This window comes from Antechinus flavipes, chromosome 4, assembly GCF_016432865.1.
Source record: "Antechinus flavipes isolate AdamAnt ecotype Samford, QLD, Australia chromosome 4, AdamAnt_v2, whole genome shotgun sequence".
In the NCBI taxonomy this organism is placed as follows: Eukaryota; Metazoa; Chordata; class Mammalia; order Dasyuromorphia; family Dasyuridae; genus Antechinus; species Antechinus flavipes.
The window spans coordinates 113,862,847-114,007,025 of record NC_067401.1 but is presented as its reverse complement, the minus strand read 5'-3'; the positions used below and the strand labels follow the sequence as shown (position 1 = coordinate 114,007,025).

Genomic DNA, 144,179 nt, shown 5'->3' with positions numbered 1-144,179 from the left:
GGGCAAGCTTGTCCCTGGCTGCGTAGAGACCTACACTCGTGGACTGAGGACAAAAGGGACGCCCTGAACCCCAGGTGTAGGCCATCTGGGGGGGTGGCGGGGAGGGGGGGCAGCTAGATATTTTAAGGTTCAGTTTGCCCGGTGCTTTACATTCCTGTCCCAGATTCCCTGACACCCTCTCGGGCACGTACCTATCCGAACTAGTAATATCCCCATTTCACAGATGGAACAACTGAGGCTGAAAATTGATGAAGAGATTTCCCATGGTCACTAGGCTACTGATAAATCACGTCGTTGCCAGCGGATCCGAGTCTTGGTGATTCAGTGGACCTCGGCGTGACAGTACTGTTGAAGGGGGTTTTTTGTAACAAAGATACCGAAGTGGTTTGCCATTCTTTTAGTAATAAATCACATTAGAAAAAGAAACTGAAGCTCAGAGAAGTTAAGACTTTTTTTTTTTTAATAGTCTCAGAATCAGACTTCTATCCAGGAGAGAAATGTCCTGACTTCAGTGCATCCTTCTTTACCATGTCACAGAGCAGCCTCTCCTGTCCAGTGAAAGCCAAAGGCCCCTTCCTCATTGTAATTAAAATGCAGTTGGAAGGTTGCCCCCAAAAGAGATGGAGGAGACAGTGCTGGACTTGGCGTAGGGAGACTACGGGATCAGATGTGCTTTTGGTGCTGACTGGAAATGAACTAGGAGCAAGTTCTCTCAAAGCTTTGGCTTCTTCCTTTTTTTTTTCCCCCCCTGAGGCAATTGGGGTTCAGTGACTTGCCCAGGGTCACACAGCTAGGAAGTATTAAGTGTCTCAGGTCCTCCTGAGTTTAGGGCTGATGCTCTGTCCACTGTGCCACCTAGCTGCCCAGGCTTCTAACTCTTTGAATGGGAAATTATAGTATTTGAGAAGCCTATTTTTATCAGGATGATCAAGCACACGTATGGAAACTGCTGTTTAATTAAATTCAAGAAGCATTAAGCAGCTGTTATGTGCAAGGCTCTGAGGACCCCCAAATAAAAAAGAAGCCTGCTTTCCTGGAGCTTACATTCTACTGATTTATGATAATTTTTAAATGCAATGTTAAAAATGTTAAAAGGAAGGGAGTGAGTAGGGAAAAAAGTTTGAGTGCCCAGAGGTTCCTATGATGAAGCCAAGAATCCTGATAATGCTCTTCCAAGGAATATATTGGGTTTTGCATATTGAGAGCAAGAAATGAAGGCTTGCAGGATACTCCCGAGTCACAGTAAGCTTGGCCAAAGCATACAAATAGGAGGTTGCAGTTTATCCTTCCTTCTTAAAGGGAATCATGACATTAGGAAGAGGCTGCCATAACATGCAAGTGAACTGGATTTAAACAAGAGAGGGCTGTGCAAGGTCACCAGCCTCACTTTCAGCTGGCCCACAAATTGGAACTAGTCAGTTAGAAAACATTCCTTCACTTCTTCCTTTCTTTTCTCCTTTCCTTCCCTTCCCTCTGTCCACAAAGGGTATCACAGACACTCTTACCTAAAGATGCTCTTAAAAACTTTTTTTTCCCTTTTTTCTTTCTTTTTTCTTTCTTTTTTTTTTTTTTTTTGCTGAGGCAATTGGGGTTAAGTGACTTGCCCAGGATCACACAGTTAGGAAGGGGGTTTTTTGTTGTTTTTTTTTTTTTTTTCCTTGATCTCTGAACCCTCCCAAGATATCTTGGGGGTTACTGGCTACATTTTTTTCTTATAGACCAGGCCTTAAATCAAAACCAATCAAAATTCAATACCTATTCCTATTAAAAACACTAGAGAGTATAGGAAAAAATGGACTTTTCCTTAAAATAGTCAGTAGCATCTATTTAAAATTATCAGTAAGCATCATATGTAACAGGGATAAACTAGAACCATTCCCAATAAGATCAGGAGTGAAAAAATGTTGCCCACTATCATTATTACTATTCAATATTGTATTAGAAATGGTAGCTTTGGCAATAAGAGATGAAAAAGAGATTAAAGGAATTAGAGTAGGTAATGAGGAAACCAAATTATCACTCTTTGCAGATGATATGATAGTATACTTAGAGAACTCTGGAGAATCAACTAAAAAACTATTAGAAATAATCCACAACTTTAGCAAAGTTGCAGGATACAAAATAAATCCACATAAATCATCAGCATTTTTATACATCACTAACAAAATCCAACAAGAGATACAAAGAGAAATTCCATTTAAAATAACTGTTGATAGTATAAAATATCTGGGAATCTATCCACCAAGGGAAAGTCAGGAACTATATGAGCAAAACTACAAAACACTTTCCACACAAATAAAGTCAGATCTAAACAACTGGAAAAATATCAAATGTGCTTGGATAGGTTGAGCTAATATAATAAAGACTACTACCTAAACTAATCTATTTATTTATTTAGTATTATACCAATCAAACTCCCAAGAAACTATTTTACTGACCTAGAAAGAATAATAAAATTCACCTGGAAGAACAAAAGGTCAAGAATTTCAAGGGAACTAATGAAAAAAAAATCAAATCTAGATGGCCTAGCTGTACCAGATCTAAAATTATATTATAAAGCGCCAATCATCAAAACCATTTGGTACTGGCTAAAAAATAAGCGTAGTTGATTAGTGGAATAGCTTAGGTTTATAGGACAAAATAGTCAATGACTATAGTAATCTAACCCAAAGACCCTATATTTGGGGATCAGAATCCACTATTTGACAAAAGCTGCTGAGAAAATTGGAAACTAGTTTGACAGAAACTAGGCATTGACCCACCCTTAACACCGGATGCCAAGATAAGATCAAAATGGGTTCATGATCTAGGCATAAAGAATGAGATTATAAATAAATTAGGGGAAAAAAATCAAAACCAATCTGATTCTGATCTTTTTTGTTCTTGGTTTGGGTCCTGATTGACTCAGATTGAATGTAAATAGCAATCATATCCTCTTTGGCCAGAAACCCAGAATCTTCCCTTCCCAGACTTATTTATTTAGACTTGTTTGTCAACTAGGTAAAAGAGGAAATTTTTTGCCTCAGTAGCTACTTAGCCTTAATCATTAAATATCTGTGGCCTCAGTCACTGAGACTTGTTGAAGACCCTAGCTTAAAAAGGCCAAGATCATTCCAGCCATCCTGATCTGCATCTGGCCACTGAACCCAGATGGCTCTAGAGGGGAAAAGTGAAGCAGGTGACCTTGCCCAGTCCTCCCTCCCTCATTCATATCCAATTTACTTGCAAGTCATAATTTCACCTCCCTGATGTCATGATTCTCTTTGAAGGACAAACAACAGCAATAACAACAAATCAGGAAAGGAAGTTACATTAAAGCAAGGCTTGTTGCACAGAATAAAACTCGGACAAGTGTCATTTGCTGTTTGGGTGGTATTGAGCAATTGAGCAGTTTCAAAGCCTCAGTTTCCTTATCTACAAAGTGAAGTGGGGGAAGGGGATGACCTCTGAGGTCACTCCTTGGCTCTAAATTTATGATCCTATTTATTATCTTTTAATCATTATAAAGACCTCAACATTACTCTTTTGATACTTACTAGAATATGAGAGGAAAAGGAGACTTGAAGGAATAATTTATAGAGAACATCAAAGCAGATAGACACACAGGGAGCATAGGAAATTTCTAGCATTGACTGTAAGAAAACCCTTATCCTTTGCAGTTTTAGGCTGGGATAGAGTGTATTGGGGCTAGATTTAGCAGAATAGTAATATCGCAATAGTAATCTTTTCGATGCTGAAGAGCAATACTTCTAGGTAAGTACCTGATCCAATAGCTTCACTACTAAAATTTAAAGGATAAGTTGGAGAGGTTGAGAATGGACAATGATACAGACCACATGACACAGACTCCCCTACTTTTCTTCCCCACAGATATCATCTTTGATTCTCTGACTAGAGGTGATAAGCAATCTCATTTTTAAAATGAGAACTTATCAAAGATACTTCAGTTCAAGATTTGCCTGCTATATGCTCATGGACATGCCCAATGAGAAGCATTTTCTTCCCTCTAAAATACAATTCAGGATGGATAGATGAAATGATTTTGATAAGGAATAGAAGTATGTGGAAGTCATTAAAGCACTTACTTCTGTAAATTATTTAGTGTGAACCCTTTCCCCCATGCTCCACTTTCCATTTCCTAACACCTCCAAAAGGTATACCTTTTAAAAATTTGTTTTTGATTCTGAATTTAACAAACACCAAGATTATGTTGAAATTGTGATTCTGTTATATAGTTTACTTTTTTGTTTACATATATAATAAATTCAGTGTTGCCTTCAAAGCTGTCCTTATCTGTTTCCTTTCAAATTCCCTTCTATTTATTTCTGTACCTCTTTTTCTTTTTCTTTTCTTTCTTTCTTTCTTTTTTTTTTTTTTTTTTTGCTGAGAAAATTGAAGTTAAGTGACTTGTCTAGGAGCACACAGCTAGGAAGTGTTAATCTTTAAGTGTCTGAGGTCAGATTTGAACTCAGGTCCTCTTGATTTCAGGGCTGATACTCTATTGCACCAAGCTTATTTCTATACTTTTAAAAAATGCTTTAGTGACCCCCTTTTCTTTTTTTTCTGACAATACTATTATTGTGTATTGCTGACATACACAACCACATACACATACACACACACACAGAGGAAAAATAAAATCTTTATAACAAATACAGTTAAGTCAAACAAAACTTTAGCTTGGCTATATCTGAAATACATCTCATTCTGAACTTTGAAATACTCACATGTCAAAAGATAGATCCCACATTTTATTATAGGTCGTATGGAGCTATGGTTGATCATTTTATTGATCAAATTTTCTTGTGTGGAGGAAGAATTCTGAGATGGCACAGTAGGTTAGTAAATTTCAAGCTCTACAGATTTCCCCAACAAATAAAACAAATTTACGTTCCAGGATGAACACAGACTGATGAAAAATCAAGACTTGGGGCAGAACTGGGGTCCTGTCGATACAACTCAGGAAGATCCATAAACAAAAAAACTAGAGAAGATCCAAAGAAAGACTTGGGGGCTTGAGATTAATCTCTGTGAAGTGCAAGCATCTCTGGGCTATCTCCACAGAAATACCAAGTGGGAAGCCTGGGGCTAGCTGGGTGTCTGGAGCTTCTGCTGGAACCACAGAAACTTTCACCTTCCCCAGACTGTTTGTGGAATTCGGGTCTGGGTCCAGGAGGACTGAGGGAATCTTTGCTGATTAGGAAAGATAGGCCCAGCTGTGCTTCAGGACTGGGTCCTGGACGAGAAAGAACCAGCACTCTGGGAGTGCAGAGGCAGTGGGGCAGGAACACTGCTGTCAGTGGGCACTTGCTTAAGGAGAGGAATTAGAGGATTAGAGGTGCTTAATAATACATCTTGAGGAAAAAAATGAACCAGCAAAGAAAAAAGAACCCCACCAGAGAAATTTACAAGGAATTTGAGGTTCATCTTCAGGACATTGACATAAAAAAAAGCTTCTACCCCAAAGAGTAATGTGAAATTACTTCCAGCCCAAAGAGAATTTATAGAACTCAAAAAAAATTTTTTTTAAATCAAATGAGACTGTAAGGTAAAAATTAAAAGAAAAATATAAACCATCCAAGAAAAACAAGAAGATTATAAAAAAAAAAGTTAACCAATTAGAAAAGGAGATACAGTTTCAAAAATGAAAATAACTCTTTGAAAATTAGAATTGGGCAATGGAAATCCAGTGAAGCTGTGAGAGACCAAGAAACAACGAAATATTACAAAGAATGAAAAAAATAGAGCAGAATGTGAAACATAAGAAAAATGACAGACCTTGAGAGCAGATCAAAATGCCTGAAAGTTGTGACCAAAAAAAAAAAAAAAAAAAAGAACTTTGACACAATTATGCAAAAAATAATTCAAGAAAGTTGTCCTGGAGTGATAGAACATGAGGGGAAAGTAGAAATAGAAAAAATAGGGAAAAAAATAGAAATATTATTGCCGAATTTTGAAACCCCCCAGATCAAGGAGAACATTTTGCAAGAAACAAAGAAAAAAACAATTCAAATATACTGGAGCTACAATTAGAATTGTACAGGATTTACCAGCAGCTACAATAAAAGATTGCAGGTCCTGCAATCATTATCTACCAACAATCAAAAGAATTAGATCTGTGGCCAAAAATATCATATCCAAATATCATATTATAATTTTGAATGAGAAAAAATGGACATTCGGTGAACTTACCAATTTTCAGGACTTTCTATCAACCAAACTGAATATAATAGAAAATTTAACAACATCAAAGAACAAGTTGTTAATGGTTTGTGGTTTGGTTTTTTTTGGTTTTTTAACAAGGGAAATGTATACCATATGCTTAATATTGACATCAACAATAGCATAGCTCAAAAGAAAGATTGGCGCAGAGTTAAGGTAAAAATAGCAATCATGTTATACAAATGAGGTATTGAGAAAGAATAAACAGGCTTTAGAGGGAGGAGGAAGGTTGTGAAAACCTACTTAGATCGGAATGGGTTAAATAGACAACACTATCATGAAGTACCTGTAGAGCCCCTTCCAAAATGTAAAAAGAAATAAGGGATGGGGGGAGGGATGGGTAAACAGGGAAGTAAAAGATGAGGGAAGAAGTCAAAGGAGGGGTCCATGGGGTAGGGTAAGGTTACCTAATAGGAAGGCAAATTAGAAACAGGAACAGAATTAAAGCAGGGATAGAAAAGGGGTGTGTGTGTGTGTGTGTGTGTGTGTGTGTGTGTGTGTGTGTGTTGTTGGGGGACGGGAGTATGTGTGTGTGTGTGTGTGTGTGTGTGTGTGTGTGTGTGTGTATACATATATATTTATAAAAATATCTTTTCTTGGTGCAGCTAGATGGCACAGCGGATAGAGCACCAGTCCTGAAGTCAGGAAGACCTGAGTTTAAATGTGACCTCAGACACTTAAGGCTTCCTAGCTGTGTGACCCTGGGCAAGTCACTTAATCCCAATTGTCTCCCCAATTTAAAAAAAAATCTTTTCTTAACTATAGTCTGCTTGGGGATGGTGGAGGAATGAAACAGGGAAAGAGAATAAAGTAAAAAAGTTGTGCAGCAGATAACTAAAGAACAATTTTCAAGGAAGTAAAGATGAATACTCATGAATATAACTTCTACTTATATATATATTACTCTTTAATTAAAGTTTTTTTTTATTTTCAGAACATAGGCATAGTTTTCAACATTCATCCTTTCAAAACCTCCCTCTTTTCCCCCTCCCACCCTCTTCTCTAGACAGCAAGTAATCCAATAATATACATACTTTCATGAACTGGTTTTTGTTGTTATATATTTTGATTCCTCCCTTATGTTCTGCTAGGCACATGACAAAGTTCTTTTTTGTTTTGTATTCCTTTTCTGTTTTTCATTTTTCTTAATCTGTTTCTTTAAATAAATTTGAAAAAATTTTTCTTATTTTTCAAAGTTTTTGTCTTCCTAGTGTCATTGTATAACTGCTTTCCCATTTCTATTCATTTCTCTCTGCATGAGTTTATACAGATTTTTCCAGGTTCTCTTAAATCATCCTTTTTGTTACTTCATAAACAAGGTGTTTTACTAAGTTTGGTATTTTTACCCTACTGGTCTTGGAAGCAAAAGAGGCCCATTAGCCTGTTTGTCCTCAAAGTTAACATCTTCAACTAGAATTTCAGTGCAGCTTTGTGTATAGAAAGATCACCCAAAATTTAAGTTCTGACCATAATAATATTGCCTTCATTATCATAAGAAACAAAACTACCTATAAGGCTCCCAAGGATTTGAATACTTAAGCTGCAGTTTTTTAATCTGTTCTTCCCTTTATCTGTGTAATGTTGTTTGGGGCCTGCCCTAGCCTGCCATCCCCCTCAGGCTGCCCGGCCCTCTACTCTAGGAGTTATTGCCACAGAAGCCATTATTAGCCCTATAAGAACTAGGGGAGGAGAAGGGTGGAGAGAACCTACTATTCAAGATAAACAAGTGAAAGGGAAAAGCTAGTCAAAGTCTCGGAGCTAGAAGAGCCCTCAAAGGCCATCCCACCTTAAGCATTATCAACAAGTGGTCACACTGCCAATATTTGAACACCTCTAAGTAGGAAGAAGCAAGGCCTCCCTCAGGCAGCCAGTTCCAGCTTGAGAAAAGCTTGCATTATTAGGAAGTTTTTCCTGACATCAAATCTATTGATCTCGGTCTGCAGTTTCCATACATTGCTCCTAGTTTTATCCCTGGGGCCAAGAACAATTCCTTTATTTCATATAAGAGCTTTTCACTCACCCCAAGACATATTGTGTGTCCTGTTCCTCTTCCCTTACCCACATTTTTCTCCAAGTTTTATCAGTACATGCCTAGATGGAATGGTCTCCAGCTCGCCCTCTTCTGGACATGCTTCAGCTTGCCGATGTTTTTCAGATGGGCTCCCAGAACTGGATATAGACCTGCAAGTGTGGCCTAACCAGGACAGAACATAGTGGGACGACCATCTCTTCACATAGACTAGTGTTTCTGGCTGACATGTCACGCTTTTGAGTCAGGTTAAACTTGCAAGATATTCAGATCCCTTTCACATGTAGTCATCTCTCCCCCTTTACCCAAACATGAAGATCTTTTTACATTCTGACCTTATTATGCTACCAGGACCAAAGAGCAGACAGGTTGCTCAGAGCACGAGATTTAGAATCAGGAGGACTCCTTTTCCTGGGTTTAAATCTGGCCTCAGACACTGACCATCAGTGTGACCCTGGGCAAGTCACTTAACCCTGTTGCCTCATTCCTCATCTGTAAATGACCTGGAGAAGGAAATGACAAACCACCCTAATATTTTTACCAAGAAAATCCCAGATGGGGTCACAAAGAGTCAGATCCAACTGAAAATGTCTGAGCGACCACAAAATATAGCCCATACCAAAAAAAAAAAATAAATATTAAAATAAAATAAAAATATATATCCCATTCATCTTTGGGGTCATATTTATGCTCAGTCTGTATTCTTGGAGGCAGCTCTGGGATAACAGGAAGATGCAAGGATTTACTAGGTGAGACCTAGCTGCCATACTTTTTAATCTCCTGACCAAGAGCAATTTCTTTATTTTCTCTGAAATCAAATATCCTCAACTATAAAATGGGAGCAATGATACTTACACTGCCTCATCCGGTGGTCAAAAAAAGGCTATATAAATTTTAGTTATGATTATATTGGAACCACCACGACCACAACCATGCCAGCAGAAAAGCTTTCCCTTATCCCCATCTGCTTATTTAAATTCTACTACTCAGTTGGGAAATATTTAACAACAACAAAAAAAAACATCTTAAGGAAAACAAAATAAAATTCTATTACTCATCTAACCAAAGTTATTTATTTATTCAACAAACTTACATAGTACCTTCTAGGTATGACAAAACTCTTTACCTTCAAGGAGCTTATATTCTACCGGAAAATGAAAGTTCTGCTTCCCCCTTGCAGTCTTTGAAGACCCACAAGTTTTTGTCTCCTTTGAATTCAATATTGCACAATTTCCACACCTACTTTTTCTTTCATTATTTCTTGTGTTAGTTCTATTTCTTAAATTAAGTTGTACTTTACTGGACGATAGACAAATATTTTGTACTTCTGTCTTCCCCTAAAAAGCTTAGGATAGCCCTAGAGAACTTTTGGTTAATTCTTAAGGATGAATTAAAACAGAGACGGTATACCTGATCTGTTGCGCCACTTGGAATATCTGCCTCTAGGAGGCAGAAACGCTTAGATGTTTCCCAGGTGGACAAGGACCAGAAAGGTCTGTGCGCTGCCCAGAGCTGTGCCTCGAGTTCTCAGCTGAAAGGAAGAGAAGATCCACAGGTTTTTGTCTACTCTTTGTCAGCAGCTTATGGTTATTGCAGACTATGAGCGGTAAGGACCTCACGCCATAAGGTCAGAAAGTATACTCAATGAGGTCACCCAAATGCCAGCCAAAAAAGACCAAAGGTAGAGTTTCACAATGCGGAGGGTCCTCCAGGAATAAAACCACAAGTCTTTCACGTGGGCTTCTCCCCGCCTCCTCCTCCTCCTCCTTCTCTTCCTTTTCTTCCTCCTCCTCCTCCTCCTCCTTCTCCTCCTCCTTCTCCTCCTTCCTTAATTTCCAATCCCTAAATACTGCCCTTTCTCCTTTGCATTTCGAGTTAATAGCATAGTATAATAGAGTGCTGGCTCCAGCTTCAGCAGATGTGGATTCACATCTTATCTCTGCTTGCTATCTGTGTGGCCTTAAGCAAGGGATCTAAAGCTCTTTTGGTGGGTTTTGGTTTACCTAGAGGTAAAATCAAGGTATCAGACTAGATAAGTACCAGAAGGTCCCTTCCAGCTTTAGATCTATAATACTGATAAATCCTAATTTCCCTCCATCACCCCTTTAAAACATCTTCAAAATTGATTTTTTCCCCCATCCTCTTCAATCTATTTCTATCATTCCTTGTTCCTGCCTCTTTGCTTCCTTCATATCTCAGGTAAAATCTTGCTTTCCACAAGAAGCCTTTCTCCATTTCCCTTAATGTTAATTCCTTCTTTCTGAAATTACTTTTTATCAACTTATGTACATTTAAATATATATATAATGATAAAACTTATCAACTTATATATATATATAGTTGTTTACATGTAGCCTCCCTCACTAAAGTGTGAGTTCCTTAAAGTTAGGGGCTGCTTTTGTCTTTCTTTGTATTTTCTAGAATTTAGCACTATACCTGGCACATATGAGGCACTTGTTTTCTTACCAACTTGATTTGTTGTCACTATCCTCTTGGCAAAATAAATTCCTTACAATATTAAGTGATCCATAACTGATCTACAAAAACAATTTGGTGCACCTACAAAGTAGTTTGCTGATTCATAACTAACCCAGAATCCAAAAGAGTTACAATGAAGAAAACTCCATATTTCCTGACAGAGAAGTGACAGACATATAGGTTGAGACACACATTTTTGGATATGGCCACCGAGGAGATTTGTTTTGCTTTATTATGCAATTTGTTATAAGAGTTTTCCTTCTCTTTTCTTGGGTAAAAAGGGGAAAGGGAAGAAAAACATTCTTGATAATTGAAAAAAAAATTTTTAAGCACAGAACCAAGTTTTTGAATTCTTATTCACCATTGTCCAATAAGTAAAAAGGCAGAGGGATACCTAACTGGTTTCTCCAAAGCCTTTTTGGTCCCTGATATTGTCTGACTACTAATCCACCAACCTACTCATGCCATACTGTCCAATACCTGCTCAAATGATTTTCTTCTCTTATTTTCACACCTCCTTATACTTCTCTAATGCTTCCCTATAACTTTGTATTTTATGTACTTCTTTCCTCTTAACAATCATTTCAGGTAAGTAGTATATAATTCCCCATTTTATATGGGGAAATTAGGGCTCAGAGAGATGGAAATTACTTACACTTGGTTATATGACTAGTAAATGGCCGAGACAGGTCTTGTTCTTCTTAACTCAGGCACAATATATCTCCACTACTCCATAAAAGTTCCTCTCACATCTGATAAAAGAGAGAAAACAGTCATTTGTCAAGCAACAGACATTTTCTAAGCACTTTACAAAGATTATTGCTTATGATTTCCATTAAGAGCCCTGTGCTGCTGAAACTGCCTCAGAACAGCTTTGTGGATAGAAGGCAGGAATTAGAGTTGAGTAGATCTAGATTCAAATTCCAACTCCTACCGACTAACAATGTGACTTCTTGAGACTATCGACTCATTTGTCAAATGAGGGTAATGTCTACAGATAGTTCCTACCTATGAGACAGGAGGCAGTTAGGTGATATAGTCAATAAAGCACTAGGCCTGAAATAGGAAAGACCTTAATTCAAATACTTCCTCACTCTGTGATCCTTAAACTCCCTCAGTCTCAGTTTCCTTAACTATAAAATGGGATAATAAAAATAACTACCTCACAAAGTAAATTTGAGAATCAAATGAGATAATATTTATAAAATGCTTAGCATAATACCTGGAGTGTAATAGGAGCTTTATAAATGTTTGTTTTCTTTTTTCCCTTCCCTTAAAGGTTATGTGGAAGTGCAAATAAGATCTCATTTGTACACACACTTTGAAAATCTTAAAGTGCTATATATGTATTAGTTCCTACATTGCCTGTATTTTAATGCTTTACTCTGCATTCTGTGATCCCACTAGGATTGTACTAGCAAAATGTTTAACAAACTGGCTTTATGAAAACACACTTTTAGATATGCATTATTAATATTTTCTCCACCACTTTTTTATGTCTAAATGATCAACAAAACAATAAATCAAGCCCTGAATTGCAGTTTGTAGATTTCAAAGATGTAAATTCTTACATTTAACATTTAACAATCCTCTCTCCCCAGCTGTCTCCATCACATCCCTGGGTTGGTCACACTGCTCTATTTTTTCCTCACCCAGGATGTTTCATCTCCTAATCAGTCAGTACCTTTGCACTAGTTGTCCCTCATGCCTTGTATGTTCTCCCTCCTCATTTGAAATCTTAGAGTCCCTGGCATCCTTTAAAACTCAGCTCAGGTCATCTCTTGCAGAAAATTTTTTCCAATCCCCTCCCCCAACTGCTAATACTATTCCTTCTAAGGTTATCTTCTTCTCTACTCAGTACTTATCTTTTATGTGTCAAGTTAACCATATATTATCTTCCCCCTGGAAGATTCTAACTGGAGAAATTAGTTAGAATGTAAGCTCCTCAAGGGCAGGAACTGTTCTTACTGCTTCTCCATAATATCCCTCCGGCATGAAACAATTTCATAAATGCCCTATATTTTAGCTTTATATTTCTTCTCTTATACATCTACTTGGAAAAGTAGGTGGAAATCTATATCCCTAATAAAGCTCTTATCAATTAACAATAGATCTTGTAAAGGAAAAAAAAAGCATGCTGAAAGGACAAAGTATAAAGGAAGACAAGTAAAAATTGAAATAAGACCAGGACTAAGGTCAATGTGAAAAGGGAATACATAGAACACTCAGCCAGATCATGCTCTCTTGAGTAATACCCCGGAACAGTTGTTTGTTCTGTAAATTGTCTGGTTTGGCACAGAGAAAAATTTGCTGGACTGGAAATCAGGAATGATATGGATTCAAACCTGGCTGACCTCTGATAACTGACTAGTCATGAGATCACAGGCAAATCTCAATTCTCTCGTTAGCAAAATGAGGCTAACGTTAACAGGTTGTCGTGAGGATCAAATGAGATAATGTGTAATGAATGGCAAGGCTAGCCAATGAAGGCCCAGGCCTCTTGAGCATGATTTGATTTATCCTTCTTTTGGGAGTGAGCCAAACCACCCAGTGTTCTCTGCCTGCTTCTAATTCAACATGAGGAAATTCAGAAACCTGTTTCTTCCACACTGACTTTTGAGCCTATTTATTATGTGATGATGAAAATTCTTTTGGTTTCTTGAGGAAGGAGAAGTCCTAACAATTTTGTAGAGCTAAGCCTGCATATGAATAAGTTCAGGGGACAAATTCTTACTTTCCTTCTAGGTAGGTTTCAGATGAGGAAGGTTATTTTGAGCTTCTGGCTAGGATGAGGGTATTGCTGGCTGGCTATTCCTAGCCACAGAGCAATGGTGCTTCTGTTTCTTTATGTGTATTTTTTTCCTGATCTTATGTCCATAAGTATTCTAAGATCAAAGCACTCAGGTAAGTGGCAAGACTGGAAATTGCATCAAAGCTATTCTAGGAACGTCCTGCCAGAAACCAAAACCCATAGCAGAGTCTCTGGTGGAAGAAGCTGACCTGCTTGATCCACCCACCTTGGACTGGTCCATTAGCTAAAACAAGGACTCAGGACCCTTTGGCTAAAGAGAAGTTGGTGAAGGATCTGTGAAAGAAAAAAAGACTTCCCAGGGCTGGGAGTTTAGGTATACTCCATTCCCACACATCCCCTGCATATGCGTCTGACTACTCTTTGTACCCCAAGTCTGAGCCAAGTCCTCCCAGGAACCTCTTCTACGTGCTTGTTGTGGTTGTGTATATAATCGTTCTTATTGTTGTTGAGTCACATCTGACTCTCTGTGACCCCATTTGAGGTCTTCTTGGTAAAGATATGGGAGTGGTTTGCCATTTCCTCCTCCTGGTCATTTTATAGATAAGGAAATGGAAGCAAAGATGGCTAAGCGACCTTAGTATCTGTGGTCAAATTTGAATTCAGGTCTTGGGACTCCAGCCTCAGCTAGAGAGTACATCTCCTGGGTTTGTTTTGTTTTTTGTTGTTTTGTTTGGTTGTTTTTTGAAGTAGGGAAGGAATTTTTTTTTTTTTTTTTTGCAAACACTGTTTTTGCTAGACCTCAATAAATAGTTTTGTTTTGTTTTGTTTTTGTAAATGCTAATTCATGGCCCCGAAGTCAGGAAGACTTGAGTTCAAATCTGATCTCAGACATTTAACATTTCCTAGCTATGTGACCCTGGGCAAATCACTGAACCCCAATTGCCTCAGAAAAAAAAAAAAAAAAAAAAAACTAAGTCATGTCCACTAGTAGAATGATAGGAGCATACCAGATAGAACAAGAGTATTAGAAACCTCAAACCTTCAATCTGAGGACATTGGCCTTATTGATCACTGAGAAATTTAATCTCAGTCCAGTGAAAGTTGAGAAAGTGAACTTAGAATTTGCTATGCATATAATATGCCTTGCAGACTTAAAGTACTATATAAAAGTTAGTTGTTTTTATTATTAATCTTCTCTGACACTGTCTCAAAAGCAGGGATCCTCCTTTAGCCTAATATCCATACTCTCAGAATAATCCAATAAAACCAATAAATATTTGTACATCACATTCATGATAGCTTACAAAAGGAGAGAAATAAGAAATGTATCCAAAGGCCCAATAATAACTTATACTTTTAATCCCTTAGTTTCTTCATCTGGAAAATGGGAATAACATTGCCATTACCTGCCTCACAGGCTTATTGTGTGAGGCTCAAATGATTTAATAGATATAAAATGTTTTATAAGCCTTAAAATGCCACATAAATGACAATTATGTGTATACATTTTTGGTGGAGATGAAGAATGAGGAGAAACAATAGTGGTCTGAGCCTCTGGGAACTGTCCAGTGTCTCTATTGCTATATAGATTTACCTGATTCGTTTTGATTAATAGAATCATAGATGTAGGGCTGAAAGGATAGCTAGCATTCATGAAGTCTAGTCCCCTCCTTAAAATAATATTTTTGCACACTTTATTTATATCACCTTCATTTCTGAATATATCACTCCCCCATTCCCATAAGTTATTTCTCAGAACTAAAAAAAAAAAAAAAAAATTTAAGAAAGTAGTTCACCAAATCAACCAGCATATAGAAAAAAAAATCTGACATTATTTGCAGTGTGCATACCACCTCCTCAAGGAAATGAGGGAGGTACCTTCTCATATCTCTTCTTTGGGGTCACTTGGTCATTACAATTTCATGGCCTTCAATTTCAGTGACTATTGTACTTTCCACTTAGATTGTTGTAGTCATTGAGTATATAATTCTCCTGGTTCTGTTTACTTTATGTTTCATCAGTTCATATAAGTCTTCCCATGCCTCTCTGAATTCATTATATTCTATTTTAACATATTTAACATGTATTGGTCTACCTTCCACCTGGGGGAGCGGGTGAGGTGAAGGAGGGGAAAAATTAGAACAAAAGGTTTGGCAATTGTCAATGTTGAAAAAATTACTCATGCATATATCTTATAAATAAAAAAGCTATATTAAAAAGAAAAAATAAAATAAAAAAATAAAAAAAGGAATTCATTATATTCATGGTCTCTTACAACATAAGTCATATTCTATTGCATTCATGTACCACATTTCATTTAGTCATTCCCATTTCAAGAGATATTTTTCCATTCTTTGCTCTTGGTGTATTTGGGGCCTTTTTTCCCTCACAGGCTTTCTTAAAATACATATCCTTTTCACCAGGATTGCTGAGTCAAAAGATAATATTTTAATGACTTTCTTTGAATAACTGATTGGAGCCAATTCATAGTTCTACTAATAATGAATTAAATGTACTCTCTAACATTAACTGTTGTTCACTTTACCACTTCATGTGTATGAGGTGAAATTTCAAGGTTATTTTGATTTACATTTCTCTTATCAGTGATTTGGAACAATGTTTCATATACTTGTTAGTAGTTTGCAATTTTTCTTTGGGAAATTGCTTATTTATATCCTTTGACTACTTATCTATTATGAAAGAGGAATGGATCATAGATTTAGAGGTGAGCAAGACCTTAGAAGCCACCTGGACTAATTATTTCATTTGCCCTCCTTTCCCCCTCTATCCCACTGAGAAAACTAAGCTCCACAGTGAAGTAAGTGGCCCAAGGTCACTGGTAGAGTTAAGTTTCATGTCTTAGTATCAACTCCCTCATTTTACAAGTGATGAAAGGTCATATTAATCTAAAGGGTCCCTTTGACCTCTCTTCCATTGAAATTCTACATCCAAAGAAAAACAGAATTAAATTAAACAATATAAAGAGAACAGGACATATGCATGCATTAATGAACAAATGAAAAAGCATTTTTTTAAGCATTTAGGATATACCAAACACTAGATTAAATGTGAAAGATATAAATAGAAAAAGGGAGATATGCAAGAAAAAGTTTAGCAACAGGGAAAGAAGAAGGGAAGAGAGAGGGAAGGAAGGAGGAGGGAGGAATCTCATTTCTCCAGACTCTGGATTCAATCTAGAAACTGGTCACTGCTAGGATAATGAACCATTCTCAAGCTTCTATATAGAACTGAAATTCGTGGTTTTTATTCCTCTATCATCCTCTTTTTTTCTGATCTTCTTTGTATACAGACATGTTTGTTTGTTCATGATTTTAAGAAAAGGTGAAGAAAATGAGTTGTTGTTGTTTTTTTTTTTTTTTTTTTTGCCATTTTGTGTCATGGATGAGGAACAGCAAGAGCTCAAACACCTCTTTCCCTTTCTCCCAGCCTAGCAGGATGCAAATGGTTATACCAGAATGTCAGGATACCCAAGAACTAGAATCATTCCAGAGCCTGATAGCAGGAAAAGGAGCTAGGATCAAAAGAGCAGTGACAAGAAAGTACGTCAGTAATGGGCTCTCTCTACCAGTGGCGTGGGAGGAAACTCTTGGCCAGCCCCCACGCTCATTGGGTGGAACCCCTCATACCAAACTCCTCCCAAGAGTCTTTCTCTCTAGTCCTCCCCCTCAGTTCCCTGCTTGGGGAAGGGGTTTCGATAAGATTTCCTGGGTAAAACAAAAGAATAAAAGGTATCTGAAGCAACTGACCTCAAGTGAAAGAGCCTGCTGCTCTTGCTCCCTTTTCCCATTTGGGTTCCTGTCTGCCAGAGCCATGCAGCCAATTTCACTCGGTCTTCTCTGCCCTCTTTCAATCTTGCTCAGTTGTTTTTCAGTCTCGTCTGATTCTTCATGACCCCATTTGGGTTTTTTTTTTTTTTTTTTTTGACAAAGATGCTGGCACTCAGTGTTTTGCCATTTTTATAGATGAGGAAACTGAGGCAAATGGGGGTTAAGGGACTTGGCCAAAGTCAGGCTGGATTTGAGCTCAGGGAGTTAAGCCTTCCTCACTCCAGACTCACTAAACCACCTAGCTGCCTTTCAGTTTAGCTAAGAACCTCTGTATTTTTGCTTGAGGATACTTTGCTAGAGAAACACTTTCAGCTTTAATCACATATAATCTCTTCTGGATATCTCCACACAATCACTTCACTCTCTATTATATTTAACCTCATAAGACATATACACACAGAGCCTTTAATACACTAATGTATATATTAATTTGAAGAAACTAATTTCCTTAAACATTAATAGGAAATAACAACAACGACAAAGCCTTTTAAAAAAACTCTTAAAGAACAAAGATTAGGAATACTACTTATCTGTCTCCCAGGATGGCATAATAGTGAAAACAAGGGTATTTGCCACCAAGTTTCTTCCTGACAACTGAAATGCTGTAACCAGCTGCAGTTTTTCTTTTGATCTCTCTATTCTCCTTTCTGCCAGTTTATTAGCGGTGATATCCCTGGCTGCTTCCTCTCCCCACAGGTAGTCTTTCTGAAGTCACCATCTTTCCTAAGACTTTTCTTCCATCTCATCTCTTGGAAATAAAGAACTAAATCATCCCAGGTCAGTCAAGCACTGGACACTGGTCTCCAGTATTCATGAAGTACCTGGACGGGATAGAGAAAAGATGTTAGAAATTTCTCAATCCTTTGCAAAATCAAAAGTGATATATTTGATGTCTGGAATTATACATTATAGCATTAAAATAATCACTTAATACAACAAGAATTATCAACCCAACATCATGAATAATTATCTCAGGATTACTTACAGCAAAATATATTGTATCGCAACACTAAATGCTATGGACATAGAAGTATAAAAGCATCATTTTAAATAATGCTTTAAGAACTACAAATCACATAAGCAAATATTTGTAATATTTGCTTATATACATAAAATATAAAAATATATAAATCAATAATAATAACAATAGGAGCAAAGAACAACAAAATATACTATGTATAGTTAGCAGGTAACATATCTAAGGTATGGTCATCATATTCGTGATACTTGTGCAAGCAAATAAAATATGTAAAACAAAATAGCGAAACAAAAACATATTCAAAGTGTAGTGACTAATTAACACATACACCCATGACTATGCAACTGCATGTAAGACATATTACATAGGTAAATATTAGCATTATTATATGGATACACATGTAATCATTTCTCCACTTTTCCTTGTTGAAGAAAAAATGCTAATAGTAATAGTGGGTTCAATTCTATTAGAAATAATTTTATTAAATTTAACATTAATCTTTATCCAAAAGTAAGATCTGTTTCTATAATGGTTAACCTGTAAGAAAAAACAGGCAGTTGTAGAACCAAGCCATCACTGAAAGATTCCACCATATCAACGACCATGAAAATGTCATTTCATCAGTTCAAGCTGACTTGGGGGCACTACCAATAAAGCAAATTACTTCAGGCTAGCACATAGACAGTTCGAAAAAATCCTCGGCCCAATATTCCTTACAGACACCAGCCCCAGTAGCCAAAACAATATTCTTGGACTCCTGCCTGCTTCCTTCTAGCCCTCAGACTGGTCTCTCCCTTAAAACAAGCCACCTCAAAGGCAACCAACTATGAAGGTGGAAAAAAGAGGTAGCCTTCCTTCCCCTTTTCCTCCTCAAGCCCAAGAGCACCCAGAATCAGGGGCAGGGGAAAGAGTATCTCCCATGGGTTCTCCTCCTCCTCCTCTGCACCCTGTGCTTATTTCTTTCACTCCTCCATCCTCTCTCCAAACCCGAAGGGACAGAGGCAGGACAAAGTACCAGTCAGGACTATCCCCATATTCACACAAACATACCTGCAGTCTTGCACATGTACATATTACATACACAAACACATGCATGTATGAGCATACACATACTATCCTTCAAACAAATTTGGTTCAAAACTATTTGGACTCTCGTTAAAGAGAAAGGGACCATCTCAAAGACTAAAGAGCCTCACTGGGGGACCTGTCTGTTCTCTCCTCCCATCTCCAGAGAGACACCCTGAAAAATCACTACAAAGTTAACTCCTGATTTTCATTGTTTCAGGAAATATGTGCACATATATAAGCATGTATACACAGACAGTCAGAGGACTCTATCTTTCTTATGTGTGTATAAATATGAATTTCCTTACTCAAAAACTGGGCAGCTGAATTTTGCTTAAGAATAACTGGTTCCATAGGGGGCAATGGATAGAGCACCAGCCCTGAAGTCAGGAGGGCCTGAGTTCAACTCTGACCTCAGACACTTAAAACTTCCTGGCTGTGTTACCTTGAGCAAATCACTTAACTCCAATTGCCTCAGGGGGGGAAAAAAAAAGAATAACTGATTCCTAAAGGCTTCTCTACCTTTGCAATTTACCCTGCTTCCCTGCCCCCATCCTATCCAGTTCTGTGGGAAACTTCAGGATTCTCATCTTCCTATACTGGTTCCCTGTCTATCCCTTCTCCCCATCTGAGGATCCTCACATGACTTCCCTAGAGCCAAGGATGATGAAGTAACTATTGTTTTTACCCATTTTACCCAGAAGAAAAAATTCAAACCCCCGTGTCTTAAATTTATACTGAAGCCATTTCTTCCTTAGAGAGAGAGATTCCAAACTGGCCCAATCTTCCATGCCCACCAATGTGATTCTTTGGCTAAAGAAGATTTATGAGAACAAAGAAAATAGATCTTAAAATAGTCTGTGCTAACATTCCAGAACTGAGCAGCCAAATTATTATCCCATTCTTCCTGAATCCTCACTTTTGGAGTTAAACAAAAGGACTTTGTCCTTTGCACTAATATCTTAATCCTTTTTCAATGAAGAAGGGTGGATCTTAGTGCCAAGCATGATGTGAACAAGAAAAGGTTATTATCCACTTACCTACTTCAGGATTTTTTTCCCCTTTTGTCCTGACATAAGAATAACTCACCTTTCCAAGGAATCTTTCCCAGGAGACTGGAAAGAACTTTAAAGAAAGATATTACTTCTTTATATTTTTAGTTTTAATATAAATATGTTTTAAATATGCTTTTATATCCTTTAATATTTTAAACAAATATGTTCACCATCTCTCTCCTATAATCTCCTAATCTATCTACCACTGTACTTGAACTAGTTAGTTTTCTAGGCTCTTCATGATCCTCATCAGAATAATAGTTTTGCTTCCCTGAATTGGAATTTGGGAAGATTCCAGTTGGCTAACTCTATGGGATGTGCCTTTAGAGCTGAAATTCAAAGTAGGAAAAGTGTTGTCCTTGTATTCCATTTTCTCCCATTATTTAAATTGAGTCATAGTAGACTTTTCACCACTTTAAACATCTAGTTCAGGAAGTCTTTGTTCGACTAAAAACTTTTGCTTTGAGTTTATTGAGGTAGAAGTCCTTATGATCCCATCAGCTTGTCAGGGAACCCAATCAACTCACTTATACACAATAATTGGTTGTGATGAATTGTCTTTACCGAGTCTCCTCTAAGTGGCTATTTTGTAAAGAGACAAGTTTCTTGTTTTCTCTACAACTGTATATAGAATGTTGATGGTCCTTCACTTTCTTTTTTTCTTGTTTTTTTTTTTCATTTTTTAATATATTATTTATTTTAATAGCTTTTTACTTACAAGTTATATGCATGGGTAATTTTACAGCATTGACAATTGCCAAACCTTTTGTTTCAATTTTTCCCTCCTTCCCCTCATCTCCTCCCCTAGATGGCAAGATGACCAATACATGTTAAATATATTAGAGTATAAATTAAATACAAAATAGGTATACATGTCCAAACCATTAGATCCTTCACTTTCTAGGAGGATCAGTGACAAGATAAGGTAATATCTTGACTCCTGTGTGAATTGTATTTAAGTGAGACAGAGTTGCACAAATTCATCAGTTTTTCTCTCTCTTCCAGAGTCATCAAAATCTAGTGGCAAGACTAAAGTCAAGATGCTTGGCAATGACCGAAGATGAACTTGGTGTCTTCCATGCTTGACCAAGCTCTAAGAACTCCACATTGCCTGCTTCATTGTCTTCATGGCCATTGGAACAAATTATTCTCCTTTGCCCATTCTGCCAGAGGAAGTCTTCACATGCTTGAAATAAACATCTCCCTAACTCACCAACAGGTTTGAGGCTTATTGGTTACCCTCAACCTGGTTACCTGTCTAAACCTGAGATGGTTTTACAAAAGTGTGGCTGTGGTACATGCTATGGTTCCTTGGAGCCATAGGTGAGAGTTGAATGCCAGGAAAACAGCCAAGATGAACCAGCTGCTCTGAAAAAGATTCAGCAAGCCCTCACACCAGAGGTGCTAGTTTTCACTTAACACCTACTTACACCCCAAGTATGGAACAGCTTTCTATTGATTACTTGTGTGTTCTGTGAAAACCAAGATTTCTCAGCAAAATCCTTTATCTCCCTGTTAAAGAACTTGAAAGCAAATTTGAATAAGATTATCATTATTTGTTTTTTTCAAATCAGTCAGCATTTATTACATGTCTACTTTGTGGCCAGCATTGTACAAGCGTGGGAATACAAATACAAGTAGAATGGAAGACAGTCTCTACCCTCTAAGAGCTTACATTCTGCTAGGAAAATATGACACAAAAAAGGAAGCTGAAAAGCTAAAGGGAGGGAAAGGACGTAAAGGTATCAGGTGAGGGGACATGATGATAAAGTCCTGAGAGTCAGGAGAGTAGTCTGGAGTGAAATGAAAACAACATTCTCTTTAAAACAGAGTCTCTGGTAGGAACTAACCAATCAGAGAGTGAAGTTATACAGAAGCAGTGAAGATTCCCAATAGGAGAAGTCTTGGGGTAAAATGAGTTTCCAGGGTGAAGGCATATTATTGAGTCCAGAGAATTAAGAGAAGAATGAAAGTAGTCTTCTAAGCTGATGTTGGCTATTTAACATGTAAGGGACTGCTTGCCATCTGGGGGAAGGTGTGGAGGGAAGGAGGGGAAAAATCGGAACAGAAGTGAGTGCAAGGGATAATGCTGTAAAAAATTACCCTGGCATGGGTTCTGTCAATAAAAAGTTATTAAAAAAAAAAAGCTGATGTGATGGAGCTGGGTGATGGAGCTTCAAGTAACTTCTCTCTCAACTGATAAATATACTCATCAGAAGTGTCTATAGTTTTTATCTTCAAAACTTCCACAGCACAAGTCAACAGGTAGACATGGCTCTCATTTTAATGTCAGCAACAATTATGGTAAGTTGATTGCATCTTTCCTGATGGAGGAATGCCCAATGGGATTTTTGTTCTAGTCGCGATATCCCTAACATTCAGTAGTAGGTGGATGAAGTACTTAGATTGAGGATCCTCTTGAGGTTGGGAAGATAGAGTTCTAGACTTCTTAATGCCAGACAAATTTAACATTTTTTATGTAATGGGATTTCAAAGTCTTTGACTTGATCTGAAAGGATCCTGGCAGAATGTCTAAGAAATTTTAATCCCACAATACTTTAGCAACCATGGAAGCTTTCAGATCGGATATATTTTTGTATATTTTGTGAAATAATCCAGGGATAAAAAATCAACTTAAACAAATTCCAGAAATTCGCCAGTCCTTAAAAGTATGTGGCCTTATTAATAGTACTTTTCTTTACATAAAATGAGCATGTCTCAATGACAACTGTAGCCATCTTCAATCAGAAAAATGTATTTCTGGCTATTTCCAGGGTCTTCTTTTGACTGACATGCCCAAAATCATCATGCAAAGCTTTCATGGCCATAATTATATCCTGAAGAACACCAACTGTTTCCTGGTATATGGGATTGGTGACAGTGGAGTGTAGTATTATATGCCATTATCTCAGTAAGGTACTTTCAAAAGACTAGAAAATGAGTCCTTTAGCATCTTTGCTGGAGTCTGACCTATAGAACTTCTCACCATTCCTTATCAGTTGGCTATTTTTGCTGCAATCATCCACAGACAACCAAGGAAGAGAAGATGGTTCACATAGGATATACTACCAAGCTGTCTGATGGGAATATCCAAATTTCAGTAGCTTGCTCCTTAGCTTTTGCTCTTTTAAATATTACCTTAGCTTCAGTTTCTCATGACCTTCAGGACAGGGCAGGAGCACCCACATTAGTCTTACCCTGATGATATAAAATTCAATTGCCTATCCATATTTAGCAAGCAGTATCTAACTTGGCACTAGTCAGCATATATATCAATGGGTTTTTATCTGGATACTCTTGCAACTTCACTCCATATTTATAGTATTGAACACCTCAGTGACAGATCATTTCAAAGTCAAGAACTCCAGTTTGGGTTAAGGAGTAATAAATGAATTTTTTTTTGCATGCAATCAAACTTTATTGATGATTCAATGATATAAACATCAAAATTCTCCAGGAACAAACCACCAATTTCATTCCTAAAAGTCCTGGTAAATGTTTCTTATAAATGTATGATCATGACAAAGTACCTTCTCTACCCAGCCAGACAAAGTATGCTCTCTACCCAGTCACCTCTTTGTGCAATTGAACTCTGATGAAGAGCCCTTTATACAAAACTACTCTCAAGTCCTCCAGGCTAATGTCTATATTCAGGATAAAAGTTCTTATTGGTGCTGGTGTTGACCCAGGTGACCAAGTCTTTGAATGTTTATTTCCTGTTGTCCATTCATTTCAGGAGAAGGGAAAAGAAGGAATTAAGCATTTATATAGCACCTACTGTGTGCCAGGAGCTGTGCTAAGAGCTATTACATATATCTCATTTGAGGACTTTGTGGATTTTAATACAACTTTGCATTTCTTGCCCTCTCATCATATATACATGAAAGTGGTCATTCAATGGTGTAGTCATGGAAACTTAGTTCTAAACAAATATGAGATAATAATCACCAAATCCTAGAAAAGTCTTTAGACCTTGAAAGTTCTATAGACTCCCCATTCAGGAATATTTCTATATTCTCTGGGTCAGTGCTCACACCTTGTTGAGATACTATATAAACAGAGGTTCTTCACTGGCACTTGCCTAATGAAAGCTTCAGACCATTATCTGCTAGCCAAGCCTATACTTTTCCTGTTTTTCCTAATGTTCTTCCAGAGTCTTCCCCAAAGATAATAATTTCATTAAAGTTATACCAACACTTGTGGATAATTCATATCTTTAACTACTTTCTCCATCATTCTTAGGAAAGTAGCAGGAACCTACAAGATGTCTTGGGAGTAGAGTTGTGCTAGAGTATTATGGCTCTCTCTAGTAGAGTGTCTCATGGATCTGTGCTTGGGCCTGGGCTGCTTAACATTTTTTTTTATCAGTAACTTGGATAAAGGTATAGGCTGTAGATCAGACAGTCTAGGAGGGATGCAGGAATTTGCCAAGACTAGTTCAAAATGACTCACAAGAACTAATTGTGAAATTTTCATGTTATAGCATTTACAACTCAGAAATGAACTAATACTACAAATCAGGGCTTGACTTGTTTTTCTGTTTAGATATAAGAAAGTGGTAGAAAAATGTTAATATTTCAAATTAAACTTAAAAGTGTGCCACGCATATTTCTTCTTTTTTTTATAACCAGTTGTTAAACATTTTCTTTCACATTCTTACTTTGGATATTATCTCAAACTGTTAAAATCCAGCAAGAAATATGAAAGCAGTCTTCTCCCTATTTTATTCTGCCATAGGAATATGGTATTAGCCATTGCTTAAGACTAATACTGAGAGACTGGTTAAGTTGATAGGGAAAGATATTGATGAATGTTGGAGGGGATATGAGAAAAATGGGACACTAATACATTGTTGGTGGACTTATGAACTGATCCAATCATTCTGGAAAGCAATTTGGAATTATGCCCAAAGGGCTATCAAACTCTATATAACTTTTTTCCCCTGAGGCAATTGGGGTTAAGTGACTTGCCCAGGTTCACAAAGCTAGGCAGTGTGTATAATCTTTTGATCCCAGCAGTGTCTCTCCTGGGTCTACATCCTAAAGAGATCATTTAAAAAAGGGAAAGGGACCCACATGTGCAAAAATGTTTGTGGCAGCCCTTTTTGTAGAGGCAAGAAACTGGAAACTGAGCGGATGCCCATCAGTTGGAGAATGGCTGAATAAGTTATGGTATATGAATGTTATGGAATATTATTGTTCTATAAGAAACAATCAGCAGGATGATTTCAGAGAGGCCAGGAGAGACTTACATGAACTGTGATGTTAAGTGAAGTGAGCAGAACCAGGAGATCACTGTACATGGTAACAACAAGATTATGTGATGATCAATTCTGATGGACATGACTCTTTGCAACAATGAAATGATTGAGGCCAGTTCCAATGATCTAGTGAGGAAGAGAGCCATCTATACCCAGAGAGAGGACTGTGGTGTGTCATCCAAACTAGGTCTCTAGAAGATCTTTACCAGCCTTGAGTCCTTTATCTTGGGAGAGGAGTGAAGAAGCAGGAACCTACATGGTTGGTCAAACATAGAGTCCATTTATTTCAAATTCTCTCAGCTTTAAATACCTTAGTACAATTACATCACCCCAGCACACTGTGCATCTGCTAAGTCTAAACCTTGCTATTATTATGTAGATGCTTCTTTGGTACAAGTATCTCTGCTTCAAATAGAACACAGATTTTCATGCCCCCTTGTGGTGATTTTCTTCTTTTAAAATAATATAGTTCTCTCTAGGAGAAAGAGCAGGTTTTTGGGGGGAGGTTTTTCTGGAGACAGCCTTAGTATCAGTTCAGATCAATAATTACCCAAAACGCAGCCAGGTGATAAAAGTTCAGATCTTTTATTGTCTCCAATATAGCCCAGTTAGCTTTTCTTAGAAGCCTCTCTCTCTCCTTGGTTCTAAGAGCTCTTGCAGCTTTGTCCTTTGCTTCTGCCTCTGCCTCCAGCCAGCACCAAGGTAAAAGTTGTAATGAATCTTTCTTGCCTCTGAGAGAGGGCTTCTGGCTCTCCCAGAGTGCTATGTGTTTGGCCCAGAGTGCTCCTCTCCAATGTAATTCAGCTGAACTCTCTTCTGCCACCAGCCAGCCAAGTGGAAAATGGAATGAATCTCTCTTGCAGCTCTTGCAGCTTTCTCCTTTGCTTCTGCCTCTGCTTTCTTCAGCCTCCAGAGCCAGCACCAAGTTGAATCTGTCTTGCCTCTGAGAGAGGGCTTCTGGATCTCAATCTCCCAAAGTGCTCCTCTCCAACCCCAGTCAATGTTCCGAAGTAAAACTCCTCACTCAGAGAGGGCTTCTGGCTTAACTCACTTGACACTCCCCTCTCAATCTAAATTCAGCTGAACTCTCCATGTAATTCAGCTGAATTCTGCCCGAGAGCCTCTATCTGTTTCTTATATATGAGAGATAGGAATTGTAGGATACGAGAGAGGGATTATAGGTTTTTTTCCAAAGTGCTTTCTGGCCCTAAGAGCTTCAAGGGTGGTGTGAATTCACAGTTACACAGTTAACTTTGTGAATCTCCCATACTTGTGAATTCCAATGAGTAAAAGTGTGAACACAAGCATTGTATCAATTACATTGAATTAACACTAGGATTCTAATATCTCCCTTGAGTTATCACCTTGTTTCAAGTTGAGTTAACACTAGGATTCCAACACCCCCTGACTTCTCAGGAAGGCTGAGACACCCCCAAGGGGAGATGAGAGCCAAACCAGACATTGTCAGCAGGTTTTCTCTGGGTGAAGGGTCTTATATCTCACCCAGAGTTCCCCCACTGTCTGTGGCCCTCTAGACTGTGGGAACTGAGTGTGGATCACAACACAACATTTTCACTTTTTGTTGTTTGCATGTGTTTTGTTTTCTTTTGCATTTTTCCCCTTTTTGATCGAATTTTTCTTATGCAGCAAGACTATTGTATAAATATGTAAACATATATTTGATTTAACATATATTTTAACAAGTTTAACATATTTTGGATTACTTGCCATCTAGGGAAAGTTTGGGGGGAAGGAGAGAAAAATTTGGAACACAAAGTTTTCTAAGGGTCAATTTAGAAAAATTATCCACGCATATGTTTTGAAATTAAAAAGCTTTAATTAAAAAAGAAAGAAAGAAAGAAATAATCAGCAGGATGATTTCATAAAGACCTGGAGAGACTAATATGAACTGATGCTGAGTGAAATGAGTAGCACCAACAGAACATTGTACACAGCAATAAGATTATGTGATAATCAACTGTGATGGACAGTTCTTTTCAACAATGAGGTGGATCAGGCCAATTCCAATAGACTTGTGATGGAGAGAGGCATCTGCATCTAGAGAGAGGATTATGCAGATTAAATGTGGATCACAATATAATATTTTCACCTTTTTTGTTATTTGCTTGCTTTTCTTTTCTCATTTTTTTCTTTTTGATCTGATTTTTCTTGTGCAGCATAATAAATGTGGAAATATGTTTGTTTTGTTTTGTTTTTGGAACTGATATTAATCATCTTATTGTTGGAAAGAGTCATGTTCATCAGAATTGCTCATCCTATAATATAGATGTTACTATGTACAACGATCTGGTTCTTCTTAGAATCACTTAGCATCAGTTCATATAAGTCTCTTTAGGCCTCTCTAAAAATCATCCTCCTGATCTTTTCTTATAGAACAATAATATGGAAATATGTTTAGAAGGGTTGCATGTATTTAAACTATATTGGATTATTTGCTGTCTAAATGAGGGGGAAGTAGGAGAGAAGGAGAAAATTTTGAAACACAAGGTTTTGCAAAGGTAACTGTTGAAAACTATCTTTGTATGTATTTTGAAATAAAAAGCTGGTATTAAAATTTTTTTTAAGACTAACACTGAAAACTATTGGCTCCCTGTGGTGTTCTCTTCTTTTGTATAATATGATGGTTCTCTGGGAGCAGGTTTCTTGGGGAGGTTTTTTGGAGGCAGCCTTAGTTTTGGTTCCGAGTTATAATCACCCCAAATGCAGCCAGCTGTTAAAATCCAAACGTTTATTTTCTCCTTCCAAGTCTTGTCTCTTTCCTTGGGCCCAGTTAGCTTTCTTAGTGGCCTATCTTCCTCCTTGGTTCCAAGAGCTCTTGCAGCTTGTCTTTTAGCTCTTCCAGCTTCTGCCTCTAGCTCAACTCTGACTCGTGGCTTCTCAATCTCCAACTGATGCTCCCCTCTCAATCTTTTCAAATGACCTCTCCTGACTGAGCTCAGCTGTTTTTATGTTCTTTTAGAGGTGTAAACTCAAAGGTTGACTCCTCCTCTGAGAGTGGGATTATGGGAAGTGTGAATTTGGATATCTCATACTGAACCCTGAAATCTCCAAAACGTGTGAACTAATGTGTGAGCTAATGTGTGAACTCTCAAAGGTGTTAACTTAAGTATTGTTTCTATCAATTCCATTGAGTTATCATCTTGTTTCAAGTTCTAGCTCATAACAGCTCCCTAACATACAATTCAGGATATCTTGAACTCTTGACATGATGTATTAGTTCCCTTTCATTCTTTTTTCAAGTCTAGTAGTCTACAGACATTCATAGCCTTCCATTTTTCTTTGGTACCAGCACTATAAATGATACATTGGACACTGAGAATGCTATTAATCAGCAGATCTTTGAGATGATTTTTTTCTTTAGACCATTCCTAGATCATTTTCTAGACCATTTCTAGATCAAAGAATTGATGAACTGTTATCTTGCACATTGCACCTTAGATACCTTCTACATTCTATATTCGTGTAGTGAGAACATATCTGTCCTTATGCTGTGTCTCTGCCTTAAATGAGCTTTCCATTCTATGGGTTCTACGTGCTGCTCTCTCTCCTTCCATTCCACATTTGGTTTTGAATGACATCAGCAAGTTTCCCTGACTTCATTTTTAGGAGACCTCTCCTTCCTTAAGAATGGAGAAGAACTAAGTATATTATACCACCCCAATTAGAATGTAAGCTCACTGAGGGCAGGGACTTATTCACTGTTATCTTTTTATCCCTAGGACCTGTTACTTAGCACAGTGCTTTATGAGTGCTTAATAAATATGGCGCCAAATAAATGCTTACTAAATTGAATTAAATCAAACTAAATCTACTAAATATGTATTCTCATTGCCTCCTTCCAAATAAATACAGGACAAAAGATCTGATTTGATCCTGACTAGGAAGGCTATGGAGATCTTGGACTTGGACAAAGGAACTGAGTGTGACATTTTGTCATTTTCCCCATCCGTGTCTAAATGTCGTTCACATTAAGTCTGTTGGAGCATGTATAGTCTATTCTTTATTCTTTAACTAAGGAAGATAAAACTATTGGCATAATCAAGAAACAAGAGAGTTGCATTAATAAAGATAGTTTCTAGTCAGAGAGACAGCTAGGTGGTACCATGCACAGAATATAAGGCCTGGAGTCAGGAAGATCTGAATTCAAATTTGCTAGGTGATCCTGGTTAAATCATTAATTAGTTTCCTCATCTGTAAAATGGGGTTAATAATAGCATCTATCTCCAGAGATTGTTGTAAGGCTCAAAGAAGATAATATTTATGAAGCATTTAGCACAGTGCTTATTTCCTTCCCTCATCCAAGATTACCTGTTAACATCTTCTACATTCTAGAAAGCATAACTTCCATTTTGTAGGGTGGCCCCACTGGCCAACATCCAGTTAGGGGAAGACCTCTTGAGTCAATCATTAATAGATGATTCAATCTGTCTTCATATCAGCTCATTTCAGCTAGCATCTATTTTGATGCTCTGTGGAAATATCTATCCTATGAAAGATAATTTAATCAATCAATAAACCAACAAACATATATTCTGTGTTCTACAAATTGTACTGGGAATACAAAACCAAAAATGAAACAATTTTTACCCTCAAAGAGCTTACATTCTAAAAGGAGAGACAAAATGTGGATGTGTGAATATATTTGTGTGGGGTGTACACATATATACACACGCAAAATTAATGCAAGATAACTAAGGGAGAAGATAGCAGCCATTGTACGTATCAGGCAGGAATTTAGGAATTCTTAGAAAAGGAGGTAAAAGCTGTGTACATTCTAAGCCTGGGAAGTGAGGAGCATAATTGGTGTAAAAAGTCAGTCAATAAACCAGCTTTTATCAAACAATTACAAAGTCCTAGGCCTTGCCCTAGTGTCTGAGGATGAAAAGACAAAAATGAGAAATCTTTGCCTTCAAGAAATTTGTGTTCTATAGGGCAGGATTCCTTAAACTTTCTCCTCTCAAGTCCCCTTTTTGCCTGAGAAATTCTTACATGATGATGAGTATATAAGTATATAAAATAGGTATACAAATCCAATATTTATTGATATAAATCATAATTTCACAATTCCCACATTCAGTTACACAGGACCATTTAGGGTCACAGTTTAAGAAGCTTTGCTATAGGAGGGACACAACATGTTCACAGTTAACTGCATCCAGGTTCTCCACAAAATTTATGCAAAGTTATTTCAGGGGAAAAGAGGGAATCAGGAAAGGCCTCTAGAAGAAGGTGGCCCTTGAGCTGAGCCTTGAAGAGAGCCCGAGATTGCAAGAAGAGCCTTCCAGGTATAGCGTTCAGTCAGTGCAGAGGCAGGGAGAGGAGAGCGTATCAGGAAGAATATTTAAAAGGCCAGTTGGATTTAATTGTAGCATTCATAAGAAGTAAGGTCTAAATGGATGTATAAGGTGAATACGCACCTAGGTCTACATGTATGCGTAAAAATAGTTTGACAGGTACTTGGCTAAGCTAAACATGTGTATGTATAAGGTCTAAAAAAAAAAAAAGAAGAAGAAGAAAGAAAAAATAAAAAAAGAAAGGACTTTAAAGGTAAAATAGGATTTTGTATTTTCTGCTAAAGATAATAAGGAACCACGAGAGTATGGAGCAGAGGGTAAAATGGTTAGAATAGGAAAATCACTTTTGTGGATGTATGGAGAATTTTTAAAAGGAAGAAACATGAGGCAAGGAGATAAGTTAGTAAGGTATTGCAATTGTCCAGGAGAGAGATGAAAAGGGACAACAGGGAAACAGCCTGTTGTCTTGGTAACTATGCTAGTAGAGAGAAAAGGAGGGAAGTGAGGTATGTGGATATGAGTATTCCAGTGAATGAGGGTGTGGTACATGACTATGTCTCCACAGTCTTTCTATATAATCTTGTGGTTACCTAGTTTAACAAAGATTCATTGATTATATCTAATACATCTCTCAGATGTATGCTTGTCTTTCTGTAAATTTCTGTCAGCCAGCCAGTCAATAAGCATTTATTAAGTGCCTATTGTATGCTGGGCACTGTGTGAAGCACTGGGTCTTAGTGAGAGACAGCACAGCTTAATGAATACAAGGCTAGTCCTGGAATCTGGAAGATCTGGGTGCAAGTCTTATGTCTGACTCATACTAACTGTGTGATCATGGGAAAGTAGCAACCTCTTAGTGCCCCAGGAACTATAAGACTGGAAATCAAAATGACTTGCTGATCTCTATTCGTAAGAGGAATTTTCATAGCAGAAGTTACCTGTGTAACCTTGTTAGTCTTAGGATCACAGATTTAGAGTTGGAAAGGACTTTAGAAGTTAGTCCAATCTCCTCGTTTTACAGATGAGAAACTGAGGCTCAACTAATCAACCGACTCCTAATTCACGTTTTTTCCCTTTGTAGCCAAGGTAAAATTCTCCATCTGTATACTACCTCCTTGTTAAATATAAATATGTGTGTGTGTATATTTTTTCATATATAGTTAAATTATTCAAATTCATATTTCTTCCATACTCAACACACCTAGAAAGTACTTAATAAATCACTGTTGATTTGACTACATTTAGTCCTTCAAGTGCTTTTGCATAAAAGCTTCTGTGTGGTATTTCCTTCCATCCATTTTCTTTTTTCTTTTTTCTTTTTTTAATAACTTTTTATTGACAGAACCCATGCCAGGGTAATTTTTTACAGCATTATCCCTTGCATTCACTTCTGTTCTGATTTTTCCCCTCCCTTCTTCCACCCCCTCCCCCAGGTGGCAGGCAGTCCTATACATATTAAATAAGTTACAGTATATCCTAGATACAATATATGTGTGCAGAACCGAACAGTTGTCTTGTTGCACAGGGAGAATTGGATTCAGAAGGTATAAATGACCTGGGAAGAAAAGCAAAAATGCAAGCAGTTTATATTCATTTCCCAGTGTTCTTTCTTTGGCTGTAGCTGCTTCTGTCCATCATTTATCAATTGAAACAGAGTTAGATCTCTTTGTCGAAGAAATCCACTTCCATCAGAATACATCCTCATACAGTATCGTTGTTCCTTCCATTCATTTTCATCCGGTGTGTCCCTTGACCAGTTCCTCTGTTGGTCTGTATGCATGTGTCTACGTGTGTCTGTACACAGGGCTCTGGTACTTAATAACTGTATGAACACTTAACCTTTCCACCAGTGCCTTTCTTCCTCCATAAAATGAGGAGGTTGGACTGCATGATCACTAAGCTCCCTTCCAATTGCAAACCTTATAGTTTAGATCTTCCAGATCTGAACTGATATATGTCTCTGTATAAATGGGTGTATGTGTCTATGTGCCCTCTGGGCTTGGGGAAACCTCCCCAAGGTACAATTTCCTTTGTCAGCAATCTTGAGGAAGTTAGGGGAAGACCTCTTGAGTCAATCATTAATAAATTATTCAATCTGTCTTCATATCAGCTCAAAGTCTTGATCATTGAGAAATGAAGCCAATTTCTCTGGGCAGAACAAAACTCTCTTGGGATCAGACCTGCTTTGACAGCAGTGAGTGCAACACAGTGGGCCAGCTGGACTCCCACAACAGCCCTGGCTGATCAACTGCCCAAAGAGGAACATGTGCTGTTGTGAATATGGATACAATTCTGTTCTTTAGTCTGATTTTTGTAGGCCATGATGCCAGTCAGAAAGGTAAGGACCTTTCTTATCTTGTTTTCAACCTTAGAAAGTCAGTCTATAAAATTTCATTTCTTGCTGTTGTGGAAACAGAGAATGCTGAAGACAAAATAATCATCCATCCTCCTGGATTTGGATAGGACTGTGCTAACCTGACCCATACAGATGAGTTTCTTCTGAGGTAAAAGCTCACGGGCAAATACAATACCATCATCTTCTTTGGTCTTATTGTTAAGAATATGAGGGTCATGTTAGCCATTATTCATCATGCACTTGCTCTGTAATCTATACATTAGTCTTCCCCAAACTCCCTTAATTCTAGTTCCTTCCTTCTGTTGATTATCTCTAATTTATCCTTTCTATAGCTTGGTTGTTTGCAACATTGAGCAAAGATGCATTGCTACATCCATACTCTTGTGAGTTGTATGCACACGAGAGTATGAGCTCCTTGGGAATAGGATTCTCTTTTTACCTTTCAATGTACCCACCAAACTTCAAACACTGCCTAGCAAAGAGAAGGTGCTTAATATGTGTTTACTAACTGACTGACTGGCTGAATGACAGCATCACTGCCAGTTTTGGGGAACTGTTTGTCTTCACGATTTTGTAAAGAATCCTCTCCAAAGAACATTGGTCCAACCTGAGGCAGAGTGAGGGCATTTATGGCCATTATAAATATAATAGATGAAGAAAACCCACAACTTCTCTATGAATCATATTTGTTATGATCTGTGGGTAAGAGGAGTTGCATAGAGGTATCCTGTCCACAGCCATACCCAAGCAGTTATCCAAAGTTCTCTTTGTTAAAACAAAAGGGAAAGCAGACAAGGCTAGAAAAAGTAGGACTAGAAGTGTGGAAGACAGGCTTCCTTTGCCTCCTAATGCACGGAATTACAGAACTTCAGAATGGAAGAGGATCTCGGAATCAATCCCTACAGGAAAAATAATTCCTACTTTAACAACCCCAGTAAGGGGCCATGTAACTTTCTCTTGATGAACTTCATTGAGGATGACAGCCAATCCCATCTTTAATTGCTTTATTTCTTAGAAAATTCTCCTGGCACCAAGCCTAAAGCTGTCTCTTTGCCACTCCCCATGCTTCTGTCTTCTGGCTACAAACAGAACAATTCTAATCCCTATTCTAGGGAAAGGTTATCATGTTCCCCCTGAGTTTTCTCTTCTTGAATTGAAATATTTCTATTTCTTTAAGCAATTCTCATACAGTCCAACTGCTCTCTCACTTTCTTTCCTCCTTCTCCTCTCCGCTTCCCTAACACTTGTATTTTACTGGTTTAATTCATATTTGTTGCAATATTTTTTATATCTTTTTTCTCATGTCTGTACTGGTCTCTCCAACTATAAAACAAGGACCATACCTGGCCTATCTACCTGTATAGTAAATACTCTTCCTCTCTCTCTCCCTCTAACCACATGAAAATAGGATCTAATAGTTTATGACTCAATCTGGATCCCATCTTGGATGGATTACTTAGTGGAGTCAAGTCAGAAGGCCTACGTTAGAATCTGGCCTCCATCCCTTAGGATAGAGTAGCTTTGGACAATTCATTCATCCTCTCAGTGCCCGAGGCTCCTCCTCTATAAAATGAGGGATTTGGATAAGATGACCTGTAAGATCCCTTTAGACTTCTAAATCGATGATCTCAAGTTTATTTTATTCAGAGAAATGCAATTTGACATTTATTAAATGGCTGTGTTAAACAGAGCACCACACTAGACAAAGAAGAGGTGCAAATTGGGTGCCTTCATGGGCATCGTATTCAGCAGAGTATTAGGACAGGCTCATACAAGTGTGATCCAAAGTAATATAACCTCAGGATGAAAAGATCTCCAATCTAGAGCAGGAAGGGATGTCAGAGGTCATTGACTCTAATCCACTCGCTTTACAGATAAGGAAACTGAGGTACAAAGAAATTAGGTGACTTGTTAAAAGAGACAAATGGGATAATTTATAATAGTGCCATGCATATAGACAAAAAGATGCTCTAAATAGATAATAATACATTAAGCACATACTATATGCCATGCACTGTGCTAAGTTTTAGAGATATAAATTTAAGCAAGCAAGATAGCTCTGACCTCCAAAAGCTTATGCTCTAATAGGGAAAGACAACATATAAAGGAATCTTTATGTAACTACAATTGAAAATTGGTGTGGAGAAGGTAAAGGGAGGGAAGATAAGGTGATCATATAAAGGGATATGGTGAAAAAAAAGCCAAGGAATATGCTTGAGTCTGGGCCCTAACAAAATATGGCAAAAGCTCACCTATCAAACTCAGGGATCCAAGTTTCCAGTGGGATGGAGATGGTCAGATAGGATAACCCACTCTGAGAACCCTCAGAGTATCTAAGCATCTACTGACTGGACTTTCAGTAAACAGTGTTTTTTTTTTTTTCCTATTCATATTCCTCAGAACTCAAAGGCAGTAGCTGTCAAATAGAGCAGTTTCCTGAACTATTCCCAAGGGACATGAGAAACATCAAAGTGCTGTTGTTACAAGGTAGGAGGACTTACCTTGTAAATTCACTTCCCTATTCTGAATAATTTTTCTTTTAGAAGAAGAGGAGTTTCTCCTTACCCAAATCCTAACTATGTGGATGGTCTGCTCCTCTAAGGAGGACTTCTGAAGGCTTTAAAGATACTTACATATTGCATTTTGTTTTCTTCCTCATTTTTTTCCTTTTTGATCTGATTTTTCTTGTGCAGCAAGATAACTGTGGAAATATGCATAGAAGAATTGCACATATTTAACATATATAAGATTACTTGTGGTCTAATTATTTATGCATATATTTTGAAAACTAAAAGGCTTAATAGTTAAAAAGAAAAAGAAAAAAGAAGATAATACATAGCTAGTATAATCTTGGGCAGGGCCGAAGCTTCATACTTAGCCTATGGGTCTCACTGCCAGTCAGACAGAGGGAGGGCAGAACATAAATACCAGCAGACATCAGACACATCTGGGGAGGGAGGTGGCTAATGTCAGAGAAGAGATGAGCTTCTTCCAATGGACAGTCTAGCCTCAAGATTCATGACAGTAAGAAGTGAGAGATAAGCGAGTGTTGGGAAGCATGAAAAAACCTGATTTCACAATTTAAAAAACAATTTAAGTTAAAAAAAATTAGCAGCATCCTGAAACTTTCCTTGGTCTTCTGCTCCAGAATCAAATATGAATCAAGGAGGAAGAAGGCTACAATGGAAAGAATGCTGGGTGAGGCAAGATCTTGGTATAACCTTCCCTTTTGCTACTTATTACCTGTGCAACCCTGGCCAAGTCTCTGGGTCTCAGTTTCTTCATTTGCTGATTGATGAGACTAGATGACCTCTGAGATCCTTGGCACTCTAATCTATGGCCCTGAGATCAAGCTCAGGAGTACAGAAGGGTAATAGTTAACCCTTATCATGCAAACCATTACTTATTGGGTCTCTCAGCTTCATCTCTATGAGGCCCTAGGTTGCCCACACCTCCTTACCCACTTGCTTTCTGCCCCCTGCTCTAAGGATGTACAAGCTTGACAACTCACATGGCCTTCCTAGGCCCTAATATCCCCTCACTAATCAGGGAAGAAAGCTTTTACTGATAGGATAATAAAGAAATCAGAGATCATTTCAAGACAGAGCAAAAAGAGAAGGAAACCAGCGGCAAAACCACATCACACAAAGTCACCACATGGAAGTATCCACCTCTTTTATTAGGCAGAGGGCTAGCCCCAGCTGTCAGCCTCTTCCTTCAGGGAACTGCCAAGATGGTTGTCTATTAAAACCTAAAGGAGAGAAAATTAGGTTAAAAAACTCTTGTTGTTCTGAGTTTGGTGAAAAGGGCATGCTGAGGAGGAAAGGGAGAAAGGAAGCAAACTAGAAGGTGGAGAAGATGGGGAAGGGCAAAGGTAGAGAAAGGAGAGAGAAAAGAGAAAAGGAGGAAAGGAAAGAGGAAGCAAGGAAGAGAAAGGAGGAGAGGGGAGAAGATGTGAAAAGAAGAAGAAGGATAGAAGAAAAAGGTAGAGAAGGAAAGGAAGAGAGCAGACAGGAGAAAGGAGAGAAAAGAAAGGGAAGAGGAAAAAGGAGAAGAAAGGAGAGGGAGAAGGAAGATTAGAGAGGAAAGGGTAAAAGTAGAATAAAGGAGAAAAGGAGGAAAAAGAGAGGGAGGAAAAGGAAGGAAAAAAGAGAGGAGAGGAAAGGAGAGAAGGAGAGAAGTATAAGAAAAGGGAGAGGAAAAGAGGGAAGGAAAAATGAAGAAAAAAGAGAATAGCACTGAGAAAAAAGAAGAGGGGAGGAAAGGAGAGAAGAAGGGAGGAGAGGAGGAAAGGAGAAGCAGGAAGAAAGGAGGAGAGGGGAGGAAGGATGGGAAGGTGAACAGAAAAAGGAAACAGAGTTTATAGTTGATTTACAAGTTGCGGGTGAGGCTAGTGGTCCTCCTTTGAAAAGGCTTTGCTCCTGCCTTTCACAGGGCCTCCCACTACTAGGACCAAGAACTGGCTGCCTTCTCTTACCTTTCTCTTTCCAGAAGCCCAGAGGGAAGCACTGGGCCAAAACCAGACGGTGGCCACCCTGCAGTGCTGTGGCTCAGGCAGCCAAGTGACAGTAAACCTCCAGGATTTGGAGAAAAGGCCAAAGGCCGGGTACATGCTGCAGAGCCTGAGTGTCATGACGGCTCCTCTCCAAGACAGCCTCCCTGGGCCACGCTGCTGCTTAAGTACGGTCCCTGAACTGCGGTCCCCAGCCGGGCTCCATGTCACAGTCCAAGGTGAGACACGGGGCCACAGTCTGGGAAGGGCTCAGGGTCTTTTCTCCAGGGATACTGAGAACTGGCTGCGGCAGTCCCTGCCCTCAAAACCCTTCCATTCTAGTCAGGAATTAGGCCCTGAAAGGGGGCTTGTGAAGGGAAGGTACCTGAGGTCTGAAGAGGGAGGGAAGGCTGGCCCGGATGGATTCCCAAAGGGCAGCCCCAAAAGGAGATCTCCAATGGCTGGCGTGGCAGAAAAGTAAGCCCTAGGTCCATGGCAGAAGGTAACCCGCCGCAAAATCTGGGAGAGCCAGAAGCATATTGAGAGTCCTGTCAGAAGCAGGGGATAGAGAGCCTAGCTTAGAGTTAGAAAGACCAAAGTTTTTAGCTGTGTGAGCCTGGGCAAGTCATTTAATCATTCTTTGCCTCAGTTTTCTTATCTGTAAAAATGGGAATAAAAATAATACTTAACCCCCAGGGTTGTTGTATGGATCAAATGAGTTAATAATTATAAAGTATCTTGCACATAAATTTAGCCATTATTATTATGTCCAAAAAAATACTTCTTATTCTGGATTAACTTGCACTTCTTATATAAAACATTGTTGGGGCAACTACATGTCTCAGTGGATAGAATGCTGGCCCTGAATTCAGGAGGACCTGAGTTTAAATCTGACTTCAGATTTAACACTTAACCCCGATTGCCAAAACAAACAAACAAACAACCCCCCCCCAAAAAAAAAATAAATAAACCCACCAAAATATTGTTGCTTCATGTTATTTATAAGCCTTGGGTGCTTCATTAAGTCCCTGTGTAAGTGTGTGTAATGTGCTGTTTCCCCAACTAGGCTGCAAATTCTTAGAAATTTTTAGACTCAGCACTGACTGTGGGTCCAGTGTCAAGCATTAACCACTGGGGTACTCTTCTGGCAAGTGCCATAGGGAAGTTGTAAGGAAATATTAAGTGTATTGTGATTAGAAAAAAGGAGATGGACCCCAAGAAGATGAACATTGGGTGGGCATTATACACTAAGGAAAAGTAAACCAGACAGACAAGGCTAAGGAAACATCTGGTGTGAAGGGACAAGAACCTGTAGATGAGGGACAAATGTAGCTGCCTGTACTAACAGAGTACATGAAAATGCTGGCAAAGGAAAGCAAAATGCTTCCCTTCTTTTTTTAGCCACACCACTGGCTGACTGAACTGTCAGTCAGCATTTGGCTGGCCAGTAATGGCTTAACAAACCAATTAAAATGTCATTGCCCTACTTAAGAAGCTTCCCTGACCCCTTATGGCCTCCAGGATCAAACACAGACTCCTCTGTTTGACATAAAGCACCACCTGATTCCAGACTTTGTTTTTTGCTTGCTTTTTCTGCCAATGACCCATTAGTCCCTCCTCAGCTCATTCTCCTCTCCAGGTTTTGCACACCAGTTGCTCAGGGGAAGCCAGAGGTATCATACTCAGCTGAAACCAGCCAGTGGTTCCCTGCCAGGGCTTTGGCTTATTTGCTGTTCTCTGTACATGTCATTCTATCATCTGTCTCAGTTCCTTCCTTTTTATTATTTTTAAAACATGTGGATAATTTTTCAACATAGACCTCTGCATAGTTTTGTGCTCCAAATTTTCCCCTTCTTCCCCCTACTCCCTCTTCTACATGGCAAGTAATCCAAAATATATTAAACATGTTTAACTATATGTTAAATCCAATATATGTAAACATATTTATGCAATTCTCTTGCTGCATAAGAAATCAGATCAAAAAGGAAAGAAAATGAGTAAGAAAACAATGCAAGCAAACAACAAAAAGAGTGAGAATGCCATGTTGTGGTCCACACTCAGTTCCCACAGTCCTCTCTCTGGGTGTAGATGGTCTCTTCATCACAAGACCGCTGGAACTCTCAATCCTTTTCTATAGACTCTCTGAATGCTCTCTCTCCTTACCTCTCACCTCAAGAATTACTTTCTCCAAGAGACCTTTCTTGGTTCCCCCCCTCCCTCCCCAAGTGCTAGTGCCATAATCACTTTCCTCTCCCTAGTTAATTATTTTGTCTTCATTTAAATATACTTTGTCCTTATTCTTTTGAAGACAGAGACTGGTTTCATTTTTGTTCATATCCCCCTACCCAGGAGCACCATTGGCACACAATAAGTGCTAAATAAATCTGTTGTTGCATTGAATCCAATGGAATAGCTAGTTGGGATGATGCTGACTGGGGGCTTGGCCCACCTGATAGGGAAGGATGCATTCAACAAAAGGATGTAGCTGGTCCTAAGCAGCAGCCTGAGTTTCGAGCCCCCTCCTCATAATTAGCTGGGGAGGGAGGGAGGAGGCAACTAGGGTGGCGCAGCCTTGGATGTGGACTCAAAAAGATCTGCATTCAGATCTGGTCTCAGATACATCCTCGCTGTGTGACATCACGCAAGACACTGAGCCTCCCTCTCTCAGAATTATTGTGAAGATCACATGAAATATTTGTAAAGTTTTTGGAAATCTTACAGCACTATGGAAACGCAACTGTTATTTTTTGCATTATAAATAAGATTGGATATAATATTCTCCTATATTTAGACATGATGTAATGGAAGGAACTGAGTCTGCAGTGAGATGATCTAATTTCAAAGGATCATAGAATTAGAACTGAAAACTTAATTCCTTCATTTTACAGATAGGGAGACTGAGGCATAGATTGCTCAGGGTTACACAGTTTATAAGTGTCCGAGGGAGGATTCAAATTCAACTCTTCCAACACTTGTCATCAAATTGTCTCTGTTTCTACCTTTTTATTGCCAGTGTGACCTTGCGCAAAAGCTTTCATCTCTCGGGGGTCCAGTTTCCAAAACTTAGAAAGAATTAAATTAAGCTTCTGAGATCCCCTTCAAGCTCTAAAGCTACAACTCCTTGATCTATAGGATATAGACCTTGTAGTGGATCACTGACTGGGTCAAAGGGTAAGAACTGTTTTATGACTCATTATATATTGCTAGATTACGAAAAAGCCAAACCTCAATGAAGGGTGATAAATTTACAACTAGTAAATATGCTATTGCTAAATTAAACAGGGTAGGCAGGGTTGTGGATAGAAACAAAAGTGGGGACTTGTATGCTTGTATGAGAAAGAGCATACCCATCGAGCTGTGTGCCAGATTAAGCCAGTTAGTGGCTAAACATTAATTAAAGAATCTAGATTTGGCAAGTATAGTTTTAGGTTCTAGGGGATTGGCTTTTCCCTTAACTTATTGGTAAAAGCTCTTTGACAAATTCAAATCCTAAGGTGGCTGAAGTAAAGAGAAAAGAGATTTTCCACATTTAAGCCAAGAGAATTTGGTGGCTCAATGTACTCCAAGAGATCAGATGTTGGAACAGGGGCTGCTCCAGCTTGGAATTCTAGGAAAAGCCAACAGAACTAGGCTGAACACAAGAGTTATTGGAGGAAAGAGAGTCTGTTGGGGATCTTGTTTGTACTAACAGAGTACAACCTTTTAATCCACTCAATACATGTCATCTCCATTGAAATTAATAAATTGGCACTTATTAATCAGGCTTCAGTGAGTTTGGTTATCTTGAATCAATTTCTTAGGGCCTGATTATTGCCAGGATCAACCCACAGCCTGAACTGGGAGTGAGGAGATGTGACCTGTTTTCCTGTTTCTCAGGGTACATAGGACAAATCATTATGCTGCCTCCTCTTTAGTTGCCTCTTCTTAACGACTTAGATTAAACCAGTGGTTCTGAAAGTGAAGTCCAAAAATTCCTGAGAGTCCCCACAAAGTCAAAACTATCTGTTTAATAACAAAAAGAAATTTTCATTTCTAATGAAGCAAATATTGACAGATCTAACTCATGTAAACAAAAGCTCTTCTTCCCCCCTCCCCAAGATAATTTGGATCCCAAGACCCAAAAAATTTGAGACAGAGATTATGGATGGAATCAAAGGATTTAGAGCTGGAAGGGACTTTGGAGTTCATCTAGTGCAAAGCCCAGTTCTTGATCCTTGGAAGCCTTTTCAACCTTAATACTCCATTAATGAAATGGAGATTTTGAACTCATAAGGCTGAGAATTCAAACCCTCAGCGACAGAGGTAACCCTGACCCAGTTAAGTACCCTTGTCAACCTTGGGTTTAGGCAGGCTCATCATTCAAAGAAAACTACAATTCAGTAAACTGAATAACTGCCTCCTAACAGCTCTTTTGTCCGTGAGATTTTGGTGGAACTGAGGTTCTGAAAGGGAGGCTCCTTTTCTGGTTTGGGATGATAAAATGCATTCTACATAATACTATGAAATTAGATAGTATAAATTAATTATAATAGCATTTATGTGGTGCTTTAAGGTTTGCAAAATGCTATACAAACATTTTCTCATTTGATCCCCAGGTAAAGTTTATCCACTCTTAGAGATTGGTGGTTTAATGGAATCAAGTGATTTACCCACTGTTGTCACATGTTTGAGGCTTTCACTTTTTAAATTTTAATTTTATTGATATCTATGTATTGATACATAATAATAATAGCTAGAATTTGCATAGTGCTTTAACTTGATTCTTATTTGTTATTATTTAGTCATTTTCAGTTCCCAAGATACTGGAATCATTTCCCTTTTTCTTCTCCAGCTCATTTTCCTTAAGTGAGGAAACAGAGGCAAACAGGGTGATATGACTAGCCCAGGGTCACACAGCTAAGGAAATATCTGAGTCTAGAATCAAACCCAGGTATTCCAGACTCCAGACCTGGCACTCTACCACTCCCATTTCATACACAAAGAAACTGAAGCTATTTAACTGAGGTTAAATAAATTGCCCAGTATCACACAGCCAGTAAGCTTGTGAGACAGAATTTGAATTCAGGTCTTCCTGATACCATAGAGCCAACACTCCCACTCATTATACTAATTAGCTGTGTTACATTATCTTCATTTCCCAACATATCCTAGCTCTCTGTTCCTTCCAGAGAGTTGTCCCTTAACAAAGATTTCAAAAGAAAGAGGGGAAAAAGCAATTTAGCAAAACCAACCAATACCAACACCCCACACAAAAAATATGGTGACACATATGCAATATTGCACACCCATAGCAGCCTACCTCTGAAAAAGAGGAACGAAAAATGTATTTTTCTCAACTCTTATTCCAGGCTTTACATCCAATTCAGGGTTTTTTCTCATAATTTGTCTATCTGGGTAGTGTGTGTATTTTTTTAATTAACAGAAATAAGACCACTGAGGCTTAGAGAGATCATTGTATTTTGTTTATTGAACTGAACTAAATGGTTAAGCAGTTAGTGAGTAGTATATCCAGAACCTGACTGCAGGATTTCTGAATCCAAGTATAGTACATATCTTAACTGCAAGTGGGTTTTTTTTTTAAGTCTTTTTTTCTATACTAGTCTGACTTTTGAGTTTTAGGTAAGGAAAAACTAGCATATTTCCATTCATCCTGCCCAAGAACTAAAAAATCTCTAAGTCAGGGGTTTCTCATCAGTCACCTCCCACAGTAGATGACACTGACAAATCCAAATTGCAAAATGTTGACATGTGGATAAGGAGGCCTAAAAATACATTGACTGTTTGTCCCTACAAGCTGGATTTTGCAATAGTAACAGATTGGAGAAGAAGGTGTATTCTACTACTTAATACCAGGTGACCCCTGGGGGCAAGACACATAATATAGGTCTTCATCTGTAAAATGAGGACAACAGATTAGTGGCCTCTGAAATTCCAGCCAATTCTAAAACTATGATCCTATGAAATATTTAGCAACTTCCAGGGGAACCAGAGCTCTTAGAAGGGGCTAGAAAAAAGTAAACAAAAATTTTTTTCTTCTCAATACCAGTGAGGAATGAATGAAAAGATATTTCTGAAGTTTATTATGCCTAAGCACTGTGCCAAGTTACAAACAGAAAAAGGGAAACATTCCTTGATCTTATTAAGGAGCTCACATCCTAAGTGGGAGGAGACAAAGCCTACAGACAAAGTCCCAAAAGTCTAAGGACAGTTTTAAGCTTAAAACTGAGTATTCACATCATACTGAAACTGCCCAATTTCTCCGTTTTTTCTTTGTAATTTGGCTTCTCATGCCTATTTCTGTCCGTATGATCTCTTCTCATGACAAATCAGTGTTCCAGAATAAACAGAAAACTCTTAAGGGCAATATCTCTTCTTTTCTTCTGGAACTGTACATATAGTACCTAGAGGGCACATCAAAGGAATCTTATTGTTCTTCAGGTCTTCTGACCCTGCACCTCCCATGTTATTTTTATGATTCAGGTCTCAAAGGATGAATTAAGTTAGAAAAGAAAAGGCAGCACTTAGGAACTTTTGCCAAAATGCTTTGCACTGGGGTGCATTCACAAAGGGGCTGAATTTGGAATTAAAGCTGCTGGATTTAAGTCTTACTTCTGCTCCTGCCCTGTGTGATCCTGGCAAGTTACTTCTGACTATGAAGAACCTTATACTATGTTTTAGAACTAGAGGGACCTACGTCCAAGCTCCTTATTAAAAAATATGAGTGAACTGAGGACATTTGGTGCAACTGATCTTGAATGTAAATCTTGGCTTCAAATCCAGTGCTCTTTGTCAGTCCTGGGCCCCATGTAAAATGGAATTGGATGATGCAATATTCCATGTAAAATGGAATAAGAGATGATTTCTAATGTCTCTCTCAGTTCTAGATACCAGGACCAAAGTGTGCTATAGCTCCAAAACAATGGGCTTTTCTGTTCCAACTAGGTTGGTCCTAGCCATGTTGGAAAGCAAAGGTCTTAGAGCGAGCTGGACTCTAGAGATTCCCTCAGACTTAAGAAGCTGAATCATTGCTTCTCTCTCCCCTTACTAATGTCTCATGCTCTTCCATGTCCTTTCCAGAGCACTCAGTTGACTTTGGTCCAGCTCAGTGGGTGGCAGGTTGACCATCTCCTGGAGCCTTGAACTTAAGAGTCTTTAATTTAAATATATATATATATATATATATATATATATATTTCCAAGGGTAACTCCCAACAATAACATTATTATTATGATACTGAGAGTGATAATAGGAGCCAGATATCATTATTCCCACTGTCTAATCTTCCTGCAATCATTGGTCTATTTACTCAATATTTCTGTCCTCATTCACCTCAGCACTGCCTTCTGCCCATACCCTGTACCTATGGGCTGGGTCAATGAGTTCATGGTGTAGGTGACTACATGTATACCTGAGATTTTACTGGCTGATGAGAGAAACAGAGCAGAACAATCTCAAATATCTTATCCACTTTAATTGTTTCTCCCTCTTTAGTATTCTTACCCAATATCTCCAACTGTAAGTTCGACCCAGTGGTTGAAGCCCCATTGGAGAGACTGTCTACAACCACCATCATCACTCCCATCACAGAGGACAGAGAAGAGGAGAAACCATCTATTATTGGTAATGGTTGTTGTCCCTCTTTGGGACTGAAGGTAGATCATGAAACTAGGCCAAGGAAAGAGAAATAAGGGGGATCCAGGAGCAACCTGGAACTCTTTGGGAAGACTCTTTGAAAGTCTTCTGGAAACTTGTTCCATATCTGCAAGTTCATGACTACAGGGGCATATTTCACCAATGTAAATCAGGAACCCATGGAAAATTTTATAGTTTTAGAAAGATGCCTACTGCACAGTGAAGTGTAGCCAATATATGTCAGAGACAGACTCCTGACTCTAAGGCAGACCTGCTATATAAGAACCCTTTCAACTTTAAAAATTCCCTTCCATGTATTATTTGAATCTACCAACTCATTAAAGTGAGTACTGGAATCACCATTTTATGGTTGATAAAGCTGAGACTTGGAGAGAGGATTTGCCCTGTAAAATAGTTTTTTTCAGAAATAAGTTCAAATCTAGGTCTCTTTTAACTTTTTTTTTTTTTTTAACTTTTGCATTTGAATCCCTAGGGCCTACTATGTAGTAGACAGCTAATGTATTTTTTATTTGTTGATTGATTGACTCCATGACCAACCTCTTATCTACTATGCCATCTGGGAAAATTAGCTTGTATAAAAAATATACAAAAGAACTGGCAACTTTGTACTCTGGCATCACTGACAGCCAAAGACACTATCCTCAATTCAGGTGAAGTTGAACTAGAAGATGCAGCTTAGCATGGGGGATAAGATGAAATATGCATTAATTAAGCATTTACCACTTTTATCCTACCTTTTTTTTTATTTTTATGGGAAGTAGGTACTATTTTTATTCCCATTTTACAAGTTGAGAAAACCGAGGTAGACAGAAATCAAATGACTTCTCCAGGACCATATAGCTAAGAAGTGTTTGTAGTTGGATTTGAACTCAGGTCTTATTGAATCCAGATCCAAGCTCTATACACTCTGCTCTCTAGCCAAATCTGAAATACTGTATTTACACTTAGAAAGAGCTGGTTTCCAATCATGTCTCTGACACTCCCTAGTTGTATATCCCATTGGTGAGGTATCTTATCACTTTGAGCTTCAGTTTTTTTTTTTTAATTTCTTTATTTTTTATTTATTTATTTTTTTAAATAACTTTTTATTGATAGAACACATGCCAGGGTAATTTTTTACAGCATTATCCCTTGCATTCACTTCTGTTCCGATTTTTCCCCTCCCTCCCTCCACCCCCTCCCCCAGATGGCAAGCAGTCCTTTACATGTTGAATGGGTTACAGTATATCCTAGATACAATATATGTGTGCAGAACCGAACGGTTTTCTTGTTGCACAGGGAGAATTGGATTCAGAAGGTATAAATAACCCGGGAAGAAAAACAAAAATGCAAGCAGTTTATATTCATTTCCCAGTGTTCTTTCTCTGGGTGTAGCTGCTTCTGTCCATCTTTGATCAATTAAGAGCTTCAGTTTTACCATCTATTAAAAAAAGGGGTTGAATTAGGTCCTCCTGTCTCCTACTCAGGTAAGTAACCTATCCTATAGGCAATAGAGTATCACTGAGGTTTATTGTGTGCATGTAGGAGGTTGAGCTTGGTCAGACCCATGCCTCAGGAAGATAAAGCCCAGGGTAGGAGAGTTTGCAGTGGCCATAGCTGAGGCAAAGAGACCAAACAGCAGATTATTGTTGTAGTCCAAGGAAGTGATGAGGGCCTGATCTAGGTGCTAGCAGTCAGAGAGAAGGGGACAACTGACAGTGCTCAGCAACCGACTGGATATGGGGCAGTGAAAGCAATGAATGAAGGACTGGAGACTGAACGAGACAACTAATCTCTAAGGAAGTTCAAGGAATCTTCTCTCACCCCAAGTCCAAGCCAGGCAACCACTTGAGTTTACAGAAAAGCTGCTGGGAACTAAAGGAAAGTATGTAGGATCTGGAGCCAGCGAGATATGGATTAGGATATGGTCTCTGAGATAAAGCTCTATATAGAAAGATAAAAGGACATAGAGATAGAAAGATAGAGATGGATGGATAGATATAGAGGGATAAATGTATGTTTACACACACATATACACAAATATATAGGTGTGTCTGCATATATGTATGTATGTATTTATGTGTGTATGTGTGTGTGAAGTCCTGGGTTACTAGGTGGTGTTGGTAGAGACAGCCTGAAGTACTGATAAGATTACTCCCTGAGACAAGCAGGGAAGGGCATCAGCTCTACCCTACAGTCCCACTCCCTGGGGATGTCTTAGGTAACCCCACCTTACTGTATTCAATCAGAAAGCCAAGTTATATCAAACCCCTGAGGTTAAATTTCCCCTATAAATCTGTCCCCGGTCTATGCCATCTTTGGATCCCTTTTGGATTAGCTCGCCAAGGTATCCTGCCTGGAGATGTCTTTCTCTTCATCTCTTCCCTATGCCTTATGGTGCCTTTCTCCTTAGAGAGAATTAACTCTTTTAGGCTAAATTCTGTGGATTTAGCCCACCAGTCAAAGGCATGCCCCCATCTCATTAAGTATTTTCTTTCTTCTGGTTAATTATGAGTTACACTAGGGAACTTGCCTTTTCCATTGTTAACTGGTAAAATTCCTTTCCTTGCTAACTATATGTTCTCTCAAATTTATTTTATATTTACCTCTCCTGTGCCTATTTTACCTCTTCATTTCATCTGTAACCTCTTCTCCTAAATAAATCTACCTTTTGCCAAAGAGAAAGGTCATTCTGAATTCATCACATTGCTGAACCCTAACATTTGATACCAAACCCCAACATTCAGTGCCAATTGCTTTCCTCGGTCTTTTTTTTTTTTTGGTGTCTATGTCAATCTCATCATTTGGTGCTGAATATCAAACATATATCACACACATTATATAAACATACACACAGATACACATCTACTAGCCATGTAGCCACGTGTATGTGTGTATGTATGTGTGTGTGTGTGTGTATATATATATATGCGTACAGAGACATAAATATGGGCCTTGGTTTCCTCATGTTTTCTAAGGTCTCATGCAATTCTAAATAGGAGTCTACGATTCTCTGATCTGACTTCGACACCCTCTGGTCCCAATTTCTTCCCTTGTAAAATGATTGAGTGAGAAGGGTGCAACCCTTACATACACTGGTTGTAGGACCCTGGCAAGGTTATGTTGAAACCAGCTTAACCTTAGAGAATCTATTGTTAAACTTCCAGTGTGAATATTTATTTACATATCAGAAATCAGCAGTGATATAGATCAGGGCTTGATTTCTTGTTTTGTCAATTGCCTAGATCAAACAAAGTGATAGAAAAAATGCTAACAATTCAGATTAAGCATGGCCTTTGTAGTTCCCATTTCCCAGCATACTCCTGGAGCCTGGACACGTGATATCCCCCAACCACTCCCATTTCCAAGACCCTCAGCTGCAAAACAAGTGCTGACCTTGCCTGGGAGAGGGAATTTGCTTATGTGGCATTCCCTTCAGCAATAAAATCACAGGTCCAGATCAAAAAGAAAGAGAAATGATTTGACCCAGTGGCCTTTAGGGTCCTTCCTATCTCTAAAGTAAATTATCTTATCATTATCTTTTCTAGGTGACCTCAGAGAAGTCCCTCCCTTTTCTGGGTTCCAATGTCCTTTTTTATAAAAGGAGATTAGATGGATTTTTTTTAGCTTATTTTTAATACACATCATTTTATGAATTGTATCAGAGAGAAAAATCAGAGCAAAAGGGAAAAATCATGGGAGAGATAAAAAAAGCAGAAAAAAGAAGTGAATATAGCTTGTATTGATTTACATTCAGCCTCCTTAACTCTTTTTCTGGATGCAGATGGCATTTTCTGTCTAAAGTCTATTGGGATCACTGAGAAGAACCAAGCCTTTCATAGTTGATCACACATTCTTGCTATTATTGTGTACCATATATTCCTGGTTCTGCTCATTTTGCCCAGCATCAGTACATGTAAATCTTTCCTTTCTAAAATCAGCTTGTTCATCATTGTTTACAGAACGATAATATTCTATTACCTCCATGTACCCCAACTTGTTCAGCCATTGCTCAATTGATAGGCAGACAGATTCTTTTTTTTTTTTTTAATGTTTTTACAAGTATTTATTATTTCTTTTTCCTACTGTTCCCCTCTCAAAAAATAGAAATTAAAACTCTCAAAAACAAATATGGATACTCCAGCTAAACAAATTCCCATATGAGCTATGCACATAATGCAGACTCCATCATCTCTGTGGCGAGATGGGTGTTTTTCACCTTACAGGCTGAAGGCAGAGAAATGGGGCAGGAGTCAGAAATTGGGAGACTGGAGCCTGAGTTCCAGTCTCTTCTCGGACACATTCCTGGCTCTTTGACTAGGCAATTCATTTAAATTCCCCGGCTTTAGTTTCCCCTTCTGTAAGATGTGGATAGTCCAAGAGCCTTCCTTGCAGGGCCCTTGAAGACCCAGTGGTCACTCTGTTACCATCAGTGAATAAACAACAGAGTCCTGTCCAGTCCTGATCAGCCTTTGTCTGTCTTCTTCCCTTCTCTTGCCTACTCAGACACAGAGGTGGACCTGCTTCTGAGGAAGAGGTGGAGCATCGTGGTCAAGGCCCTCATTGCTGTCACCCTGCTGATTAGTGGAGTGGCCATAATCATCTTTGTCATTTTTGAAGTGCCCTGTTCAGTAAGTTTGCACCTGATGGCCCAAGGGGTCTAGGGAGACTTCTGTCTGTCATCCTCACACAGTCTCTCAAACTTGGATCTCAAGGCATCCTTTTGGCTCATTTTGGGGGATGGGGATAATATCATTAACTGAGTATTAACTGAGTCTGTTCTCTGCTCTCAGCGAGTTTGTCCTGGAGCGGGGGACTTGTGCCATTGTCAACAGTGGGGAAGACTGAAGGAAGATAGTGTCCAGGAAGGGCCCCTGACTGAGGCACCTGGAGGCCCAATATCGGTAAAGCTTGAGAAGGAAAGTTGCATGTTTTTCATAATGTACCCAGTTTACAGAGAAAGGATTCCCCACAGGCTAATGGTGTCTATTATCCAGAAGGAAATTGGGCAGGAATCAGACTTCTTATCCTTGATCCTAGAGGGCAGAACTCGCCTCAGTGGTGGAGTGGGCAGGGATAGCAAGTAAAGACAATTTCCCAACAATGAGAGCAATGCAGATAGGGATTAATTGTCTTAGGGAGGTCATGTGAGGTCCCCACCATCACAACTCAAGTCTTTAAGCAAAGGCCAGTTAATTCTTTGTTGGAGATATTGGAGGGGAGATTCTCAGCCAAATTCTCCGTGGGTTTTGAGGTCCCTTCTAAGTCTGAGATTCTGTGTGTGATTCTGCCATTGTGGATGGCATACAGCTTTGAGAATAGAAGACCCACGACCAAAGTTCAAATCACACCCCCTACCATTCACTTAATTGTGGGGCAACCAGGGGGTGTAGTGCATGGTGTGGGGGACATGGAATCTTCAAACGCCTGAGTTCAAACTCTGCAGTTCCAATGTGAACATTTATTTACACATCAGAAATCAGCAATGCTACAAAGTCACTTAACCTCTCTGCCTCAAATTCTCCATCTGTAAAGGAGATAACACATTTAAGTAACCCTTAGAAAATAGCATTTGTCCTTGAAATCTTGAGCATAGGGAACCTCTTAGACCTCCATTTCCTCCTAGAAGATCTCTATGTCACTTAGAACTAGCTACTTTGAGTTCCGGGTTAATGACCCCGGGATCCTCAGCAGGCGTGTGGGAGACAGTACTGGCCTAAGGCACTTCAAGCCCTGAAGAACGTTAGGGAGCCAGCTGCCTTACTCTTGCTCTTGCCCAACCTTGCATCAAGGCTGTGTGTGCTACTGGCTCCCTCTGCTGCCTGATACAAATAGTACACCTACCACAATCACTTTTTTACATCACAGATTAATTTCTTTCCCAGAGTAAATTCCACTTTGATTACAAGGAAGATTTGGGGGAAAGATCAGACTTCTTCTTTCCCTTCCAAGAATACTATTGTCAATATCACTCAGGAATGAAAATATTGGGGTCTTTAATTCTTCTAAAGCTTAAACAAATTGTGGATTCATTCATTCCTTTATTAATTGATTTAACAAGCAGTTACTATGTTTCAACTATGTGCAACTAGATATACAAAGACAAAAAAAGAAATAGTCCTTTTTTTAAAGAGCTAACCTGGGGAGGGGGTGCTGCGTATACAAATAATTAATTACATACACACAATAAAGACAATAATTTCTTATTGGGCTCGGAAGCCCCCAAACTGGAGCAAATTAAGAGTCTTCAAGGATTTCCAAGAAAAAGAGTTAAGATGAAAAAGAGTTCTATTGAACTTGGTCAAAGAAAGGAGTGAAAGCTGGAAATGGAATATCATATGCTGGAGACAAGTGAGTCTGTCAGGAATGTAGAAATGTATTAAAAAGAATCATTCTACATTTTGATTCCCTGGAGTTTTCTCAGATGACCTATTGGTGGCCAGGTAGTAATGGTGAATCCTGCTATCGGCCTCCCAAAGTTGCTCTAAGCTTTGCCTTGTGTTGGACACACAACATAGAACTTACCATAAAGAAAAACTGGGTTTGAATCCTGCCTTGGACCTTTATGAGTTGTGTGATCAAAGACAAGTCATCTCACTTCTCATATTCCTCATCTTTGAAATGAGTATATGAACACCTGTAGTCTCTTACTTCACAGGATTACTGAATGACTCAGTGAAATCATTTATATAAAGCCTTTTGCAAACCTAAATGTTCTATCTCCGTCAACAGCAAATCAACAAGTATTTATTAAGTACTCACTGTGTGCCAGACATTGGGCTAAACCCTTGGGATTCAAAGAAAGGCAAAACTGATCCCCACTCTAATGGGAAAGACAACATGAAAGCAACTAATAATGAAATTCCTGGGAGCATGATGGAAAAATCCAAAGGATTGGTTTAGGAATCAGAATGGCTGATCCACTAGGCTTAAAATCTATATCCCTTTTGATAATATAGTTGATTTGACCTAGGCCTTGATGCAGAAAATAAAATAAGGTGCTCATGGTTTAGCATTTGGTTCTTAGTGTGGTTGCAGGTATAGGAATCCTTTCTCCTCACTACAGAGAGGATCAGTCAAAGATGGACACATTGGGCTGTAGTTTCTATCCTGTCTACAACTAAGTATTTCTACACTTTTTTCTCCCAGATCTATGATTTCATTGGTGTAAGGAGTCCCTTCGACTAATGCAAATCAGCATCTGCTCTGTAACTTTTAGTCTTAGAGAGTTAAGTAGAGCATTGAGAAGATCCATGATTTCCTCAGGGTCACACAGTCAGTGTATATCAGAAGTGGAATTTAAACTTAGGTCTTTGTGGCTCTAAGATCAGTGCTTTGTGCAATAAGCTACTCTGCTCTTCTTCCCAGGAGCAAATGGCACAAAAGGCTGGAATGAAATGACCCCAGTACTATAGGAGAGATGATGCTTCCTTTTAATAACCCTATTACACATAGCCCACAGGGTCCCATGGAATAGCCTGTTTGCATCCATTATTTTGTGTATTTCTTCTTCTTCTCTAGGTTGGACTCAGCAGGACTGAAGATCCCAACTCTTCTTCTCCAAAAAAACTATCTGAGATCATTATTCACCAGACATATTTCTGAAAAACTCTCTTTTTAGGCACGGACAGATGACTACTTTACTCAGCCTTGTACACTGTAGCCAGCAATCAATATTCCTGTTCTGTCTTCTCCCCATCTTTTGCAAGAGATGGAAGTTTCTCCTACAGTTCATGCACTGCCAGTTAATATTAAAATCAGATTTTAAACACCAATGAAGAGTTTGAGTTCAGGACTAAGAGTGACCTTTGTGTAACCAGTTTGTATATCTATTACATAGGTAGTCATCAACACTCCTTTAAATGGAAAACATGGATAAATGTACAAAATCCTTTGATTGTGGCTCATGAGAGCCAAGATCAGTGATTACAATTTATTTCTATAAAAAAGTTTTATTGATACTCTGCAGCTTCATTTTATTTTATTTACTACTATTATTTTTTATTTAATTTAATTTTTTTATTATAGCTTTTTATTTACAAGTTATATGCATGGATAATTTTTCAGCATTGACAAATGCAAAACTTTTTGTTCCAATTTTTCCCCTCCTTTCCCCCATCCCCAAGATGGCAGGTTGACTAATACATGTTAAATATGTTAAAGTATAAGTTAAATACAATATATGTATACATGTCCATACAGTTATTTTGCTGTACAAAAAGAATCGGACTTTGAAATAGTGTACAATTAACCTGTGAAGGAAATCAAAAATGCAGACAGATAAAAATAGAGGGATTGGGAATTCTATGTAGTGGTTCATACTCATTTCCCAGAGTTCTTTTACTGGGTGTAGCTGGTTCAGTTCATTATGCAGCTTCATTTTAGCATTTACTTTGTCACTGTCATTTTATCTATTGTTACTCTGGTTCTGCTTGTTTTATCCTGAATTAGTTCATACAAATCTTCCCATCCTATGTTTCTCAGAATTCCATAATTATGGCCATCAATTTTTACATCAAGATAAAATTCAATTAGACTTATATACTATAATTTGTTCAATCATTCCCAAACAATCAACAAGCATTTCTTATATACCACTATGTGCCAGATATTATACTAGACATTGGATCTACAGAGATTAAAAAAAAATTCATAATAAAAAAATTCTTGCCCTAAAGGGGCTTATAGACTATTCAGGGATGTAGGAATATAAAATCAGTTGGGAGGAGATGGTCCTCACAGCTGGTGGGGGCATGGTGGTTAGGAAAGGCAAATACTCTTTTTTTCTGGTTCTTTGCTACTTCCAAAAAAAAGTAAGACTGCTATAAATATTTTAGTATCTTTGGGCCTTTCTATCTTTATTTAACCTCCTTGGGAGCTCATACCCAGAAGTGATCTTTCTGTCAAAATTTATCCATTGAAACTTAGTTAGGTCTCTTTGTCAAAGAAATCCACTTCCATCAGAATACATCCTCATACAGTATTGTTGTCAAAGTGTATAATGATCTCCTGGTTCTGCTCATTTCACTTAGCATCAGTTCATGTAAGTCTCTCCAAACCTCTCTGTATTCATCCTGCTGGTCATTCCTTACAGAACAATAATATTCCATAACATTCATATACCACAATTTACCCAGCCATTCTCCAATTGATGGGCATCCATTCAATTTCCAGTTTCTTGCCACTACAAACAGGGCTGCCACAAACATTTTGGCACATACAGGTCCCTTTCCCTTCTTTAGTATTTCTTTGGGTTATAAGCCGAATAGAAACACTGCTGGATCAAAGGGTATGCACAATTTGATAACTTTTTGGGCATAATTCCAGATTGCTCTCCAGAATGGTTGGATTCGTTCACAACTCCACCAACAATGCATCAGTGTCCCAGTTTTCCTGCATCCCCTCCAACATTCATCATTATTTTTTCCTGTCATCTTAGCCAATCTGACAGGTGTGTAGTGGTATCTCAGAGTTGTCTTAATTTGCATTTCTCTGATCAATAATGATTTGGAACACTCTTTCATATGAAAGTGGTATGGTACCACTCATATGAGTGGTAATATTTTCAATTTCATCATCTGAAAATTGTCTGTTCATATCCTTTGACCATTTATCAATTGGAGAATGGCTTGATTTCTTATAAATTTGAGTCACTTCTCTATATATTTTGGAAATGAGGCCTTTATCAGAACCTTTAACTGTGAAGATGTTTTCCCAGTTTGTTGCTTCCCTTCTAATCTTGTTTGCATTAGTTTTGTTTGTACAAAGACTTTTTAATTTGATGTAATCAAATTTTTCTATTTTGTGATCAGTTCATCTTTGGTCACAAATTTCTTTCTCCTCCACAAGTCTGAGAGATAAACTATCCTATGTTCCTCTAATTTATTTATAATCTTGTTCTTTATGCCTAGGACATAGAGCCATTTTGATCTTATCTTGGTATATGGTGTTAAGTGTGGATCCATGCCTAGTTTCCAGCATATCATTTCTGAATGACTATCAGCTGCACAATCATAATCAATGAAAGTGATAAAACAAATATTTCTACTAGTCAATTCAGTAATCTTGTGTAATCTCAAGTCACACAAGTCTGTCAACATTGTTTGAAATAGTCTTTTCAGGGTTCCTCAGTTTTCCTTAATGCCAACCACAAAGTTTTTTTGTGGTTAAATGTGTAGCTGATCTTTGAGATTTCTTTCTGAAGACAGTCATCTTTGGCCCCACAGCTCTGTCATCAACCTTTTGAGGTTTTGCAATCATGACCTATCTTCTCTCCACTGGGAAAGAGATGACAAAACCAAAGCTCCCCACATTTTTGGTATTGGATGCCACTCTCATTCTTTCAAATTGATCCTTAGATTCTTGTATGTCTAATTTCTTCTTTTTAATTAATAATTCTATTCCCCATTCCTTGTAGAGATCCATAGTCTCATGTTGTACAATTTGTTGGCAAGATTCTCTAAAGTATATGTGGGAAAAAAAAAACTAAAAACTATATGAGAAGACGAGATGAAGGCAAGAGATGAAGCACAAGAAAAGACTGATATGATGGGAGTACATGGACAAACCTTGGGGAACTATGCTCTGGGGAATGATGAAAGAAAAAGGAAACCCATACATGAGTAAGGTTATGATTCTATACAAGCAGGGTCATAAATCCAGAGTAAGAAAGAACCTCAGACATTATCTAGTTCAATTTTTTATTTTATAGATGAAGAAACTGAGGCAGAAATAAATTAAGTAATTTGTCCAATGTCATAGAAATACTAAGCATCACAGGCAGGATTTGAATTTACATTCTCTGAATGTTCAGTTCACATTCAGTACTCTTGCTGTTTGTAATATTTTTCTTTAACTTGAGAGACCCGGATTTTGGCTACAGTATACTAGAAGGTTTTATTTGGGGGTTCCTTTCAGAAAGCAAATGGTAGATTCTTTTGAATTCTTTGTCCTCTGGTTCTAAGATATCTGGGCAGTTTTTTAAAAAATTATTATTTCTTGAAACATGATGAATAGACTTTTTTGTTGTTGTTGTTGATGCTTTCAAATAGTTCACTATTCTTATGTTATCTTTTTTTGATCTACTCTCCAGGTCAGTTTTTCCTATGATAAGTTTCACATTTTCTTCTATTTTTCAGGTATTTTTACTTTGTTTTAAACATCCAAATGGCCCTAAGAAAAAAATGGTTCCTCATCTCTGTTCTAGTATATCAAGGCAATTTTCCTCGATAATTTCTTGAAAGATGATGTCTAGATTTGGTTTTTTTGCTTATGGCTTTCAGTTAATCTAATAATTCTTAAATTATTTCTCCTTGGTCTATTTTCCAGATCAATTGTTTTTCCAATAAAATATTTCACATTTCTTTTTTTTCTCTTTTGATTTTGTTTTATTGTTTCTTGCTATCTCAAAGAATCACTAGCTTCCCCTTGCTGAATTCTAATTTATAAGGAATTATTTTCTTCAGTGAGCTTTAAAACCTTTTTCCATTTGGTCAATTTTTCTTTTTAAGGGGTTCTTCTTAGAATTTTAATGCCTCTTTTACCATTTGACCTATTTTTTTTAAGATGTTATTTCTTCAGTATTTTTTTGTGCATTTACCAACTCTTGATACTTTTTTCATGATTTCCTTGCATCACTCTCATTTCTTTTCCCAATTTTTCCTCTCCTTCTCTAATTTGATTTTCTAAATCCCTTTTTAGTTCTTCCAGAATTTTTTTTTTTTGCCTAAGACCAATTTATGTCTTTCTTTGAGGCTTTGGATACAGTTGGTTTGACTTTGTTGTATTTTTTTGAGTTTGTGTTTTGCTCTTTCCTGCCACTATTGTAATTTTTTTGTTATTTGTTCATTTTTCTAGCTTATTTCTTTATTTTATATTAAAGTTTGGCTTTGCTCCTTAGGTAGAAGGCTAATTCTGAGAGTCTTTTCAGTTCTTCCAAGATTGGTATGCTTTAAGAAAAGATATGGTCATTACTCTCTTGGCCTATGACTTGTAAGTGATCACAAACACTCTTTTCCACTTTGGAACAGTGAGAAAAGTTCCCATTCCATTATAGCCACAGGCTTTAGGGTAGTAGTACTCCTCCTTGCCTTAGGCCTGCAACTGGAGATCCTATATGGTCAATATAATAAAATCCTTCACCCAGTTCCAGCAAAAGGATCCATATAATATCTTCTGACTAATTATCCAACCCCCTTACTATCTGTTGGATAGGAGGTCCAGAAGCTACTACAGTATTTAAATCTCACCTCAATGAACCAGATCTTTCCTGACAATCTTCTAAGTTGTCTTGGGCTAGAACTTTGTTTCATTCTATCCCTTTGATGCATTGTTTTAACATTGGGGACATTCCTCTGTTTTCTTTTCTGGATTAAAGAGGCTTCAATGACTAAAATTTCTGTCTTTCTTTTTTCCTCTCCTTTCTCCTTTCTCTTCCCTTCCCTTCCCTTCTCTTTTTTCCTTTTCTTTCCTTTCTCTTCCTCCTTCCCTCCCTTCTTCCCTTCTTTCCTGTCTTCTCTCCTTCCTCTTTCTCTTTTTCTCCCTTTCTTTCTCTGTCCTGGACCAGTTCATCCCTCCTGAGGGAACCTAGTCTATTCCCATCTCACCTTCCAGCCAGCTCACCAAATCAATGCCAACTTTGTATAAATATCCGATTGATTTAGCCCAATATAGATCAAAACTCTCTAACTAAAAGTATCTGCTATCTTTAGCCTCTCCAGTACCAGGAAGTATAGGCATGTAGTATCACATATAATGCCTCATTATTTCAAAAATTAAAACAACCAACAAAAGTTTATTAAATGCCAACCATGTGTCAAGCACTATGCTAAGCTCTGGGAATAAAATGAGTAAAAATTGAAGGTCTCTGGTCCACAATTTCAGAGTTAGCTCCTAAACTAGGACCTATTTCTCTAATTTCTACGCCAAATAGGTGCTAGACAATCAGAATTTTCTTATGTTAGTGTGGCAGAAAAAAAATACTAGATTGGAAATCAGAAGACCTAGTTTCCAGTTCCAAGTGACTTTTAACTAACGTGTCAATTAAATCATGAGATATCTGTTGACATCTCAAACTTGACATGATCAATTTATTTTCATTTTTCTCACAACCTGTTCTTCCTCCAAAGTACTCAATTTTTTCTGTTTTTTGTTTTGTTTTTTAACTAATTATGTGACTTTCGACAAGTTTACTATTTTATGCCTTAATTGCATTTTCTGTAAAAATGAAAAGGATGGACTAACTCGTCAAAATTTTCTTCACATTCTTCTAATCTAAGAAGCAACATATTTTAACAGAGCAAATTTTGCTGCAGATAATTGCACCAGAGTCACTTCAAATTTCAAAGCTATCTATGGTAATTGTGGAAATTAATAGTGCATTAGAGCCAAAAATTCCAGTTAAGATCTAAAAATGCAACAAAAGCAATAATAATAAAAAAAAATTAAGAGAAATTGTTTTAAGCTCCTCCATACACAAGACAGGACCAGACTAGTATCAATGGGGCCAGTGCCTGAGACACCACAGGAAATGGTCAGACCATAATCTGGGGGGGTCATGTCTAACCTCAAAGAACAGGAAATCCAACATGAACCACAGCAAGAAACAAAGTCGGAACAACATCTGTGCAACCCACTGTCTTGGCAGATTGACCACAGAAGAGATATAACAAGAGAAGCGGCCAGGGCAGTAATTGGCAAGTAAAGCACCAGCTTTGGAATCTTAGAGGAGGCCTGCTGCCAGTACAATTAACATTTGCTTGGAGTCTAGAAGGATCACAGCCAGAGAGAGAGAGCCAACTTTTTTAATCAAAACTATTTAAGGAGCCAGAGAAAGAGGAACCAAGGTCAAAATCTAAACCCAGCCTCCAGGAGAGTGAACTGAAAGCTAGGAATTCCTGAAGGAGAAGAGGCTTAATCTTAACCACTGTACCCCGTATTAAACAGGATCTGTTCACACTGTGCATGAGTCTGATGCACTCACAAAGCCCCAATCTAGAAACTGAGGAAATATGAATAAGCAGAAGAGAATGTAGAACATAATGTGGAACAGAAGAGAGTGAAGAAATAACTCCTAATGAGAAAAGGCCAAGTGGAAAACCCAAAGAAAAGAATAACTACATTAAGACCAAATAGAGTAGAAAAGAAAAGAATCGTCTGGCTACAAGAACAAGAGTACCTGGAAAAAATAAAACTAGATATATAAAATGTATCATTGAAGGAAATGACAACAAGGGAGGCAAAAATAAGGAGGAAAAAGATAGCTTGGAACATTTGGGGATAAAACCTCACCAAGAAATGAAATCCCTGAAAATTAGAATAGGCCAGAAAATTAGAAAAAAATTATGATTCAATGAGGCAACAAGGAATATTAAGACAAAATCAAAGATTGAAAAATTTGAAGAAATTGTATGATATGTATCATCAAATGTGCCTAATTTCTTCTAGTTAAGCAGGTATGTGGTACCAGATATTGTCCTTGGTTTGAAGTTGGAAAGGCCAGAATTCAAATCAAGCCTCAGGTACTACCTGGGTGGCACTGGGCTAGTCATTCCATTTAACCTGATATTCTGGATTCCTCAAAACTCTAGCAGCCCAAATAATTCTTTCTGGCAACAAGTTTCTATGCCTGATACAAAAGAATTTCAAGTATCATATAATTAATTAGAAATAAAGTTAACATTTCTTGGTGATTTTTAACTAAAGTGTCAGTTAAATCATGAGATATCTGTTGGCATCTCAAACTCAATATGGTCAAAGTAGATCTTATTTTCATTTTTCCCACAACCTGCTCTTCCTCCAAAGTACTCAATTTTTTCTGTTTTTTGTTTTGTTTTTAACTAATTATGTGACTTTCGACAAGTTTACTATTTTATGCCTTAATTGCATTTTCTGTAAAAATGAAAAGGGTGGACTAACTCGTCAAAATTTTCTTCACATTCTTCTAATCTAAGAAGCAACATATTTTAACAGAGCAAATTTTGCTGCAGATAATTGCACCAGAGTCACTTCAAATTTCAAAGCTATCTATGGTAATTGTGGAAATTAATAGTGCATTAGAGCCAAAAATTCCAGTTAAGATCTAAAAATGCAACAAAAGCAATAATAATAAAAAAAAATTAAGAGAAATTGTTTTAAGCTCCTCCATACACAAGACAGGACCAGACTAGTATCAATGGGGCCAGTGCCTGAGACACCACAGGAAATGGTCAGACCATAATCTGGGGGGGTCATGTCTAACCTCAAAGAATAGGAAATCCAACATGAACCACAGCAAGAAACAAAGTCGGAACAACATCTGTGCAACCCACTGTCTTGGCAGATTGACCACAGAAGAGATATAACAAGAGAAGCGGCCAGGGCAGTAATTGGCAAGTAAAGCACCAGCTTTGGAATCTTAGAGGAGGCCTGCTGCCAGTACAATTAACATTTGCTTGGAGTCTAGAAGGATCACAGCCAGAGAGAGAGAGCCAACTTTTTTAATCAAAACTATTTAAGGAGCCAGAGAAAGAGGAACCAAGGTCAAAATCTAAACCCAGCCTCCAGGAGAGTGAACTGAAAGCTAGGAATTCCTGAAGGAGAAGAGGCTTAATCTTAACCACTGTACCCTGTATTAAACAGGATCTGTTCACACTGTGCATGAGTCTGATGCACTCACAAAGCCCCAATCTAGAAACTGAGGAAATATGAATAAGCAGAAGAGAATGTAGAACATAATGTGGAACAGAAGAGAGTGAAGAAATAACTCCTAATGAGAAAAGGCCAAGTGGAAAACCCAAAGAAAAGAATAACTACATTAAGACCAAATAGAGTAGAAAAGAAAAGAATCGTCTGGCTACAAGAACAAGAGTACCTGGAAAAAATAAAACTAGATATATAAAATGTATCATTGAAGGAAATGACAACAAGGGAGGCAAAAATAAGGAGGAAAAAGATAGCTTGGAACATTTGGGGATAAAACCTCACCAAGAAATGAAATCCCTGAAAATTAGAATAGGCCAGAAAATTAGAAAAAAATTATGATTCAATGAGGCAACAAGGAATATTAAGACAAAATCAAAGATTGAAAAATTTGAAGAAATTGTATGATATGTATCATCAAATCTGCCTAATTTCTTCTAGTTAAGCAGGTATGTGGTACCAGATATTGTCCTTGGTTTGAAGTTGGAAAGGCCAGAATTCAAATCAAGCCTCAGGTACTACCTGGGTGGCACTGGGCTAGTCATTCCATTTAACCTGATATTCTGGATTCCTCAAAACTCTAGCAGCCCAAATAATTCTTTCTGGCAACAAGTTTCTATGCCTGATACAAAAGAATTTCAAGTATCATATAATTAATTAGAAATAAAGTTAACATTTCTTGGTGATTTTTAACTAAAGTGTCAGTTAAATCATGAGATATCTGTTGGCATCTCAAACTCAATATGGTCAAAGTAGATCTTATTTTCATTTTTCCCACAACCTGCTCTTCCTCCAAAGTACTCTATTTTTTCCATTTTTTTGTTTTGTTTTGTTTTGTTTTTAACTAAAAATTTTAAAAATAGTAGACATCTACTTTAACTGCCTCCTACTCTACTTCCAACTAAGAAATAAATCAATAAATAGAAATCCCTATTGCAAACCCATATAGTCAAACAAAACAAATTTTTGCATCAGCTATATGAATAAAAGCAAAAATTTTTGCACTCAGTCTTTTTACTCCTCTCTCAGGAGGTGGGGTGGCATTTTCACTGGAATCATAGTTGGTTATTACATTGATAAGAGCTCCTAATTCTTTCAAAAGTTGTTTATCTTTACCATGTTATTGTCACTGGATAAAATTTGTTCTCGCTATGCCCACTTTATTTTGCACCTTCCTTTCTTCAGCTGACACCTTCTGTGATCCACCCACCACCTCACCATCAATGTGAGTGCTCTTTCCAGCCTCATAACTTGATTTATGGTACCCTAAGTGGTCCTTTAATCATTACTCCAGCCCCATGAGGGAGAGAAAGTGGAAGTAAGGGAGGGCTGCAAAAACAATGTTTATATATAAAGTAGATGGTTGGAAGTGTGTGTGTGTGTGTGTGTGTGTGTGTGTGTGTGTGCCTGTGGTACTCATGCATCCATGTGTTCCCAGTGTCTTGCATATGTTAGGTATTTAATAATGTTTGTCCAATTGAATTGAATACGAGACCAGAGGAATGTGGCAGAATGTGAAGGCAGCCAAGAGATGATGTGTATTGATGTAATAAATATTCCTGGCAAAAGGCAAACTCCAGAGCTGCTTGTTTTTCCTGCTGCAGTAGTTTGGAAGTTATGGAGCTTGAGCTAGTAATGGCTAATTTTGCCCTCTGCTTCTGCCTGCTGATCCTACAGAGTGAGATATAGCCATTCTCTTTGGTAGGTCCTGAGTATCCACAAGTCTCCATCCTCAACTAGAGCTGAGGATATTAAGTCTGGGCTGGTGGCCAGCCTTTAGCAGAGCTAGTCCAAGCACTCACTGTGAACATCAATAACATAAACTTCTTGGTTTACTGAGGTTTGTGGGGCAAGGGAAATATGAAATCTTTTTAAACAACTGATTCATGCCAGCTGAGGGTCTTTTCCCATCTGATTAGTGCAGTAAAATTACTAAATTTCCCCTGACAAAAGTAAATATTTCAGAATTTAAGGGCTATGAAATATATGAAATACTTTTTTTAGTATCCGTTATAGAAGTCAAGTTATTTTGTTAAAGAATGTAAAAATGTATTATGTATAACTAGAATGGCTTCTAAGATGATGTTTTGTACACTATATTGGAAAGTATTGTTTATTCAAGCAACACATTACAAACTTTCCAAGTGATTTTGATTTTAGAGGATTAAAATGATTAAATTCCAGTTCTGCCACTTGTTAGCAGACAACTTGGCAGAGCGTATTGAACACAGGGCTTTAAGCCAGAAAAACCTGGGTTTGAATCCTACCTCTTACACTGAGCCCTCTGTCAATCCCTGAATCTTTCTGGGCATCCTTTCAATGAAGGGATTGGACTAAATGGTATCTAAAGTTCTTCTAGGTCTAGTATCCTGTGATACATATGGAATGTCACAGAGTCAAGGGGAGCCTGCTTCCAAATTCCTGGGAAAGTTGACCAGGGATCGAAATTCCATAGGAGTGCTATTATGTCAACACTCCAACTGGAATCTTTGAGTTAATTCATTCTTACAAGTTTTTTCTTGAAATTACTCTGCCAACACTCTTTTAACTGTGTTTTGCTTCACCAATATTATACTTTGTACAAATTGAAGGTCTGTGTCAACACTGCATCCAGAAAGTCTCTTGGTGCCATCTGTGTTCACAGCATGTGTTCACATCATGTCTCCATCACATTTTGGTAATTCTCACAATATTTCAAATTTTTAATTATTATGATATATGTTATGATGAGCTGTGATCAGTGATCTTGAATGTTACTATTGTAATTGTTTTAGGCTCTAAAAACAGTGCCTATATAAAACAGAGAACAACAACAAATGCTGTGTGTGTTCTGAGCTCCACTAACAGCCATTCCTATCTCTCTCCCTCTTCTTGAGCCTTGCTGTTCCCTGAGACACAACAATATGGAAATTAAGCCAATCGGGGCAGCTAGTTGGTGCAGTGCTATCCAGCCCTGAAGTCAGGAAGACCTGAGTTCAAATCTGATCTCGGTTTTGTGTTAATACTTCTTAGCTGGGTTGACCATGGGCAAGTCGCTTAATCCCAATTGCTTCAGCAAGAAAGAAAGAAAAAAGAAAAGTAAGAAAAAGAAATTAATCCAATCAGCAAACCTACAATGGTCTCTAAGTGTTCAAGTAAAAGCAAGAGTGGAGTGGCAAAAGGAATATAACAAACTTCATTGTCTTATTTTAAGAAATTCTCACAACCTGACCTTCAGCAGCCACCACCATGGAGGCAAGACCCTCCAGCAGCAAAGAGATTAGAACTCACTGATGGTTCCAGATGGTGATTAGCATTTTTTAGCAATAAAGTATCTTTAAATTAAGGTAATGTACACTGTGTTTTTAGACATAGTACTACTGCATACTCAATAAACGACTGTATACTATAAATATAAATATATAAATATAAGTTTTATATAAGCATTTGTGTGACTCATTTTATTGCAGTGGTCTGGAACCAAACTTGCAATATCTATGAGGTATGCCACTTGTCCCTCTGAATGATTTACAACAGAGAGATCTATGATTTAGAGCTGGAAGAGAATTAAAAAGTCATCTGATCTACCTTCATTATTTTAGAAAAAACTGAAGCACACAGAAGAACCAACAGCTTACCCAGGTTACAGAGATAGGATTTAAATCCAACACCTTTGACTCCAAATGGAATTCATTTTACAATACCTCCTCCTCTTCAAGTTCCTAACATTTATATCAGGTTATAGTTGTACAACTGGAAAGTGTCCCCTCATCTTGTAGATGAGGAAATGGAGGCACAGGGAGGTTAATCAATTTATCCAAGGTCCCCTAGAAGTCAGCATCAGAGATAAAATTAGAATCTAGGTCCTCAGCCTAGGACCAGTATTCATTCTCCTGAATCCAGCTTCTTCCTTTCATGACAAATTATCAGAAATTCCTTTCCGCTGCTCCTCTCTCACATATCATCATTCTTATCCAGTTCAAGCTTCAAAAGTCTCTTTGATTCTCCCTTTCTACTGTAAACAAACTTTCTTCATCCTCAGGCTCTTAATATAGGCCTTCATCCTTCTATATTAACCAGTATACGCTTTCCACTGATAAGACTTCGTTCCCCTCTAATGCATTAAAGCCACAGGCGCTTAAGATCACAGATTTAGAACACAATGGAGTAGAGGTAGTCACCCTACTGAACTCCATCAGCATTCCCCTCTAAATAACTTTAAAACTACACTTCAAATCAAATTTTGGAGTGTCAGAGGCAACAAAAGTCAGAGGGAGATAGTTTTCCAGCCTAAGAAAACTTAAGAGGAAGTCAGAAGAATTCTGTAACACTGTGGTGATGATTTGTCAGGAGCCCACATATGCCTCAGTGGCAACAGTAGCACAGCAGTCACTTTAGGAACTCTCGTGCAACTGATCAGAAAGGATCCCAGCAGACCTTATTGGCACTGGGTAGAGCTGGTGCTAATTCACCACTCTGTTGCCCATACCCAGTTCTAAGCTGGAATTCCAGGACAGAGAGGAGCACTGTTGTCAGTCACAAAGGAGCAGGAACCCTGGTTGCAGTATCAAAACAGTGAGTAGCACCAGGACATGTAGCTGCAGGGGAGAGTTCAGACCAGGAGAACAATGACCTTATCTCTTCCAGTATCAATGAAAACTTGCAGATCTCAAGAACCAGCTCTGAAAACAGCAGCATTTAAAAAACAAAACAAAACACTGAAGCTCGGGACAATGCCTCTTTATCGGAGGTGAGTAGAGTTCAACTTTAACATAAAATTCAAAATCAAGAAATAGACTGCAAAAATGAACAAACAATAACAACAAAATTGACCATAGAAAACAACTACAGTGGCAGGGAAGACTAACAAGATATGTCAGAAGAAACAACAAAGTAAAAAGCACATCCTCCACCCCACCTCCCTGAAAAGGGCCAAAAAAATGCTTATTGGATCCAAGCACAACAAGAATTCCTGGAAGAATAAAAGAAAGAGATAAGAATGGTAGAAGAAAAATTGGGGAAAGAGTTATGCAAGAAAGGTATAAAAAGAGAGTTAACAGCTGAAGAAATATATCTTAAAAAAGCAAGATTGGTCAAATGGAAAAAGTACAAATCTCACTGAAGAAAATAATTCCTTAAAAGTTGGGCAAGCAGAAGTTGACTCCATTAAACATTAAAAATCAATAAAACAAATTCAAAAGAATAAAAAAATAGGAGAAATATGAAATATCTCATCAGAAAAACAATTGACCTGGAGAATTTATCGAGCAGGGACTATTTAAGAATTATTGAACTACTTGAAACCTATGATCAAAAAGAGCCTAGAGTCTTTTCTTTGAAGCTTTTTATTTCCAAAACATATACAAGGATAATTTTTCACCATTGACCATTGCAAAACCTTGTGTTACAATTTCCCCCACTTCTTCCCACTCCCTCTCCTAGATGGCAAGTAATCCAATAATGGTAAAAATATATGTAAATTTATTTAACATGTATTGGTCTACCTGACATCTCCGGGAGGGGGTGGGGGGAATGAGGGGAAAAGTTGGAACAGAAGGTTTGCAAGGGTCAATGCTGAAAAATTACTCATGTATATATGTCTTGTCAATAAAAAGCTATAATAAAAAATATGTAAATCCAATATAGGCATACATATTTATACAATATCTTGTTGCATAAGAAGAATCAGATCAAAAATAAAAAAAAAAAAAAGAAAGAAAATAAAATTCAAGCAAAAATTTTTAAAAAATGAAAATGCTATGTTGTGATCCACATTCATTTCCCACAGTACTCTCTCTGAGTGTAGATGGCTCACATCATGACAAGATCACTGGAACTGACCTGAATAGCAAGATATCATATTTCAAGAAATGATCAAATAAAACTACTCTGATATTTTAGATGCAGAGGGCACAATAGAAATAGAAAGAATTTAATGATCATCTCTGAAAAATATCCCAAAATGAAAAATTCCAGGAATATTATAACCAAATTCCACAGCTTCTAAATCAAAGAAAAAATAAGCAACCAGAAAGAAATAATTCAAATATCACAGAGTAGCTACCATGATCTCAGACAAAGCAAAAGCAAAAATAGACCCAATTAAAAGAGATAATCAGTAAAACTACATTTTACTAAAAGACAATGAAATAATATTGAAACATTTTACAGCAAGTTTCTCTGTCATTTCTCAAATTTATATTGAGCATAGAATTGAGTCAAATTTATAAAATTTAAGAGCCAGTTCCTAATTGATAAGTGGCCAAAGGACATGAACAACCAGTTTATAGAAGAAATCAAAGCTATAGTATATTTTTAAATGTTCTAAATAACTATTGATTAGACAAGTATAAATTAAAACAGTTCTGAGATACTACTTCATACTTACCTGCAATGACAAATGCTGGATAGAACGAGGGAAAGAGATACAATAATGAATTGTTAGTGGAATAGTGAACTGGTCCAACCATTATGAAAACAATTTGGAGCTATGTCCAAAGGGCTATAAAACTGTACATCCCTTTTGACCCAGCAATATCACTACTAGGTCTATATCCAAAGAGATCAAAGAAAAAGGCAAAGGACCTATATGTACAAAAATATTTATAGTCAGCTCTTTTGCTAGTGCCAAAGAATAAGAAATCAAGGGAATGCTCATTAATTGGAGAAGGGCTGAACAAGTTGTGGCATATGATTGTGATGGAATACTGTTCTGCTTTAAGAAATGAGGAGGGAAGAATTTCAGGAAAAAAAAAAAAAAACATGGCAAGACCATACAAATTGATGCAAAATGAAGTGAGAAGAACTGGAAGATCATTCTGCCCAGTAATGGCAACACTGCAATGATAATCAGTTGTGAAAGCTTGGCTAATTAATGATCAATATAACGATCCAAGACAATTTCAAAGACTCATAATGAAAAAATGCTACCTATTTTTAGCCAGAAAACTCATGAATTCAGGGTGCAAAGTGAAGTATTATATTCTTACTTTAAAAAATATGACTAATACAGAAATATGGTTTGCATGATTTCACATGTATAATCGATATTTTATTGCTTGCTTTCTCAGTGGGTATTGGAGGAAATGAGAGGGAGAATTTGGAACTCAAAATTTAAAAATATTGTTAAAAATAAATAATAAAAATTTTAAGTGCAAAAAAAAGCTCATAGATTTAAATATGGAGGGCACTTTAAAGGTAATCTAGTCTAATCCTAATCAGTAGAGGGGAATGCAAAGTGTATCGTTAACATGCTCATTTCATCTCTTGATAATTTTGAATATAATAGTGTGGGAGTCAAGGAGAAAAATGTATAAGTATTTATAATATGCTACTTCAAGTTTAAGTCTTTGTCAATGTGTACTTGTGAAGCTTTTGTATTTGAAGATTTTTTTTTTTTTAATGGAAGAAATAAATAGCTGTTCTTTACTTAAGTCTATATTATACATTGGAGTTAGGTGAGTTAGGGGGATATTTACTCTAGCGTGTCTAAACTTTCAGCAGCTGAATGGATGGATGAGAAAAATTTGCTCCACAGTCATTGAAGGCAGCAATTTATTTCTATTTTTCAGTTGTCATGAAAAGTGTTGCTATAAATATTTTGGACTTTTTTTCTTAGCTATGGCTCCCTTTGAGTATAAGTTAAGCAATGGAGTCTGATTTAAAGGATATAGATATTTTAGCCACTTAATTTGCAGAATTCCAAATTACTTTCCAAAATGGTTTTCACAACTCCACTAACAATGTATTAGTGTGCCTACTTTTCCACAATTCCTCCAGCATTGACTGTTGCCTTTTTTTTTTTTTTTTTTTTGTCATTTTTGCCAATTTGCAAGGTACATGTTAAAATTCTAGGCTTGTTTTGATGTGTATTTCTCTCATTGTTGGTGATGTGGCTAGGAATACTTTGCAATTCTTTTGAAAAATGTTTGTTCATATGTTTTGATCATTTATCTTAGAGATTTCCTGTAATGGGCTGAGGCTTGAGTTGATGCACTGAGGTCCCAAGCACATGAGGCTAAATAGTAATTGGACCATAATCTATTAATATATAAGCTTGGAGAAAGAATGGCCCCCGCCCACTCTTTGTGCAAGTCCTGATGTGTTGTATAGGAAATGACGATTTTGGTGGGTGGAGGCAGGGGAGTGGAAAAGGAAGGAGAAGGAGAGACTTTTGGGATTGAGATTGCCACGGTTTGCTCAGGTCAGATCGCTCTCTGTTAGCTGGCTTCCTGTCGCAGCTGCCCATATTGCTATAGCAATCTTTCTTGCCCATATTGCTATTGCAATCTTTATTCACCTCTTCACCTTAATAAATATTGAAGATTTTCCCCTTAACCTGAATTCCTGACTCTGGCTGATTTTAAATACGCGGTCATTACAATTTCCTCTACAATTATGAATTGTATTCATTCTATGTAAGCCAGCCTCTAAAGCAGTCATACCTCAGCCCTCCATTATACCCTCAAACTACTCTCTCTCCAAGATCTAGAATTTTGAAATTTGCATCCTCTGACCATAGTCTCCGGCCCTTTCATGTCCTAAACCTTCTCTTTATCCTTATTATGAGCTCTGGTCTTTTGGTTCCTCCTTTACTTCTCTGTCACTTTTGGTTCAGTTCCATTTCTTACCCAATCTTTCCCCATTTATTTAAACTTTCAACACCATTCTGTCTTGTACCTTTGGATCCAAACCCATAGGATGTTAGCAATAGAGCTCCAATTTAGAGACTGAGTCAAGGCAAGGAGCACGAAATGGAGACTCACAATTTCAGAGACCCTCCACTTTTGGTGTTCTGCTGTGAGAATAGAAATGCTCCTTTTTGGGATGTTTAATTTCAAAATTAAAAAAAAAATTACTATCTAATATAATCCCTGATTTTACAGATGAAATAAACTGAGATTGATTTATTCACCATTCTACAAGTAGAAAGTAACAGGGTCTGCATTTGAAACTGGTTCTTCCAACTGTTTCCATTTTACCATTCTTCCTCTTCCCTCAGGCCCTGTCCTTCCAACAATCCAACTTTGATAATCCCCAACCCTGGATAACTATGTTCTTCACCTTTATTTCCTAATCAACAAGCTAGTAGAAAAAAGCTACAAAATCATTTTGAGTACCTCCAGGTACTCATGCTAGTTTACCTCAATTGAGCCCTCAGAGCTGCCTAACAGTTTTTTAATTAATCACTTATGAACTCACTAGTTTCTCAAAAAGTTTGGAACAACATGAATTTGGTATTTTACATTATATACTTACTAGCTGTGTGCTCCTGGACAAGTCAATTAACTTTTTGAATTCTAATTTTCCTCAGCTGAAAAATGTGGATATTACTACTTGTACATCTAATTATTTTTATTTTTAATTGATTTTAACATCATCTTCATTTTAAACAATATATAAATTTAATCATTTAATTACAATTTTATTGGAATATTTATTTAAAATTTAAGTATTTAAATAAATTTAAATCACCTTCTTCCCTTTATGCAATATAGAGTAATATACTTATAATAATAGTAACTTACATTTGTGTAGTTTTAATATTTGCAAAGTGCTTTACAAATTTGATCCTCACAGCAATCCTGAGAAGTAGGGACCATTATTATCCCCATTTTACAGGTGAGGAACCTGAGGCCATGAGATATCTGCTAAATGAATTGCTCAGGAACACAGCTAGCAAGTGTCTGAGGTTGGATCTGATCTCAGGTCTTCCTGATTCCAGGTCCAGTTCAACCAAACCAAATATCTAAAACAAGATAATAGTGTTCCACACCCATTGTCTTCTGACTCTAAAAAGAAGGGAGGTCACAGGACCTATTTCACAGAATGGTTGCAAAGACTGCCAACCTGAAAGTGTTAGAAAACTGTCTGGTTGAACGAAACAAGATCCACCTATGCCACTGGCATCTTTTGGTGGAAATCCCAAATGAAAGGTGTACTTCCATCATGGGGAAGCCCAACTCTCTGGCTTTCTCTCCTTCCAGAAACATCACCAATGGTGTCACACATTGTCTCTGGGACATCTCTGTTCATCTTCCCAACCTATAAAGCCTACTGAGCTCACAGAGTTCCTCTAGACCCTTGTGCTTCCATGAGGTTTATGTCTCCAAAGCCTTTGGGTACATATTGAAAAGTAACAGGGCATCCCAGAGATGCCTGGAGGAGGGCAAGAAAGGGAGGGGAGATGGGGACATTATCAAATTGGTTAAAATCTAGCTGAGAGAAGTGAATGCAAGGGATAATGTTGTTTTTAAAAATTACCCAGGCATGGGCTCTGTCAATAAAAAGTTATAAAGGAAAAAAAAAAATCTAGCTGAGAAGGTGAAAGCTGCCTCTATCTGCCCCAGGGGGCTACCCAGCAGACAATTCCAAGGAGGAGACCACAGAGTGCTAGGTCTAGAATTAAGGAGTGTAAACTTGATCTTAGAGAGCTACTTAGATAGCTATGAGACCCTGCTCAAGTCATTTAATCTTTCTTTGCCTCAGTTCTCTCAACTGTGTAATGAGGATAACAGCAGCACCTATCTCCAATGACTGTCCTGGTGATCAAATGAGATAATACTTTAAAACTCTTAGCAAAGTGCCTGGCAATAAATGCTTCTCCCCTTCCTTTCTCTTGGCATGACAAATGGGTCCACTTTAATTTTCCTGTTCAATGAACAGTAGTTTACATTTATTCATATTTTCCTATCCTTCTCCTGTACCACACTGCTTTAGGCAAAATACATGGACTGATAGAATTTATAAAGATAACATTATAGAACAATTTCTTCCCCCTTTCCTCCCTTCCCCAATCTTATCTTCTTTCCTTGAGCATAGTTATCTCTCATGTGTCCATCCAAATCAGTCTTCATCTTTGTTTACTTTTTTTTTTTTTTTTTGCTGAGGCAATTGGTGTTAAGTGACTTACCCAGAGTCACACAGCTAAGAAGTATTAAGTGTCTGAAATCAGATTTGAACTCAGGTCCTCCTGACTTCAGGGCTGGTGCTATACCCACTTTGACACCTAGCTGCCTCCCTTGTTTACTTTTTGTAGTAATAGATTATTAATTATCCATGTTGAAAAAGCCCGGACTTCATAATTAGAGGACCTAGGTTCAAATCCTACCTTTGCCACATGTCACTTAATCTCTCTCAGTCTCAATAACTTTAGATATTCAATGATTTCTTTTCATTCTAAACCTATGATCCTGTTTCTCTTCTCCTTGTGTTATCACTGATGTTGCCATCAGGTCCTTTAGTTCTCTTGGGTCTCACAGGCTTTTAACCACTTGTGGGAAGGCCTGATGTTCAGATTCAGGAATTCTAAATCTTTTGGAGACTAGAGAACTTGACAACTCTTGAAGCCAGACTTATCCACAAGGCTGGAAATGTCCATTCTTAGGATTGCTAGTCTTTGATGTGTCCTCAGAAAAGAACATAGCAAGTAGACAATAGTATCCAGAAACTGGAGGTCTGAAAACTTCCCATTCAAGATTACCTGGGCAAGCACAGGCCCCTCACCATGTGCTCTCCCTGCAAATTGCCAATTTTTTTTTTTTTTTGGTTATTATCAGAGAAAGGGAGAAATCTCTTTACCCCTTTTCCACCTTATTGTACCTAGATATGCACAACTACTTTGTATTTATTATTTCATTTTCTTTGTCTTTATATTCTTAATACCTAGAACCATGCCTAGAATACAGTAGGCTTAATAATTGTTTTTAATAATAGTAACTCCTAGAAGATAGGGATTGTTTGGTTTTCATCTTTATATTCCCATCAGTTAATATAGTACCTGAACACATCTAAAAGCCATTTAATGTTTGTTGATAGCTATCTACTAGCTTTACAAGACTTACTGACTTCCTTTTCTGATTTTTTCCATGATCTCTTTTATGTTACTTCCTGTATATGTCATTCTTAATAATATAAAACATCCTGCTCAGGTGTGCTGCATCTTTCTTCACTGACCTTTGAAGGGCCCATATGTTTGAATTTTCCACAATTTCTGTGTCCCATAATTTGTTGCCATATGGCATTGAGGGGAGAATACTGTTAAAAAGGATGGGTCAGCGCTTAGTAAATGTCTGCTGAATGAATGAAGTTTGGTCACAGAGTAACCATAAACGTACAACATTCATTGGTCCAATATGTATAGACATACAATAGAAAAAAATTTTTTTCAGAAAATAAACAAATTTGGGACATAAAGAGCTAGAGTAGGTAGAATAATGACAAGAATCCTAAATTTTAATCAAGAAAACTTAGGTTCCAATCCTGTATCTGATAACTGTGACCTTGGACATTTCCCTTATTTATAAAATTATTTTCTTGGATCAGGTAATAATCTAAAATCCCTTTCCAGCTCTAAATCCCCTAATCTATAAATAACTATAAATAAAAATTGGGAAAGTTCTATCTTTTGGATTGGTTTCAAGGAGGGCAACTTTCTCCTTCATTTCATTTCTTTTTAGATTTCTATTAATATTAATAATAATTTGAATCAAACTCCCATTTGTATATCATTTTAAGGATAGAATATTCAATTTCAGATACATGATGTATTATTATCACTGGTTTACAGATGAAACAACTGAGACCAGGAAAGGATAAATGACTCAGGACTATTGAATTAAATAAATAACTCAGAATTATAAAAAGTGAGATTTGGAAGGGACTTGGATCATCTACTTGCGTCCACAGTCACAAAGCTATAAGTGAGCAGAATGTAAGTGCTTAGCGTAGTAACTCCACATAGTAGACACTTAATAAATGGAATTGAAGTCAGATTGGAGAATCTGGATTGGCCTTTCCTTATTCTCCCCAATGATCTATCTCTATCCCTGTTAAAATTAATGTCAATATATTTTGTACTGTCTAGAACCCAAGTTGTATTCCCCAGCATAATGAAACCTCCTTGAAGAAAGGGACTGCTTCAAATCAAAAAAACATGTTTTATGGGCCTATGTGCCAGGCTCGTGTTCAGCACTGATCAAAGAAAGACAAAAAAGACAGTGCTTCCCCTCAGGGGTTCTAATGATGAGACATGAAAACAGCCACATATTAACAAAATATAGACCAGATAAATTCGAGATAATAAACATTCAACATAAAATCTTCTGTTGACGAGATTAAGGAGGGCCGGGAAAAGTTTCTGACAGATGGTAAGACTTGAGCTGAGCTTGAAGAAAGGCAGAAAACAGAGACAAGAAAGAGCGTTCCTGGTATGGGAGACAGCCAGAGGAAATGCCGGAGTCTGGGGATGGAGAGTTTTTTTATCCTTAGCTTGCTGGCACAGTGCTTGCTCGACGCACAGTAGGTGATTAATAAATGCTTGTTGGATTTTATGCGTGAATTCTACGTGGAAAGCTATTTCCTCCAGATCTACAAACCGAGCCTGATTTAAATCACCTGCACGTACTACTCAGGTAGGCGGCAGCCACTTAGGAAGCGCAGAACAAACCCGTAAAGCGCCCCAAAGACCGGGGAAGCGCGCATGCTCGGCGGAGCAACGAGGGGAAGGGCCACAGGCGCGCGCGCACATTCCCCGTCTGCGTGCGCGCGAACGGCTCTGGGCTTCCTGGGTCTGGAGGAGGGGGACGCGGCGAGGTGAGGCACGAGGCCACGAGGTGAGGGATAGGAGGTAGGGCACGGGGACCCGGAGGTGGGGGAAGGAGGGGACGTAGCTGGCGGTCTTCGGCGGGTGGGGGCGCGGGGTCTTGGGCCGAGGAAGGCGTCGAGGCCGACGTAGTGGAAAGAGCGGGGAAGCACGCGTGGTCACGCAGCGACCGCGCCGGCGGGAGTAGAGCGGAGGGGGCGGGGAGGGGCGGGGCAGGTTGGAGCAAGCCAGCGCGCGGGAGCTCCCTGGGAGCAGCTCACGCGACCCCGCTGACCTCCCAGCATTCCATTCGCTGAGGACCTTTCCCCTCTGAATTCTCCCTTCGCGCTGTCAGCCTCAGTTTTTCCATCTGGGGAATGGGAGCCTCCCATTTCTCCCAAAACTTACCTATACTCTTGCCCTACCCGTGTGACCTTGGGCAAGTCACTTAACCTCTTAACCTGTAAAGGGAAAAGTTGGGACTGGTTGGCCTTCATCCTGCTCCACAACTATGGCCTTATAACTTTGTAATAAAAATGACTATATATAGTGCTTTATAAAAGGTTTGTAAAAACAATTTACCAGTATTTTCTCATTCGATCCTCACAACAGCCATGGGGCATATGCGGTAATTTATTTATTTATTTATTTATTTATTTATTTGCATTTTACAGGTGAGGAAACTGAGGCAAACAGGTTTAAGTGACTTGTCCGAGGTCTCCTCGTTCAGACATGTTGGAGTCAGGTTCACTACTAATTCTAGGTCTGGCACTGTATTGTAACCGCAGTATACAATTGTAACCCTTATCAGGGTAGATTCCGCTTCCTGAATTCAAATCCAGCCTCAGACACTGTGGGCAAGTCACTCAAATCTGCCTTAGTTTTCTCATCTGTAAAATGGGAATGATAATAGCGTCAGTGCCCCCTCCCCCTCCCCCTCCCCGACCCCCCCAGAATTGTTATGAGGATCAAAGGAGGTAATAGCACGGTATTATAGAAATGTTGCCTATTATTATTATTCATTCAGGGAAATGTTTAGTGCCTGCAATTTGTTAAGCTATTCAGGGAAGAGTCAGTAGTCAATAAGCATTTATTAAATACCTAGTATGAGGTCACCTAGTTGATGAAGTGGATAGAGAGTTGGGCCTGGAGTCAGGATCTGACCCTGGGCAATTTACTTAACCCTGCCTGCCTCAATTTCCTCATCTGGAAAAGGAACTGTAAAAGAAAATGGCAAACCCATTCCAATATCTTTGCCCAGAAAATCCCAAATGGCCTCACGGAGAGTTAGACACAGCAATGAATGTGGATTTTTTAAGTTTGCAAGGCATTTTTCTTTTCTTTCTTTTTTTTTTTAAATTATAGCTTTTTATTGACAAAATATATGCATGGTTAATTTTTCAGCATTGACCCTTGCAAAACCTTCTGTTCCAACTTTTCCCCTCCTCCCCCCACAGTTATCTTGCTGCACAAGAAAAATTGGATTTAGAAAGAAGGTAAAAATAACCTGGGAAGAAAAACAGAAATGCAAAGAAACAATAACAGAAAGAGTGTAAATGCTTTTTGTGGTTCACACTCATTTCCTAGTGTTCTTTTGCTGGGTGTAGCTGGTTCTGTTCATTAGTGAACTGATTTGGATCCTCTCATTGCTGAAGAGAGCCGCTTCCATCAGAATTGATCCTCAATTATTGATCCTCAGTATCATTGTTGAGGTATATAATGATCTCCTGGTTCTTCTCATTTCACTCAGCATCAGTTCATGTAAGTCTCGCCAGTCCTCTCTGTATTCATCCTGCTGGTCATTCCTTACAGAACAATAATATTCCATAACATTCATATACCACAATTTACTCAACCATTCTCCAATTGATGGGCTTCCATTCATTTTCCAGTTTATAGCCACTACAAAAAGGGCTGCCAAAAACATTTTTGCAAGGCATTTTTCAGTGTTACATATATTATACTACAATATACTACTTTGGGGTGAGTGCTACACATGAGGAAACTGAGGCTTGGGAGGGTATGCGAATTGCTCACTTGGGACATGTCTGGGGTAGGGTTTGAGCTGAGTTCTGGAATCCCAAATCCAGCGTTCTGTTCACACATTTGTTAAGCGTGTCCTTGGACCTGGCCTCTGCTGCCTGCTGGGCTTCTAAGTTTTCTGAACCAGATTAAAATATAACTGGGAAATACTGAAATAGAGAAAATAGAGAAATATACAATAAAACATAGATAATGTTAATATGTGATTTTCTGAGTTGATGTGCAACCTGTAGAGATTTTTATGTAGTGTTTATTGGTCCTCTTTCCATTTTAATTTGACCCCCACAGACAATGGTGGAAAGAGTAATGGATTTGATATTAGAGGACCTGGGTTTGAATCTTGGTTCTACTAACTGTGTATGTTATGGTATGGGGAAGTGGACTAGAGGAGCTTCGTCCTGCTACTCTATGGCTTGAGGAGTGAAGACTAAAAGTGCCTCCTTGATGGATCCTCGGCTCTGCTGTGGGGGGTTAGGTCATATCTCTGGTACTTCATGAATAAGAGCCTCTCTGATAGGTGGCCAGATGGTGATCAGTGGGGATGGAGAGGCTGCTGTCTCTGATTTTTCTATAGGAGCTACTTCATCAATTCCAGATCATCTTTCCATCTGAGGTTCTTTGCAGCCCTTGTGTCCTGGATCCCTTTTGGCAGAATTTGGTCAAGTCCTTTGAGAATCATATTTTTAAATGCACAAAAGAAATTACATAGGATTACAAAGGAAATCAATGAGCTTGGAATACAGTTTATTAGTTTAAAAAAAAAACACCAAACTCCCAGACTTCAGGTTGAGAATTCTGGATGTGAAAGGAACAGTATTTGAACCAGATAAGCCTGCATTTAATTGTTGGGCTGGATGATAGTCAATCAATAAAAGAGACATCCTTTATTTACCCCTGAAGACCTGCCCCTCTTGGAAATCCATCCAGTTGATAAAATCAATATGGACAAATCAGTTTAACAAATATGTGTGTTACTTGCTTGTACAACAGATGTGTATATTATATTCCTACTACTGTAGGAGCTGAGGACATAAGGCTAAAACAAAAAACCTTGCCCTCAAAGATTTTACATTCTATCAGGTGTAGACATTTATAGTAATAAGTAAATACTCTTAATGGGGGAAGGGGAGAAGCAATGACTGATGAAATGGGGAAGATGAAGAACGGTTTCTTGTAGGAGATGGAGACTTTGAGCTGAGTCTTGAAAGGAGCATAAGATGCTAAATGCCGAAGGAGGATAAGGATTGCATTCTAAGAGTGGAAGATACAGCTTGTGCAAAGACTTAGAGATGGGAGGTGATTAGCAGATAGTTAATCCTGGAAAAAGGGAGTAGGTCAGTTTGGCTAGAATAGAGTATATGTAGGGGTTCGATTTGAAGGAAATATGGAAAAATCCACTGACACCCATATCTTTAGATTCTAGTAAAAAGTTTGCATCTCCTTTTCCTTTTCTGATGGGTTGCTCTCCAGTCACTTCTATCTCAGTGCCTTCATTTCCTGGTGAATAATTGTCTTCCAACTGTGGAAAAGTACTGGACTTGGAATCCAAAAGACTCATCCTTGTGAGTTCAAATCTGGCCTCAGACACTTCCTTGCTGTGTGACTCAGGCAAGTCACTGAATCTGTTTGCCTCAGGTTCCTTATCTATAAAATGAGCTGGAGAAGGAAATGGCAAACCACTCCAGTACCTTTGCCAAGAAAACTCCAAAAGAATTCATGAATAGTTGAGAACAACTCAACACGTTTATTAAGTAGTGCTGGAGGGTAGGTACTTGGCTAGATGCTCAAAATACACAACCAAAAATTAAACACTGCCTACCCTCAAGGATTTATATTTTGTCAGGGTGACAAAATGACCAGATATAAGTACATACAAAATGACTACAGTGATTTGCTAATAATTTGGGCAAGCCTGGGGCTGGCACCCAGGAATTCTGGTTCTTATTCTGTTAGCCTGGACACTTCTTCATCTGTCCTTCTTTTCCCTCAGCTGTATGCCACCTGCAGTGACTTTGTCTGTTTCTAGGATTGCCACTTTCCCAGGGATTTGTTGGCTTCCACTAGGATCAGACTGTGAAAGAGACTTCCCACGTGGAGGACCACCAGAGCTGTAGCCTCTGCCGGTGTGGGAATGGACAGATTGGGTTCCTTCAGTAGTAAGTATGACTTCAGCTGACTCTTGGTCACATTTAGGACCATCATCTGAGGGCAGGAATGAAAACTATTGTGCATTTGTAAAGGCCTTTTGTACATCTGATTCTGAAATGGTTTGAAGTGTATCAGACCAGATAAAAATCATACATATTTCTGTTCATTGCTTAATCCCTGTAAGGTAGTGATAAGATACTCTTGTTCTGAAATTAGTGGAAAATCCTGCAGAAAACTACCAGACTATGAAGCTAGAATGGTCATCTGAAAGCTTGAAATTATTTTTCCTTTTTTTTTTTTTTACTAGCAATTTTCTTATTTTTATTGTTATATTTTGTTTTTATATCATATTTATTTTTTCTTTTTTATTTTATTAATGACATATATATTTATAAAACATATGCATGGGTAATTTTTTCAACATTGACCCTTGCAAAACCTTCTGTTTCAAATTTTCCCCTCCTTTCCTCCATCCCTTCTCCCAGATGGCCGGTAGTCCAATACATATTAAATCACATTTATTTCTTAAACTAATCTTCCTCTACTTACACTTAACTAGTCATCCTTTGTAAAAGATTTTAAAAGAAAGGAAAAGATCACAGGTCAGTAAAACTTATCGATACATCAACATAGACATATTGCACAGACAGCATGTACCATTACATAGCCATAGTCCCCCACCTTGGCAACAAAAGGATAAAAGCATTTTCTCAGTTCTCTGCAGCCAATCTTGGTCATTAGAATTATGTGATGTTCATTTCGTTTGTTCCTATTTCAAGTTCAAATCTTCCTAAACCTTAATTTAGAAAAAATGTTATTTTTGCACAAAAAACCTTGATTTAATATATATATATATATATTTTCCCCTCAATTACGTGCAAAGACAATTTTTAACATTCATTTTTAAAAATTGAATTCTACATTCTCTCTTTCTCTTCCTCCCATTTCCCCTTTCCTGACATGGTAAAGATTTGATATAGGTTTTATATGTGCAAACATGCCAAACATAGTCATATTAGTCATATTGTAAAAGAAGACTAACCAAAAAAGACTCCACCAAAAAAAAAGTGAAAAATAGTATGCTTTGATCTGCATTTATATTCTATAGTTCTTTCTTTGAATATTGATAGCATTTTTCATCATGAGTCCTTTGGAACTGTCTTAGATCATTTTATTACTGAGAATAGCTGAGCCATTCACAGTTTATCATTGTATGGTATTGCTATTACTGTGTATAATGTTCTCCTGGTTTGCTTACTTCTTTTTGCATCATTTCATTTAAGTCTTTTCAGGCTAAACCTTGATTTTAAAAAGCAGTAGGATTTCTTTGATGAATGTAGAGAAATGTGGGAAGATTTAGATTTCTGAAACTTTGTAACAGAGTGAAAATACATAATCAGAAAAATAATAAATACTCAATGACTACAGCAATATTAATGGGAACATCAATAGCAATGAAAATCAACACTGTATAATTATAAAACCCAAACTTTTTCCTCAAAAAATAATAAGAAAATGTTTCCTTTTTTGGTTGCGTTAGGGGACTGTGAATATGGAACATTTTATATACTGTCAGGCTTAGCTTGTATATTAGTTGTTTTTAACTAATTTTTTTCTTTTTTTCCCATCTTTGTCCTTTGAAGGAATGGCATGTTGTGTGGTGGAAAGAAGAGAGATATACTTTAAAATTAAAGTTATGTTAAAAACCAGTAATAAAATTTTACCAATAGAATCTCTCAAGACATAGCCTGAGTGATATGCTAATGATATACCAGTGATTATAACATGCTAACTGAAGGAAAAAGAAAATGCCTCTTTTTAGATGCAATTTATTATTTTTTTAGAATCTAGACCTAATAACTACAATAACAATATAAATCATTATTTTAAGAATTTGCTTTTATCAGAATGAGTTCATGTTCTACTGGTTTAGATCCCAGTTCTTCCATGTCTTGAATAATTTGATGAGTTTCTGTGGCTAAAAACAATTCATCAGCTACTGGCCAGCCCTTTTTTGAGGAGATTCTTTGAATTTCACTAGACTGGTCCTCAGACACATATATAGCAATCCAGTTCTGTGTTGGGGAGACCTTTTCAAAGATAGAACTCTACTAATTTTGCCTTTAAGAACCTAGGGTCATATCTATATCACAATGGGACTTTGGAGTAAGATTTAAATTAAGGAATCAAGCATTATTAGCAATAATATTTGTTGGATAAAGGAAAGAAATCTGTAAGAAATTATCTTCTTGGTTAAATTCAGGCAGTTTCTTTCATTCAGAAAATTTCTCTTTTTCCATTCCTCTTCCCCATAGTTTCACAGTAAAATATTCTTGACATTTGAAACATAAAATTCTGTTATTGCATTTGGGGGATTCATTGGGCCAAGAGTTGGAAAAAGGCTTTAAGAATGATCATTTCTATTCTCTTGGCAGTGTTTTTTCAAGGAAATTCCCATTCAGTCTCTTTCTAATTCTGTCTGTCTCCTTTTGAGGGTTATTCTACTTTCTTAAATGACTTCAACATTGAAAATTCATCGAAAAAGCCTCAGATCTTGGGTTAAAAACCATCAATATGACTTTGAGCAACTTGCTTTACCTCTTTGAACCTCAGTTTTCTTATCTGTAAATTGAGGGATTTGAACTCAATGTCCTCTGAGGTCCCTTCTAGTTCTAAATTTGTGCTTCATGATTCTGAAACCTGACTCAAGAAGAATAAGCAGCCATATATAGGAAAGGTATAATGGACCAAGGAAGAAAATTATTTTGGATTTAGTAAAAAACAGCCTTCTTTGGCAAACTATTGGCCTCTGCAATGAAGTGTTAAATATTTAATGCATCATCCATCCTTAAATCAAATTTAATATGAGATGAAATTGGGCACAAAATTGTCTCATTGGGTTGTGAGTTCTCTGTTACTAGAGGCATTCAAATAGGCCATCAGATTACTGGTTAGGATGTTGTGGGTAGTAATCCCTACATCCAGTAGAAAATTGATTGAATAAAACTTGAGCTGGATAAGCTCTGAGGTCCCTTCTCTGATTCCATACCATTCTATTCTTATGCATGGATTTGAAGGTCTTTATCAGAAAGGCATATTTCTTTCCCAGTCATTTTTCTCTAGAACTTCATTTAGAAACATCATGACTAGGGGGTAGTTGGGTGTTAAGCAGAGTTTTCTGGGCTTCAGGTGGTAAATACTACATTAAAAACCTCTCAAAACCATGCCCCAGGTTCTATAGATTCCTTTCATTTTCTTCAGAGCTTATGTTTTCTCAAACTTTTATCCTCCATTTCAGAAAACAACCTTTTTTTTTTTTTTTTTTAAATAACTTTTTATTGACAGAACCCATGCCAGGGTAATTTTTTTTTTTTTTTTTTTTTTTTTAATAAATTTTATTTTATTTAATAATAACTTCGCATTGACAGAATCCATGCCAGGATAATTTCTACACGACATTATCCCTTGCAATCACTTATGTTTCGTTTTTTCCCCTCCCTCCCTCCTCCCCCCCCCCCCCCAGGATGGCAAGCAGTCCTATATATGCTAAACATGTTGCAGTATATCCTAGATACAATACATATTTGCAGAACCGAACAGTTCTCTTGTTGCACAGGGAGAATTGGATTCAGAAGGTAAAAATAACTCGGGAAGAAAATCAAAAATGCAAATAGTTCACATTCATTTCCCAGTATTCCTTCTTTGGGTGTAGCTGTTTCTGTCCATCATTTCTCCAATGAAACTCAGTTAAGTCTCTTTGTCAGAGAAATCCAGTTCCATCAGAATACATCCTCATACAATATCGTTGTCGAAGTGTATAATGATCTCCTGGTTCTGCTCATCTCACTTAGCATCAGTCCATGTAGGTCTCTCCAAGCCTCTCTGTATTCATCCTGCTGGTCATTCCTTACAGAGCAATAATATTCCATAACATTCATATACCACAATTTACCCAGCCATTCTCCAATTGATGGGCATCCATTTATTTTCCAGTTTCTAGCCACTACAAACAGGGCTGCTACAAACATTTTGGCACATACAGGTCCCCTTCCCTTTTTTAGTATCTCTTTGGGGTATAAGCCCAATAGAAACACTGCTGGATCAAAGGGTATGCACAGTTTGATAACTTTTTGGGCATAATTCCAGATCGCTCTCCAGAATGGCTGGATTCGTTCACAACTCCAGCCAGGGTAATTTTTTACAGCATTATCCCTTGCACTCACTTCTGTTCTGATTTTTCCCCTCCCTCCCTCCACCCCCTTCCCCAGATGGCAAGCAGTCCTTTACATGTTAAATAGGTTACAGTATATCCTAGATACAATATATGTTTGCAGAACCAAACAGTTCTCTTGTTGCACAGGGAGAATTGGATTCAGAAGGTAAAAATAACCCAGGAAGAAAAACAAAAATGCAAATAGTTCACATTCGTTTCCCAGTGTTCTTTCTTTGGGTGTAGCTGCTTCTGTCCATCATTTATCAATTGAAACTCAATTAGGTCTCTTTGTCAAAGAAATCCACTTCCATCAGAATACATCCTCATACAATATCGTTGTCGAAGTGTATAATGATCTCCTGGTTCTGCTCATTTCACTCAACATCAGTTCATATAAGTCTCTCCAAGCCTCTCTGTATTCATCCTGCTGGTCATTTCTTACAGAACAATAATATTCCATAACATTCATATACCACAATTTACCCAGCCATTCTCCAATTGATGGCATCCATTCATTTTCCAGTTTCTAGCCACTACAAAGTGGGCTGCCACAAACATTTTGGCACATACAGGTCCCTTTCCCTTCTTTAGTATCTCTTTGGGGAAAACAACCTTTCTAAGGCAACTAAAACTGCAGGGAAGTGTTCAGGGGACTGCAGGTTTGTGCCTCTCAATATTTTTTTTCAGTAGTATTTTATTTTTCCAAATACATGTAAAGATAGTTTTTAATATTCATTTTTATAAGACTTTGTGCTCTAAATTTTTCTACCTCCTTCCTCCCTAAGACAGCAGACATTTTGATAAAGATTAAATATGTATAATCCTTTTAAACATATTCCGTATTTGTCATGTTGTACAAGAAAAATCAAACCAAAAGGAAACAAAATTCAGAAAAAACAAACAAAAAGGTGAAAATACTATGCTTCTAGCCACAATTAGTCTCTATAATTCTCTCTCTGGATGCAGATGGCTCTTTCCATTCTGAGTCCATTGGAATTACCTTCAATCACTGCATTGTTGAGAAGAGCTAAGTCCATCATAGTTGATCACCACATAATCTTGTTGTTGCTGTGTACAATGTTTTCTTGGTTTTGCTCATTTCACTCAACATCAGTTCATGTAGGTCTTTCTAGTGTGCCTCTGAATGTTTAGAACCTCAGATGTCTTAGATTTCTGAATTGTATTTCTGAATGTTATGAGGAACACATTTCATTCCTTTTTTTAAAAAAATCATAATTTTTTTTACATTGCTGTCATCTTCCATTGTGCTTTTTTCCTCTTCTAGCTCCTCTTCCTCACTAAATTGAATATTATCTTACCATTAAGTGACAAATCAGCACATTGGACTTATCTGTAGAATACAGATCTCCTGTACCCAGGTTAACACTTTCTGCTAAGGGAAGGGAAGTTTGTTTCACCATAGCAAGGATAAACATTTCTACCACTTTTTCTTTTTTTTTTTGCATAATTCTAAATTGCTTTCCAAAATGATTGTAAGTCAAGATAGATACTCTATTAATTGGAGTTCTGAAAGCCCTCAGTGGTATTTGCTTTTTACGTGATTATCATCACATTAATTGGCCTGATCCTGTTTGCTTGCTTTCATGTCAATTTATACAAGGTGACCCAGGTTTCTTTAAATACTTCATATTCATTATTTCTTTTGGTGCAGTAATTTTCCATTATTCTATTCATATAATTGGCCTAACCATTAAAAGAAGTTCATTTCTGGGAGTAGCAAAGGGGAAGGGAACCAGTATTTCTCTGTTTTTACCAACTCTGGTATGTGTGTGTGTATATATATATGTGTGTGTGTGTGTGTGTGTGTGTGTGTGTGTGTGTGTGTGTATTTACATACATATATAGAAATATATCTGTATATGTGTTTTCTGTGCATATATACACACACCATATAAATATACACAGATGTACATCTATATACATGTGCATATACATGCATTCTCCCCTCATATTTAAGCTAACTACCCACCCACAGGTGGGTATATGTCCCTACATATGTCTGTATGCATGCATATATGTGCATACATGGGAGAATGTATTGTGTCTATACCCAAAGGTATATTTGAAAGTACATGTAAAAAGAAAAAACAAATTTTATTGATGTCTTTTGTTTTTACATCACAGTCATTTGTGGAAATTTCTTTTTCCCCCAAATTAAACCTTCCCTTCTAATAAATAATCATGCAAAAATATCCAGTGATTGTCCCTCTTGGTTTCTTTAATTGCTTTCTATCACTTGTGTCTGGAAGCTTCTTGAGGATAGAAGCTTTGTCAATTTCTCAGTAAATTATAACATTTGATAACAGGGTGGAACTTGCATTATCAGTAGAAATTGAAGCAGTTATTTTTGAAAATTAAAAAAATTTAAAAATAAAAAAAAATTACTGACAATCTTATGGTATATTTGGTCATAGAACTGCCTAGACAAGATGTTGGACAGTACCCCCCTTTATATGTCTGAGTTCATCCCTTGTTGAGTGTTGTTTCCCAGGGTCACTGAATGGTTGCTATAAAATCCTCAGATTTTCAGTGATATTGAAGAGCTCTTTTCAGTGTATAATGACTATGAAGGGTGCAATACAGAGCCAGAAAAACCAGTAACAACCTATATTTACAGGAACAAAAAGTTTTGGATCTTAGGAGCAGAATAGATTGGGGGTTAGAATGCCCAGACCTCCAATTACACTGTCAAATAGTAATCTTTAGAACTGTTTGCCACTGGTTATTAAAAAAATACAAGGTGCATAAGTGGAACAGACTAGATAAGAAAGAATCAGAAACAATCAAACTCAATAACTCACTGTTTGATTAAACCTGCCAACATAAATTACTTGAGAAAGAGCTCTCTATTGGATTAGAACTTCTGGGAAAACTATAAAGCAGGTTAGAAATTAGTTTTAGATTCACATCTTATAGCAAATACCACAATAAAATGAAAAGTGTCTATGTGACCTGAATATTAAAGATCATGCTGTAAAAAAAGAATTAGAAGAGAACCAGAACGGGTAGTTTTCACAGCCGTGATTAGGGGAGAGATTATTAACTCAACAAGGAAGAGAAGCTGTTGCCAAAGATTAAACAGATAATTTTAGTTGAAATTGCAAAGCTTTTTCCAGGAACAAGATCAATTCCGTTAGAATAGAAAAGGAATCTAGCTCTTGATTTGAGGGGGAAAAAAACTTATTTTAAATTATCTCTCCAATTTCTGTGATAAAGGTATGATATTCAAGATATATGGAACTACACAAATATGTAAGACTGAAAACTATTCACTGCATAAAACAAATAAATCTTAAAAAGAAACAATCACGTGAAAGATTATTCCAAGTTACTTAAGAGTAAGAGGGAGGGAAATCAAAATAATTCTTGATATTTCCACCTCTTGCCTGGCAAATTAGCCAGAAAAGGTGAAGGGATTTTGGAAATATTCACATACTCATCACTATAGGTTGTGGAGCTATTTACTGGTCAGACAGTTTTCAAAAGCAATTGAGAATTTTTCTTACATCCCTCCACCCCCCAACACACACATACACATACACACACACACACACACCCCATGACTAAAACATCTATTATATTTTTTGGTCCAGAAATCCTACTGCTACATATTTATTCTAAAGGGGTAAAGTTAGAAAGAAGGCCACCATATACATTAAGATATTTATATCAGCACTTTTTATAGCAGCAAGTAATTGGAAACAAAGTAGTCATCGATCATTTGGGGAACAGCTAAAACAAATTGTGTTATAATCCTACAACAGTATTTTACCTTACCACTAAAATAATACAGAGATTTATGGGAATACTGATTTTTCCTAAATTTTATTTTTTAATGAACTTGACAAACATTTTCATTAACAAAGAACAGAAAAAGATTGGATATAGAACTGTAACTAGTAACTATCTTGTACTTATTACCAAATACTAAGATTGCTTGGTACTCTCTAGTATGATCTAGTCATTACTGTCTCTTAAGATGATATATGGTACTTAGTTGTCCTCTTTAAATGTTTCATTGACTATTATTAATTTTTTAAATATCTCTTTAATTTCCTTCTTCAAATCTCTCTCCCAGAATAAGAGAAGGGAAGGAGAAGGGAACTTATATTTATTAAGTATCTCTGATGTTCCAAGTACTGTGCTAACCACAAATATTATCTCAATTGAGCCTTAAGACATTCCCATTTTACAGTTTAGTAAATTGAGGCAGAGGTAGATTACATGACTTGCCCAGGATCACACAGCTAGTTAGTTCTGAGTCTGGATTTGAACTCAGGTCTTCTGAACTTCACATTCAGCATTTAGCATCTGCAGTACTTGCTATCCTTCCTTACAATAAATCATTCAGGGTTTGCACAACTTTGAGCATAGTTCCAAATTGATCTCCAGAATGGTTGGATCCGTTCACAGTTCCACCAACAATGTATCAGTGTCCCAGTTTTCCCACATCCCCTCCAACATTTGTCATTTTCTTTTCCTGTCATTTTAGGTGAAATCTGAGAGGTGTGTAGTGTTATTGCAGAGTTGTCTTAATTTACATTTCTCTGATCGATAGTGATTTGGAGCACCTTTTCATATGACTAGAAATATTTTAAATTTCTTTGTCTGAAAATTGTTCATATCCTTTGACCATTTATCACTTGGAAAATGGCTTGAATTCTTATAAATTTGAGTCAGTTTTCTATATATTTTAGAAATGAAGCCTTTATCAAAACCTTTGAATGTAAAAATGTTTTCCCAGTTTTTTGCTTCTCTTCTAATCTTGTCTGTATTAGTTTTGTTTGTACAAAAACTCTTTAACTTAATATACTCAAAATTATCTATTTTATGATCAGTAATTATCTCTAGTTCTTCTTTGGTCACAAATTCCTTTCTCCTCCATAGATCTAAGAGGTAAACTATCTTATGTTCTTCTAATTTGTTTATAATATCATTCTTTATGTTTAGATCTTGAACCTATTTTGACTTTATCTTGGTATATGGTGCTAGGTGTGGGACAATGCCTAGTTTCTTCCATAGTAGTTTCAAATTTTCCCAGCAGTTTTTGTCAAATAGTGAATTCTTATCCCAAAAGCTAGGGTCTTGGGGTTTGTCAAATACTAGATTATTATAGTCATTGGCTATTTTGTTCTGTGAATCTATTCCACTGATCAACTGCTCTGTTTCTTAGCCAGTACCAAATGGTTTTGATGACCACTGCTTTATAATATAATTTTAGATCTGGTACAACTAGTCCACCTTCATTTCCTTTTTTTTTTTTTTTTTTTTTTCATTAATTCCCTTGAAATTCTTGACCTTTTGTTCTTTCAGTTGAATTTTGTTATTATTTCTAGGTCAGTAAAATAGTTTTTGGCAGTTTGATTGATATAGTACTAAATAAGTAGATTAGTTTAGGGAGTATTGTCATCTTTATTATATTCGCTCAACATAAGTTGACAACATAAATTTCAATATTTTTCCAGTTGTTTAGATTTGACTTTGTGTGGAAAGTGTTTTGTAGTTCCTGACTTTCCCTTGGCAGATAGATTCCCAAATATTTTATACTATCAACAGTTATTTTGAATGGAATTTCTCTTTGTATCTCTTGCTGTTGGGTTTTGTTAGTGATGAATAAAAATGCTGAGGATTTCTGTGGATTTATTTAGTATCCTGCAACTTTGATAAAGTTGTGGATTATTTCTAATAGTTTTTTAGTTGATTCTCTAGGGTTGCAAGTATACCATCATATCATCTACAAAGAATGATAATTTGGTTTCCTCATTATCTCCTCATATTAACTCCTTATTATTGACATTTGATAGAAACTGTTTCTTTTCTCATTCTCACTACATGATTTTGTTTGTGGTAAAACTTCAGATTTATTTAATCAAAATTGTCACATTTTTAAATCATCTCCATTTTTTAGTTAAAAAATTTATGTATAGTTGAAAAAATCACATCTCCTCTCCTCTAATTTGTTTATGATATAATCTTTATATTTAAATCATGTATCCATTGAATTTACTATAGAATATGTTGTGTGATATTAATCTAAATCTAATTTCTCCAGTTTTTCCAAATATTTTTGTTGAATAGTAAGTCTTTAATCCAGGAATTAAGATTAAGTTTTATTGAATATGTATAGTTTTTCCATATCTATTCCATTGATTAACTTTCTTCTTTTAACCAATACCAGCTGGTTAAAAGTTTTGATATTGTTTTACAGTACAATTTTTGATCTGGTAGTTGGGAGCGTGCCTTATTTCCACCTTTTTTCATTGTTTCCTTTGAGATTCTTTACTTTTTATTCCATATCCCAGCTTCTTAAATTGTGGTTTAAATAGGCCTTAACTGGGGTCTCATAACTGAATGTGGGGGTTGCCAGTGGAAAAAGTTTAAGAAGCTTGATTCTTCATGAATTTTGTCAATATTTTGGTTCATTCTGTAAAGTAAGTCTTTGGGAATTTGAATAATAAGGCACTGAATTTGCTAATTAAGTTAGGTATTATTGCCTTTTTTGTTATATTGGTGCAGCCTAAGTATGAGCAATTAATCTCTCTCCAATTATTTAAGTCTATTTCTTTTTATTAATAATGTTTAAAATAATAATAATTATTTAATAATAATTTTTATCAATAATAGCTTTTTTCAAAATACATGCAAAGATAGTTTTTAGCATTCACCCTTGCAGAACTTTATGTTCCATTTTTTTCCTTCCCTTCCCTAATCTCCTCCCCTAGATAGCAAGTAATCCAATATACAGTCCTATGTACAATTCTTCCTATTTCCACGTATTTCCACATTTATCATGCTATACAAGAAAAATCAGTTCAAAAAGGAAAAAATGAGAAAGAAAGCAAACAGCAAGCAAACAACAAAAAAGATGAAAATACTATGTTGTGATCCATATTCAGTCTCCATAGTCCTCTTTCTGGGTGCACATGGCTCTCTCCATCACAAGTTATTGGAATTGGCTTAAATCACCTCCTTGTTGAGAAGAGCCATGTCCATCAGATTTGATCATCACATAACCTTCTTGTTGTTGCGTACAATGTTCTCCTGGTTCTAGTCACTTCACTTAGCATCAATTCATGGAAGTCTCTCCAGGCTTTTCTGAAATCATCCTGCTGATCATTTCTTATAGAACAATAATATTGCATAATATTCATGTATCATAACTTATTCAGCCATTCTCCAACTGATGGGCATCCACTCAGTTTCCAATTTCTTGCCATTATAAAAAGAGCTGCCACAAACATTTTTGCACATGTGGGTTCTTTTCCGTTTTTTATGATCTCTTTGGGATACAGACCCAATACAAACACTGCTGGATCAAAAGGTAGGCACAGTTTGTAATCCTTTGGGCATAGCGCCAAATTGCTCTCCAGAATGGTTGGATCACTTCACAGTTCCACCAACAATGTATTAGTGTCTTACTTTTCCCATATCCCCTCTAATATTTGTCATTATCTTTTTCTGTCATCTTAGCCAATTTGAGAGGTGCAGTAGTACTTCAGAGTTGTCTTAGTTAGCATTTCTCTAATCGATAATGATTTAGAGCATTTTTTCATATGACTAAAAATGGTGTTAATTTCTTCATTTGAAAATTGTCTGTTCATATCCTTTGACCATTTATCAGTTGAAAAATGGTTTGTATTCTTATAAATTTTAGGTAATTCTCTATATATTTTAGAAATGAGGCCTTTATCAGAATCCTTGGATGTAACATTCCCTCCCCCCCCTCAGTTTTCTGCTTCCCTTCTAATTTTGTCTGCATTGATTTTGTTTGTACAAAACTTTTTAAATTTGATATAATCAAAATCATCCAGTTTGTATTTCATAATGTTTTCTGGTTCTTTGGCCATCAATTCCTTCCTTCTTCACAATTCTGAGAAGTAGACTATCTCTTTGTTCTCCTAATTTGTTTATAGATTACTCTTTATGTCTAAATCATAAACACATTTCGATATCTTGGTATTCAGTGTTAGGTGTTGGTCAGTGCCTAGTTTCTAATATTATTTTCCAATTTTCCCAGCAATTTTTATCAAACAGTGAGTTCTTATGCCAGAAGCTGAAGGCTTTTGAGTTTATCAAACACTAGACTACTATGGTTATTGTAAGTCTGTTTCTTTAAGTCATATTTTTAAAGTAATATTTTGTAATTATACTCATTTAATTCCTATTTTTGGTATGTAGATAGCCAAATAGTTAATACATTCTATAATTATTTTAATTGAAATTATTTCTTTTCCTTTCTCTTCATGATATTTCATATTCCTTTTCCTTTTCTCTTTTAAAAACCACAAAAGAGAGCAAACCCACATCCTGGATCTGTTCTTCTTTTTACATTATTTTTACGACTCCAGAGTATAATGAAATTTTTAAGGGACATTCTTTTCTTCTCCTATTAGAGTATAAGCACTTAATCATCATTTAACGCATTTCAGTTCTTCTTGTATATTTACCTTTCTAAGTTTCTCTTGTCTCTTGTGTTTGTTTTTCAAACATTTTATTCAGCATTGGGACTATTCGTCAGGAATGCTTGAATGTCTTCTAATAAAGTAACATTTCTTTTCATGGGAAGAATTTTATAAACTAAAGCAAAGTGAAGAAGCTGAACCAGGAGAAAAATTTACACAATAATTAAAGCCTTGGCTATAACCGAAATTTAAAAATTAGGATGGATAGATAAACCATAAACTCCTGAATGTTATATAATTAATGATAAACCTTGGTCGTGAAGAAGATAAGAGAAAATATATCTTCCCTCTTCTTTGCAGAAGTAGGGATCTATGGATGTGGAATCTTGCATATATTGCCAGATTCACTTGAAGAATGGTTAGTTTTGTTGAACTAATTTTTCCTTTTATTTATTTTTTGTTGTTGTTGTTGTTATTATAAAAGTTGGCTCTCTTTGGAAGGGAACCAGTGGAATGCATTTAGAAAAGATGAAAGATGATGTAAAAAAAAAATTAAGACAAAAATAGCCATAATTAAAAATTTTTTTTCTCTTTTCTAGATGATCCCTTTGATAAGCCTCCCTGCCGGGGATGTTCTTCCTATCTCATGGAGCCCTATATTAAATGTGCTGAATGTGGACCTCCTCCATTCCTCCTCTGCTTGCAGGTAACTCACAAAAGTAGCCCAGACATTTGCATCCCTTATTCTTTTTTTCTTCTATGACAGTTTATTGATGTTCTTTCCTTTTTTTTTAAATCATTGTCACTTTCTAGTGACTTCTCCCTCTCACCATTAGTCCTCCTTTATAATAAAAAATAGCTGAGCAAACAAACACTATCTAAAATGTATATCTTCCCACCTGTAGCACCTCTCTGCTCAGAGGCAGGAGATGTGCTTCACAATCAGTCCTCTGAAGTCACATCTAGACACATCTAGGAAAGTTAAAGCATTGAGATAGGAAATATATGCCAAGGGAAAGAATTGCTGCCCCTGATATAACCTGAGATAACTGCTTTCTCTCAACCTGATGGCAGTGAAAACTGGATAGCAGACATGACTTTACTGACTAGATTAGTCTAGGCAGCCAGAGGGAGTCCGACTGGTCCCTAGAGGTACAGGCAGAAGCCTTGATGTTAAGACCATTGGATTTGTCTTCCTATTGAGGGCCAATCAGCCAGTGGCTAAGGCAGCCAGTACCCTGTTTGATTGAAGCTTCAAACAAAAGGCTTCAAAAGCATTTTTTAATCATGAAAACTGGGAAGTAGTATGGCATAGCAGATAGAGAACTGACCTTGAAGCTAGAGAGACTTGAATTCAGGTTTTTCCTCTAACATATTTCTGGATATGGGTCCCTCAGGGTTAACCCCTTAACATCCGGTACTCTACACAACTCTTAAAGATCCTAGGTTGCAGAGAAGGTATCTACCTGCATTCGTAGAGAGCATTTCCTTTCTTGAAAAGTGATTGTTTCCAGCAAATTCACAAGTTCAGGTCCCCAATTCCATACTATTTTACATATACAAATATGAAAAAAAAATTGTCTTTCTCGAACTTGTAAAGAAGCAATTGGAAAAGCTTGTGAGTCACTTGTTTTTTCTGTTTTACAGTGCTTCACCAGAGGATTTGAGTACAAGAAGCATCAAAGTGATCACACTTATGAAATAATGGTAAGAACATAAATTTCTCACACTTATGAAATAATGGTAAGAACATAGATTTCTGAGGACAAATTGTCAGAACAAGATCACCCATTTAGTGGAGCCACTGAGACACACACCTAGGTCAGGAGACTGCTGATTCATCATTCTTTAGGCAAGTTGCTTTTGTTTCTTGATACTCAGTTAACTTGTTTATTCTAACCATCTCACAGGGGGAGGATCAAAGGAGATAGGGCCTGAACATCATTTTCATAGTCACAGCAAAGGGCCAAAAAGACATCAACTCTCCTCAGCCTCAGTTTTATTGTAATCCATCTTTATTATTCCTACCATGTTTGTTTTTCTGGCATTTTTTTCCTCGGTATTTATCTTTTCTGATTTCAATAATAGTGGCCCAGTAAATTTTTAAAGAAGCTTTTTCATCTACTAAGATATCTTGGCTTAAAACTTTTACTTTACATATCAATGATGGAGCCCTTCAAAGTCTCCAAGACCTTAGAATAGCTTCAGAGATCTTCAGATCTTAAAGAACTGTATAAATCTATGAGATAATTTTAACATTTATTTATATATTAAAAAGCATTTATTCTCTCCTACCTACTACCCCTCACCTTCAATCAAGCAAAGAAAAAGAAAAAACAAAACCATCACAAATAGACTTAGGTAAAGTGGATTCCTTCATTGGCCAAATCCAATAATTCCTTTTTTTTGGTTTTGTTTTTGCATTTTGAGCCTGTCACTTTTTCTCTCAGGAAGTACTTCATCATGAGACTGCTGAATTTGTTGTTTGTCATTGATCAGAGTTTTAAATTGTTGAGAGTTGTTTGTCTTTATAGTATTGTAATCATTCTATAAATTGTTCTTCTGATTCTTCACTCTACATCAGTTCCCATATCCTTCCCATTTATTTTAAAAACTGTCCATTGCATAATTTCTTATGACACAATAACATTCAGTCATATTCATACACCATAATTTATTTAGCAATAGGTGCTATGAAAAAAGCTATTATAAATTTTTTGTATATATGGGTGCTTTTTTTTTTTCTTTCTTTGATTTGGGATACATTCCAAGTAGTATTATCATTGGATCAAAAGGCATTTATAATATAATGACTTTAGGGGCATGATTCAAAATTGCTTTACAGAATTGCTTTTACAAATTACTTTCAATTCTGAATCATACCAATAGTATATTAGTGTTTTTACCCGAAGCCCCTCAACATTTGTCATTTTCTAAATGGTTATTTTTGGGCTTATATGCAAATGATCTTTGGAGTTTTTTTAAGGTACAGGAATAGTACACTAATAGTAGATATATATACTAATTACATCTATCAGGTGATCTCCTCAATTCAGATATTTCTTCCCCCTTGCAGATCACCCATTCATGCCAGACCATCCATTGCAGCTCCTATCCATAGCTTTCCAAAAGTCTCCCATAAGTGGTTCAGCCAACATGCTGGAAGTTTTCCTCACTTTTCTTCAACTTCTTGAGGGTATCAATAGAATCCTGTAGTAATCCCCGTTTTATCTCCCTCTTTCATATGACTAATCCATATTCTCTTTTTACATAATATTTAACTCTTTCATTCCTATTCTTTGGAATTTCTTATTCACACCTACCACATATCTTTTTGTGACCTTCCATAAATATCTTATCTTTAATTCTTCAGAAGCAATGCTGTTCCAAGGTTTTACCATCATACAGCGATACCAGAAAAAATTTTGTATTGAAAAATTTTGGTGTTTATGAGAAACTTGCTGTTGACAAAAGTGCTTTGTAATTTTCCCAGAGTTGTTCAGCCTGCACTTCTCTCAAGTGTTTCTTTTCAACTTCTCAACTTCTTTTCAACTTTGGGAATAGCTCATCATCCATTTGTACTGTCCATGCTATTGGACACATGCTAATGGATGTCCATTCAGCTGTCCATGCATATTGACATTTGGATAATAGACCTTCATCACTTGGTATGTCTTGTGTGAATGGGCAGGCCAGACCTCTTTGCATGATTATAGGGTTTTCCTAGGAAGTTCTGCATTGTATTGGGGCTTGCTACATTTAGCCCAATGTTATCTGCAAATAGGAGCAGTTGAAGTATCTCACATCCACAGGAAATCCCTCCTTTACCTGGTTTCTGTGTTAGATTTCTCTCATCACAGTGGAGAAGACTGTTGGCATTCTCCCAATATATCTCCCTGGTTTTGGTTTCCCTTATCCTTATTAGGGGACCATTGAGCAGGATTATTTCTTATTTTTTGTTATTTTATATTATATATTAGTATTATTTATAATACATATTTTTTTTATTATGTTATTTTTATGTGTTCAAAAGAGTCTCAAGGGATCGTGATGTATCTATGGGAAGTACTTCATTTAAATACATTTTAAAGTAACTTACATGGTACTATTTCATTCTACCAAGTTAAAAGCTTTTTTTTTTAACTGGGGGAAAAGGGTAACCACCAATCAGTAAGCACAGTGGAATGTTACTAAACTGCAAAATAGCGAAGATATGCTCCATTGTTAACTTTTTTTTTTTTTTCATTGTTAACTTTTTGAAAGCTTGTTGATTCTCTACGCATACTCTCATCCATTCATTTTATAGATGGGAGCTAGACACACAGTTTGATAATTGTTAATATTCTCTTGATAAATTTTTTTGGTGTCAGTAAGATCTGAAATTTTTTCCATTCTTTTGGTATCTTCCCTTTAGAAACTTTATTAATCAGTCCCCCAGAGCTCTCACAGTTGTATCAACTCCAGCATCAATCTCCTCTAAATACTTGATCTAATTTGGCTGCCTTTCTGGTCTTCATTCTCTTGAGTATCATTTCGATTTTCTCTCTCTCTCTCTCTTTTTTTTTTTTTTTTAAATAACTTTTTATTGATAGAACTCATGCCAGGGTAATTTTTTACAGCATTATCCCTTGCATTCACTTCTGTTCCGATTTTTCCCCTCCCTCCCTCCACCCCCTTCCCCAGCTGGCAAGCAGTCCTTTACATGTTGAATAGGTTATAGTATATCCTAGATACAATATATATGTGCAGAATCGAACAGTTTTCTTGTTGCACAGGGAGAATTGAATTCAGAAGGTATAAATAACCCGGGAAGAAAAACAAGAATGCAAGCAGTTTATATTCATTTCCCATCTATTTTCTCTTTAAATATTTTTGGATTTGTGATGGTATATTCCAGCTGTGGTGGTTCCACTATCTTTGAAGGAGAAAAACAGTAGGAAATTTTTGTTTACAATATGGTTTTGAAATCAAGATTTTTGTCATTTTTGGTAATTTTAAGACAATTAAAATAGAACTTTTTTGTAGTCCAAGAGTTTTTAACCTAGGGTCTTTGTACTTGTTTTTCAAATATTTTGATTGTTCTTTCTATAATTTGTTTTCTTTGTAACCCTGTTCTTTTATTTTATGCATTCAAAAACGTTATACTGAGAGGGCGTTAATAGGCTTCATCAGACTAGACTGCTCAAGAGATCCATGAGAAAAATAAGGTTAAATTGTACACAGTAACAGCAAGATCATATGATGATCAGTTATGATAGACTTAGCTCTTCCCAGCAATACAGTGATCCAAGACAGTTCCAATAGATTTGGGATTGAAAATGCCATCTACATCTAGAGAAGGAACTACAGAAACTGAATGCAGATTGCATGATTGTGTATGTGTAACTTATATAAGATTGATTGCTATCTTGGGGGGACGGTTAAGGGAAGAAGGGAGAAAAAAACTCAAGATCTTATAAAAGTGAATATTGAAAATTATTTTTATATGTGATTGGAAAAATAAAATACTATTAAAATAAAATAAGAAAAAAAAAAAGAAATACAGTTAAAAATCCCTCCCATAGAACTTACTTCTTCTGTTTTCCAGGGTGTGGCCTTTTACCATCCAACTTTGTTAGAGTTGCATAGATTAGGAGAAACTAGATCACATTTTTTAAACTCATAAAAGACTGACTGGCACTAGAATGTCATTTTATTAATTTATAATAATATGATAAAATTTCAGATCTCACTGACACCAAATATAAAATATGAAGCAGCAAAATATTCATTTCTAACACTTACAAACTGCTTTCTCTTCCCAGTAGGAAAATCTACTTGAAGAATTGAATTAAGATTTAAAAAGTCATTGGTGGGTATACAGAATGAGACCAGAGGAGAGTAAAGGTCTGAAAGGGATGATTCACTCAAACTTGCTTGGCCTGATGAGTCACATTTCTCCACTATAAGGATGTATCTGTTAAAGTGGCCAGATTCTTTTGTCAGTTGGTTTGGGCCTCATCTCCCTTGGAAACCAAATTTCTCTGTAGGTTCAACTTTTTCCTTATTTAGTTTTTCCAATTATATCATCCGTTTCTTTCTCTACCCCCTCTTCCCCACATACACAATATCTTTTTATGGTATGGTAACAATTTGTTACCATATACGTGTGTGTATGTGTTTTAAAAATTCTTCCTATTACTTTTGGGGGTGGGAAAAAGATGAATAGGGATCATGGGGTTATAGGAGAGGCCTTTTGTAGATAGATATCAGTTGCTCCTTAAGATTTTATACATTTCTGGCCTTTCCATTCATATGGGGAACATTCCCATTGACTTTCTCATCTTTTTTTCCAAATTTTATTTTCTACAGTAACAAAGATTATTGCTTTTCCAAATAAGAAATTTCAGATCATATCAAAAAAATTGGAGAGAGAGGGGATCTCAATCATTTCTTAACTTCATATTAATAAGTTATTTGTACTGCGGCAGGTGGAGCATGAATCAGAAATCCCACAGGCTATGTACCTTTTTATTACATTCTTGAGTAGTTCCTTCCACAACTAACCAGATGTTCATTATTAACTTGTTTGCCTCATTTTGCATTTGATGAGTTCTGGTAGATTAATCTTTTTTTAAGTCCTTTGAGATGCAGCATGATGTAGTGGAAAGAATAGGTGATATATGGAATCAGGTCTGAATCCCAACTCAGATAGTTCCTTTTCATATGACATGAGGCAAGGAAAGAACCCCTGTTTTTCATCTACAAAATGAGAAGTAATAATGCTTGCACTTCCTACTTCTCAAGGTGTTTTTAAGGAAACCACTTTGCAAACTTTTAAAGTTCTCTACATCTATTTGATTATCTGTTGTCTTCAAAGGTTGGCAGTGATAGAAACACTTTACATTGTTCTCAGGACTTTTAGTAGGTGTATGATATGCTGTATTTAAGTGTCCTATTCCTAGTCCTCAGATTGGTAATAGTTGCTTTGAGGCTCCATGTATGGGAACTACGTCATGTTTCTTTTGTTCTGACTAGTTCCTAACAGTGCTAAGTCCCTCATTAAAGATAGTGTAATGTCAGTAAACTCTTAATCTTCATATGAAAAGACGTATGTCTAGACATTCAGAGGGTTTCTTGTGATAGGTTATTTTAATTTTTTTTTTTCTGGTCCTTACCTGAAAATGGTGGCTGGCAAATTTTTTTCTTTAACATTTTAAAATACTTTTATTAATAATAAATAAATCTCCTACATTTGACAAAGTACTTCTTCCTCCCTGCCTGTCTCAGAGAGCCATTCCTTCTAACAGGGAAGAAAAATAAGAAGAAAACAAGTCAACAAAACTAGCCTCTACACTGACCAAGTGCGATTTAGGATGTTGTGTGAAACACATGCCCATACTTGCTCACTTCTTCAAACAAGGATCAGTTTTCTAGTCTCTTCTTTAGGACTATGCATGATCATTATTATTTTAAAGAGCTCAGTTTCAATTGTTTTAGTGTTATTTTTTGCACTGTTGTAATCATTGTGCATATTATTTTCTTGGTTCCATTTACTTCATTTTTTATGAGTTCATCTTAAGTCTTTTCAGGCATTTCTGTGATCTTTATATTCATCATCGTTGTTGGTGGTGGTTTTTTGTTTGTGGGTTTTTTTTGTCGTAGCCGAGTTATATTTATTATGTTCATTAGTTTAACCATTCCCTGATCAATGAGCATTTACTTTGTTTCCATTTCTTTCCTTCTACAAAATTGCTACTGTAAATATTTTGGTGTATATGGGAATTTCTTTCAGATTGATGACTTCTTTGGAGCATGTTTTCCAGGAATAGGATATTTAGGTCAAATAGAATGGACATTTTAATCCTTTTTTTTGCATAAGGCCAGATTGAATTCTACAAGATCCAGACCAATTCACAGCTCTTCTCCATACTCCCTCCAGCACTGACTGTTCCCATCTTTGGTCAGATGATCATGCTTCCTTTAGAAGCTTTTATACTGAGGGAAGTTGGAGGTGGGAGGCTGACAACTTAGAGGAATTCAGTTCAGGCATCTCTTGGCACCATTCTAATGCAAAGCATTCAACAAGACCAGAAATAATGGTCAGAGTTACCAGGACCCATTTCTACCAGTGTAGTTAATTGATTTTTGTAAAATCACTTTTCCTTCAGACCTCAGACTTTCCTGTTCTTGATCCCAGCTGGACTGCTCAAGAGGAAATGGCCCTTCTGGAGGCAGTAATGGACTGTGGCTTTGGAAACTGGTGAGAGTTTTACCACTGCCCTGCACTGCATGGTATTTTCTTCATCATGTTCCAGGAGAGAAGTTGCCACCGGATAGACAGGGCCTTCAGAATGAGGAGTCCTGGAAGCAAGCTTCTGGCTGCTTGGAACTCTGCTCTGGCCTCCTTACCTGAGGCAGTAGAGAAAGTGCTAGATTGGGAATCAGGAGGACCTGAATTCAAATCCTGCCTCAGATAACATAGCACGCTGCATGATCCTGGGAAATCATTTAACCTCTCTCACCCTCCCTTTTTTCATCTGTAACATAGAGGTAAATAATAACATCTTCCTAGGCATGTGACCCTGGCCAAATCATTTAACCTTTGTTTGCCTTAATCCCCTGAAGAAGGACATGGCCAATAGCTCCAGAGTCTACAAAGAAAACCCCATGGACAGTCTAAAGAGTCAGATTCAACTAAACAACAACCTCATAGGGTTGTTGTGAGGATGAAATGAGAGAACATGTGTACTTTGCAAACCTTAAAATTCTATATAAATGAGAGAGCTATTATTGTTGTGATTGTTATTATTATTGCTACCATTACTACTATTCTAGTTTCCTTCTGTTCCTTGCTGATGGATGAACTCACAGAGTGAATTAGGATGCTTAAGGGGAATCTATACAACATTTGTTTGATTATATTCTCACAAAAAGCATTGGCTTTTCTTTTCTGAACATAAGGGGAGTTTCATTTTCTTAAACAGGTCATTTTTCTGTCTGTTTTTACAACTCCTCCTGTGCTTTTCAAGGCTGAATCTCATTTAAGGAGTCGGACACCTGGGATAGGTCTTTCTCACTTTTTGGTGATTCAATTTCCACAAATTCCTTAGTAGAATTAAAATTTTTTCCCTACTCTCAGGCTGTGGTCCTGGGTTGTGCTGGGCAGAACTGTCCAGCATGCAAGGTCTTTTTCTTGAGATAATAAGCTCAGATTTGTAGCTAGCCTAGAACTTCATGCTTTTTCAAAGTCCTTTTCTTTACATAGTTTCATTCTTTCCTCATGATACACCCCTGAGAAGTAGGTAAAGAGGTACATTATGGTTCCATTTTACAATGCGGGAATGGGAGTTAATGAGAGAAATAAGTTGATTATGGTCATATAGCTAGTTGTCAGTAAATCCTGGTCTGCTGACTTCAATGCTTCTGCATTGTCTACTTTTATAATGTGTAAAGGCTGAAGTCTTCGCAATAGTTCCCAGATTCTTCTTTCTTCAAAAATTAATTTATTCCACAACTTTTTTAAATCAAGTGCCCATTTGAGTAATGAGGATTAAATACTGAGTATGCATCAGACAAAGTTCTAGAAGATGCTGATGATATAAAAACAAAAATGGAAATACCATATCCTCAAAGAGCTTACATTCTATTGAGCTGCCCTTGTGATCCTAGTATTATTAGGAATGGTAAGAGAAAAAAAGTGGTGTCTGTTCTTGAGAATTTTACTGGTTGGCTTTGACTTGTCCTTCATATTTTTCTCCTCCTTCGAAGCAGGTTTGAGTTAATCCTTTCATCATCTTTTTCCCTATTCCCTACCCCAGTGCAGTCCCAAACAAAATGGGGTAAGGTTGGTGACATTCCTTTCTTCCCAGTGCAGTCAGAAAAGGAAGTCCAAGGCAGCAGAACTGTCCATCTTTGGGTAATTATTCTTTCCTAGTGGCAAGTCACTGGACCCAGATTTTTAGAGTTGGGGTAGTAAGTAATATCTTCTTACAAGGGGTAGTAAAGTGAGGACTTCTAGTCCTCTGCTTGTATTTCTCAGACTGGCTGAATTTCAAAGTTCAAGTTGGATTCAGATCAGATGTCTACCTGTCTCATTTGTCTGCTGCTGCTTCTTAGATGCTAGTTTGGGGCTGCTGGTGTCAGATTCAGTCCTCTGATAGGTATGACTTTAAAAAAGGCAAGAGCAGACTGTGCTGCCTAAAATTACCCACAATTGAAAGTCCCCTTACCACCTCACCCCCCAATACACAGTTTCCCCCTCCTCCTCCCTTTAGGCAGGATGTGGCCAATCAGATGTGCACCAAGACCAAGGAAGAATGTGAGAAACACTACATGAAACATTTCATCAACAACCCTCTTTTTGCTTCTACCCTGCTCAACCTCAAGCAAGCAGAGGAAGCGAAAACTGCCGATACAGCTATTCCATTCCAGTGTAAGTGCCTGCCTTGTATTGCAAAGGACACTGGGCTTGTCCCACAGCCTGTTCTGTGACAATCGTGGATAATAATGGTTGGATGACTGACTGCTCTGGGACTTGTGAGAGCCTGGTGAGAGAGAAAGGTGGAGTTGGCCAGGGCACTTGTTCAGAACCGATACCATGAGGTGGCAGGGAGGGGCACCATCCCTGTGGACAGAATGCTTGCTTGGGAGTCAGGGCTCCTAGATCCTGTTTGCCCTTCCACACCTACTCGTTGAACCCCTTCAGGTGTATCAATTATCTTCAGTGACTGCTTCTGTAAGATGAGACCTGAAAAAAAGTGACCCACCTTACTGGGCCATCATGAGGACAAGACTGTTGGCGTGTCCCCTGCAGAGTTTATTTTGAGAGGCACATTATGGACATGCACTGTGTTTGATTATTAATCATCCAATACTAAAGCCATGTGGCAATGCATTGTTTTTGTCAGTACCAGTAAAGGTGTCTTTTCTTTATAATGTATTTTTAGTTTGTTGTGGCTTAGGGACTCCTGGGCCCCTTTATAAGCATAACTAAAAACATCATGAATTATGAATGGGCATTGCTTCTCAATGGCTTAAAGTACAAGAGTAACAAGATACCAGTGCATTTCTCTCCTCTGCCACACCCCCACTCCTAGCCTCAAAGTGCCCCAGCCAACAACTTTATAGCTGTCTGATTCAGAGCTTTATAATCAATGGAAAATGAAAAGGAAATTCAATAATATTCATCTGAGATGAGTAAATTGAGAATTGTTCTACAGAGTGAGGGACATGAGGAAGAAGAGTGACTATTTGGGTCTGGAGAATATTATAAAAGCTTTCTTCCTCACATTCAGTGTTTAAATGAAAAATTTGTAGCGATTCTCCCCAAAGTTTCCTAAGGGGATTTGCTAAAGAATGTTGAAAATGTGTTGAATAAAAACAACATTACTGTGTTGAAGTAGTTGAGGTGAAGAGGAACATCCAGATTATTTTCTCATTTATTCTTGAGCATTTCTTGATGCTATCGTACATCCCTTCTTGCTGTTATGTTAGAATTTGTGTTGTTTTCTCATGCAACTTTTTTTTTTAATTTTTGTTTTCCCCAGTTACATGTAGAAACAACAATTTTTTTGATAGTTATACATATACATTCATTTTTTTTTTTTACATATTTCCTTATAAATCATGTTGGGAGAGAAAAATCAGAACAAAAGGGAAAACTACCAGAGCAAAAAATATAGAAGAAAAAGAAAAAAAAAAAAAGTGAACATAGCGTGTGTTGATTTACGTTCAGTCTCCATAAGTTTTCTCGCTGGGTTCACTGAGTGGTGATGTGTAAAAATTTTCCATCCAATGTTAATTGGGATTGTTTTAGATCACTAAACTGCTGAGAAAAAGCAAGTCCATCATAGTTGATCATCATACAATTTTGCTATTGCTGTAAACAGTGTTTTCCTGGTTCTGCTTGTTTCACTTAGCATTAGTTCATATAAATCTTTCCAGGCCTTTCTGAAATCATCCTGTTCATCATTTTTTATAGAACAATAATCCATTATTTTCATGTAGTATAACTTATTCAACCATTCCCCAATTGGTGGGCATTTTCATTTTCCAATTCTTTGCTACCACAAAAGGAGCTGCTGTAAACATTTTGCACATATGGGCCCTTTTCCCTCTTTTATGATTTCTTTGGAATTTTTAACCCAGTAATGGCACTGCTGGACCAAGGGGTATGCACAGTTTTATAACCCTTTGGGCATAGTTACAAATTCATATAACTGTTTTGTTAAGTGATTAAGTAAAATCCTAAATTCTGACTGGGTTCACGTTCCCCTCTAACATATAATTTGCCCAGACCCCTGGGTAAGACAGTAACTTCTTAGTGTTTTAGCTAACTTTCTGAGACTTTACATTTTGGAGAAGGTGTAATTTGCATTGATGGAGTTTTCTTGTCCAAGAATTCCCTTTGCTAATGAAATTACAGGTCCAGTCCCAATTCCTATTATATAATTAATAGTCATAAGTATTTTGATATACATAGAAAAACTGAAAAAGAGGGTTGAATCTTGCCTTTTCATTGGGTAGAGGAAGAGATGGAAGGAGAGAAAGAATTTGGCATTGATAGTAAAAATTTAAAAAAGGATTGTAGAGGAAATTGTAAATTTTTATGATGTAATTTTAAAAATTGTGTATTAATTTTAACAAAGTAGTAACAAAATTGTGCTTTTTGCATCCCCTTCTGAATTTCTTTTTGCTTTCTGTGTGTGTGTGTGTGTGTGTGTGTGTGTGTGTGTGTGTATGTGTATGTATGTTTTAATATGTAACTCCATACTCTTTCAGCTACTGATGATCCTCCAAGGCCTGCCTTTGATTCGCTGCTTTCTCGGGACATGGCAGGGTATATGCCAGCCCGGGCAGACTTCATTGAGGTAGGAAAACCTTACTCTTTCTTTGGGCACAAAGACAGGATTTGCTTCTGTTAAGAACTCTGACTTCAAACCTGGGAGTTGGGTAGGCCTGAGAGTGGGCTGTCCCCAAGTAACCCAGGGGAATGCATTTTCACATGTTTGTATTGGAAGTTCAGTGAGCTCAAACACTCATTGGGGAAGTGTAGGCTTGCCATCCTTTGACTTCCCTTTCTATTACACATGACAGTCTCACTTATGTTGTAGTAAAAGTACTCATTACTATCTTCACACTAATTCAGTTCAATAATCATTTCCTAAAGGCCTTTTCTATGTTAGTCAGGGGCAGAATGATAAAGAGATGGAGAGCTGGATAGGAAATCTTAAGCTTAGGGTCCACTTCTAGTTGGGTTACACTTAACTTTTCAGTGGCCTTGGCAATTCTCTGAGACAATAAATGACAAAGGATGTGCTGATCTGATTTGTATGAAGGAGTGTCTCCATCGAAAATTCCCCATACTAATTAAATCACAGTCCTGATCCAAAAAAAAAAAAAAAAAGAATATATAAAACCATATTTGCTTATAAAAATGAATTTTGACATAGTTCAAGGACCATGGAAGCAAAAGGGGTCCAGCAGCTCATGCTGTTGCTATTTTGCTGATTCATCTAAATTATAGTCTAGATTCATAATATCATCAGTGTAATCACTCCTTGTAGCAGTACAGATTACAATCCTTTTCTCTGTAGAGGAAAATTTTTATGAGTATCTGTGTTCAAAAAGATTTATCATCCAGTGGCCAAATGACCAAATACACTCACTTGAATGGTGATAAGGCCAACCTGGTTGATTCCTGGATTGCACACACACTATTTGTCCCTTTCCTTTTCTTTCTCCCTCTCTTTCTTTCTCTCCCTTCTATCCTTTTCTTTTCTCTCTTTCTCTCTGTCTTTACTGTTTGTGTCTCTCTGTCTCTTTTTTCCTCTCTCTGTCTCTGGCTGTCTGTCTTTCTCTCTGCTTCTGGACCTGTATTTGAAGTTTTTTCCAGCATGATGAGATCTATCAAAATGAAAATACCCCTTTGAGACCTCAGGGTCCTCTTCAAGCTGTGACATCTCCAAACAGGACGTTCAACCACCTTGCAGATTCCCTCTTAAAATTTATTGACCTGCCATTAAATGGTCCTGACCTCAGGACTTCCTATTACATCTGTGGCGTCTGATCGTACTTTAACTGCCCTTACCACTCCTGCATTTAGCTTGTGAACCAACCCATCAACACAACCAGCATTGCCTTTTATGTATATTGTCAACACATAGTATAACAGAGGAGCACAGCTTTCAGGGAACAAATTAAAGCTGACATTGTTACTTTGGCATTTAGCACCCTGGGGGTTTGCTGCAGGGTGTGGGCTTCAATTTTATTTTTGAAACTAAACTGGCTTATGTTTGGCTTCTTTTGATTATTTCCTTTGGAATTCTCAGAAGTACTCTCTTTTACCATTGATAAGTATTTTTCTTCTGGGTAACTCCCCTATCCCATCCCCAGATTCCCTTTACTTTACTATTAATTACTTAAAAGAAGGATATTCTAGCTTCTTGCCATGTAGTGTGCTTGCAATAGGTGCTCCACTGAATACTATCTCCTTTGGGATCCTTTCCAAACTTAAATAATTAACTCAAGTGGATGGGGTTGGGCTGGGGCCTTGTGTCTGTTTTCACAGGAGTTTGACAATTATGCAGAATGGGACTTGAGAGATATTGATTTTGTCGAAGATGACTCAGACATTTTACATGGTGAGTTTGGGAAGCCTTTGGTCAAAATCCTGTGATTATAGATGTAGGGACAAAAGGGACCTTAAATATCATCTGATCTGATCCTCACATTTTACAGATGAGGACCTAGACTGGGTCTCTCTTGCTACTTGACCTAAATTATAACTTTACTTTAGGGATCCATAATTTCATCAATGTGTATACTCCCTCCATTTACACCAATTGCAGTCCTTTCCTCCTTAGTAGAACATCTTTATGAGTATCTGTGATCAAAGAGATTCATCACCCAATGGTCAAATGGCCACCTGGATGGTGAAGGGGCTAGCTCTCTAAAATGAGTTGCCTAAAATCATGTAGGTAGGAAGCCAGAAAGGTAGGATTCAAACCCAGATGCTCCCATTTCATATTCTTGGCCAAAGACTGAGTAAGGCCTTGATGAAGGTGGGGTGAATCATCCTGTGGAGAGGGTTTGAAACCTCCTGTATCTCCAGTATGGTCTTCCTTTTAGAGGAGCCTCCAGGGAACAACAAATACTGTTGAATTTTCTGCACCCTTTTGCTTACATCTCTAGAGTTTTTGCCCTAATTGTCTATAGTTCATTTCTTTTTTTTTTCTATTTACTTAAACTGTGAATGCCAAAGGGCCCTAAAGAATAGGAGATACTGTCTCTGTTCTTTTCTTGGCCATCCATGATGAATTGCATATTCAGAAAAACTGCAAACATCAGTGTGCTCTTTCTCAGCAGTCCAGAGTCCAACAGGATACAGCTGATAAATAATAAGGACAAATTCCATCCAGTTTCTTCACTTTTTGTGAGTGTTCTTTTACCCATTTCATTTTTTTTTTTTTTTTTTTTTTTTTTTTTGCTGTGGCAATTGGGGTTAAGTGACTTGCCTGGGGTCACACAGCTAGACCACCCAGTTCCTTTTAAGCCATTCCTTAAGTGGGAAGAAGCAGCCAGGTGGGACACTGGATTTGTCGTCATCATTCCCAACACCAACTTTTTGTGACTTTGGGCAGGTCATTTAAGCATTCTAATCCTTGATTATCTTATCTTAGAAGGAATTCAATTCAGCAGGCTTTTAAATTATACCCAAGATGCTCTGCTTGACGTTGGAGACACACAGGTCCCTCTCTTAAGACACTTACATCCTCTTGAAGGGGAAAACATCACTCAATTCATTGATCAACAGGCATTTGTTAAGAGGTTTAATGTGTGCTGTCACTGTGTTAAGTTGTAGAGGACCAAGGACAAAACAATTCTTGAGAGCTTCCATTTTATTAGGAAGGAGGAGAAAATTTGCCACATAAACCCAGATGAGAAAATACAAAACACACATGAGGTAAATAAATATCCCTTTGAGCTAAATGACCAGCTCAAATCTGAGGATCCTTTTTGAATCCTAAATCATTTTTTCATTTTGAATTAAAGCCTATTCTGTCACCGGGAGGGTATCTTGATTCTATTTACTCCAGGGAAGCACCCTAAGAATTTGACAAATTCTATCTGTGACCAAGAGAGCCTCCATGAAAATTTTAACTTAAAGAATTTTTTCTCAACATAATACCTTAGAGGCTTTCTTAGCAATTTCTTTCCCTCCTCTTCCCTCCCACACGACTTTGCAGAAAGACGAAGTGAGTCAGTTTCAACTAAAAGAGGAAAGCTTAACAGCCAGTCATTTTGGGGCTTGTCAGCTTCCTTATATTTGTTCTGTCTTACCCATCAGTATCTTTTCCTTTTCAGTCTCAGTGATTCATGACATTGCTCTTTCTCACCTCCTCTGGGGTTCCTTTTTCCAAAATCCCTCTTCCAAGTCAACTTTAGTTAGAGCCTCATGTACTGCCTGGTTTATAGCCTTTTTTGCTGGGATGCCATATCACAAGAGGGCAGCCTTGTAGAAAACATCTTCTGCGGGTGCTCTTCAGAACTATGAACCCCAGGAAGGCACACGTCTGACCTTATGATGTAGGGTGGGGTGGAAGGAGCACTAGACCCAGGAGCCCTGGGGTCCACTTCTTCCTTATTAGTTGTCTTGCTGAAGACACATAATCTCTCTGTTTCTCTGTATGGTGGGGCTTATGATCCCTGGGCTTTCCCCTTTATAGGGGAATTTATAGAATTATTGTGGAAAATTACAGACTTTAAAACATGATGTGAATGGGAGTTAATGAGAGTAGGGCTTGCTGCTGTGTTTAGATCATAGATTTAGAGCTGGAAAGGACCTGAGAGGATGATGAGAGGCCATCATATTCAACCTCATTTTACAGGAGCAACCTGAGGCATGTAGAGATTAAATGACTTGCCCAGGATTACATAGCTAGTTAGCATCTGGAATAAAACTTGAACCCCCATGTCTGCCTGGCTTTGCAACTAGTGGCTGCTTCTGAATGAGCCTTTCTTTCATAAGGCAGCCACAGCGACAGTGGGCTGTATTTGGTTTTTCATTTGATTTACCATTCTGAGAACCCACAGGATTTGTTGTTAGTCTCTTCTGGAGATGAGATTGTCAGAACTACAATTAACAGGTTAAAAAGAGTAAGGTTAAAAGAAACCTAATTGATTCCCAGTCCATCTTCCAGCAGAAGGTTCCTATCTTTTCTTGCTCATGACTTTTCAGCATGCAGCACAGTGTGGACACATAGAAGAACTGGGATAGGAACTGGACTTCGGGTTTCATTGGTATAGCGAACTCCCTCTATCAATCTAATCAAAGCAGACCTTTTGGGAGGGAGCGGAGAGATAATTGGGGCTGCCTTTTCCAGGGTCACATAGCCAGTGAATGTCTAAGGTAGTACTTGAGACTCAGGCTCTTCAGCTGTGGCACTTCTGAAGGATTCTTGGACTTTTAAGAAGTTGAGAGGCAGCAGGGCATAGTGTCTGCTTTAGGGGTCAGTGGGCTGGAAAATGGCTCCTCCCCTGTGCAGCCCTGTTCCTCCCAACACATAACAGGAATACAAGACAGAAAGGAAAAGAGAAGCTGAGGGAGGTTTCCAAAGACAGGTGAAGGATAATGGGAAGCAAGAGCTGCCATGGCCTTGTGACTGCAAAGGAAACAGACACTGTGGCCTTGCTCCAGTCTTGTCTCTGACTCATTAAGTGATTTTAGGTGAGCCACTAGAACCTCCCTTTTGTCCCTTTGCTGCTAATAAAGAAGGGGTGACATTGATTAATCAGCGTGTGTGCTTTGGATAAAAAGACGGTGTATAACCTAAAGTGGCTTTATTACCTTTGCTTTACCCCATTATGCAATTTTAGTTGGTATTAAATGCATGCCTTTTAAATTTTCCCACTCATCAGTACTTAAAAGGAGTAACTTGGTGGCATGTGGAAGAATGGCTGATGCCTCCAAACCAAGCTACCCCTTGTGGTACCCCAACAAAGACTTTGATTCATGAAGTTTTTACTCATGGAGTTTATTGTAGACAAGCAGTCTCTTGGAAAGAATGATGGGCTGTGTAAGGAAGAGCTATTAAAGCACCTCTGTGATCCTGAGAAAGAATGTTTATCTCTCTGATCCTCAGTTTCCTCATCTGTAAAAATATAATGCTGGTAATACCTATCTCACAGGGTTGTGATGAGCAGCTGATAAGATGACATATACAGAGGGTTTTGCAAAGATTAAGAAGCACTATCTAAATGCCAGATACTATTGTTTAATGAAAACAGACTATGTTCCTTGTGGAGATCTGGTTCACTATGGAGAGACAATTAATTGCATCTTAACCCCTTTAGGAAGATCTTTAAGAAAGGACTAAGGAGGGAATGAAATGGAAAGGGTGCTGGCTCTGGAGTGGAGTGGGACTTGGTTCATATCCCAATTACTGCTTCTGTGACCCAATTACTGCTTCAATTAGATCTATGATCTTATGATTCTGGAAATGAAGCAATGAGACCCATCTGCAAACAGTTTAGAGATTGGGGGAAGGAAGAGTGTAGGACTTACTATGGTCCCATCTTTTACCAAGAGGGAAGTCCTTATTGCTTTATGAAGATATAACACAGAAAATCTTTAGCTTACCTTCCTATGATTCTATGTTCTTTAAGATTCTTTCTTTAACGTTACCCTCTTATCCATGATAGCCTCTTCTTATGTTGGTGCCCTTTCATGAGACTTTTGCATTTGTGAGCATTTGTGAGTTCCCAAGTACTAGATATAGCACCTTTCATTGCCACCATAGGCAAGAATGATGTTACGGGATTTCTTCAATAGAATTCCAAGGGATTCTTTCAACATTGGATTACTTTTCTCCTATTTGAGAAACAAGACTTTTAGCAAGATTGTTTCCCCAAGACATGGATCTCAAGTTTTCTTTTGTCTGCTATGATCGGTGTCTCTAATCTTTGTTACAATGTTCAGTCATTTTAGTCATGTTCTACTTTTCATGGCTTAATTTTTTTTTTTTGGGGGGGGAGGGCAAAGATACTAAAGTAGTTCTCCATTTCCTTCTTCAGTTCATTTTATAGGTGAACTGAGACAAACAGGGACTTGCCCAGGGTCACACTGCTAGGAAGTGTCTGAGGCCAGATTTGAACTCAGAAAGATAAGTATTTCTGATTCCAAGCTCAGTGGTTTGTCCATTGTACCGCCTATCTGTCCTTCTAGTCCATCTCTTCTTCCTGTGTGTTAGCACTAAGAGATCCAGCCTGGGCCTCTGTAGTCCATTCATCCATTCATCTGTTGACAATACTTCACCCTTGTGGATAATTTGTCGGTTTTGTGTCTAAAGCATTATAGGCATATTATACATTTCTTGGATTTTTGTGGTTCTTCCAAAGAGCTCTCTCACATTAGTTGCCTCATATAACCTTACAACATTCTTGTGACATAGGATTAGGTATTTAAAAAACCATTTCATAGAAGGGGAGAGAGACACACACACACTCACCCACACCCACCCACACTAACATGAGCGATTTGCCTATGGTCCTGTTGTCAGGGAATGAGCCAAGACCGGAGCTTTTATTCACTTAGTCATACCATCAACTCCCATCAGATTAATGGCATGCATCTTGCGAAGGGAGGTCATGGAGGAAAAGACTAAAGAAGCTTTTCCCCCTTCTTCCAGGGAATACCTGACCCACAGGTTTCTACTGCTGTGATTGCAACAGAGATTATAATTGGTCTGGTTACTCTGGGGCCATCAAGTCAATTCTTCTCCCTCCCCAACATCCCTCCCCCTCCAGGCAAGTAATAAGTGCCTGCTGTCAGAAAAATAGAAGCATGTTGTCTGCTATTTTGAACAGTGTCGGAAATATAATGTAGTAGGCAGGAGTGCCTCTGACTTCTGCCCACCTCTTAAAATATTTTCAGGCCAGTGATTTAAAAACCTTCACCATTGGTCACCCATGTGATCAGAGACTGCTCTTTCTCCAAAGTGGGGATTTCAGCTGTCTTGCATCAGTGTGTATTGCTTGTTAGCTGATGGTGTTTGGTTTTTTCCAATAGTCTGTCTGGCTTTTGCTCTTTCTCCCTCTCTCCCAGCTGTTTTAAGGGAAAACCATGAAACAGTCATTCTTATACTTGACTATGTCTCTCTTCTCATTCCTATTCTGCTTGCATTACTATGGTAGTCTCTGAGTTATTCAAGATCTTGTAATCAGCCGCATCTCTCTGAATGTACTTTATAAAGAAAAGAGATGGCTTGGAATATGAATTTTACTCTGGGTGGATTCCAGTTTTTCTTCTCTTCCCATTTATTTCTGGCCTGTGCGTTCTCTTTCTTCTTCTTCTTTTTTTTTTTCCTTCCCTAAAGCCAGTTGTACAAGTTTCAACTTTACTGAGATGATCAAACAACAGGGCTGATTATCACCAGTATTTATAGAATTTTTCTAACACAATCACTTTATGTTTTTTCATTAAGTCCTTCCCACACAGATCCCAGAAAATAACATGGTAGGTTAGTGTCTTGGAAGTTAAAAGAGTAAAGAAAAGAATTTATCAGATGGCTGAACTCATTACCCTTGTTCTTTCTGTCCTAAGCTTTGAGCTCCCTAAGTATGCCCAACCTAATGGGAAACACAGTGAAACACCATTAAAAATGCCTTGATTTTATATGAATCTGGCTTTACTTCATGTCAACACATGTTCCCATGTGTATAATGAGAATATGTGTATATATGTATGGAGTGGAGAGATGATGTATGTGGTAGAATGTTTAGGTTCAAGAAGACCTAAATTTGAATCCTCTCTCTGATCCTAATTCTGTGATTTTGGCCAAGTCACTTAACATCTCTTAGCCTTAGTTTCCCCATCTGTGAAACGGGTTATTCTATCTGAATGAAGAAATAATTTATTAAGTACTTAGCTCTGTGCAAAACACTGGAGATACAAATAAAAGCCACATGCAGAATACAAATGTGAGCTCTTACCTTCACATTCTAATTGGGGAGATAGCACCCAAAGAAGGCTTCAGTTTCAAGTCAGATGGAAATCACATGATTCTTAGCATGTGTCTGTTGTAAGATTCAAATGAGATCATTTTGTATAAAGCACTTTGCTAACTTAATCTAGTACTCAAATTACTAGATAAATATGAGCTGTTATTGTTATTATTAATCATTTATGTCAGCATAACATTGAAAGTGATGATAGGAGCATTATTCTTGTGTTTCAACACTTATTTTATGGGAATTCTCATTTATCTAAATTTTTAGATAGAATGGTCATATTTAATATGTCTTCTAAAATATCCTTAAACCATAAAATTTAGAAAGAAAAATAAGACTAACACTTTATCAAGCTTTCATGATGTCTGGGGAAGGGGTGAGTCTTGAGACCACTTTGGAAGAAGTGAGTCACGATTTGTCACAACAGCACAGGAAACTGTACCTGCTCAGGGAGAGAGGAACTCAGGCTGATGGGTCACGCAGGACAAAAGCCTGGGGAAAAGCATCCTGTTAGTAAGAAAAAAATGAACCATCAATGAAATCTTTGAATTTTTTTTGTTTAACTTAGGCATAATAGTCATTATAATTCCCATTTACTAATATCTTGAGAATTACAAAATGTTCTCCATAATCAATTCCTTTGACTTAGCTAGTGCAACAACACGGTCAGGGGAGAAAATTGATGTTTTGAGAAATGAAATTATATTACTTAGAGTCATGTAACTAGGAAAGGTTTGAACTGAGAATGGAACCCCGGTCTGCTTCTAACTCCCAGCCCAGTATTCTTTCAACTTTGGTTCCCAGAGTCACACCATAGGGACCGTCCTAACTGGGCATGAAAACCCAGCTCTGCTTTTTCCTTCAAGCATTGTGCTCTTTTTTTTTTAAACTATTAAAGAATTTTTATCAATATTTGTAAATGAGGAAATTCAGGCTCAGAGGAGGCCAGTAACTGATATACAAAATCACAAAGGCAAAAAGTAGAAGAGCTGTTCCTGGCCAGGTCCAGTGTTTTCTCTGCAATATGCAAAGTACTTATTGCAGGGACTGTTTAACTCTGATACAAGTTTAAAATTACTATTCCAGGTGCCTTTTGTGGTAACTCAGGCTGTCTTTCTTTTTGGATCAGAACAGAGGGCTGTGTGGATATGTCCTCATGACTGAGTCTCAGGCCTTGCTGCCCATTTACTCCTGAACTAGTTTGTATCCACACACATCTTTTAGGCAGTTGTTTTATAATTTTGAAAATTTCCTGAGGATGAAGTGATGGACATACCTATTACCAACACTCTTTTCCTTCGTTATTTGCTGTCTCCAGAACAATTTCTCTGACATCCTTAAGGAGTATGGTATAATAAAAAGTGTGCTGGACTTGGCATCAGAAGTGTCCTGGCTTCCAACCTTGCCTCTGCTTGCCTGATGTGGAACCATGAACCTCTTGTTTTCCTCATGTATAAAAAGTGCATATAATATTTCTACTACCTACTTTACAGGATTGTTGTGAGGCTTACAAAAGATAATGTATGTAAAGTGCTTTGTAAATCTCAAAGAGTTATGTAAATGCTAACTATTTTGACTATTTCCTGGCAGCTTAATTTTGAGAATACACCTTGTCTCCAATTTGGCAGATCTAATGAGATGGTCTGGTCTTGGTTTTTCCCTTTGGATCACTCTGTATAATTTTCTTTCCTAATATAAAATCCAGTACTAAAGTACCAATGCATATTGAGTGATGTCTCATTCCTGTCATGGACTAAGTTTGTATTACCTTAACTTGAGCTTGCCTTTCAACTTCCTTAGAAGAGAAGTCAAAGTGATTGTGATTTGAATTTACCAGAGTTCTTTAGTCTCTAGGGAGAGGACTGTGCCAAACTGTCATTGAACTAGGACAATTCCATTGGAAGAAATGATTCCAAGGTTGGGAAGAAAGGAAAAAACAAAACAGACACAGCTAAAGGCCTTGCTTCACACCAGAAGCTGGTTTATTGTTTGTTAATTCAGATAACATTTTCTAAGTGCCTAATGCATTATGGTTTTTCAAAGCATTCAAGATAGGACATCTGCCCAGCCCAGTTTCTTTTGGGAATACATTGGCACTTAATAATGGCAAGAAAATCTCTGCTGGCTCACTTAAAGCCAAAAAAAGAAAAAAAAAGAGAAAGAAAAGAAAAAAGTCCCACCAGCCCACACAAAGCTTATTTAAGGAGATACTAATTCATCAAGATATTTCTAGGACCTACCCAGAAAATGTAACCTTAGGTTGCCTTCAGAATCCATGGAAATCTAAATGAGAAGAATGATTCAGAGTAGCATGGATTGGTTACATGATCACCCTCCCCCACCCTAGCTCCCCACATTTTTTTCCTAGAGTTGGCAAGAGTTTGTCTTTCTTAACCAACTGCTTTCTTCCTCTCTAGAGACTTGCTGATTTAAAAATCTGAGACTGAGGGTATTTCACATACGATTCTTCTTTCAAAATAAGCATTCCATTCTCATTTAACTCATGGTAATAGGAAACAGGAAAAACAGAGAAATTAAATCTATAGATAATGAAAAATAAGGACCTGTTGAACAATAGTGTTGACATCTTTTCTACACAAGCTTTTTTTTTTTTAAGAGCTGTTGTTATTAAGTAACAGAATTAGCTTTTGTCTCTTATCATTCATTTAACATGTATTTATGAAGGACTCACAATGGACAATAGTACTGGATTAGACACCATAAAGATACAAAGACCGATAGTATATTTGTCTTATTCTCAATTAATTTATGCTCTAATATAATATAAGATGTATTCATATAAATTATTAACTAACTGTCAGTGTTCAAGGCAATACTATAAGAAACATTATAAAATGTTATGCCTAAGTTTCCAGTAGTAGCAATGATAATCACAACAATAGCTGGCTTTTGTATAGCTCTTTAAAGTTAGCACAGTGCTTTACAAATATTTTTTGATCCTCACAATCTCCCTATAAGCCAGGTACTATTATTATTTCCATTTTACAGATGAGGAAATTGAGGCAGACAATGATTAAGAGACTCAAGGTCACATAGCAAAAAAGTGTCTGAGTTAGGATTTGAACTCAGTTCTTCCTGACACCAAATCTAATGTTTTATCCACTATGCTATCTGAATGCATCTAAGTAAATATTAGGGGTTCTGAGAAGAAAAGGTTCCAGTGCGATTGATAGATCAGGGAAGCTAGCATAGAGGAATTAGAGAACTCAGACTTGGGAGGGACCTTAAAAGTTTTCCAATTCAATTTGAAATAAAATCTTTCTGCATCCCTCCTGACAAGTGATGGTTTAACCTCTGCTCGAAGACCTACAGTGATGAAGCACTTATGACATTTGGAGACAATTCATTTCATTTATGAGCAGCTCTAATTGTTTTTATTTATTTATTGACTGCTCTGATTGTTCTAAGGCTGTCTCTGTACAACTTCCATTCATTAGCTCTCTAAGGCCAGCCTAATTAAAATTAACATCTCTTCCTTCTGGTAGCTCTTCAGATACCTGAAAGCAATTTTCATATTTTCCTGAAGCCTAAAAGACATTGAGTCTTAGTGTAGATGAGTCTTTGTGTAGATGGACAGAATTCAATGGGGAACAACTGCTAGAACAAAGAAATCTTCAGAGGCAAGGATAAAGGGAGGAGAAGGAAGGTGATTCTGCCTGGAATAAAGAATGTATTGGGGAGAATGGTAGGAGATAAATTGAAGCAGTAAGTTAGGTTCATATTGTGAAGTGCTTTGAATGATAAACTAAAGAGTTTTGGTTTTATCCTCCAAGTAATGGGGAACTCCTGAAGATTTTGAATAAGGGAATGATAAAATGGAGAGACTGGAGGAAAGAGATCAAGTATTAGACTACTTCAGTAATTAAGATGTGCTAATGAACACCTTGTCTAGGATAGTAATTATGGAAATGGAAAGGAAGAGGTAAGAATGAGATACATTATAAAGGAAGAAGCAATAGGCCATAGTAACTACTTTTGGAGTAATCAAAAATGATAAGTTTTGATTTTAGGTTACTGTCATCAAAAGGATACTTTTGACAGAAACATGGGTATCAAGAGAAAAAACTGATTTGGAATGGATGAGTTCAACTTTAGATGATAACTTGAAGGTGGATGACCAGGAATTCAAGGGAAGATATCCAGTGGGAAGATGGAGAAATATAATTAGATTTGAGGAAAAATGATTAGAGATAGACTATCTAGAGATAGACTTATGAATGCAGTGCCATAAAATAGGGAAAAGAAAAAGATAAGGCAAATCTGCCTCAAAAGTAATTCATAGATGAACATTACTGTATTATTCAGTATCCTATTTTGTATTGGAACCAGTACTAATACAAACTGTGCTGCTCCCTGGACAAATCCAATTGCACCTTTTTCCTTTCTTGCTTCCCTTTGTCTTTCTTTTCCCTTTAGCTTCACAGAAGATTTTAGAGAGAAAAGCATTATGGTAAGCAAAATCAAAATCAGGGGAGTGATTCAAGTGATTAGAAGCAGCTTTTAGTCTAGGAGGAGTAGAGTTTCTCACAAACCCATTGCAAAGCTTTACTCCTAAAACATCTCCTTGCTTCTCCATATTCCTTCCTCTCCCCCAGTACCAAAAAAAAAAATCCATATTAACCCAACTATGTCCCAGTGCAGATGAAAATGCTGTCCTCCTTTCCATGTCCTCTCCATGTTGTCTCCTGACTTCACTGTACCATAGTCTACATCAGTCCCATTTTCATAATACCTATTGACTTCATTGCCTTCCTTTCCATGTGGGAATCCTACATTTATGCCTGATCATTTGGGTTTACAATTAATGTTAGTTTTTTTTGGTTTTGGTTTTTGTTTTTACCACATTTGTAAGAGCACCAGCTACAAACTTAAAGAACCTTGGTTCAAAACCTACTTTTTGACATTTGGCTATCTGTCAAGTCATTTAATCTGTGTGGGTCTCAGTTTCCCCATTATTTAAAATGTGGGAGCTGGGCCAGACAGCCTCTAAAATCCCTTCCAGATCCACATCTATGATTCTCTTGCAAACAGGCATTGCTCCATTCATATCTCCAGCACCCAGCACGTATCTGGTACATAGAAGGTGTTTAATGAATACTTGTAGATTTATAAGAATACAAACAATGGCAAACTGATGAATTACTTTAAGATATCCAAGTCTCATGTCTATCTTGTATATACTTAACTGAACTTTTGCTTTAGAGAGATGGCCAGAAAGATGAAGGCAAAGTTCTACCAAAAAAATGATGCCGTTTTTTAAAATAACTTTTTGTTGATAGAACATATGCCTGGGTAATTTTTACAACATTATCCCTTGCACTGACTTCTGTTCCAACTTTTCCCTTCCCTCCCTCCACCCCTCCCCCAGATGGCAAGCAATCTTATACATGTTAAATATGTTATAGTATATCCTAGATACACAACCGAACAGTTCTCTTGTTGCACAGGAAAAATTGGATTCAGAAGGTAAATAATCTGAGAAGAAAAACAAAAATGCAAACAGTTCACACTCATTTCCCAGTGTTCCTTCTTTGGGTGTAGCTGCTTATGTCCATCATTGATCAATTGGAACTGAATTAGATCTTCTCTTTGTTGAAGAAATCCACTTCAAGATGATGCCATTATTATTTTCTCTTATCAAATAATCAAATTTGCACCTGTGTGGGAGAAGGCATGAAGGCCTGGGATCCTAGGTTAGAATTTGCTGCTAGAGAACTTTGAGGGACATTTTCATTTTTCCAGAGATAAACTGTCTAGTGATTAAATATGCATCATTTGTCCACGTGGACTTCAAGGACCAAGGAAGTTGAATAACAGATTTATTTTTGTCATGGCTTTTGTGTTTTCAGCCCTGAAGATTGCTGTGGTAGATATCTATCACTCCAGGTTAAAGGAGAGGCAGAGGCGGAAAAAGTAAGTTTACTCAACCAACTCTAATCTCCCGACATTGAAATATGCATGGGGCACGTTGGAGCTATGACTCACTCTGTGACGTTGGGCAAGTCCCTCTGCCTCCATTTTTCCGTCTGTCAGAGGGATAATAATCCTCGTTCCATTTTTACTCCCTCCTAACCTCATAGGAATGTCATGATGACAGAGGAGATGATGCAGGTGTGCAGTTTTGATCTCCCAGGAAGAGAAGCATGAGTTAAATGCAAGGGGGTTTGTGTTGCACGGATTATTGTTTTTTTTTTTTTTTTTTCTAAATACTCATTTATGACCAAGCGCTCTTCTATATAAGGAGGCTTTCATTCAAAAGAATTTCAGAGACCCTGGATAATTTTGAGGCAAATTCCTGAGTATCTCTCTGATTATGTTCCAGTACACCCCAAAACAGACTTAGGCATTTAGAATACTAGAACACACTTTGCTTACAGAGACTGAACAGTGGGCTGGAGAAAGTCCTCGGCACTCAGAGTTAGGAGACCTGGGTACAAGTCCTGGTTCTGTCTCCTTGCTAGCTGTGCCACTGCTGGCAAGTTACTTAATACTTCCAAGCCTCAGTCTCCTTATTTGTAAAGTGGGAAGAATTCTTGGTCTCTCTCTCTCTCTCTCTCTCTCTCTAGGGAGCAGGGACCATTTGGTTTTTAGCTTTGTTTCCCTAGTGCCTAGTACAATATGTGACACACAAAGGATGTTTCATAAATGATTGCTGATTGATTGATGCCTTTCTACTGAGACCTTATTGCTTCTTTCTGGGTCTCAGTGCTCACACCTCTGATTAATGATGGATTTAGGTTAGATGACCTAAATTGTATGGAGTGTATGTGTATCTATCTGTTCAAGGAAGAATTTTATCAGAGAGAGAGTGACCAGAGACAGACAGACAGACGGTGTGGATTAACACGGTCTTTACTAGAGTTGAAGCTCAGGAAACAATAGTGAAGGAGAAGAGCTTCCATGCAGGGGACTCTGAGCCTCCTAGGGTTGCCCTTCCTTCTAGGACAGGTCCTATCTGCCCAGTGCCCCTGGTGGGAATGGAACGCTGTCTGGGCTAGAAAGCTCTAAAATAGCAAACAGCTACTCATTGTTCCTGAGAAGACAAGCTTTTGTTCTGCCTGAAACACAATTAGGGACAAAGAGTAATAGAGAGTGGGGATTAGAGCCGAGGCTCAGATGTTGGTGTTAGCCTCATTTAGCACTGACATTAATTAACCTCTGATGGTTCACTGGCAGACTGTGTGCCGCACACAATCCTGCTCCCTCCTTTAAACCAGGATTATACAGGAAGATACTTAGTGGCTTTCTCTGCATTCTCACAAATTGTCTCCTACAGCTAAGCCCTAAGACATGGATTTTGAGCTGGAAGGAGTCGGGAGTCCCATCCTTTCCCTTTACAAAGGAGAAGAATGAAGGCCTAAAACTTACTCCAAGGTCACACAGAACTACTAAGTTTGTTTCCATATCCAATGCCCTTTTCACTATACTAAACTCCTTTTAAATGCACTTTTTCTTCATCCCCATCTGTCAAAGTCTTCCAAGGGCCAGTCACATGCTGCCTGCTTCATCTCTAAAGATCAGCTTTTCTTAGGTTAATTTGTCTTGATCTCTCCTTTGCCTCCATCACTTTCTATCTTGTTATTTATGTAAATTTATTTATGTAAATATATGGCATGTAAATGCCATACGTATTTAGTAGAATGGAAGCTCCTTGAAGGCAAGAAATGGTTCATAGTTCATCTTTGCACCCACAGTACCTTTCACATAACTGGAAGTAAATAATGTTTGTTGTAAAAAGTTTAAAGCATTATGTAAATGAATTGCTATTAATCATACCCTCTCATGATTAATATGGCATCCATCCCTCAGTGACTTAAGTGGTTTTTCCAGCTCTCACTTAGCACAGTGTTCCTGACCTGGAATGTGTCCTCATAAGTAGCAGGCACACATCCCTTATCCCAGGAAATGCAGTCCTAGATTTATTCATTCATTTGACAAATATTTATTAAGCAACTATCTGTAGACAAGAAAACAATATATCATGCAACCAACATTTACCAAAGCATATGTGCAGAGCACTGGAAAATTAGGGAGGATTCAGAAATAAGAGCCTGTTCTTGCCTTCAAGGAGTTGATAGTCTAGCAGAGAAGATAAGGCATGTCCACAAAGGACTGGAATACAGAATGATTAAGTTCAGCAAAAGGTACAAAGCATTGTGAGATTTGCATTGAGGAGGGATTACATCCAGATTAGGAAATGGGACAGGAATCAAGGAAAACTTGATGCAACAAGTGGAATTTCTATTGGGCTTTGAAAATCAGGTAAAATTTCCATAGGTGAAGATAGAAGTATTCCAGGAATATAGAGGCAGGACAATGCAAAAAGGATTTATGGAAAAGTTGAGTTTATCAGACTTCAGATTCTGGATATTGTTCTCAATTCACTGTTGTTCTCAATTCACTGGCTCAGAGAGCTTTGGAAAGAATAACTTTACTTTTTTGAGGACTGTTTCCTTATTATTTACCTCCTCATGTAGTGTCTTTTACCTAATAAATACTGTATATAGAAAACAATGCTCTCTATTAAATTACTTCTGTATTTATTAGCTCTCTTATTTAATCTAGACAGTATCAAGGCACATCACAGCTGTCCTATTAGTAGCTGGTTTTCAAAAGTGGTTTCTGGTCTTAGCTAGGCAGATCTGCAAATAACAGACCTACAGTTCATTGCCAAGCCTGTCTGGGAAACTTTTGATCAATCAGACCAAACAATTGGTAAACATACCAGAACTCACATTCAGGTAGTCTAAACTTTGAGAACCCAAGGAGGTTTTTTGGCTTCTCCAAATATGAGGAAACACTGGACAAGGACTTTGGTGAATTTTTCCTCCTAGCAAGGAAATTCCCTCTAGCAAGGCAAATTAGCACCTGCTGGGCAACTAATAGTTTTAGAGCAAAAGTTCTTAATTACTTTTTGTGTGATGGACCCCTTGAGCAGTGTGGTGAAGCCTATGTATCCCTTCTCAGAATCATGTTTTTGAATAATTGCAAAAAAATTCTAACTTTAAATTAGATGTTAGTGAAAATAAATTTATAATTTTTTTTTTCCCATTTAAGTTCATGGAATGCTAAATTTGTCTTTGGAACCCAAGGAGTTAAGATCTCTTATCTTAGAGAGTTGACTGAATTACTGAGAGATTAAGTGACTTGAACTCAAAATGACTAGATCCATTTTTGACTGAGGCTAGCTCTATCCATTACCCTTTTCTGTCTCTCTTGGTGGAGGCTACACCACATTTATTATCATATTTTTTTATTCTAGGATCATACGAGACCATGGCTTAATCAACCTTAAAAAATTTCAGTGTAAGTACTATTAATATATTTATTTTAAAATATCTGCCAGAATGAATGACGAAAAATTCTTTCCAGAGAGAATGACTAGATTAAAACTAATTATGCACCCCCTCTGGTTTGGGACAAAGTAATTTCTAAAATTAAAAGCAAAGTCAGAATATTAGTAGAAAAGCTAACTAGATCACTTTCTAAAACTGCATGATGAAATGTTTTGGAATCACCTGTTAAATAATAATAAAAATAATACAACTATGTATCTTTGAATTATATACATGTTTTATAAAAAATTCATGTTCTGAATTAATTGTATATTGTGAAATAGAAAGGACTTAACATAAGGGAATGCTAAACACTTTTGGTTAGTAATGCTAAAGTCAAATTCTGTAACGGTCATGAACTCTAACTTGGAGTATCCAGATTTTCAAATGAGTTAAAAGGAGCCTCAGGAGCCATCTAATCCAATTCATTTCTTTCCTGCCTCCCTCCAAATCTCTACCATAACACATCCAACGAGCCTTTAGCCTTTCCATGAAGACCTATATTGAAGAGGAGCCCAATATCTTCTAAGGCAGTCCATTGCCACTTCTAATTTACTCTAATTGTTAAGAAGTTTTTCTTGATGTTGTCTGCTTTTTATTTCTTGCAACTCCTACATGTTGTTTCTTGTTTTACTTTCTGGGGCCAAGCACAACAAGTCTGATCTGTCATCCATGGAATAGCCTTTCAATCCTTGAAGGTGACTGTGATGATCTCTTCCTAGTTTTCTCTTCTCCAGGTATAATACTCACACTTCCTTTAATCAACCCTCTCATGGCATGGATTCAAGGCCACAGTATTGACCTAAGGGGTCATTAGAGGGTATGTCTGATAGCCTGGCCAGATTAAAACTCATGCTGTATTTTTCTATCAGCAAAATATAATTTGTTCAGTAAAATAAGATGAGAATCTAATAATGCTAATAATAATAGTTGGCTCAGTATTTATACTATAAATAACAAATCCTGAATTGGTACCTCCTAGGCTCGTCTAGTCACCTAGAAGGTAACTTAGCATTCACCTTTAAGGGGCTACCTCCTAGGCGAAATTGATGTCATGATATCCTTTTGGTCCCATGATAAAGTCAAACAAGAATTTATCAAGTGCCTCAAGTGTCAGCCATAGTTTTAAGTATTGTGGATGCAAAGAAAGGCAAAAATATGTTCACAGTTTAATGGGGAAGACAACATTTAGATAGACAGACAAATGGATGGATGGATAGATAGTTAAATATATACATACAGGATAAATTGGAGATAAGCAATGAAGGGATTGTATTAGCATTAAAAGGGATTAGAAAAGACTTCTTGCAGGTGGTCAGATTTTAATTGAAATTTGAAGGAAGCTGGGGAAGTTAAGAGTTTCTCTGCATATTGAAGGGTAAAACAGCCAAGCTCATAAACCATCTGTGTGTTGATCTTTACTCACCATAGAGATTGCCTGGTCATCCCTGTTTTGATTATTATTAATGGGAAGATATCTCCCCAGCCTTATTACTTCATTAGCAACAGCTTTGTACTACAAATACATGGGAGTTTTGTTGCTGCTGAATGCCAGGGAGGGTGGGAAGGGCTTAGCTGCCAGGATACTGAGTACATAAGTTGACACATTTTTAGAGAAAGTCAACTTTTAAGTTTCCATATACAGTCAAAGTCCTTGGACAAAGTCCAGAACAAATTGGTCTCATGGCCAAATTCTATCCTCTCATATAGTAAGAGGATATCAATAAATTTCCCATCTAGTTTTAGAGGATTCTTTCTTGTAGCTGTCTATCAGATCATGGACTTTTAACAGGAAGAATGTCTTCTGCCTGGGAAGTGATTTCCCCCAAAAGGGAGACACATTCTTAATCTTAGGCAAAAACAGAGGTTTCTTCCTAAGTCAATGATGTTTCTTTCAGAAGTTGAGAAAACAAGTGACTTCAGGAAAGCCTTGAGAACAATGCCAGGTGTGCCCTGCCTAGGTGGGCCCTGTTCTTCCTCTGCAGTGCCCCAGCCCCCTTCTCTACTGCTTCAGACACTTGAAAAGGAAGTGACTTGTAAAGCTGTTGGCTTTGACTGCTGTGGATGGGGGCCTGGCCTGCCTGAAGGTTGAGGCGGCAAAATGTCATTCTTATTGGTTGTAGCTGCCAAGCTCCACACCTTTATCAGGGTTCAAAATGCCCTATGTATACAATGAAGAAGTGTGCCCCTTACTTAAGGCACCTAGAAAGGCATAATTTAATATGAGAGTGTGTGTGTCAGAGATAAGACATCAGTTTTAGCTTGGCTATTGGGTTTTCTGGAGAAGTAAACAAAGCTATGAATTTGGGTGGGTCCAATGCAACATATAACATAATCATCAAAAAGTGTGACTCAGCCAAGCCAGGTGTCACCCCTCAATTGTGTCTCCCATTAGCTTTTGTATGTTCCTCTGACCAGGTCACACAAGGTCTATTCAGTCACTTTGGTACTCTATGGAGATGCTCTCGTGTGATAATATCAACGTGTGGTAGTTATAAGCTGACTGTTCTTATTATAATTAATGTTTTGCCTTCTTAGCTTTTCCTGTTTGCTTCCTGTTCATGAACAAATTATGTCACGTGTAGTTTGAAACTGTTCCCTTCCCTTAAATGAGATAATATTTGTAAAGCACTTTGCACAGTACCTGATTCATAGGATGTGCTTAATGATCTAGGGACCTCTTTCCTTTCATTATAGTATCAATGGTCATGTTTTGTTATTTTTTGTAGTGATGGAACGGCGTTATCCCAAAGAGGTCCAAGATCTTTACGAGACAATGCGGCGATTTGCAAGGATTGTGGGACCAGTTGAGCATGACAAATTCATTGAAAGTTATGCATGTAGGGAACCAATGAATTTCAATATTTGTGAATATGTGTGTGTGTTTGCATAAGGTGGAGAGACACTCTAGACTGTGTTGTTAACATATACTTTTATTTAATAGAAGGGTATTTTTGTCTTAGGTCTTCTATTATGACCCTAGAGATAATTTTATAGCTCTGGAGGTGGAAGAAGAGTGAGTAATGAGAAGCTTCTTTCTAAGTGACTTCTCTGGGGAAGCACAAGGTGTTTCAGTAGCACTGAGACTTAATGAATCATCCGGATGGCATTATCAGTATTCACTTCTCTTTATATAAAGTTTCTGAGAAAACAGCTTCCCTTACTTGATTTCCACCATCACATAAAGCCCCAGGTAACCTGGGCAGTGAGATGCAGACTTTAAACTACCACAGACTGGATTACTCAAATGTGTAGCTTTAACTGTGGACTCTGTACATGGTGACTACCCTGCCCAAAATTACCAAGAAGTGGATTTTGGGAAGGCACCCTACCAACATATTTATCCAGTGTCTCATCACTTAAATATTTGCTTGCATGAGAATTGTGTGCATCAGTTTGAACCAATTTTGTGATCCTTTTTGGCTTTCTGTCCATGTGTGGTTTGTCCTGAGGAGTAATTCTTCACTTCCTACCCCAGCTTGGACTAACCCTATTCATATGTTACCCCTCAGGAGTGGGGCCCTCCCAACTGACCGAGCCATTTCTTTGACAGAACTAAATCCTTCCAGGCTTAGAGTGCTCCATTGATTAACATTCCAACCTATGCAACTTAATCTGTCTCTTCAGGGCAGACAAAAACCTTGGACTTGTGGAAAACAAACTGCTCTTTTGTCCCTTTATGAGAAAAACTGCAAAGAAATACTATCTGGGGCCTTTGTGCTTTCCCTGAAGAAGGGATACAACAACTGTTCTCAGAGACAGACCTCATAAGTGAAAGGATATGGTCTCCTGGGTCTGAACTTTTCAGAAGTGGATTTTGTTTTTTCAGGAGAGTTAGTTGAAGCCAGTTAACTCTCAGCTCCCTTGGAGACAACAGTCCTGTAAGCATCTAGACACAACAGCTGGAAAACATCTGTAATGGTTTTTTATCAGCTTCTGGTTAAAGATGGAGTTTAAAAATAAGCCTCCCAAAATAGAATCTCCCCAACCTGCTCTTATGGTATGATGTAGAATGACTCACTTGTGGGAATGCCAATGGAACTGTTTGCCGTTGCCGATTTATCATTTTATCTTTCTATCATTTGTCCTTCTTTATTCTTTTTTTTTGGGGGGGGGAGACAGTAGAATTTGAGCTTCGAAGGGAAATCAAGCGGCTTCAGGAGTACAGGACAGCTGGAATCACCAATTTTTGTAGTAAGTAACTCAGGTTGACCTCCTTGCCCCCATTTCAGATTTGGTGTTGTCCAGGATCTGGAGCAGATTTGCATTATTTCAAGATTTACTGGTACAGATTGAGTTCTTTCTTTTCCTGTGCAGCCTCAATCAATTAGAAGTTCTTAACTTTCATTTGGGTCATTGAATCCTAGAGCAGTCTGATAAAACCTAAGAATGCCTCATCACAATATTGTCTTTAAGTTTAAAATATAAGGTACATAAGATTACAAAGTGAATCAATTCTATTGAAACATAGTTATCAGAATATTTTTTTTTAAAAAACAAAAAACAAGTTCATAAACCATAGATTAAAACTTCCTGAGATAGGTCTGTACTTGAATAATCATGTATATCCTTCAGGATGGAAGATGTCATCAGAGAAAAAAGAGAATGCATGTAGAGCAGAGGTTCTTAATTTGGAGTCTGTGAACTTGCTGTGTTAAATATTTTGATAATTATTTTAAAACTACTTGTTTCACTTTTGATCCCATGCATATTATTTTATGCATTTAGAAACCTGATTCTGGGATCTATAGGTTCACCAGACTTCTCTCAAAGGGATCCAGGGCCCAAACAAGGTCAAGAACCTCACCAGTTCTAGAGCCAGGGTTCTCCTTTAAGACCTGAGCCTGTGCTTAAGCTCTTAATTTTTGATACAGATTATCAGGTACCAGGTTCCAGCTTGTATCTTCTTTATTTCAGAGATGGAGAATCTGGTCCTTCCCCATTCAACAAGTTTTTCAAGAATCTGAGGTGCCTTCAGTTAAGTTTATTTGGAACAGGAAAGGTTGGGGAGCATTAGGAAAACAAACAAACAAAAGAGGAGGGCAAGATCTTTGACCAGATCAGTGCCTCCTCTCCCCTTTTCCTCCCTGTTATCTCTCTAGTCCTTAAAAGCTGTCCCTCCTCCTCCCTTCCCCCTTCCCCAGGTATCTCCTCTGCTGTAGCTCTGGAGGAATAGAATCAGACTTTGGGTGTCTTTCCATATCAGAGGTTCTAATACGCAGTGAAAAGGAAAACCCTCTGGGCAGTTTCAAAATAGCCTGTGCTTTGGGGAAGGTGTACAGTCTTCATCCCATGGCAAGAAAAATTTTAGATTTTCCTCCAGTTGAATAAAGTAATTTTGTTAAAGAAAGTGGCAGCAGCTCAGCCAGGACCGAGGTTGGGCAGAGGGCCGAGGCAGACCTGCTGGGCGGGTAGGAACTTCATGATCTTGGCCTCTTCTTCAGGTGCCAGAGCCTATGATCACCTCAAGAAGACCCGAGAGGAGGAGCGCCTGAAGCGCACCATGTTGTCGGAGGTCCTGCAGTACATTCAGGACAGCAGCGCCTGCCAACAGTGGCTCCGTCGGCAAGCTGACATGTATGGCTATAGTCCACAGCTGAGGGAATTGGGGGCCTGTAGAGCCCAGTGTCATAGGATTTAGAGTGGGGAGACGTCATGGGATGGCAGACTTTGGGCTAAAAGGGATCTTGAGGCCATTAATCCAATACCCACTTTTTACAGATAAGGAAATTAGGGATTTGCCCAAGGGCCACATAACTAATTAGTATCTGGGGAGGATTTGAACCCAGGCTTCTTGACTTCGAATCTACCTCTTTTCTTCCTGTGGCCATTGACTCCCTTAGAGATTATCCTAATCCTCTCAGGAAGCTGAGGCGGAACAGGATGCAATGGCTGGTCTAAGGTCACACAATGGAGCCAGGTCCCTCACTTCAGAGGCAGTGGGTCTTCCCACCACATCAGGCTGACTCACCCCTCTGCCCTAAGAATTTTCTCAAACAGCCCATCATAGGAACAGTGATTTATTCCTAATTTGAGGAAATATGATTGTCCTCTTATTCAGCTTGGTCATTTTGATCCTTTTAAAATGTATACAAATAATCCCTCCCATTCCAGTGAGGTCTTAAGACTTCAGTTGAGGATGATGTACCCTGCCCTCACACAGTCCCACCCAGTCCAGGTCATTATTTCCCCCAGGAGAGTTTTCCTGCTTTGTGGATAAATGTAGTCATATGCCCTCTAAGGGATACTGGGCCCAGCTTCATTGTGGTCATTCAAAGTGATGATCAGAAAATAAGAGTTTGTTGTGATCACTGGAATAGCAGAAGACTCCCAAGGGTCATTTTTGTGACCATTGCCTTCTTGATGTGATATAACATAAGCTCAAATTTTTCTTCTTCATTATAGTGATTCAGGCTTGAATCCTTCAGTTCAAGTGTCTTCAAATTCAGGTAATTATGTCTCAAACTGGAGTGACTATGAAAATGTGACTGCCTGTCTGTCCTTAGGATTACCATTTCATTCTTGAGATCCAGAGTGGCGGGAATAGCATCAACTCAGGATATCTTCTGGGCTGTGGCCAGAGTCTGTGTGTTCTAGTGTGACCATGTGTCCAAATACTACTGTATTTCCTTGGGTCTTGTCACCAGATTCATAGAGTTTCCTTTTCTTTTCCTCTTCCAACTATGTTGAGACTGGGGAGGGAAAACCTCCAGGTGGGGGAGATTTTTTGTTTGTTTTCCAGGTGACACTTTCTTTAGTATAATTTGCTTACTCATAGTTATTACCAAGGTTATTGCAGCAAAGTGTGGGAATTATCCCACCTAGATAAGTAGCAGTAATAAAAATATGCAGAGCACTTTCTGGGGGACAGAATACTTGACAATAAAACATTAACTTTCTAGATCCTCATACAACCCTGGGGAGGTAGAGAGTGAAAATATTATCATTCCCATTCTGCAGATGAGGAAATAGGTTCAAAGAGGTTGTGACTTGCTGAAGGTCATTCAACTAGTAAATAACAGAGCCAGGACTAGAAGCCAGGTCTTCTGGCTCCCAAGTCCAGTGCTCTAGCCATTACACCACACTGCCTCTTAATTGTAGGTGATACAGCCTATATGCCAACCAAGAAGAATGTCCCTTCCCAGAAACCCAAGGGTGATGTAATACTTCATAAATGTAGTGTGTGTGCATTTCTTGTGTTTTCCCTCTTCAGTATGGGACAGCCTGGAGAGTGAACCCAGCATACTTTATCCATGATGTCTGGTATTATATCAAATACTGGTTAGAAGATATAAAAGATGATAGTGCTTTTTTTTTTTTTTTTTTTTTTAACATAATTCTATCTCTGTTCCACTTGGTTGCGTGGAGTGGAGTAATTGTTTTCTTAGTTAACCAGGACAGACCACTTCATGGCGGGATCTCCCCATAGGGGGATTTAAACACTGAGAAATTCCATCCTAAGACTTAATGGTGGCTTTTATTTCTGATACTGTGGACATTTCCAAATATGCCTACTTTCTATAAAACCCTCCTTAGTGAAAAAGAAAAAAAAATTAAGAAAAACCAATCAACCCGGTCACCATATTTGATAGTATATAGAATATCAAATAGTCCTAGTTCCCTTTTGTCTAAAGGAGAAAAAATGTTCATCTTCTATCTCCTAGACTACATTGGATCATTAAAATCAATGAGAGTCTGGCTGCTTTTCAGTGTTATTTTTATTTGTATTACTGCAGTATTGTTCTCTTGGTTCTTCTTGCTTCATTCTGTATCAGTTCTTACAGGTCTTCTCATGATTCTCTGAATTCTTTAGTTGTTATCCCAGACATTCATATTCATAGACCTTGCTTTGTTGAACCATTCCCCAGGCGATGAGCCATCCACTTTGTTTCCAGTTTTTTGCTACCATAAAAAGTACTGCTATGAAAATTCTCTACATACATGTAATATTCATATATATATGTGTGTGTGTGTGTATATATATATTTCACCCTAAACTTTTTTTTTTTTAGCATTTTGAAGAGTTGAAAGAGAAGCTATTGCCATCTCATTCACAATTAGTCATAGGATTATAGTTCTAGAGCTGGAAAGGGCTTGGGAAGCCATCAGGTCTCCAGCCCTTTCATTTTACAAATGAAGAGACTGAAGCTCAGGTAGATTAAGTGACATGACCTAAGTCATAAAAGGACCTTTCAAGTCCTCTCTGATTTAAATGAACTGCTCAGAGGACATTCCACTGCTAGAAGAGAGAAATTTTTTTTTCTGTTATTTCCTCTCATCTATTTGTTGTACATATACCAGTTTTACTTTCATGTCTTGCACCAAATTTTCTACAGATCCATTTTCTTTTAATTGCTTTTTTATTTTTTAAATAATAAAACAGGAAAAGTCAACATTTTATAGAATTGCTTAACCAGTCAGATCTAGGTTGCTTATTTGCTAGAAATTGGAAAAAAAAATCTTAAGAAAGACACATACCTCAGATTTAGGCCTAAATCTTGAAGCTCTGATTCCCTAAGTTTGACCTTAGTTTTTTAACTTTCTCAGTTATCCCCTGAGACTTCTTGGGCTAGACTCAGCACTTTGTGCTTTATAGGCTTTTGAACCCTTTTTCCTCTGCCCTTTCTGTATTGTTCTCTGTCTCCTTAAACCTGATATCCTAGACTTCAGCCCTCTTTTGGTGGTCTCTCTCTAATGGTTGTCTTTCCTCCAGACCATGTTTGGTTAGGCCTTTTGGCTGGAAAGAGGCCCTCATATTCTCTGATTATATTACAGAAGGGCCTGTTTTCTAACAGACTGGCCTTTGTTAACAGTCTCTTTGCCTCAGAGGTTAAACAGACTTCTTGTCCCCTTGTCCCCTACCCTCTACTCTCCTCTGTTCTTGAATCAAAATTCCAGATTCAGATGAAAAGCCTTATTTAGGACAGCATTTTTCCCAGGGATCTGCTGCTCTGATTCTCTACTCTTGTATTTGAGGTAATCCCAGGCTATATCCTGTATCATGAGTGCCACAGTGTATCATGAATCTCTCAGGTAAACAGGGCAGGTATAGAAAGAGCAGATATTCCCTCATATAGTAAATAAGAAAGCCTAACAGTCTCCCTTTGATCCAAAGTCAAATAGTGTCTGGATATTACCCTTTTAGCCCTGTCCTGCAGGTCAGCTAGTTGGCAAGCTTGTGTTGGGGAGCCAATGTCTCCTTCAGCCTGGCAGTTTAGAGGTGGCAGCCAAGAAGGACTAGTTTTGAAGTTTCCTAGCTGGGTTAAGGAGACTGCTCTTCAACATTTTTGGTGGCAGCAAAAAATTGGAAACAGGGTACTCATGAACTGGGAAATGGGTAAATAAATCATAACAGACTTTACTGTGTCTTGAGAAGTGATCATTGGGAAAAATTCAGAGTAAAGTATGGAGAATCAGGAAAACAAGATATTTAGTGACTACAACAACCATGCAAAGGGAAAGAACAGAAATCCAAATCTGAATGTTGCTTAATTATACTGACTAGACTCAGTCCTGGTGAAGAAGGAAAGAAAATACTGGAGAGTGGTGGATCAAGACCTGGCTTTGGAGTCAGAAAAACCCAGGTTCAAGGCCTGAGTCTGACACATTCTGGCTGGGTGACCATGAACAAATCATAGCCTCCCAGTACTCCCAGGACCCAAGAAGTTACTAAAGAGATACAATTCTGCCTTGTTAAAGGGAAGTTTCTTACTGGCCATTCACAACAGTGAAAACAGGTCTGATCCAAGAAAAAAAACAAACACATTTCCTTCCCTTTGCAGAGGTGGGAGACTATGGATATGGAACACTGCATAGAGTGGCAAACTCTATTGATAGGTTGGTTAGTTTTGCTCAACTTTTTTTTCTCTTATTCTACATTTCCAAGAAATAGCCTACTAGGCAGGGGCATGGTGCTATTTGGAAATGAAAGTGGATTAAAAAAACAATAGTTCAATAAAGTTTGTTCTAAAAATGATAAGATGGGATTTCCTGCTTCATTGGTAGAAGCTACTGTAGTAAAAAAGTGACTTACCCAGACATCCAGCCCCTAAGTATTAGAACTGATTATTTTAGTTTAAGATGGGAATTGACAATGTTTAACTGGGGTATTTGAGTAAGGTGAGAAAATAATCTTTTCCTCAAGTGAATCCTTTTAAAGTAGGAGGCTGTGGGGGCCTCACCTGGCTGCTCCCTTTCCTTATTATTGTGTGAATTTCATGAAGTGTCTGTATGTGTGTTTGGGACGGGGACAAGGTGGTGCCCAGGGGGGATGGAAATGTCTCAGTTCCATCTTTGGTCTTCTGGCTACCATGCCCCAAACATTGTGTATATAGCACCTTTGCTGACAGAGGCCCAAGGGTCCAGGCCCAACAGTCTCTAGACAGATACCAATATTTTCTTTGCCAGTCTAACTACATCATCTCCACCTATTAGACTCCTTCGTTTGCTTCAACTTTCCACTCAATCACTACCTCCCACATAAAGCCTTTTCTTATTCTTTCTCTAGCTGCCAGTGCCATCCTTCAGAACCATCCTGTCTTTATTTTGTATGGAGTCATACATATATAGATTCCTTGAGAACAAGGAATGTTTCATTTTTGTCTTTGTCTCCCCAACCCTTAGCACAGTGGCTGGCTGGCATTTAATTGGTCTTTAATATTATTAATTGGTTGGTTGATTTAGAATCAGAAAGGTCCTTAGATATCTATTTCAACCTTTTCATTTAAAAGGCTCTTAGACTTACCCAAAGCTAAAAGTAGCAGAGCCACCTGGGATTGGAACCCATGTCCTCTGCCTCCAAATTTAGCTTTCTTTTCATTGTGCTCTTGTGGTCCCCAGACGTGTTGCATGTGCCCTTGTGCAACTGCCAGGCTTACTGAGTGTCCGTTTGTTTCATTGACTGTAGGTAGACGGAGTGCACCTCCCTTGAATCTCACTGGCCTCCCAGGCACCGAGAAGCTAAATGAGAAGGAAAAAGAGGTAACAAAAGAAGCAGGAGCCACAGTACTGGGGCTGGTTTCTCACTGAATTAATCTGTCCCAAGAGCTGAATTCAGGGCCAGGCATAGCAGAGCTGTGACCCAGTCAGGGAGAAATGGGAGGCAGAGGGCTGTCTGGGCTTCTTGGTGTTTCCAGGCAGAGAAGAATGCAAGAATACATTTCCATGCCTCTATGACATCTTCCTTCTGACCCTTGATATTTGTGAGGGTAGAAGGAGGAGACTCCTGTCCATTTCTTTGGTAACACATAATTAGAAAGTACTGTGACTGATTAAAAAAACCCCAGCAGAACAAACTTTCACATCCAAATGAGTATTGTCCTTTAAAAGAAGCCCCCCAGAAAAGTTGTAAGCTTATTTTAGGGTGAACTTAGATGCAATACTTCTTTTTTAAGTTGCTTAAATGCAGATACTTGGAGTCACTTAGGAAAATCAGTTTAAGTTATGATCATGCCTTTTTGTTTGTTTTGATTCAAAAATAATATAACTCACTTTAATTGCCCATTTTATTTATCATTTTATTTGATTGCTCTTTTGACTGTTTCCAAAAATGATTCACTGTCAAAAGCTCTGTCAAAGCTATAATTCCTTTTGTATTTTTCAATATTCTCTTAAAGTTCCTTGAGGATTTCCCTAAGGGTTAGCCCTTCTCTCACCTAACCTAAGTGATAGATAATAATAGTAAATATCTGAGTTGCTAATTCAATTCTACATTAAATACTTACTATGTGCCAAGCATTGTGCTAGGTACTGTGGATACCTGAGAGAGAAATAAAACATTCTTTGCTCTTCTAGAGCTTAAGTTCTACTGGAGTCATGGGTGGGGTTGAGGGTGAGGAATGTTTAATTGATCAATCAGCAAATATTTATGTGCCTAGTACTGTGCTAGACAAAGGAAGAAGCAGTTTTTACTTGCATTGAGTTTGCATGCTCATGTTCAGAGGATCTAGTCTGGTCTTTAAACTACCAATCAAAATCAAACTTCCTATACAAGTGAGAAACCTATTTTATTCCAGGCCAGATTAGAAGAATCTGGGGACAGGAGGGTATGGGGGATGAGTGATGTTCTCATAAAATGCCTTTATATTCCCAGCACCTAGCACAATGCCTAGCTCATAGTAAGCAATTAAAAAAACACTTGATTGATATTTGAGGTTTTGGGTTGTTTTGCTTTGCTTTTTGTCCCTGCTAGGGATAGTGGAAACAGTTTAAGATTTTGGCTGACCCTGGTTTGAGGAGCCCAGACCAGATTAATTTCAATACAGAATGACTAGGGAGTTCAAATCAGGCAGGCCAGTGAACTGACATACGTCTGTACTGCTATATTTATTGGAGCCCCTGCTGCTTTTTCATAGTATTTGTTAACACTCCGCCCCTCCTTCCCCACAACCCCTGGTGACAGGGAATTTTTGCCCCAAAGCAAGAGACTTCGAGGAGTTTTTTCTTTTGGTTGAGACTTTAAAAAGCATCTTGGCTTTGGAAATCAGAGTACCTTTTCCCTCCTCACTGCCACATTTGGCCATATGCCCCGAGAGATGAGTGTGAATGGAGCTTGTTATCTCCTTAGGGAGAGAGAGGTCTCCTACCTCCCCAGGAACACTTGGGTCTGCTCCAGTAAGCACCGGGCCCAGAGCCAGCCTCCTTCCTGAGCTCTCTGAGCATCCTGCCCTGGCTTTCTCTCCCAGGTTGCTCTCTCCCCTTAGGGCTTGTTCTAAAGGAGAAGCCACTTGGTGGAATGTGGCCCAGCCAGCCCGTGGCTCCTGTGGAAATAGCAATGGGATGAAGTCACTCTCTGTCTTTTTGGTGATACCTATTGGGTAAAATGATGAGAGTGACAGATGTTAATGTTTATTAAATTTGCCATGTCTTCCAGCTCTGTCAGATGGTGAGGTTGGTCCCTGGAGCCTATTTAGAATACAAATCAGCTCTAGTGAACGAGTGCAACAAACAGGGCAGCTTGAGACTGGCACAGGCTAGAGCTCTCATCAAGATAGACGTGAACAAGACCCGGAAAATCTATGACTTCCTCATTCGAGAAGGGTACATCACCAAAGCATGAGGCCTGCAGGGCCTGGGACCAGAGCACAGGTGCTTGGAATGTGGTCGATGGAAGGATGGCCGAGGGAATTCCAGCGAGTTGTGTTGGGGACGTGGGCATTTTGTCAGTTTTGTATCAGAGTGTCTACTTTCTCTCCCCCACCCTGCTTTAGAAGGCTCCCATCGTCATCATCAGTATTCTGCTACAGAGTTGTGTGCCAGCCAAGCTGTTACTTAACATGAGTGGGCATCCATTCTTCACGCCTCTTGGTGACTAAAATGAGAATCATAGGACCTCGCATGTCAGTGCTGGTCGAACTAGCACCAGACCCAGGGGTCCAGGGGCCCAGGGGCTCAGGGGCCCAGCTCATTAGCTTGGTAGCTAAGACACAAGCTTTTTGAATACCTACAGTCAGAGAGGGTAGTGCCTTGAAGACAAGGAAATGTTTTTAGAGATTATGAGGAAACTTGACCCTTCTAAGTTTATTTTTTTAAGCCAACAACTGGAAGCTCCCTTGATCCTGGTGAGAGAGGGACTGCCAGTCTCCCTGTGTCTGTGTCGTTTTGTCTTGAACTGTGTCTTCCAATCAACTGATTTTAGCCTGGTACTTACTGCAGTCAAACTAGCTCTCTAATCAGTCTGTGGCAGAGTGTGGCGCCCACCGGCTGGAAGCTGTCTCTGTTATTTTTAGAACTAATGGATTAAAATGTTTTCCTATTTAATTTGTGGGTGTGTCAAATGCTGGTGCAGTTGAAGAGCTCTGAGCCGGCACTGGCTCTTCCCCCTTAAACCGTCTTCCCCTCCCAACTATCAGTCAGTCAACAAGCCTTTATTAAGAACCCACTAATGTGCTAATCTCTGGAGGATATGAATTAAAACAGAAACTTGGTCTCACCCCTCAAGGGAATGAATACCTTACAACAGGACCTACTACCTCTGCCTATTTCATCCTGGGACCTAAGGACCCTGATGGATGGAAATGATGTTCCTGATTTGTGAGATTTGAACCTTAGATCTCAGAGATGAAAGGCAGGAAGTGTGCTACTTTATTTTATTTTTTGTTAGGGAGGCTGGACCTATGACTTTATTCATGTGGGGAATTCCTAGTGTAGAAACTCCCTCCACAAATGCAAATCTGTAACTGATTATTAATTTATTGTCTTAGAAAGTTTGCTTGGGCAACAAGAGGTGAAGTGATTTGAGTAAATCACACTGCTAGGATGTTGAAGACTGGCCAGGAACCAAGTCCTCCTGACTCTAAACCTAGCACTGTCCACTATTCCAAACTTTTATGGGTATACAAATACAGGAGTTGAAAAAGGAAGAAAACCAGAGCATCTGTAAGTAATTCTAAACAGTGGCCAGTTCAAATATGTCCCTTTGCAGGTCTAAGGATGGGAAGTTTGACCAAACCTGAAACTGAGGTCTCAGTCTGCCTTCCCAGGGCATAAGAGGACCAGTCAATTCACAGAATCAGGCTGCCTGCCCTACAGCTCTCCCTCCCTGGAAACATTGCACCAGGCAGCAACTTTGGTTGGGTCAAACCCTTTGTTACTGAAATTCAAACTTCTTTTTGCCATCCAAGCTTCTCCTGAAAGCAGCCTTGGACTCCTTGGACTCTTGAGTAAGGCTCAGACCTTTTGGCTTCTGAGGGGTTTGTAAACTGAGCAGATGAATCCCGTTTCCTCAAGGGATGGAAAGAATGGAAAGAGAACCTCCTAGCAAATGAAGGAATTAAAATAGAGAACTCTTTAAAGATGGAAGTAGAGTTGGAGGAAACTTCCGGAGAATCCTAGCATGACTGGAAAGAATCCCAGTTGATTTTGTTACTTTATAGGCAATGAACTGTGTGTCAGGTTCAGTGCAAGGCATATAAATGCAAAATAAATCAAAATAAAGGAAGGGAAGGAGAAAAAGGAAGGAAGGAACAATCTCTGCTCTGAATAGCATTTTGAATATTATTTCATAGGATTAGACTCAAAACTGGAAAGGCTATCATTTTCCCTCCTCATTTTTATAGATAAAGAAATGAAATCTCAGAAAGCTTTAAAGTTTTGCCTGAACCTGACACAGGTGGCAAGGTGGCAGAGGTGACATTGGTGCTCTTTCCACTGTCCTAAAATGAGTCAAGAAAATTAATAACTATTGTAAATACTTCACAAGAGCAAGGTCAGCAAAAAATGTAGAGGGAAAGCTCACATCAATAGGAATACAATGAAGTAAGTAGACATGGGATTTATGTGGATTTGGGACATAGTGAACATAATTTGGAGATGAGACTCATTTGGGAAGGTCCGCAGACTCCAGGAAGGACTCACATTGGGGAATTCCTCAAACTCCTAAGATCCTCCTGGAGTTCCTATTTAAAAAAAAAAAATTATTATAGCTTTTAATTTACAAGTTATATGCATAGGTAATTTTACAGCATTGATAATTGCCAAACATTTTGTTCCAATTTTTCCCCTCTTTCCCCCTTCTTCTCCCCCTGATGTTAAGTTGAACAATACATGTTAAGTATGTTAAAGCATATATGTCCTAACAGTTGTTTTGCTGTATAAAAAAGAATTGGAGTTTGAAATAGTGTACTATTAGCCTATAAAGGAAATCAAAAATACAGGCGGAAAAAAATAGAGGGATTGGAAATTCTATGTAGTGGTTCATAGTCATCTCCCAGAGTCCTTTTGCTGGGTGTAGCTGGTTCAGTTTATTATTGCTCTATTGGGACTGATTTGGTTCATCTCATTACTGAAGATGTCAAGTCCATCAGAACTGATCATCATATAGTATTGTTGTTGAAGTAAATAATGATCTTCTGGTCTTGCTCATCTCACTCAGCATCAGTTCATGTAAGCCTCTCCAGGCCTTTCTGAAATCCTCCTGCTGGTCATTTCTTACAGAACAACAATAGTTCATAATATTCATATACCACAATTTATCCAGCCATTCTCCAATTGATGGGCATCCACTCAGTTTCCAATTTCTGGCCACTACTACCTGCCACAAACATTCTTGCACATACATGTCCCTTTCCCTTCTTTAAGATCTCATTGGGATATAAGCCCAATAGTAACACTGCTGGATCACAGTTTGATAACTTTTTGAGCATAGTTCCAAATTGGAGCTCCTATCTCTTGTCAGTTTGACTGCAGGGCAGTAAATCTTAGAAGAGAAAAAAATTTAATTAGCCTCAGCTGATGGGCAGTTGACTACAGTAACTCTACAGAACAAGAAAAAATGCATATAGATGTGGGGTTTGAGTCTGAGGTGACATTTCAGGCAGACAAAGGAGGTGACTGAGAGGCTGCTCATCCACTTTCCTTATTTGGGAAGTTGAGCAACAGGGAAAGAATGCAGGTGATTCAGAGGGGGAATTTGTTAAGGTTGGGGTCAGAAGGGTTAATCTTGGGGACTATGGAGATTCCAAAGATCAGGTTGTAACAGTGAAATATTTACTCTTGTCAAATATTCCAGCAGGCAGAAAGTTTCTTAATAATGCTGGCCTCCTTCAAAATAGAGTCAATAGGCCTGTCATGCTGCTGAATTAAATACAGACTGAGGAGCTGTCTCTGTTTATACGACCCTATAGTTCAGTTTCTTTGTCCTTGAAGGTTTCTTTTTCTGCAGAGATTTTCCTTTCTTTCCTCCCAAAACTCATAGTCTACCTTCTCTATACTTAGATACATCATCCATTGCTATGGATGGATGTAGTTATACAGGCCTCCACTCTGCCAACCCTCCTCATCCCTCCCACAAATCTTTTACTTTTCCCATGGGGCTATGGATTCTGATACGTGAACTTTCACTCTTGCATTCCTTCCTGGCAATTTCCACATCATCCTACCAAGTTCCCAGCTCTTTTTTTTTTTTAAACCAATATTTATTGAGCACTTATTATGTGCTAGGCACTGTGCTTAGAGCTCAGATCTTAACCTTAAATCATAAGTTCCTTACAGAGGCAAGATTACCTTTGCTTATCTATATTTGTTTCATCACTTGCCCCTATACCTGGCATGTAGTAAATGCCTAATAAATGCTTTTTTATCCACCTATCCATCCAAACAGTGTTCTTTGCACCATTCCACAGTTGCTTCTCCATCAGATTACTGATTGACCCTGCAGGATCTTCCTTGTCTTTGGAAAAAGAACATTCTATTGAAATAGGGTAAATCCCAGGCAACCTCTGTATGTATGTGTGTGTGTTTTGGGGGCAGGGGACATTCTCCCTGATTTCATGTTTAATTTGCAATCCATCCCATCAGTTTTGATTAGAGAATGGAGTTGCTGCTACTCTTATCCTATCCTATTCTATCAACTGAGGAAGGCTCCCTGGAGGAGGTGGATTTTGAAATGATGGGAATGAGAAAAGAGGGATGGCTTGGCAGATGGAAGTGGGAAGACATTTTAGACAGTGGGTGGAAGATGTGGAGGCAGCAGTGGGAGGGAGAGAAATGCCTAGTAATTTGTTTGGTTAGAACAGAAGGGGCAGCTGGGGTACTTATGAGTGGGAGGGAAGCGGGATAATCTGGAAGCCTTTAAACCAGATTGGGTTTTGTAGATCTGATAAGAAATTAGTAGAGTTATAAGAAGAGAAGTGGAAAGGTTGAAACAACTAATTAGAGTGAAAAAGGCTGCTTAAGGAGCTGTTTTAGGAAGTGCCAAGGTCCCTCTTTTGGGTAAAATTGAGAACCACCATATTTGGCCAGTCTGATAAAAAACGGGTCTTTACAGAACCACTAAGTTGTTACCATTCTGCATATTTAGCAGTAAAAAAGCAATTGTCTGTGTCTGTTGTGACCATCTTTTACATACCATTTCCTCCCACATTGTTGTTACCTAGTGAAGACTATCTTTATGTCACTGATTCTATCCTGTAAATCTAGGGCTAGCAGGATCCACCAAAAAGCGTCTAAAATCCCTTTTTCCCACACTTACCATCTGGTAACCCAGCCTGTTCTGGTGTAGCTCCCTCTTAATCTCAAAGAGTTTGAAGAGGGAGATTCTTTAGCCTTCCTCTGTAACTCAGTCAACTGCTTTGAGATTCTTAATAAAATAGAATTCTTAATATATGTCTAATCTTAATCATTCTTGTTTGGGTTTTAAGCATGCTCATAGAACCCCACCAATTATTTTAAAATTATATAAATTATATTTAAAAAATTTAATCATCCATTTTCTTGGCCCTTTTCCTAATCCCAATTCCCAGCCCTATTTTTGTTTTTTTGGGGGGTATACCGCTGGATGGTTCAAGGGATACAGTGCCATGCCTGAAGTCAGACTTCTCTTCCTGAGTTCCAATCTGGTCTTAGACACTTTGTTAGCTGTCTGATCATGGGCAAGTCGCTTAACTCATTTGCCTCAGTTTCTTCACCTGTAAAATGAGCCAGAAAAGGAAATGGCACACCACTCCAGTATCTTTGCCAAGAATACTCCAAATGGGGTCCTAAACAAGTAGACAATTGGAGGCAAAATGATGATGTAAGCAATAAATCACGGGATCTCCTCCATAATCACTTCCAAACAAATCCTAGAACATCAGCACAAAGGTGGGATGAAACAGTCTTTTAGCCCAAGAAATTTGGAAGATTGGCAAAAAAGTATTTTTTTTTTTTTGTTAAAAAAAAAAAAAAAAGAGTAAAATCTCAGGTAAAAGAGAATCTACAACAGGAAGCATCCTAGCAAGCCAGTAGCAACCCCACTTCAGCAAAGCAATGGGAGATCCTGAGCCCCAGTGCTATGAAACAGGTAAATGCCAACACCGATCCCCCCACATGCCTCAGCATAGCCAGGGGAATGGGCATTCTGAACTCTGAGAACCATCATGTGCTTCAACATAGCCCTGGGCAAACAGGCAATCTAGTGGCCAGACCTTCATGTACTTAAGTGCTGGGGAAATGCAGAAACACCCTACTGGCCTTAGCATATGCTAGGCTTAGTATCAGGTAAACTGCCAGACTGCTACAGCCTCCAACTTCCCTATCCCCTCAGCCAGCACCAGATACAAGGGTCTGCTGTGGGCCTCAGGGAAACATCAGTCCAGCATTAGGTAAACAGCCAGGGTCTGCAGTCCCTGGCACAGGAAGGCTGAGACAGTCCCTCTTCCACCCTAGGAGCTGAGCTCAAATTTAAAAGGAAAAAGGCCAAAAAAAGATCAGCAAAAAACAACAAAAAAAGAACCTGATCATAGAAAGCTATTATGGTGACAGGGAAGATTGAGACACAAATGGGGAAGAGGTTAATAATGTTAAAACACAATCCCCAAAGTAAAACAGGAAGTAGCGGCAAGCTCAAAAAAAAAAAATAATAATAATGGAAGAGGCTCAAAAGGGAGATTAAAAATCATATAAGCGAGATACAAGAAAACCTGAGAAAAGAAAGGAGAATGATACAATAAAATTATGGAGAAAAGTCAACAATTTGAAAAAAGAAAACTGTTTAAAAAGCAGAATTGGTCAAATGAAAAAGAAAGTACAAAAGCTAACTGAGGAAAACATCTTCAAAGTTAGAATTGGGCAGTTAGAAATCAATGACTGTAACATCAAGAATCAATCATCAAATAAATTCACAAAGATGAAAAAATGGAAGAAAATAAGATACCTCATTGGAAAAACAATTGACCTGGAAAATTGCTCCAGGAGAGATAATGTCAGAATCACTGGACTATTTGAAAGCTAAAATCAAAAACAAGACTTGGACAGCCTCTTTCAAGAAATTGTCAAGGAAAATTATCATGATATCCTGAAATTAAAGGGCAAAATAGGCATTGAAAGAATCTACTGATCACCTCAGCAAAGAGATCTCAAAACAAAAACTCTAAGAAACTACCAGACCTAAAATTATATTATAAAGCAGCAGTCACCAAAACCATTTGGTATTGGCTAAGAAATAGATTAGTTGATCAGTGGAAAAGGTTAGGTTCATAAGACAGAATAGTCAACTATAGCAATCTAGTGTTTGACAAACCCAAAGATCCTAACTTTTGGGATAAGAATTCATTATTTGATAAAAACTGTTGGGATAACTGGAAATTAGTATGGCAGAAATTAGGCATGGACCCATACTTAACACCATATACCAAGATAAGATCAAAATGGGTCCATGACCTAGGCATAAAGAACGAGATTATAAATAAGTTAGAGGAACATAGGATTGTTTATCTCTCAGACTTGTGGAGGAGAAAGAAATTTGTGACCAAAGATGAACTAGAGACCATTACTGATCACAAAATATAAAATTTTGATTATATCAAATTAAAAAGCCTTTGTACAAATAAAACTAATGCAAACAAGATTAGAAGTGAAGCAACAAACTGGGAAAACATCTTTACAGTTAAAGGTTCTGATAAAGGCCTCATTTCCAAAATATATAGAGAACTGACTCTAATTTATAAGAAATCAAGCCATTCTCCAATTGATAAATGGTCAAAGGATATGAAGAGACAATTTTCAGATGATGAAATTGAAACTATTACCACTCATACGAGAGTGTTCCAAATCACTATTGATCAGAGAAATGCAAATTAAGACAACTCTGAGATATCACTACACATCTGTCAGATTGGCTAAGATGACAGGAAAAAATAATGATGAATGTTGGAGGGGATGCGGGAAAACTGGGACACTGATGCACTGTTGGTGGAGTTGTGAATGAATCCAACCATTCTGGAGAGCAATCTGGAATTATGCCCAAAAAGTTATCAATCTGTGCATACCCTTTGATCCAGCAGTGCTACTACTGGGCTTATACCCCAAAGAGATACTGAAGAAGGGAAAGGGACCTGTATGTGCCAAAATGTTTGTGGCGGCCCTGTTTGTAGTGGCTAGAAGCTGGAAAATGAATGGATGCCCATCAATTGGAGAATGGTTGAGTAAATTGTAGTATATGAATGTTATGGAATATTATTGCTCTGTAAGAAATGACCAGCAGGATGAATACAGAGAGGCTTGGAGAGACCTACATGAACTGATGCTAAGTGAAATGAGCAGAACCAGGAGATCATTATACACTTCAACAACGATACTGTATGAGGATGTATTCTGATGGAAGTGGATTTCTTTGACAAAGAGACCTAACTGAGTTTCAATTGATAAATGATGGACAGAAGCAGCTACACCCAAAGAAAGAACACTGGGAAACGAATGTGAACTATTTGCATTTTTGTTTTTCTTCCCGGGTTATTTTTACCTTCTGAATCCAATTCTCCCTGTGCAAGAAGAGAACTGTTCGGTTCTGTATCCTAGATTGTATCTAGGATATACTACAACATATCTAACATATATAGGACTGCTTGCCATCTAGGGGAGGGGGTGGAGGGAGGGAGGGGAAAAATCGGAACAGAAGCGAATGCAAGGGATAATGTTGTTAAAAAAAAAATTACCCTGGCATGGATTCTGTCAATATAAAGTTATTATTAAATAAAAATTAAAAAAAAACCTCTAAGAAACATTATAGCCAAATTACAGAACTGTAAAGTCAAGGAAAAAGTACATCAAGTGGCCAGAAAGAAACAATTAAAATATTGGGGAGGCACAATTAGGATTATATAGGACTTAGCAGTTGCAACTTTGAAGGATCAGAGGTTAAGGAAAATATTTCAGAAGGCAAAGGATCTAATAAGAATCTGGGTAACTACCCAGCAAAATTAAAGTTAATACTTCAAAGGAAATAATGATCATTCAGTGAAATAGAAGGATTTCAAGCTCTCACAAGGGGAAGACTAGAATTGAACAAAATGTTATCTCCAATCAACATCCAAGAGAACTCTTAAAAAGAGAGTCCCATTTTTTAGGGACTCAATGGAGTTGAACTGTTTACATCCATATGTGAGAAGAAGATACTTATAATACAGGTAGAGAGAATATACATGATAGGTATGGGTATATAAGATGAATTTGAGAGAATGATAAAAAATATTCAGAAGGAAGAGAAAGGGAGAATGGGGTAAATTATTTCACATGAAGAGGTGCAAAAAACCTATTAGTGGAGAAAAAGATGGGAAAGTGGATCATAGGCAGCTCTTGGATCTTACTCTCATCAGTACTGACTCAAAGAGGGAATAAAATACATAATCAGTTGAACATGAAAACCTATGTCACCCCAACAGGAAAGTAGGAGGGGAGAAGATTAAATAAAGGGAAGGAGGGACTGAAAGAAAAAGAGCAGATCAGGGGAGGTGATAAACAGAAACAAAATACTGTTAAGGAGAGAAAGGGTGAAAGGAGAGAGGAAAAATGGGATATAAGGAAATAC

At 37.9% G+C, this 144,179-nt stretch overlaps 2 protein-coding genes and 1 long non-coding RNA gene across 7 annotated transcripts; 2 read left to right on the top strand and 1 right to left on the bottom strand.

The window, feature by feature from the left end:
• Window positions 1-33,176: 33,176 nt before the first annotated feature.
• C4H17orf78 (chromosome 4 C17orf78 homolog) lies at window positions 33,177-53,452 on the top strand. Of its 3 annotated transcripts, XM_051994073.1 has the most exons (7): window positions 33,182-33,341; window positions 35,760-35,846; window positions 37,851-38,090; window positions 45,344-45,472; window positions 49,991-50,115; window positions 50,278-50,388; window positions 53,006-53,452. In XM_051994073.1, exons 1-7 carry the CDS (start codon window positions 33,284-33,286, stop codon window positions 53,087-53,089), a joined length of 834 nt encoding a protein of 277 aa, XP_051850033.1. In that variant the 5' UTR covers window positions 33,182-33,283; the 3' UTR covers window positions 53,090-53,452. The 3 variants fall into 3 exon arrangements, with proteins under 3 accessions (XP_051850034.1, XP_051850035.1, XP_051850033.1); XM_051994074.1 differs by lacking the exon at window positions 50,278-50,388 and having other exon boundaries at window positions 33,177-33,341; XM_051994075.1 differs by lacking the exon at window positions 45,344-45,472 and having other exon boundaries at window positions 33,179-33,341.
• A 21,222-nt stretch (window positions 53,453-74,674) lies between these two features.
• On the top strand, window positions 74,675-140,543 carry TADA2A (transcriptional adaptor 2A). 3 transcript variants are annotated; one of them, XM_051994063.1, is made up of 17 exons: window positions 74,675-74,754; window positions 78,793-78,922; window positions 92,150-92,256; window positions 93,198-93,257; window positions 99,701-99,792; window positions 101,807-101,964; window positions 104,313-104,401; window positions 106,102-106,174; window positions 118,412-118,475; window positions 121,825-121,868; window positions 124,627-124,737; window positions 126,020-126,091; window positions 127,342-127,474; window positions 128,303-128,346; window positions 128,999-129,052; window positions 132,804-132,877; window positions 134,769-140,543. In XM_051994063.1, exons 2-17 carry the CDS (start codon window positions 78,898-78,900, stop codon window positions 134,952-134,954), a joined length of 1,386 nt encoding a protein of 461 aa, XP_051850023.1. In that variant the 5' UTR covers window positions 74,675-74,754; window positions 78,793-78,897; the 3' UTR covers window positions 134,955-140,543. The 3 variants fall into 3 exon arrangements, with proteins under 3 accessions (XP_051850023.1, XP_051850025.1, XP_051850024.1); XM_051994064.1 differs by having other exon boundaries at window positions 74,687-74,768; XM_051994065.1 differs by lacking the exon at window positions 128,999-129,052.
• On the bottom strand, window positions 109,940-118,399 carry LOC127559914 (uncharacterized). The gene is made up of 3 exons (XR_007953226.1): window positions 114,310-118,399; window positions 112,984-113,048; window positions 109,940-110,403 (listed from the first exon to the last, which is right to left on the bottom strand). It is a non-coding gene; the product is annotated as an uncharacterized LOC127559914 (long non-coding RNA).
• Window positions 140,544-144,179: the final 3,636 nt, after the last annotated feature.

Bases quoted from the DNA above. Each gene is read 5' to 3' on its own strand.
- C4H17orf78 (XM_051994073.1), top strand. From the start codon at position 33,284: ATGGATACAATTCTGTTCTTTAGTCTGATTTTTGTAGGCCATGATGCC. The intron at 33,342-35,759 runs GTAAGGACCTTT...CATATTCCTCAG, and splicing joins CCATGATGCCAGTCAGAAAG to AACTCAAAGGCAGTAGCTGT. The intron at 50,389-53,005 runs GTAAAGCTTGAG...CTTCTTCTCTAG, and splicing joins CACCTGGAGGCCCAATATCG to GTTGGACTCAGCAGGACTGA.
- TADA2A (XM_051994063.1), top strand. From the start codon at position 78,898: ATGGACAGATTGGGTTCCTTCAGTA. The intron at 93,258-99,700 runs GTAAGAACATAA...CTTTTCCTTCAG, and splicing joins ATCACACTTATGAAATAATG to ACCTCAGACTTTCCTGTTCT. The intron at 126,092-127,341 runs GTAAGTAACTCA...CCTCTTCTTCAG, and splicing joins TGGAATCACCAATTTTTGTA to GTGCCAGAGCCTATGATCAC.